The sequence below is a fragment of the Sinohyriopsis cumingii genome, chromosome 14 (assembly GCF_028554795.1).
Source record: "Sinohyriopsis cumingii isolate HCF-2022 chromosome 14, ASM2855479v2, whole genome shotgun sequence".
Classification (NCBI taxonomy): domain Eukaryota; kingdom Metazoa; phylum Mollusca; class Bivalvia; order Unionida; family Unionidae; genus Sinohyriopsis; species Sinohyriopsis cumingii.
In genome coordinates, this window is record NC_142974.1 from 110,311,419 (window position 1) to 110,433,314 (window position 121,896).

General features: G+C 36.4%; 1 protein-coding gene and 2 long non-coding RNA genes across 3 annotated transcripts; 1 reads left to right on the forward strand and 2 right to left on the reverse strand.

The window, feature by feature from the left end:
* The first annotated feature begins 49,158 nt into the window (after positions 1–49,158).
* On the forward strand, positions 49,159–62,093 carry LOC149784594 (uncharacterized). Its single transcript, XM_089932656.1, has 2 exons — positions 49,159–49,490; positions 60,287–62,093. The coding sequence occupies exon 2, from the start codon at positions 60,342–60,344 to the stop codon at positions 61,884–61,886; it is 1,545 nt and encodes a 514-aa protein (XP_089788782.1). The 5' UTR covers positions 49,159–49,490; positions 60,287–60,341; the 3' UTR covers positions 61,887–62,093.
* Positions 62,094–81,968: 19,875 nt separating this feature from the next.
* On the reverse strand, positions 81,969–82,939 carry LOC149784595 (uncharacterized). The gene is made up of 2 exons (XR_016414170.1): positions 82,621–82,939; positions 81,969–82,120 (listed from the first exon to the last, which is right to left on the reverse strand). It is a non-coding gene; the product is annotated as an uncharacterized LOC149784595 (long non-coding RNA).
* A 1,134-nt stretch (positions 82,940–84,073) lies between these two features.
* Positions 84,074–110,239, reverse strand: LOC149784596 (uncharacterized). Its single transcript, XR_016414171.1, has 3 exons — positions 110,127–110,239; positions 106,095–106,209; positions 84,074–84,223 (listed from the first exon to the last, which is right to left on the reverse strand). It is a non-coding gene; the product is annotated as an uncharacterized LOC149784596 (long non-coding RNA).
* Positions 110,240–121,896: the final 11,657 nt, after the last annotated feature.

Consider the following 121,896-nt stretch of genomic DNA (forward strand, 5'->3'; position numbering starts at 1 on the left):
GTGCCAGACATCACTATAAATTGCCAAATTGCAAATATCACAGCGACATGACTGAACAAATTGTTAAACCTACGATAAAAACCCAGGTTACACAAAGTTTGTGACAAAATGTCAAGCCAAATTTCTATTTTAAATGGATACATAAAAATGCATACTGGAGGAAAAACATTCGTGTGCAGTGATTGTGATAAAATGTTCAGATGAAGTGGTGATTTGAAGAAACACATGGGAATACATACTGCAGAGAGAAAAAAAAGAAAAAAAAACATTCAAGTGTAAACTTTATGAGAATTGGTCAGTCCAAGAAGACCACAGTAACACATGCCAGGACGAAAGAAACACACACACACACACAAAACAACAACAGGCGTATTATACATCTGTGATAAATTGTCTGGGCAGTGTCCTGACAAGGTTCACCTGAAATATCTAACATGAAGCATGGATGACAAAAGTTACCCCCCCCCAATGATATAGTTTTTCTTTTTAACACTTACTTAAGTAGTGTATTCATCTTAGAAATCATGACTCAGTGCACTCAGGAGCTGATTTTCATGGTCTCCAATATTCATTTAGAAATATGGATAAAGTAGACATTATGTTCATATGAACATCAATCTATAGCTTCATACATACATTCCAAACATTATGCTTTTACAGTTCAACAGTATATGGATTACCATTTTCTGCTATATTAAAAGTAAAATTAAAGTTGTTTTTAATCATTTTAATTATCATCTTTTTAATTGCACTCATATAGCAAATATATATATGACCCTTTCAAAGAAAACAGACGGGTATTTTAAAAGCGAACATTCCTTAACAGATTCATTTTATTAATTTGCTAGTTAGTGAACCAGTCTATATTTTTAAAGAAAATTGCGCCAGATGTTAAGTGAAACGCTTTACGGTATGCGTTGTGGATGCTATATAATGGAAAATATTAGAGCAGAAGGATCTTGTCAAACTTCATAACGTGTCCGATCAGACAAAGTGACAAATCAACCCCGCTGGGGAAACTTTAAGAGAAGCATATGACAGTAATGTAAATCAGCACTCTGAGCACTTGACCATGACCATTGCAGGATTCCAGTTCATGATCATTCTCCGAAAGCTATACATGTAGATTACGGGGTTTTCAATAGACGCGTAGCCTCGGGTTTTGACGCGTGGATATTATAAATGATCCATTTTTGAGCCGCGGACATTTTGACGTGTGCGTCTTTTTGACGCATGTAGATTTGGGCTGGAACATCGATCTTAATTACCCTTGATTCGCTTCCAGCGTAGTTTCTTACTAAGAGTACGCCGTCCACAACAAATTTACTGTAGGAGGCACTGACTGACTGCTTAGTTTCTTACTAAGAGTACGCTGTCCACAACAAATTTACTGTAGGAGGCACTGACTGACTGCTTACTTTCTTACTAAGAGTACGCTGTCCACAACAAATTTACTGTAGGAGGCACTGACTGACTGCTTACTTTCTTACTAAGAGTACGCTGTCCACAACAAATTTACTGTAGGAGGCACTGACTGACTGCTCGACAATAGTTTAGACCTTGACGGCCTTGAAAATAACAAGAAAATATGCAAATTAAGCAACAACATAACTTTTATTTCATAGTCAACATAATTATTTTCGAGCACTCTCTTTGCATGTAAATAATTTGCAATGGATGACAGTCCTGATTCACGCTCTGACGTTGATACATTTGAGTCATATTAGGATCACCATCAGAATGTATGCACGGTGACCTTTATACTGACACTATTTTTGGAAGAGTTATGCACCATTTCGGATAAAGTGTATATCTATGTTCTATATCCATTCGTTTAATATCGGCTTTATCCCTGAGAAAATAGAGGAAAATATGAATCACACTTCATTGCTCCAGGACCTTACCATGCGTTGGATATATTAACATTTACATTTATCACAAATAAATACACTTGATAATTGTCAACTCTCTAAATTGAAAGGTTATGATAGCGTTAATATGTAAACTTGTATTCCATTCCTACCTCATATTGTGTCGGGAAGAAAGGATAAACTTTGTACTTAAGTTATATATACCTTCGTTTCATATCGGTATTGTCGCTGAAAAAACTGGTAGAACTCTTTCCTCGATGACTTAATAAGATAGTATGTAGACATTAAGGACAATTTATGTGATACATTGGAAGGAAGGACAATTTCTATGATACATTGGAAGGAAGGACAATTTCTGTGATACACTGGAAGGAAGGACAATGTATGTGATACATTGGAAGGAAGGACAATTTCTATGATACATTGGAAGGAAGGACAATTTCTGTGATACACTGGAAGGAAGGACAATGTATGTGATACATTGGAAGGAAGGACAATTTCTGTGATACACTGGAAGGAAGGACAATTTTTGTGATACATTAGAAGGAAGGACAATGTATGTGATACGTTGGAAGGAAGGACGATTTCTGTGATACACTGGAAGGAAGGACAATTTATGTGATACATTGGAAGGAAGGACAATGTATGTGATACATTGGAAGGAAGGACAATTTCTGTGATACACTGGAAGGAAGGACAATTTCTGTGATACACTGGAAGGAAGGGCAATTTCTGTGATACATTGGAAGGAAGGATAATGTCTGTGATACATTGGAAGGAAGGACAATTTATGTGATACATTGGAAGGAAGTACAATTTCTGTGATACACTGGAAGGAAGGACAATTTATGTGATACACTGGAAGGACTGTCAATCTGATTAAAATCGAGATCTCTGACATTATGGAGATCTGACAGACACCAATATGAGATCATCTTCTGATAATTACTTTTTTATCTTTCGTCATTACGATTTAAGGCATTCTGATTGGCCAGTCCCTTTTGAATCGTTTGGATCCAGACCCTTATAAATCCAATTATTTCTTTTTAAGCCACACCCACCTGTACTAATTTACGTATAGTCAATGAATGAGTATATGATCACTCAAAGTCTGGCGTCTTACGTAATATTTAATTATGAACCAAATACTGGACCTTCGTTTTCGAGTAAATAAGATATCTTAGCTAATGCTGCAAGTAAATTACACTTTAAAGGAATACATAAACATCGTCTTCTTACACATCTTGATGTCAAGACATGACAGTACCATATAAATTCATCAGTGTATGTATGTATTAATGTATGATAAGAAATCTGTATGCCGTTACAATCAGGAATTTTGAAATGTGTTCTGTTCATTAAAATACCATAAAAGGAGAAGAAAAGAGAAAACACAATACCATGAACCGAACCCGTTGCCATATTAGCGCGACGCTCTGACGAATCGAGCTATGGAGGCATTTGACAGATGTATTAGATAATGTATAAAAGCCATTCACTGTTCTGCATTATTGGCGTTATTGAATGAAATTCCAGATGTAATTAAATAAAAGAATGTTATTAAATTGTGGGGTTTTTTGGGGGCTCTTTACGCTGTTGAATTTAATTATAAGGATTAACTGGTTTGTTTAGGTTCAACAAAGACTGAACCCTCACAACACTGTACAAACTCTTTGTATCATCCGTTTCTCGGATCCTACAGCTTGAACAACGTTTTCTTTAATTCATACTTCGACGAATTAAAAAAGTAAACATTCAATACTTAATTGACTTCAAGTCTCCAATCCAATTATAGCACTCACATTTATGAATGAGACCAAATATCATTCGCAATGTATTTGTGTCTAACCATTATGCTCCCTAGCACGAAATGTTTTACTCCATCGTATTGGTTACGTAAGTTGACCGTTCTCCAGTATAAGAAGATAAAACAATACCAATTGTACAAACCGTGGGGGTGGGGGTGAGAAGCTTCATATGTAGTTAATATTTTATTCAGAAATAAAGAACACTGTTAGATGTGATTAGTGCATAATTTCAGAATTGTAGTTTCTATCACGCTTTATTAATGTTGATTGACTTGACAACATCAGAGATTATGTTAATTCATATTTATGTCATATTTTGTATTTTTTCCATTCCAAAAATGTGATCCACGTAATTGAAAATATTTTTTTTGTGACTGGATAACTCTTAGCTATGTGTAGTTTCAGCAGAGTTATCTCTCATAACTTCTATACAGTGATGTAGCCTGTTCTGTCCTTATCAATTTGACAATCTAACACTACTTAATTGATAGTTCGTCACACATGCTGAAGTCGGATAGAAAGTGTATTTATTTCACCAAATGTTAACATTAAGGACTATGAAAACAAAATGATACAGCGGAACGAAAGCCATTAGCAATGTCAGTTAGCTGATCTTATCATAACAAGTTCTCGATTGAAATTAGATTTGGAAAATTTTAAAAGCTCCTAAGACTAAAGTGTAACTTAAATTTTTCCTCACGCTTTTCGCAGAAATGGAGTCAATATTTGATAACCTAGCTGTTACTGTAACCTTTCTTGCATGACATTTTTTTTTTCGCTTTATTCCTGCACTTGGAAACTAATCATTTGTATGAATGATAAATATAGATAAGCTGTGTAAAGCTAAGGTTCCATAATAAAAATAAATTGTGTTTAGATCATGTTTCCATAATATCTATAAATTGTGTAAAGGTAATGTTTCCATAATATAGATACGTTTTGTAAAGATAATGTGTCCATAATATAGATACGTTGTGTAAAGATAATGTTTCCATAATATAGATACGTTGTGTAAAGATAATGTTTCCATAATATAGCTACGTTGTGTAAAGATGTTTCCATAATATAGATACGTTGTGTAAAGATGTTTCCATAATATAGATACGTTGTGTAAAGGTAATGTTCCCATAATACAGAGACTTTGTGTGAAGATAATGTTTCCATAATATAGATACGTTGTGTAAAGGTAATGTTTCCGTAATATAGATAAGGTGTTTGACGATATTAATTTATCTTTGGAGAAATTCAAAAATTCTTCATCTCTTAGGACTTTGAAATATGCTTCTACATTTCTATAATGAATGGCTTAAAGTGCGTTTTGACTCAAAGGATCGAACGTTTCAAATCTAAAACTTAAATTAGGGATTCTGTCGAATCGGCTGTTTAGGCTAGGACTTCATACCAGCAGGGCAATATTACGTGTGCAGTCATGAAGACTCCAAGGCCTCGAATGCAAAATATAAGATTTACCGATTTTTACCTTCAGAATATAAACTGGTTTGTGAAGACAATGCAACTCTGCAAGCCAATCAACCAAGATTGTTCTTTGAAGCAAGCTAAAGATATTAAAAGTTTCCTTGCTCACTAATTTAAATTGGGCTTTGAAGATATAACTGAAGAGGAGAGAGCTAAATATAAACATTTGTTTGTTGCTCAGTCGCCCATATGCCAGTCAATTTGTTCATATGCAATTAATACTTCTTACGTTATATTAATGAAAGAATTGGTTTATTTTAGCAACCAGAAATAAAAAGGACAAAACATTCCAATTCTCTGAAATTTGAAGACATCCGTGCAAATATAGTCTAAATCGATCTCACGTGTAACTAAGTCAGCTATTACTAGAAATACGCGGTTGTAGAAGCATAAATCATTAATCACTTCCAACTGACATTAGAGGTAACTTATCCGTTGATTCTGTATGATTATAGCTGCTATCATACACATTAAGGTCAATGAGCCATGATTTTGAAAATCGATAAAAAGACAGCTTCATGCTTTTGTCAATTAGAAAGGCTATATTTTCAGAATGAAATTAAATTGAATTATGAATTTTATTGATAAATATATGCACAAGGATTTTGTTGAAACTTTAGCTGTTGCACATTGTAGGAATTTTCTTTAATTCCTTACCAATTATTTCCACTTGATTTTCTCCACTTGGATACTCTTCTTTTAAAAGAAGAATAGCTTACCCATAAACACAAGTCCAGATTTATCGATATCGCGTAAACAATCCATTTAAACTTTTCGCGTTGTAGTCACATGGATTTATTTTTCCCTCAGAGTCAGCTGTGACTGACAAAGTACGTGACGAGATAACGATTTTACAGTTCATACGAATACTTATATTTATATGTGCTCCATTCATTCATCCAGTAGAAGAAACTTAAGACAAGCAGCAAATTTGTTATTCTATTCTGAGTAAACTATAGCCCATCTTAGGGTAGTGAAAATATATTATTTTGGAACTCAAGTCAAACTCTAGCCTAATGTCTTTATTAAATTGCAGAACCCTATTTATTTCCCATCAATCGGAACTGGAATTATTTTGCGTTTTGTATGAAAATCTGTCTTTTTTATACCGTGATTTGGATTCTACTTATTCGAGCTATGCGTTATAAAGTTGAAATGATGTTTATCAAAATCGACAACAAGCTTGCTAAATCTTATTATATGTTGGACTTGACCTTGTCCAAAATTTAGTTCATTTCTGCTTGACCTAACAGACTTTATTTAAAAATTTCATTTACGTAAAACACTAATAATAACTTCATTATTCTCTATGTGTATGTGCTTATTATCAGGATTATTATTCAGGTAAACAAGAAGGCGTTAATATATTGATCAGGGTCAGGGTTTTGGAGATACCTAAGTGAAATTTGAAGGCTATTGTGTTGTAAATAAATACAGATTCTTAGAAGGTCATTTTCTATTAGGAAAATAATGCTTTTAGAAAATGTTAATTGTGACCTGAGGTCAATCAGAGAACTATATTATCTTGTGAATGTCAAGATTTTACCAGTCGTGATTTGACATCTAGCACTTTAAGTTGTATTATGTTGTAACCAGTTTGGGCTGAATTTTATTTTCTTCAAATTATTGATTTCAAGTGATTATTTTCTCTGGAAATAAAAAAGTGCTCTGATAAAATTCTTGGATAAAGACATCCACTGGAATTTATACTGAATTCTAAACTAGAATAATATTTCTGTGATTCAGCAAGAGACTGTTGACACATCAGCACTTCGCAGACCATAACAGACACGTCATCGCCTTCAATTTTGGATCTTTTCGAGAGTTGAACTGAGTTTATTTAGAACTTTTTATTACTTGGACTTGTGCTTTAATTCTTGGATAATTTTGGATTTAATTCGCAATACTGTACGTTCTTTTTCTCTTTTTTCACTTTGTATTCTAGAGAAATAAACTATTTGTTAAAATTTACAAAGCTTATTGTCTTCACTCTTTTCTGTTACTTATGTTAACAGCATAGACTCGTAACAATATGTACACTAATTAAGTATTAGTTGTCGCAGGAATACGGTTGACTGTGCAATAAATATAATGCTCTGGTACGAGCATGACAATCCTCAAAGGTAAGATGCGCTTCTATGAGACTTCTATGTTCGTATATGTAATCATTTATAAATAATGAACTGCTCTTGTTGTTTTAGTTTTGTTTTGTTTTTACAACTTTTTCTCATGATTGTATCAATTTTTCTATGTTTGTATCATTATCTCTGTAAAAAAGCATTTTGATTACCTGACTTGTAGGGACATGGTAATGTGTAGGACTTGTAGGGATATGCTGATGTATAGGACTTGTAGGGATATGCTGATGTGTAAGACTTGTATGGATATGCTGATCTGTAGGACTTGTAGGAATATACTGATGTGTAAGACTTGTATGGATATGCTGATGTGTAGGACTTAGAGGGATATGTTGATGTATTGGACTCGTAGGTATATGCTGATGTGTAGGACTTGGAGGGATATGCTGATGTGTAGGACTTGGAGGGATATGCTGATCTGTATAACTTGTAGGGATATGCTGATTTGTAGGACTTGTAGGGATATGCTGATATGTAGGACTTGGAGGGATATGCTGATGTGTAAGACTTGTAGGAATATGATGATGTGAAGAACTTGGAGGGATATGCTGATGTGTAGTACGTGTAGGGACATTCTGATGTGTGGGACTTGTAGTGATATGCTGATGTGTAGGCCTTGTAGGGATATGCTGATGTGTAAGCCTTGTAGGGATATGCTGATGTGTAAGATTTGTAATGATATGCTGATGTGTAGAAGTTGTAGGGATATGCTGATGTGTAAGCCTTGTAGGGATATGCTGATGTGTAAGATTTGTAATGATATGCTGATGTGTAGAAGTTGTAGGGATGTAATGATGTGTATGACTTGTAGGGATATACTGATGTGTAGGACTTGTAGGGATATGCTGATGTGTTGGACTTGTAGGTAAATGCTGATGTGTAGGACTTGTAGGTATATGCTGATGTGTTGGACTTGTAGGGATATGCTGATGTGTAGGACTTGTAGAGACATGCTGATGTGTATGATTGATAGCAAATAAAGCTGCAAGTCGTCTTCGCTTTCCTTAAAAGTTCCAGATATAAAATAACTTTTCTCATACGTGTGCTCACAATTATTCATCTTCGGATGTTTCAGATCCCAACAAATCGCAGATTGATCGACCGAGTTATGATATTTACCAGCCTACCGACGTACACGTTATTATACGTACAATCCGGCATTCAGAGTGAAAGATTCTGATCCACACACAGATAGGTACAGTACCGTACTAACGGGAGAGGGTGTGCGATTGCGCCAGAGGTCTTGGGATGCCAAAAGATCTGAAACATTGTTTTTTGAAAACGACCAATATTGTTTTTGTAAATGTGTTACTCTTGAATCGCAACGTTTCAGCAAATTACATAATTCCCGCGTATAAAAATTTGCAAAGTCATTTCTGCTGCCAGAGTTCGTGAACAAACTGCTTCTCAATCCATCGGCGTCCCCCACCATCATGCTAATCTTCTATCGCAACCTTATATCGATCAATACTATCACAAATCAGTAAAAATAGACGTCTAACTATATTCATTTAAACAACAGTCCACAAATAAAAAGTATGGTTTGTGTACGTGCTTATCAGTAATATTCTTGATGTGAAATTAATGGGCCTGATGTGGAAATTACAGACATGCATACAATGGTGCTTGGTTGTCTTGTGTGAATGATAGAATTTAAATGCCAAGAAAGCCACCAAATGGCATTACATTGCAGGAAAATCGTTTGCGGCCAGGGCTCCGCCCAGGTCCCGGCTGGGAAAGCTGAGAACACTTCCCAAACCCACTAGCCCGCTCTCAGGAACCCTCTGCCGGCTTCGGCCTTTCCAGCCTTGTATCCTGACTCTTTTGGACATCATTGTCGCTCTTGGCGTTATTGACCATCACTGGCCCCTGACGCCATTTACCCTTAGTACGCCACTGCACAAAAGGATGGATGGATGGATGGATGGACGGACGGACGGATAGATAGATCGATAGATCGATGGATGGAGGGATCGACGGAGCGACGGATGGATGGATGGATAGATAGATAGATCGATAGGTAGATAAAGTTGAAATAAAAATAAATTTCAGATAAGAAGTGAGATCTATGAACAGCAAGACGTTCTACTATCCAATTTTGTATTGACAATTGAACAGTTACTAACTATTATTATGACTTCTGATACTAATGCTAGAAAAGTAGATTATTTTTTGTATGTGTCTAGATATTTATTAGTTTTTTATGCATTTATGTATTCGTGTATTTCTTTATTTATTTAGGTATGTATTTATTAAGTTATTTATTTATTTATTCATTTACTTATGTATTTACTTATTTATTTGTTTATTTATTTATTTTAAACACTTAGACACTTAGCCTTCAGTTCACTTGCAAATATCAAATCACTTGCTTTCTCAGTCGATATGTGGTTATATCTTAATCTATTTGTGGTATTTATAACCACTTCCTCGATTGATCACAAAATATGGTGCAATTCATAGGTGAAGAATGTATACACTTACAATGAAAATGGGTATATTAAACATAAAATACTGTCTACCAATCATTGGGGACTTGAAGATTTTGCAACTGTATGGATGTTTTTGACACTCTTAGAACAACACATTGTCATATATTGCGTAAAAGATAAGCATTTTAGGGAGGAAAGAAAGATAAAATATTAGCAACAATAATGAAAAGTGAAATATCTTCCTCGATTTATTACGATTTATTTCTCGGTGTATTTATAATCCACTCAAAAAGCCATACATTTTTATCAAACTTTTAGCATTTATCACTGATGTATTTAGTTAGAAATGTTCCTCTATTTCGTTGAGAGAGAGAGAGAGAGAGAGAGAGAGAGAGAGAGAGAGAGACTGGGTGGGAGGCGAGACTCACTTGGCCTTATATCGATCCTCATGGATTCTGGGCTGGAACTCTCGTGCTGTTGTAGTTGTCTGTTTTACCCGTGCATTCTGGTATCACACTTGGACCACACGCTTGCTTAGTCCAGTTAACTGCGCAGTGTGTTCTAATTCGTTGCCGTCTGGGTTCATATGCAAAGCGCAATTTCCCTGAATAATTAGGGTCTGTTCCACGCTGAGGGTTGTTCTCAGCATTTTTCTCCTCTGGTCATTTCCAGAATCTGAATAATAATAATAATAATAATAATAATAATAATAATAATAATAATAATATTAGGACAGAATTTTTCAGTACAAGTAACAAGATTGGAAATTCCTCTAAATTGTGTTAAGAGTAAGTTTTGATTAAATTGTATTAGAAGTAAATTGATAAATCATACTGAAAGTAATCTTCTACTAAAATATATTGAGATTTAATCCAATTATTCGTATCCTACTATTCAACTATGATTGCACTACTATGATCAAGTACGAACCGTCTTATACAAAATATTACTTGTATCGCAGACTCAGCACAAAACAGTATATTCAGCAGGTTATAAAAATAGCGAACTAGATAGATTCCAAAAATTCTTATGGAGAGCAAATGTGCTGATCTTGCAGAAGTACTTACGTAATAATGTACATAGACCTAGACAATAATCTGTAAGAGACTACGAAGCCTCGCTTTGAGATTCTGGCCAAACGCAAGAGCTAAAGAACACGCCATATTTGGCGTTGTCTTAAGAAAGCGGGTATATTAAGCCCAGCCGCGGGTCGACACCAGTTTTGCTAGCCAGAAGCTCAAGCAGGCTCTGTCTTTTGCAGCTCGATCCCGATACCTTCAATTCCCCAAGAATGTAGTCACGTCTTCATCATCGAGTGACACTACATCAAATGACTTGAACTTCCTTCCTTTCTTCTCTCTCTCTCTCTCTCTCGGAATTGAGAAACGGATTAACTTAGAGTTTACGAAGCAAAACTCTTCGTAATAATAATGATAATAATAATAATAATAATAAGAAGAAGAAATATAGCCGTCATCATCATTATTATCAGTAATGATAATATATTTTCATTGTATTACTACAATGATTATAATGACGAATATGATGATGACAACAATAGCTTCACGATCATTACGCTAATACATATTTCAGGAAATTTTAAACAGGTATAGTTTATTCCTTTGGTGGGTTTCAAATAAAATGTCCAGGCTTGGCTCTCATTTTGATTAGAAGGAAAGGAAAGGAGGGAAAGAACGAAGAGAGGTAGTCATGAAGGAGAAAATACATCAGCACTTGAACATAATAAAAAGCAGTTTGTTATATTAATGCATCTAACAAAGAGAACGTATTTGATGACTTCAAGTTGAAAAGTTCAATTACTGTAACCGCAATAAATCTTAGGTGTACCACGTTTTATGCTTTGAAGTTTCATATTCAAATTTGAATCATATCTAATCTTCTGATTCGAATGATCTCATCGCATAGATTTTATTTTCATGAAAAAGAATAATAATGTTTCGTGAATTTCAATTTAACTATAAGTTAACCACAATATTCATTTACCTTCCAATGATATGTATACAAAATTAAATGGTTTCTGGACCAACCTTCACCTGACATTTTCTAATTCAATTATTTATTTATTTGTTTATTTATTTGATGGAGACACTTAAATTTATATATGTCTCATTTACGTCTTAAATCTAAGTCTCAAATCCGCGTCACTGGGAGGCTTTAAGTTCCTCCAATGATTCTCTTTATAGTGTGTATATGTAGTGAGTAATCAGTAGTCATACACATACAGGCACAGGAGTCGACTGCGGGCCTCGAGGCCCTCCGTGCCTGTATGCTTACGTCTAAACTTTAATCCTAGCTGCTAAAACTTAACATCTATATTCGTAACTGATTTCGCAATCTGTATGAGCCAGATACATTAAATATAAGTTTTTTTTTTTTTTTTTTTTATTTTATATTGCATAAGTACTTACTTACTATAAATAGTATCACACTTTACTTTAACATTCTGTCTGCTGCGCTCTGCTTTTAAATTAATTCCACATGTTCCATAAATTTACTATCATATATCCTTTACCCATAATCCTTTGCACACAAATTTCACAATATATTTACCTATCCTAATCTCTACATACTAGAAAATAATAATAATATCTACTTAAATAATAATAATAATAATGCTAATAATAATACTAATAATGATAATAATAATAAATGTGATATTCGGAGCCTCTCTATGTGCTCGGTTTAATATCACTTACCTAATCACAATAATACTTTAAGCAGGTTCATTTCAGTACTAACGTACCACTGTTTATTTTGATACAGTTTCTTTTTAATCTCACCGTATCATTGCCATCAGCCAGCATACATCAAATGAGAGACTCCGAGCTTTAGCTGAATCTAGCGAACAAATATGTTAACTGAGGCATGCTTATATACAAAAATAAAATACTTTAATAAATCTATTCTTGTTATAAATAACTTTACACATTTATAGTTTCAACTCCAATAAATCTATTGCTCTATATAGCATAGGAAAACCTCCGTTCATCCCAATCTTTTTTAAGACAACTGTTACACAGTAGTCATTAATCATCCTTAATATTACTTTGTGTATATATATATATATATATATATATATATATATATATATATATTATCTACTTTGTATCAATCACTATTGCTTTCCTATGTCACTAAAACTTATATTCATTAATAGCATAACAACCACCTAATTTCTGAGACATACCTTTTGAGACGCATATTTGAGACATTAAGTTGTATGTAATACGTCTCATTTTCGTGTCTCACTTTAGTGTCTGATTTATATATCTCGGGTTTTGCTTTCATGCCAAAACAAAATACATTATACATCTTCGAAGTCCTATTAGTTTTGCGCATGATACGCTAAAGTTACTATTTACTAATAAAACTCTAAGTTATGTATAACATTAACAAAATTTATACACATATTTACATAAGTGTCCTGGTCTGGAGAGCGTTGAATAAAAACACGGGAGGCTGAAAGCTTAAGTTACTAATCTCAAATCACTTTAAAATTTCTTATCATATTAATAGTAGACTTACTACTATCAAAGATTAATCCACCGTCAACTCTTCTTTAAGCCTTCAGTTTCTTTCTCTTCGGTAACTCGATCTCTAAATCTTTTTCCCTGCAAATGTATTCGTATTTCCTCTTTAAAATTCCACATCTATTTATAATAGTCTCCAATAGTTCCCAATCAATCTGTGTAGCCGTTTCCCAAAACCTTTCCACCTCCATATCTGTACTCTTCTCTAACTATTCATTTAAAGTAAATCTAGTCTGCTCTCCTACTTGACCTCCAATATCAAACTCATCAAATAACTCAAAATATATATGTCACAGTCTTCATCCAACGTTTCCTTCAATTCCATCACCGTCATCTTACTAATCAAACTATCAAAATAATTTTCCTTTGACTCCCGCTTTAAGCTTTCCAAACCATTCCGCATATGACAGTTAACATCTCAGCTGAAATCTGTCTAATCTTTACCAAAGTGTCTATTACTTGGAAACTTAAAATTGCCTCATTGTTTTGTATTTCTGGAAGTCTCATTTCTGTCATAGACACTTTCTCGTTGAAATGCACTTTAATAAATCTTCTCAACACCAACTCACACTCTGATGCTTTAAACTCTGTAAAATTACTTTCTCCCATAATTTCTGATACTCTCTTAAAATGTAGCTCATGATCATCACATGTAATTCATTAAGGTCTCTTGTTAGTAGTTATTAATAAATAACAACGACCAATCCAAGTATCTCCAAATATCTTTGTACTTGCTGTTCTTTCACCAGCCATATCTCTAATCACCGTCTGATTACTATCATTTACAAGATGATCATTATTCCAGTCTGGAAAAAATCGCCCTTATTCAGACTCAACCTGCATACTCTTCTTGTATCATTAGCCACTTACTTAGAATTCAAGTTGAAACTTCCATATAAACTTTTCCCACTATGTGACATTCCATGGAACTCTGGTAAACAGTCTGACCTTTACGCTCCACAAGAAACGGCAAATTCAGAAGCACTCGAGTAAACGTTGCAATATGGCTGCTAGTCGAATCTTCCTTCATAGGACGACAACTCCTTACAGCTCCAATTTGATGACACGTGTTATCTATCTTAGCATCCTCACACTTTGACATTTCTCTAAAGTTCAAATAATCTTGATGATCCTCTAAACTTGACTCAGATCCCAACAGTTCATTGATTTGATGTTGCACCTTGTGCCATGCACCGTGAATTAATTTCACATATTCAAACCTAGCCACATCTTTTAACATGGACTGTAAATTTGTATCTGTATATTTCTTATTCGCCTTTTTAAGCTCCTTTAATCCATAATTAAACCATCCAATTTGTTTAGTAGTCGACCTGACATCCACGTGACATTTCTTAAAACAATAATCCAAATATCTAGCTTTAGTGCTACTTCTAGGCTGAAGATATATATTACTTACTTCATTTTCCGTAGGTCCAAATCCTTCCACGAGAATACACTTAGCAGCGCCTTTACGAAAATCATTACAATTTTATCACTGACCTTTACTACGTCTAACATTCCATCATGATGTTTCCATTCTACGTCCGTATCTGCAATTGCCATAGGTCTAACATAAATCTCAAACCAATGTCCATTTCCAGAAAAAAACTATCTTCTTTGGAGTGTTATGATTTCCAATAAAATCCTTATCAAACTCCTGAAACATTTCCCAGTCAGTATCATTATCTGTCACTGTAAAGGAGTAACTTCTTGCCTTCTATCTGGGTAAATAATCTGCCTTGCAGTAGTAGTGCGACGCAAAATACTGTTTAAACAATTACATGGTCTCATGTATTTGACAGTATTGCAAATTCTTTTTTTACTTTTCCTTTTCTAAAATAAAAGTTTTTGTCGACAAACTTGCACCCTCGATATATAGCCAGCGTTCCCCCACCCTGACTCCTAATCTCCCGTCCACTGCCAATGTCATTGTCTCATATTGTTTTCTTCTTTTTTTTCTTCTATTTTTTTACATACTTCTTTTTTTGAGAGTTCCTCATTGAAATTAAGGACATACAATTAGTACATACAATGTATATTTTCCTTTGCCAGTATGAATATCATGTATTTTCCTTCGATCTTTAATTTTTTGGGGGGAGGGGGTTGTCTTTTTCTTTCTAAAAGTAGGACCATTAATCTCCATTAGCAGTCAAGTAAACTTTCCATCTGTGATAGTCTACCAAAATCTTTGGTGCAAATTGCACTGCCAGATCAGGATCCATGTTGTATATTGCACTGATATATCAGGGTTCATGCTATATAATGGACGAAGAGAACAAGGTTAATGTGCATAATGCACGGGCAGAACGGGATCCACGCGTCTCGCATATAAGATGAGAGTAAACAGTGTAGTGCCCATTATACAACGTACAAATACTGTCACCATCCAACATTAGATCTTACTTGATTCACCGTATTCCTTTTTTTCTAAATTAGAAAGGCAACAACTGCAAATCAAATCATAACAAATTAAGAAAAAGGGGGAAATACCCGTTTCCTCCCTGCAAGCAACTAAATCAGAATAGTGATTCATAGAATTAAAGGAAATCGGACAATAATTGTGATGGCGAGCGGTGTTGGGTGGGGTGTCTTCATAAATTAGAAAGCATTTTTGATTCTAATAGTTTTTCGTTGAAATCTACATCAGGAAAATGAGTAAAATACCAGGATGTAATTTTAAGTCACAACAAGAATACAATTTAAAACATAAGACATATCAAAATAAATGACAAGGTTACACATGTTACCAAGAAAAAGTTCACATTAAACCTAGTATCTACCTCGCAAATGAAAGGTATACTTTTCGATACTCACTGTTAAACACAATCTCTCTCTCTCTCTCTCTCTCTCTCTCTCTCTCTCTCTCTCATATATATAATGATGTACAAATGGACAGAGGCACAGGCATTAATTTCAGTTCAAATAATCTGTCCTCGTTTCAAAATTATATACAAGAGCTCGTAGCGTAGGAAGCCTTTCAAGGGACATAACTCTGGAATATACTGAAAATTGTCTCAGCAAAGGTTGTCTCCCTATCCTATTAAAATTCTTGTAACTGACAATATTTTTCAGCAAGAATTTCAAGTATTTAAGTCGTCATCGTCCCAACACTATTCTTCTACTAATCATACTGGCTGCCATGTATAGCCTCTCTTGAGATGAGAAACAGTTTTAAACCCAAAATAACAACAACACATACTCATATTAAGGAATGATAAAACAAGTATTATTCGCACACATGCAAAAGATGGTAATATTTTTAACATCGGCAAATGCAGGCAAGTATAAAAATCAAACGTATAAGTTCAATACCCAAAATGTCTGAACCGATGTCAAGTTTACATCTGCACCACTCTGAAGTATTCCTGTGAATAAAGATGATTGCTGATTATTCGATTTATGGCTGTTGTTTTATATAAATATATTGCATCTGGAACAAACGTGCAAAGTATGCATACAAAAGTCTAAATATGTCATAATTTTGGTCAAGCTTATCGCATAAGCTGCTTTTAACAGAGTGACAGTAATGTCTGAGGTTGTTGTATTACATAGGTGTCATACTAGAAGAGACAGCGAAAACATAAACTATCAACATAAAAATAAGTTTATTATGGCGGCTCTCAGTTGCTAATATGCATAGATATGAATCAGTTTTCTAACTGAATATATTTAATCACAATTCAAAAATAACAATATAAATATAAAGAAAATTACAAAGAATCGAATAATTTATGAAGAGGAGAAATTTTAACCTTACTATTTTAAGGCTAATGCAAACGACATTATATTTCTTATGACTTCAATAGAAAGTGTTTTCTTTGGAGAATGAAATATGAGTTTATCAAATGCATCATAAATAATATAAAAGGTGCACTGCCTAAACAATGGCGATGACCGCGGAAGAAGGTACAAACAGGAGATACACAAGTGAAGGTGCAGCAAGTTTGCCACACGAAAGTACACCGTATATTGTGAACGAAGATAGAAAATACTAAAAATGCACAATACTACACGACGAAGGTGCAGTCAAATCAGATAACAATACACGACACTACACGACGAAGGTGCAGTCAAATCAAATTACTAGGCACGATACTACACGACGAAGGTGCAGTCATATCAGATAACTAGGTACGATATTACACGAAAGTGCATTCAAATCAGATAACGATACCACTGTTCGTACAGTAGCATAAGGTACACATATTACAAACCTCCGACGATAAAAGTACCATAGTATTTGCACACACCCATGTTTGTTTTCCCATTCCGATCGATCTTAAAAACGAAAAGCATCAAGAATATAAAAATGCACAACACTTGCTCATTTCATTCATTGACAATTTCTAATCTGATTGTCGCCTTGGGTTTCCAAACAAAGTCTATCTACTGGCGGTGGTGTGAGGATATTATAAATGGGTGAAGGTGTGGCCCAGAAAGACGCACAACCCCTACATAATAAGGTGTATTAGATCCAATATTGTGACATATATATATATATATATATATATATATATATATATATATATATATATATATATATATATATCCTTCATCCGGGTTCAATTAGTATTTTTAATATCCATTCAGGGTTAAAAAAAATATATATTTGTCCTTCTTTATATCATACTCGCTAAGAATGTAAACCACATATAATTGTGTTAAGTATGAGTGATAGTAAATCACAAATAACCGTGTTAAGTATGAGTGACAGAAAATCACGCATAACCGTGTTAAATATGAGTGACAGTAAATCACACATAACTTCTATGTATGAGTGACAGAAAACCACTCATAACTGTTAAATATGAGTGACAGAAAACCACACATAACTGTGTTAAGTATGAGTGACATAAAATCACACATAACCGTGTTAAGTATGAGTGACAGTAAATCACACATAACTTTTATGTATGAGTGACAGAAAACCACAAAGAACTGTGTTAAGTATGAGTGACAGAAAACCACATATAACTGTTAAATATGAGTGACAGAAAACCACACATAACTGTGTTAAGTATGAGTGACAGTAAATCACACATAACTGTATTAAGTATGAGTGACAGAAAACCACACATAACTGTGTTACGTACGAGTGATACAAAGAATAGTCGCTCTAAACATGATCATCAAGAATAAACTACTACGGTTAATTATTTCAGATGTGATCCCAAGTACGAGTTCTAGCAACAACAGTAACAAACAATACGTTACGATTGGGACGATTAACGTCACAAACATGAAACGTCACGACGTATCTAAAGCCAACGTCCCAGGTGACCATCCTAATTTAATGTGAGTCATTCAAAGCGAACAGGCGTATCTTTTAAGCTCTGACAAATTTTGTCGATTTTACTGAACATAATTCACAAATGGATACAACTCTATTACCGAATATTGCACCATTCTGCCAGGAGAGAATTAGGTATGTTTTTATTAAGTTCGTTTCAATATCTACGGAAACTACTGAGAATGAAAAACGTTATAGATATAATAGGGGCTGTGTGTTGAAGTCAGGGCATAACTTTGGTAAAGATATATGTTTATGTATAGGGTGCTTAGCTTAATGTATCACGACCTAATGGAATAATTTCATGAATATTTTGCATTTGAAATGTTTGACATCTATACATGTTTATAAAAACGTGTGATAGCATATTAGTAGTAAGTAGGGATACTAGACGTACAATGGGAATTAGCATTACAGACCCCCCTGGGTCAATATACGTACAAGGGAAATTTAACATGGCGAAAAATCGCGGGTCAATATACGTACAAGGGGAATTTAACATGGGAATAAATCGTGGGTCAATATACGTACAAGGGGAATTTAACATGGGAATATATCGTGGGTCAATATACGTACAAGGGGAATTTAACATGGGGAATAGAGTTTGGGTTTGTTTAGGGACAAGGGGAATTGAACATGGGATTTAAAAAAAAAAAAAAAAAATTTTTTAAAAAAAGGGGTAGGCAATTGAAAAGTCATTCTCTTTTCGAGAAATATGGGGGCCCTGAAAAGGGCCTTTGGGTTTATGTTAATGTATTCATTAACATAAAGGGCACCGCATTGGTCTTCTTCTTGTCCTTAGGCTACGTCTCACTGTAGGACCGTAAATCAGGACTCTTTTGAGGCATCCTTGTCTTTCTACGTAGATCCTACGTATCCACAGACTGGTGTTTGTCCTGTGGACAAGGGTCCACTTGGATCGGACATACATGAGCATGTCCGTCCTGAACATCATGGAAGACACAAGCGTAGAAGATTGCACATCGGTCCACATCTTGAAGCGACGAGAACAGGTGAATCAATGCAGTGAACTGCGCTTATTTATAGGTAGAGGAAGGATTGAAACGGATTGAGTTCATTCACCAATCCGAACACGCGTTACAAAATTCAGTCAGCCCGCATCCAATCCGAAGAGAGTAGTCTGTGACGTCACGTGGTCTATATAGATTCGCTAGCGCTTGTGTACAGTCAATCTATGCGACAGTGATTCAACATGACGGAAACTCAGAAATCGATCCACTGGGGTGCACCAGCAGGTGAGACCGCCCAAGGGAACCCGGACTTACTTTCAGAAGAGGTGAATTGGGATTTTGTGGATTTTCTCTCCTCGCAAGAATTTGTTCCGGAACCTTCGTTACCTTCTTCATTACCGCAAGTGGAGAATTTTAGACAGAGACAGAAAGAAGAATTGGAGAAATTTATACAACGACAAAAGGAAGCGGAACAAGCTTTTCTCCTACAGCAGCAAGAAGAAGAGGTAAGAAAAAAAAACAACAGCAACAACAGCAAGAAGAAGTAGCAGCAAAGAAACAAGAGGGTGAAAATCAAACGGTCACGGTACTGTTGGGCATTTTAGCGGAGTTAAGAAGTCTGAAACAAATGTATCAGACTTCTTTATTACGACCGAAGAGAATACGACCTTCCCGAGCTAAACACGTTAACCCTATGACTAAGCCTACCGTACCAGCCTTAGTGATTTCAACCCAATCATCATCATCAACATTACGCAGTCCAGAAGTAGGCCTTGGCCGTGGCAAAGGCTTAAGGCAGTTAAAGTTGATTGCTTAAACTCACCCCTACACCTAAATAAAAAGGCCCTTTTCAGGGCCACCCACATTTCTCGAAAAGAGATAGCCTTTCAATTTGCCAATCACTCAAAAAATAACAAAAAAACCCAACCCCATTTTACCCCGTATAGTACGTGTCTTTGTATGAGTGCGTGAGTGTACGTTCTTATTTTAAAATCAAAACTCAAAGACACTTACCTTATATCATTAATTTATTCTTTTATGAATACTTACAATCCAATTCACAATTCACAACACAACACTTTAATTAAAAGTTCATTGACTTCTTCTTTCTCCTTGTTTAGTCTCTCTGTTTTTTAAATTTCTTCACCGTCACACTCTTTTCTTCTTCTTCCTCCTCGCTTTCTTCCCTTCTTCTTTTCTTCTCCTGTTTCTTTTTCTTCACCTGTCTGCTTTCTTCCTCTGAAAAATCCCTCTCTTCTTCTGAAGAATTTCTCTTTTCTTCCGACCCCTCTTGTTTCTTTTTGGGGCAATCTGGAGACCAATGTCCTTTTTCTTTGCAATAATAACAGGTATCTTGACTTTTGTCTTTTTTAGCCCCTGTTTTTGTTCTTTTTTGACGGTCTGGACACTCTGAAGACCAATGCCCTTTCTTCTGACAGATATAGCAAGTATCTTGACTTTTATCTCGAAAGGAAGGAGAGTAGTCCGTAGGCTGGTCTGAAGAGAATTTTCTAATGACGCCTCGCAAAGCTCTGACGAAACGTTCGATTTGGTTAGTCTCTTCCATCGTTGTGCTCGGCTTGAGAGTGAAATGAATAGTGAAACGACAAGACACACACCCTTTTATATACGCTGGTCTGCCATGACTATAAATTAGTCTATGGTGTTTAAACTTGAGTCATTTGACGTTTTGCACTCAAGATGAAACGATCCTATTAATTCGAGAAGAAAGAAGAAGAAGAAGAAAGTAAGAGGCAGAAACGTGATCTATCGCCTCGTACCAGGGCTGAAATTTTGGCACAAATTCATGCCAGTGATTTTGAAGAGGACATGAGTGAACCAGAATCCGAACCCTCTAAACCAAGTTCACCACCCTTAGTCAACCCTGACAAATACTATTCCATTCGAGAGACGGAAAAGCGCTCCTCTAGAAAATTTAGAACCACGGCTTACAAATACACAGTGAAGTTTAAAGATTTCAAGGCTGAAGTACCCTTAGAGAAAGCAGAAGTGTTTATCACTGGGGTGTGGGATTCTTTGCTCACTACACTCAAGCGACAATGTCAACCCAAAGAAGACGATCGCTTGAGACTTTCCATACAACACGACGGTTTGAAATCCCCTGTTTGGATCGAGTTTAGCACCCCTGCAGAATTGACCGCTTCCAAAGTCATGGACAAGATTCAACACGTGCAACAATCTAATGACCAGTTTGACATCACCGATGGAAAAGCCACATTGGACATGACCCACGTCTCTCCTCCTCAAGGGACCGGACGCAAAAAGATGTTATTGGTGAACGAGCTTCGCAGCATTAAGCGTAGCCTTGTCCAAATTCACAATCCTCATGACCAGATGTGTTTAGCCTGTGCCATCGTGGTGGGACGAACCTGTGCCAACAAGAACGACACGGTAGAATGGAAAAGAACCTGGAACACTATTCAACGTTCCTATCGAGCCAAACAACGAAACGAAGCAGAACTCCTGTTGCAACAAGCTGGCCTGTCCAAAGACACACCCTGTGGCATTCCTGAGATGCAAAAATTACAAGATGTCCTAGCTCCACGCTACACCTTGAAAGTGCACCCTGAAGAAGTGCGTGGGCCTCTGTTGTTTCGAGGCCAAGATTTTAAGGACGGAAAATACATTCATGTTTATTATCACGATGACCATTTCGATACCATTACCACCATTACCGGATTCCTGGGATACGGTTATTATTGTGATAAATGTGATTATGGTTATAACAATCGAGAGCAACACAAGCATTGTGGAATGAAATGTCCAGGATGTTTGGCCTCTCCACCCTGTCTGAGCGAAGAACCAGTGCCTTGTTCAACTTGTCTGCGCACGTTTGTCAGCCCTACCTGTTACCAACAACATTTGAAAACACAAGGTTCACAGAAGAAATGTGCTTGTCAACTCCTGAAAGTGTGCCCTACCTGTGGACAAGCCATATGTACCAATACTGCCAAGGCACACGTATGTCGAGGAAAGAAAAAATGTCACATTTGTCACCACATCGTGGACTTGGAACACCAAAGCTACGTGCAAAAATACCAACCCCCACCAGAGAAAGAGGACGGTCACAAGAAGAAAGGCAATTTCATCTTTTTCGATTTCGAATGCATGCAAGAGACCGGCATTCACATCCCTAATTTCTGCGTGGCTCATCGAGCGTGCGAGAAGTGCATTCAAGAACCTATCTTCAGTCATTGCCCTCACTGCAGCAAGATTCCTGGAGGGCGTGAAAAAATCTTTCGATTACCGAACACGTTAGCCGATTTTGCCCAATGGGTCTTAGACCCCATCGACAAGACGTGGAGCCAAGAGGACATCGAACGTTACGGAGATTGTCATCGTCATGTCACGGTGATGGCTCACAATTTCTCCGGATACGATGGACAGTTTCTTTTGAGATACTATACGGAACAAGGCACCGAGCGTCCTAAAGTGACTTTGAACGGAGCCAAAATCATTTTCATGCAAGTGGGACAAGTACAGTTTAAAGATTCGATGAGCTATTTGGCCATGCCTTTGAGTCGAATGCCTAAAACGTTTGGAATGACAGAAATGGCTAAAGGGTACTTTCCACACTTTTTCAATACGGAAGCCAATCAACACGCCGTTCTACCCCATTTACCTGAGGCTCACTATTACGACCCCGACAACATGCGTACCGAACAACGAGAAGCTTTCTACGCTTGGTACCAGGCTCACGCCTCGGACCCTTTCGACTTTCAGGAAGAAATGCTAAAGTATTGTCGTTATGACGTGAACATTTTACGGCGTTGTTGTGGAAAATTTCGAGAACTGTTCATGGAACACGGAGGGGTCGATCCTTTGAAAGAAGCTTGTACCATTGCCAAAGCGTGTTCCTTAGTGTATCGACAACGATTCATGCCTGAAAACACCGTGGCTGTCATCAGTCCTCAAACGACTATGTCAAGCGTCAATACTCGGTCAAAGCCCTACGTTGGTTACATTACTTGTGCGACAAGGAAGACAAGTGGATTCAGCATGCCCGCAACGGAGGGGGCGAAAAGACCATCGGAACGTATTCGGTCGATGGCTGGGACTTAGAAAACCCCAAGATCGTGTACGAGTTTAACGGTTGCTTATTTCACGGATGTCCCGTCTGCTACCCTGACCGTGACACTAAAAGTCAGTTTTTGCAACGAACCATGGAAGACTTGTACCAGGACACTTGTCAGCGGCGCCTAAAGTTAGAACAGCAAGGATACCAAGTGGTGGAAATGTGCGAACACGAGTACGATCACCGTATGAAAACCGATCCCGAGTTTAAACGCCTCGTGGAAAGTTACCAGTTCATGGACCCGCTGAACCCGAGGGATAGTTTGTACGGAGGAAGGACCAATGCCACCTGTTTGCTGTACCAAGCCGACGAAGAGAAAGGTGAAGAAATCAAATACTTGGACGTGTGTTCGCTGTATCCCTACGTGTGCAAATATTGTCGCTTTCCTGTAGGGCACCCGCAATTGCTGACGGAACACATCGACCTGAAAAACATTCGACAATACGAAGGCTTGATCAAGTGTAAAGTTTTGCCTCCCACGAACCTATACCATCCCGTCTTACCTCACCATTGTCAAGGCAAACTGATGTTTCCCTTGTGCCGTACTTGTGCCGAAACGTGCAACCAAGACCAACCTTGTCAGCACACCCAGGAAGAACGGGCCTTGACGGGAACCTGGGTCAGCGTAGAATTGTTCAAAGCTCTGGACATGGGATACCAACTGTTAGAAGTGTACGAAATTTGCCACTTTCCCAAGACACAACAATACCACAAGGGTGACCCCAGTCAGAAAGGCATTTTCGCAGACTACGTGGATGCCTTTTTGAAACTGAAACAAGAAGCCAGCGGCTATCCTTCCTGGTGTCACACTCCCGAAGACCCAATACAATTCAAAGAGAAATACTATGAACAAGAAGGCATCTCTTTAGAAAACATCGAGAAAAACGAAGGCAGGCGATCGTTTGCCAAAGTGATGTTAAATTGCTTGTGGGGTAAAATGGCACAACGACCGTGTTTACCCAAGACGGAATATTTGACAGAACCTTCCCGCTACTTCCAGATGATTCACGACAAAACCAAATACATGAAACACGTGGACGTCGTTCGAGAGAATTTGATCTTGGTCAATTACGAAGAAGATCTGGACTTTGTACAAGACGACCCTTTTGGAAATGTCATCATTGCGGCTTACGTGACAGCTCATGCTCGCTTAAAATTGTACGAAGCTTTAGAACTGTTAGGGGAACGCGTCCTGTACTTTGACACGGACAGTTGCATTTACATCCATCACCCGATTCAACATCACCCTGACATCGAAGGAGACCGTTTAGGAGCCTGGACAGACGAGCATCCCGACGACAAGATTCTAAGTTTCGTCAGTGGCGGTCCCAAAAATTACGGCTACGAATACCATGACAAACAAGGAGAAGTGCACACGACGTGCAAAGTGAAAGGACTGACTCTGAATTATCGTACCAGTCGAGTGGTCAACTTTGGGATATTGAAAGAAGCCTTGCAATCCGGAGAGGATGCAAACATTAAAGTGACCACCTATCAACCGAACAAGATTGTACGTTTACCCACTCACCACATCGTCAGTCGGCTCTTGGAAAAAGTCTATCAAATCGTGTACCAGAAGCGAGTTCGACTTCCCAATCATTTCACCTTACCGTATGGACACGTCGGTATTGGTCTGTATATAAAAAGGAACCCTAGGCAAGACCGATAGTTCATTGTGACTACCAAGACCAAGCGAACAAGATGAATACTTTCAGAGAAACACAAAACAAGTTGTTTAGAAAGGCACAATTCAAGTGTGAGGCTTCGGAAGTGGAATGCGATTGTGAGCCTTGCGATGGGTACGATGCTGTACGTTGTGACCTTAGCGATGCCGTAAAGCATCGTGGGAACTTTAGTGTAACTACCGCTATCATGGAAAGGGATGCTGTGCGTGTCAAACCTGAGGGATGCGAAAGTGATGCCGCTCGTCCTCTTGGACATTTTACTGAGTTTCGTTTTAAAGGGGAATGTTCACCTTCACGTCTACCCCCCTACGGATGTCATCCAGCCCTGAGCAAACTCCTGCCCATGTCACTCAACCCTCATCGAAACGAACCTGTGAAAGACGAATATTCGTTCCCTGTGCGTTTGTCGGAATACTGTGACTTTGAAAATCGTCTTCAATCGTTCAAAGGAAAATGGCCTAAGTATCTGGGAGGACCGACCTCCGAAGAATTAGCCAGAGCCGGATTTTTCTACTTGGGCGAAGGAGATAAAGTCAAGTGCTTCAGTTGCGGTGTGTCACTTCACCACTGGGAACCGCAAGATTCGGCCTACGTAGAACATGCTTGATGGTCACCGAATTGTCATTACTTACCCTTAGTGGGACCGAGACATTGAAGTAACTTACCATGTCGTTGACGAAGAAGAAACCAGATTGGTTAGAAGTCAAATGTTGGAGATCACCGAGACCAGTATTTAAACTTCATTTCAAAAACGATATTGAATCATTACCTAAAGAACTGCAAGAGAAGATTTACAAAGAAGTTTGGCAGGGGTTTGCCAGAGTGAAATCTCAATGGGTCACTGTAGAACTTTTGTGTCGAGAAATTCATAAGAGGAAAGTGAAAAAAGTCAACCAGTGTGTTAGATTTATTTGGGTCAAGGGTGCATTCATCCTATTATATCGCTTTAGACCGTTTACATCAAAAGAGTTCAGTGACATTCTTGGACGTTACCCTGAATGGCAGTGGTCAGAAATTACTCACTATGTGGATTACTTTTGCTCTCTATGAGAAGATTGTAATTTGTACGGACTGACTTATTCATGAATACTTTACAAGAGAACATTCGTGCTTTGCGTGTGGAGTTGAGAGAAAGGATTTACCGAGAGCTGGTCAAAATACAAGTCAAACGTAAAGAACAGTTGCATCCGTTACGTCACCAGATCTTTAACCACTGGTACCTGAATGGTATAAGAGGATTGATTCGTCAGAAATTTTTTCAGTGGTCAGACCTTGTTGAACACTTTCAGTGTGTGAATGATGATGAACTAGACGTTCGTAATTTTGGATACTTCGAGATTCACTTACTGCAACGTATTGAGGAAGACGAGTTAAAGGATTACCAACATTTGTTACATGGAATCTGCTTAGAGAAAGACGAAACATCTAGACAAACTGACGTTTCAGTTACAGTATGTAACATTTAAATTCCCTACTGGAGAACGAACATGTTTAGTTAGAAATTACCTTTATTGCTTCCGAAACAAAGACACTATAAAATCAAGTTGCCATGCCACGGATTATATCACATATTATTGAACAGATTCCGTGGCAGGAACTCAATGACCATATTCAAAACGTGGATCATTACCACCGATTATTACAAGAACTGTATCCATTCAATTTGGGACGACAAGTGGTGTGTGTCTTAGTGACTTGTTTTCTGGGATTTCGTTTACCAGCCGATTCCTTGTGGACTCTTTACGATCAGTACTTACCACCTCAATGGCCTTAAATGGTCATGAAAAACTCCTTTTGCTCAAAGCCTTGCGTTTTCATCTGGATACTTCTCGACCTCAACAGGAAAAAAAGATTCGTCAACTTTTAGCTACCCAAGACGTGTATGACGATGTGTGTGTAGCTTGTGACTTACACCCCCATTGGACAGATGTCCGTGCCTGGAAAGAATGGGGTTTTGAGGCTTGGACCCAAGAAGTGGCCCAGTATGCACGAGAGTTGTTCAAGGAAAAAAGTTACTTTTCAACCCGTGTTAGTGACGGTGCCAGAGGAACCCGCCACCCAGGACGGGACTGTCGTGGACAGGCCTGAAAGACCCTTTCGGGAGGACACTTGTGTGACCTTACCCCCTACTATAGAACTGGTTAGAACATTACCCAAAACATGTTGTTGTACAGACACTTGTGTTTATTCCACGTTAATGGTTATCATGTGCCTTTTATCCTTGTACTTAAGCCTTTGGCTTTTATGTATTTTTGTCTTTCGTATTCATGTTTGAAAAGAAAACATTCAATAAACGTGTTCTGATAAAAGTATATAAACTCTTGTCTTGTACGTTTTCGTGTCACAAGTGACATTTCTCACACTATGGCTACCTCTGCTGTCTCTGCTCCCTCTTCCTCTACTGTCAAAGTCATCGACGAACACTTAGATCGTGCCAGTTGGGAGGCTTTGTATCTTCGCCATCCCTTTAACATGCTCATTGCTGGACCTAGCGGTTCAGGCAAAACCGAATTCGTCAAACGTTTGATCGAGCATAAACATCATTTGATCTATCGGCCACCTCAACGAATCGTGTGGTGTTACAAAGAGTGGCAATCGGCGTACAGCCTCTTGCGAGAAAGTCAAGGCGAATCCATCGTGTTTGTGGAAGGCATTCCTAAAGAAGACGACGGCATCGTCTCTGACTCCCGTCAAACCCATTTAGTCATTTTCGATGACATGTTAGGAGAAGACGAAGAAGAAATTAAACTTTGGTTCACGCGCAAAGGGCATCACCGTAATGCCAGTGTCGTTTACATCACCCAAAATTTGTTTCAACAAAGTAAAGCCCATCGCACCATCAGTCTCAATGCGCATTACGTGGTCTTGTTTAAAAGCCCTCGAGATAAATCGCAAGTGCAAGTCTTAGCCAAACAGTTAGGAACGCCTTGGCTGACTCAGGCGTACGACGATGCCACTCAAACGTCACACGCCTATTTACTTGTCGATTTGAAACCTACGACCCCCGAGGATTTGCGATTTCGTACTCACTTGTTTCACCACTGGTGTCAAGACGGAGGGCCTGTCCTGTACACGTCTCCGTCCTCGACTTCATTTCACTCCCCATAAAAAAAATCTATAAAAACCTCAGACCCTTTTCGTCTGTCTCACACACAGTGTGAACATGACGTCCCTTCAGTCGCATCTTCCCGTCAAATTGATTCGTGCCTTGTATGGCATCAGTCGAGAAAAAAATCCACAAACACGAGCCCGTGTCTTAGAAGCTAGTCTCAAAGAAGTATTACGATGGTTCACGGTGACGGCACGTCAAATACTCCAAGGAATCATTCAGATTCCTCATCAAACCAAACGCTTTTTCGATCGAAACAAAGTCGCTTTGGTCCAACTGGCCGATCCCCGCATCGACACTCAAACCAAAAAACAAATCATTTTGAAACCTGGAGGGAGCGGTACTCTAGGAAGGGTCATCATTCGCTCTCTCTTAAGATGGGATCCTAATGCCCCCAAAGTTATACCCAAGAAAAAAGTCCAACGAAGCCCCAAGAAGAAAAAGACCAGGTCCCCAAGAAGAAGAACTTCTCCAGTGGCGGGACCCTCCTCTGATCAGACACCACCACCCCGGAAAAAGAAAAGAAGCCCTCAGAAAAAGAAACAGAGAAAAAGTCCCCAGAAAAAGAAAAGCCCACAGAAGAAAACTAGTCGCAAGAGAGGCACTTCGGCCAGGACGCAACCTTACACTCGCAAACCACGACCTGCCACGGCAGTGACTGCGTCTCCGGCATCCTCACGTTTGTCCACTTCTGCGTTGATGACACCAGGAACTGAAGAGTACTTGGAGACGTTGATCACACCAAGAACTTCTCCGTTGATGACCCCAAAAAGAACTTCCCCAGTGGCAGGACCCTCCAATTTAGTGGCAGTGGCTGCTGCTCACAAAGTACCTTCTCCCAAAATCAAAGTCCATGAAAGATCGGGCATGTTACAAAGTTTACTGGATTTGTCCAAGCAAGAAGTGGCTCGATTTAGTCCGTTGCGTACCCTTGCACGACGTGTCATGCCTGTACTCAAACTGATACGACGTAAAGACAATCAGTGGCGACGCGTTCCAGTATAAAAAAGGTGTGTGACCAAGTAGGGTATCAGTGTTTTTTTGGTGCTCCTGAAGACTCAAAGATGTCACCTTCCAGAAAACCCCAAGGAAAGAAAAGGAAAGGACTACCACCACGTTTAGTCAAACATGGGGACATGTTATCTGTCCTGTCCAAAGCTTCTCCACCCCTACGAAAAAAACTCATTCAATCGGCCTCCAAAGAGGTCATCGATACCGTGTGCGAATGTTATTTGAACGTCTTGAAAGGCACGATCCCTTTGTCCAAACACCAGAAACAATGCTTAGGCAAACATCGTCACGTTCTTCGCCAAATGGTTCAAAAGAAAATTCCCATTCGTCAAAAAAGATGTTAGTGCAACGTGGAGGTATTTTACCTCTCTTGTTAGGCCCCATACTGAAAGGAGTCTTGGGAACCATGTTGGGAGGACTGGTGGGAGGAAGATAAAAAGGCCCTCGGAAGTCCCAAGATCTCAGAATCAACCCCTGACAACCTCATGGAAGGACGAAAACTAGCTTTAGTGCCTTACAAACGATGGATGGAATACCATCGGTGGCAAGAACAACGCACCCCGCATTTACCTCCCAATCCCAATTTGAGCGAGATGTCCCAGTTACAACACGAATTGCAGTCCTTGATGGATCGCCAAGATTTGTCCGAAACAGAAAAATCGCAAAAGTACGGTCAACTCTTGCAACGACTGCAACTCTTTCACCAGAAAGCTTTAGACGAAACAGCTCTACCCACTGTGAAAGATTTTAAGACCTTGATGAAAAGTCCAGCACCATCACCAGTACCAGTACCAGTACCACCACTACCAGTGACCAAGACAGAAAAAAGAGAAGAAGAAGAAGAAGGGTTTCAAACTCCACCAGAAAAAGTACGCAAGTTAACAACACCACCTACCTCCAGAATTGGATGGATTAAAAAGATGATGGCCACCCCTTCTTCATCACAAGAGAAAAAGAAAGTGAAGACAGAAGTGAAACAAGAACCGATATCCCCCGCTCAGACATCCTCCTCTTCAACACCTATTGCCGGTCGCACACGCAAAGCATTGCAATCCAAGAAAATACCCCAAGAGAAAAAGAGTAGCATCCTCCAAGAGTGGGTGCCTTATTAAGACACCAACCAACACAAAAAATAAAAAAATGGAAAAAGTCTTAGCCAGCATTTACTACGATCTCTCCCGTCCTGCAGGTTACGCAGGAGTTCAAAAATTGTATCGTGCTGCCAAAAGTCGACTGAAAAGTCTCCGTTTACCTCAAGTGCAACGATGGTTACAAGAACAAGCTACCTACACTTTACACAAACCCATTCGTCGCAAGTTTGCCAGAAGTCGCACCCGATGGAAGGCATCGATCATCAATGGCAAGCCGATTTAGCCGATGTCTCTCATTTGGCCAGCTACAATCGTGGCTACAAATATTTGTTTTGTGTCATCGACGTCTTTTCCAAATTTGTCTGGGTCGTGCCCTTGACTTCCAGATCGAGCAGCGAGTTAGTGCGAGCCCTGCAACGGGTGTTGAAACAAAGTGGTCGTCACCCTCTTCGATGGCAAACGGACAAAGGCACCAAATTTCTGAACCAAGCTTTCCAAAAAGAATTAAAGAAACGTGACATTCATTTTTTTACCACCGAGAATCCCGAAACCAAAGCCAGCATCGTGGAACGTTTTCAACGCACTTTGAAAGAACGCATGTGAAAATATTTTACGCATCACAACACTCTGAAGTACATCGACATCTTACTGCACCTGGTGCAAGCGTACAACCAATCTTACCATCGAAGCATCGGACGTGCCCCGCAAGACGTGACTCCCGAGAACGAAGTGCTAGTGTTTGAGCGTCTGTTTGGTACGTCCCCGACGAGGGCTGTCCCCAAGAAAAGTGGAATGTTGACTGTAGGAGATTGGGTGCGCATTGGCAAAACCAAACGCACTTTCGATAAAGGTTACTTACCTAACTGGACGACCGAATTGTTTCGCGTCACTGGACGAGTGCATGGTCGTCATCCTGTCGTCTATAAATTGGAAGACATGAACGGAGAAGTGCTCAAAGGAACGTTTTATTTACCCGAGTTACAACGTGTCACCAAAAAGAAGACGACGTGTACGACATCGAAAGCATTCTCGAACGCAGAACCCGTAAAGTGGGCAAACGACGTGTCAAAGAAGTCAAAGTACGTTGGAAAGGATATCCACCCAGTTTTGATTCTTGGATCGACGCTTCGCAAGTCATCGACTATAAAAAGAAGTGACCATCATGCCCTTTCACACAGCAGACGCAGCTACGTCGACCACTCCTCCTTCACCTAGTTCTTCTGTGCAAGATTTACAAAAACAACCCTTGTGGGTGTGGTGCGGAGAACGTGTGACTAAAACGCAAATCGTCTTTTTCTGCCAAATCTTCGTGGTGTATTGTGTCATCGGGGCAGCCATCGCCAATTTGAGTTTGCAACAAGGAGACAAACAATTGTGGACCATTTTATTGAGCAATTGCATCGGTTACCTGCTTCCCAATCCCTCCCTGAAATTCCCTTCCAACGGGAACCTTGTGTCCAGTGCCAGTGCCAGTGCCAGTCACCACTCCAACAACCACAACAACAACAACCCCATTTTGGGCGGAGACACACCTCTGACGTCCAGTAACCCCTCGGACAGCCACAGAACTCTGGAATCATGAGTCACCAAAACCAATTTTACTTAACCTTACCCAGCGACAGTTCCATGGAGGTGTTTCCCAATAACACGTTGTGCTGTTACACGGCCAAATTACCTCAGGCCATCCCGTTAGATCACGAAGCCCATTGGGAAGTGGCTTTAGTAGAAATGATTCACCCGACCCAAGTCCTCAATGTCCTTCCCAATCAAAATTTTTTTCATGTGGAAGTTCATGACGAGCAATTGCAACAGGAATTGAATAAGAGAGCCATATATGACAATAAAACCTATAATAAGAAAACTTAAAAGTGGACCTACCAGTTGTTGATTCCCCCAGGCTATTATTTCAGTGGTCAACACCATAGCTGCCAAGTTTAATGGCGTGTTTGGGAAAGCTTTAGAGGATGTCAACAACAAAAGTGTCACCATGGAGTACCACAAAGTAGGTCGTCGCTTCTCGATGAAATTTGAGCGGAGTAAAATCATGTCCATTTTATTTTGTCCTGAATTGTTTGACATGTTGGGCGGAGACATGAACATGAGAACGACCATACTCAATAACAACGAATTACCCATCGTTTACGACAACGAGTCTTTTAGCAAGTTATTTCGTACCCCAGTAGAACTGAACTAAGGACTGAATTTGATGTTCGTGTATTCCGATGTGGTGGAATACAACGTGGTGGGACACACCTCCGTACCGTTACTGCGTGTCATTCCTTTCAAAGTGGATTCTGCCGCGAACGCTGACGAGGAAGGTGGAAACACTTACCACTTCCACCGCGAATTTGTCCATCCTCACTATTTGCCGGTCAGCAAGTCGTATTTGGACACGGTCAACATTACTATAAAAGGAGATTTGGGACAAAATATTCCATTCACCAAAGGAAAAGTCACGGTGAAACTCCATTTTCGAAAACGGTTTTCTCACGATTCGTAAGTAAGTCATGTATCCAGTGTACCGAGGAGTTGCTCGACAGCGAGGACACGGTTTAGGAGATATGCTGAAATCGGTCTTTCGTTCGGTGGCCCCGGTGTTGAAACCGATGGTGACACGCGGATTGCACGCCTTGAAAGATGCAGCACTGACGCAAGGCAAAGAATTTCTCCAAAATGTCATCATCGACAAACAAAACCGTAAAGAAGCCTTCATGAGGGCAGGCAAAAATGTCTTGCTACAAACGGGTAAAGATATTTTAGGCCGACGAGACACACCTATAAATGCCCTGCACGCTACCGAGTCAGGCATTCAGCAAGGACAAGGCAGAAAGAGACGACGAAGAAAACACCCTTTCACCAGACTTCAAGCTAGAAAGGCCAAGAAAAGAAGAACCGTTCGAGACTTAGACGTTTTCGATTATTGAGAAAGAACAAAAAAAAAAAACAGAAAAAATGATGCACCGAGAGTCTTGCGCTTGTTCCAAGACGGAACTGGATCTGTTTGCCATGCCCCCCACCATGATGACGATGCAAGAATCCCAGTGGGTGGAATTTCACCCCGTCTCCTCATTGACCGATTCCGCTCCCATCGAGTTTGAAATCAAAGGACAGCCCGAAGATTACATCGATCTGAATAGCAGTTACTTGTACTTGAAAGTCTAAGTTCTAGATAAGTATAATGATAAAGTAGATGACGCTGAGAATATAGCTCCCGTCAACAATTTCACGCATTCCTTGTTCAGCTCAGTGGATTTGTACTTGAATAACAAACTAGTCAGCAGCAGCATGGATACATACCCTTACCGTGCCTACCTGGAAAATCTCTTGACGTACGGAATAGATGCCAAGGATACTCATCTCAATGCCTGTGTGCTGTGGGAACCTGACGAAGCGACCAAGTTCGACGCATTGGATGAAAACAATCCCGGCTTTGAACAAAGAGAAAGCAAAATCTTAAATAAGAAGAGTTTAGAACTGATGGATCGTTTGCATTTGGACATGTGGTTGCAAGATAAATATTTGCTGAACGCGGTCAATGTTCGCTTGAGACTGAATCGCAGCAGTACCGCTTTCCATTTGTTGGCTGATCCTGCTAAGACTCCTAAAAGCAAAATCGAGGAGGCCAAACTCTACGCACTACGCGTGGAAGTGCTACCCAAAGTGGGAAACGACATCAGTCAAACGTTGAGCAGAACGACCGCCAAGTATCCCATCCGACGTGTGGAAGTGAAAACGTTCACCATTCCCGCTAACCATCATTCCATGATCGAAGATCATCTGTTTCAAGGACAGTTACCCAAACGTTTAATCCTTGGCATGGTCAACAATGAAGCCTTCAACGGAGCCTTCGCTTAAAATCCTTTCAACTTTCAACACTTCAACGTGAAGAAAATCGAAGTCAGTCGCGATAGCAAGACCTTGTGTACCCGACCTTTCGAACCTGAGTTTACCAAGATGAATTACTTGAGATCGTACTTGTCCCTGTACGAAGCCACCGGCCAGATAGGTACCAACACCAGTCACAGCATTACGTGCGAAGATTACGCAGGAGGCTATGCTTTGTGGGCTTTCGATTTCACTCCAGACCAGGGCAGCGACGAGGGACATTTCCTCCCTATAAAATCAGGCCAGATTCGTGTGGAACTTCAGTTTGCAAAGCCACTGGACGAGACAGTGAACGTCATCCTGTATGCAGAATTCGATAATACCATAGAAATCAACAGTTTGAGAGAAGTCATTCTAGATTATTAGAAGCCATGGAAGACTGTTATCCCTCTTTACAAAGTGGAGAAACGTTGGAGATAAAATGTGAGGAGACCGTGGAAAAAGAAGAAGATGTGATCATGATGAAATCGAGATGGCCAGAACAAGAAGCCCATTTAGTCTCCTGTTTTGCCAAACACTTGGTGGAAAAAATGGCGGAATTGATCAAGAAAAATTGTTATGGATGTCAAAACGTTCATCCCAGTCAAATTCAACACGATAAATGCCTGATGTTGAGTCAAGAAGAAAAATTGGACGAGTATCTGGACGAAGCTTGGAGTCTGATCTCGGACAAAGACGTGTTGCACCAGTGGTATAAAGACTTGCGTGAACATTCTTGTCCACCATTAACCACTCAAGAGATCCATCGTATCGAAGCTCTCCTGAATCAGAGTGAGGAGACGAAACGAAGAAACGGTTATTTGTCAGACATTTTCAAGCAAAAAGTCAGGATCGAATTGACGACTTATTATTATCTGTGAAGAAGAAAACAACACACAAATCAATGGATACCTGGGAACTTTATTACCTTTTGAACCACAGTTCGTATACGTCTTCTTGGAATCCTGTCGTCTGTGCTAAAGATGAACTCCCTCATCGCAAACCTAAAGACCATCTAGCTTACGTGATCAACACGGACGACAGTCATCTCCCAGGAACCCACTGGGTAGCCGTCTACTTTCCTCAAGAAGGATGTGTGGAATATTTCGATTCGTACGGATTGCCCCCTTTGGAAGATGATATCATTGACTTTATGAGAAGAAATGCTCAGACCACCCGATTCAATAATGTGAAATTACAAGGCACAGATTCCTTGGTGTGTGGACAGTACTGTGTGTATTTTCTGCATCATCGCAGCCTGGGCTATTCCTTAGAACATTTAGTGACTCATTTTGATCCTCGTTCTTCTTCAAGAAACGATGTGAAAGTAGATCGATGGTTTTGTGACCATTATGCTTATCTTTTGTCTCAAGCTAGGAAACGTAGTGTCCATCAATGGCCTAATGATTTCCAACAATGGAAATCACAATTTCATTCACAACGTTGTCAGCCCTGTTTAAAGTAGACGGTGAATTGAGAAAAAATGTTTGTCATTAGAAAAAAAATGTTCGATGTTATAATGTTGGATTATTGTTTAAAATATGCTAAAGTTGTTGCTTAGTGTTAAGTGATTTTTGAATAAAAAATGTTGTGTTTTGAAAAAAAATGCCTTTGTGGTTTGTTTAGCTATAAGAATGTTGGATTCATGTTCTTTCATTTCTTACTATCCCTCTCATGACACTCATTGAACGTTGCGACTCGAAATCCGTGTGGGGGATGTTTTCCTTCACGTCCGCGCTTTGACTTTAAGAACCGGGGTTGTTTCCAGTCTAACCATCCATTGTCGACTCATCCTCCTACGAAGATGTGCTCCAAACTAGCTAAGCTCAACGAAGCCTACGTGAATTTGCACAGGGTCAGACACAGTCTGATACCGAAGCCAGAAGAAATAGAGAATGTGAGAATGCTAAAAGTTACTGAAGACCTGATAGAAGAGCTCTTCAGAGAAGAAGTGAACAGGGAGAAAGAAGAATGGACAGAGAAGTACAGACTTCAGAGATAGTAGCAACAGCAGCAGCAACAACAACAACAACAACAACAACAGCAGCAGCAGCAACCTGAACCTGACAGAGGCTTTGTCGATTGTCGTATCGACACCAAAGAGTTCTTCTTCTCTTTCCGAAGAAGCAGACCTATTGCCAGAAAGTCTATCCTAAGAGGACATCGCATTCTTAGAAACTAAAAAAAGATTGCCATAGCAAACAAAAAAACAGCCCTTTTCAGGGCTACCCCAATACTCTAGAAAAGAAAAAACCATCAATTTGCCAATGTGTGTAGGTAGGGTAGTGTGAATATAAACACTAACTCTTTTTTAAAAAATGTGAGTGTATGTGTTTCTGTGTTTGTGTGTTTGTAAGTGCTCAGGTACGTTGGTATGGATAGTAGATTAAAATGATGTCTTTTTTGGCGTTTATATTTGGGTGTATATTTGGGGTTAGATTGGATTGTTTTGCGTATGTGGATAGTCTATTGAAGTGATTTATGAAAAAATTTTAAAATAGTGATGGATAGCATAAAAAAGTGAGTGAGTGTTTCTTTTAGGTCCGCGCGTTGTTTTTTTTGGTCATGATCTAGGTAAGATCAATTTTATGTTTTTAGGGGGATGTTTTCCTTCATGTCCGCGCTCTCAGTATAAATTGAAACTCGTTCGGCAGTCTAGCTACCCTTGTTGATTGATCAACACAAGAATGAATAGCAGAATAAGCAAACTTCTTGAACTCCAGATACATCTGGAATATGTCAGGCGCCTGTTAAATGACCTGGCCGCGGAGGCTATAGTAGAAGAGGAAAGAATAAAAAAGGAAGAGGAGGAGAGAAGACAGAGGGAAGAGGAGGAGGAAAAGAAAATAGGAGAGAGGATGTCGTACAACATTCCCGAGACAGAGGATTGGGGTGCTGAAGCGAATCATCCTCCCTCTGCGCTCCCCATAAGAAAGGTGAAAGGAGACTGGGGAAGAAGATGCGTGTGTGGCGCCAGGCCAGGAAGGTGCCATCATTAGATAGGTGCATCTGGAGTTCCAAAAAAAACCCCAGCCCTTTTAAGGGCTACCCAATACTGAAGAAAAGAAATAACCATCAATTTGCCAATGTGTGTAGGTAGAGTAGTGTGAATATAAACACTAACTCTTTTTAAAAAATGTGAGGGTATGTGTTTTGTGTGTTAGTGTTTGTAAGAGCTCAGGTATGTTTGTGTGAATAGTAGATTATGGGTTTCTTAGCGTATGTGGAGAGTATAGTTTGGGTTTTATTATATGAAATGAGAAAGTACGGGGATGTTTTCCTTCACGTCCGCGCGTTGCTTGGTCATGATCTAGGTAAGATCAATTTTATGTTTTTAGAGGATGTTTTCCATCACGTCCGCGCTTTCAGTATAAAACTAACAGTGTTGGCCATTGGAGCCCATTCTACTGAATAAGCAAACAAGAAGATGCCAGCAGCTTCAGCTTTATACAACGATCTTATGGGAAGTTGGTATTGGATGGTGGATAGATTGAGTGTAGCAGAAAGGGTTGAACAGGAATGGAGGTATGCAGTGACAAAAGACTTCGTCTCAAGACAAGTAACCAGCCTCCACTTATCCGTAAATATTGTAAAAGAAATGATAGAGGATGAGGAGAAGAGAATCAGAGGTTTAATTAACCCACCGTATGTGAAAGTGGGTAAGTTAAAAGAAGCGATAGTTCATGTGACGAGTGCAAGGTGCTTTCTAGAAGACATTGTAGAATGGACAGATTGGTGTTTCGCGAAGTGGGGGTTAGAAAAACTTAAGAAAAGCGGAAGAAGTAATGAGGAATGTGCTGACCGAAGAGGTCAAGAAGATCAAAGAAAAGTGGCCAAAGGAAAGAAAAGAAGAAGAAAATAGAAAAAAAGGAAGAACTAGAAAAACTAAATGAAAACTGGATGAAAATCCAAGAGAAGTTCCGGGCCATGGGCCACCCGGACTGGATGCCGGAAACAGAAAAGAAGAAGAAAGGAATGATGGACAAAATAAGAGGACGGTGGAAGAAGTTAAGAAGTTAAAAGAAGAAGAAGAAAAACCCAAAGGCCCTTTTCAGGGCCCCCATATTTCTCGAAAAGAGAATGACTTTTCAATTGCCTACCCCTTTTTTTAAAAAATTTTTTTAAAAAAAAAAAAATCCCATGTTCAATTCCCCTTGTCCCTAAACAAACCCAAACTCTATTCCCCATGTTAAATTCCCCTTGTACGTATATTGACCCACGATTTATTCCCATGTTAAATTCCCCTTGTACGTATATTGACCCACGATTTATTCCCATGTTAAATTCCCCTTGTACGTATATTGACCCACGATTTTTCGCCATGTTAAATTTCCCTTGTACGTATATTGACCCAGGGGGGTCTGTAATGCTAATTCCCATTGTACGTCTAGTATCCCTACTTACTACTCATATTCAATTATCTCTTAGTTAGAATTAGATGATTACCATATTTCTCCGTTTATAATATGAGCCCCAATCACCATATACCCAGATCTGCCGTCCCTTGAATTGGCAGCAAAACATACCTCATATTCTTAAGAGAACCTACATGCGTCCAGGTCATTAATTAAGACAGTGTATGTCTGAGATATACTTTAGATTAAGAGAAAATGTCAGAGATAAGTTGTGGATTAAAAGAATGTATAATAGACCGGCAGTAGCATAAGAGACTTGCTGTCAGACATAGGGAGTAGATTAAGGAAACGCGTGTTACAGAAAGGCCGTAGATTTGAAGAATGTGTCAGATATAGACTCTTGATTAATAAAATGTGTGCTGGAGACATCTCGTAGATTAAAAGAATGTCAGAGACAAGCCATATAGTAAGAAAATGTGGGTCAGATATAGGTCGATGATTAAGAGAATTTAGGTCGCAAAGAATTGAGAGGATTTATTTATTTTCATTATTCATTGGAATTACAAAATGGTCACTGGTACTTTTCGGTTAGATAACTATTTACGGATTATTGTGCCCTCATTTAACTACATCATTGTGATTCGTCAAGACTGTTAGCACATCAGGCGACCGCTCCGGTGACCAAGTGGTAACAGCGTCCGTCTCGGACGTGAGAGGTAGTGGGTTGGAACCCCGGCTGAGTCATACCAAAGACTTATAAAAATGGTACTACCAGCGGCCTCGCTAGGCGCTCAGCATTAAGAGATTACTGTTAGGACTGGTCTGCCTGGTGTTAGGATAATGTGACTGAGTGGGACACCATGCTACAGGTCTGTGACATGATGCTCCAGTAATAGACATCACTATAAACTGCCACACTGCACACATGGTAGCGATATGACTGAGCAGTTGTTAAAACGTTAAAAATCCAAAACACACACATACACACGCGTCAGTGGCTCACTATGATCTTTATGGCTGATAAACTCTCTTTAGAATAAAGGCCAAGTTAAACTTAAACATTACTCCAAGAGGTCTCTGTGATTTTCTGATGAAGTGGGCAATTTGTACTGTAAGATGGGGACTAGGTATGAAACGCAGACTCAAATTCTAGTTTCAGCTAATTTATTAACAATCACAAACTCATATGGTAGGAAATAAATCAAGACACAAACAACAGGTGCATCACTTTTAAATGATAGCTCATTTTTTGGCATTACAGTGGTAGTGTGCATTTGGACAAACATGCTTAAGTCACCGTTTATTATGATATAAGTTAACATTTACAAATAACATAGTTTTTTGTTGAGATTTGATATTAAAAATATGGTTATTGATTGGCTTAGAAATATTTACTAACATATAATTAAATGCATTTGGGTTAACTTCAAAAACGAACCCCTAATAAACACTCAGTAGCTATAAAATAATAATTATATGGCTATACAAATAATAAGGAACAATCTATGTACAAAACCTTGAGAAACACACAATAGCTGCAGAAAATAAGCAATAACTTCTGAATAGAACCATCAGAAACACCCAGCTGCTTCATTATCATACTTGCACTCGTCATCATCATCATCATCATTGGGGACCCGAGTGGCTGAGTGTTCTGAAGCGCTCACATTTACCAATTCAACTCTGTCCGCCTGAGTTCGAATATCGGGCCCGGCAAGCGAGGTTATGTGAGAAAGCTTGCCAGTAGCTTCCAGTTGATTTGTGTTTTTTCCCGGGTTTTCATGGGGTTTTTCCTCAGTCAGTTATACGGATCGTTATGTACAGCCTATCATGTTCTGAAAATGGCGATAAAAATCAAATTATTATTATTATTAGTAGTATTATTATTGTCACAGAATTAGGCAAAGAAATAACTTGGTTTTGTCTTAAAAACAATTAGGCTATTTCTTGTTGTAAATGCGTACAACGTTATATAGGGTGAATGTGTTTTTCCAGGTAAGCGACTGTATTAACATGTACCTAGCCACAGATTACTTGTTTCAGGTATCATGACTAACATGATATGCATGGGTATTGTACCCCGACTTGTACTCACTCTCCTATCAATTTAAGTAAGACGAATCTCTAAAAACCACACTGGTCATTTTTGGATCACGTCAAGGAGTATACACTCTCCTTTTTTCTCCAGCCATAGGGGTAAGTGTTAAATTTACATTCTTGTTATTTGATAGGCGAAGCTTATTCGGTTTGTACTGTGTTATCGCGTAATAATGTGTTTATTACAACGCAGATTTAAAGTAGTATCATATATCTAGAGATTATACAGAAACTACTACGTCCAATTTGGTTTTATTGTAGCTGTTTCTGACTGTGTTTGAAGATGTTTCTGACTGTGTTTGAAGATGTTTCTGACTGTCTTTGACGATGATTCTGACTGTGTTCGTAGCTGACTGTTTGAAGCTGACGGTTATAGTAGCTGACTATAATGGTAGCTGACCGTGTTTGTAGCCGTGATTGTCTATGAAATGTGATTGTGAATATGACTAGAGCGGTCCGAAACTGTACGAAGCCGTCTAAAGTTTCTTGGTGTCATCGGGAGCTTCCAGAACAACTCTGTCTGTTGTGATAAGATTATCGTCAATCTTAGTTGTGCTAAGATTATCGTCAATCTTAGTTGTGATAAGATTATCGTGAATCTTAGTTGTGATAAGATTATTGTCAATATTAGTCGTGATAAGGTTATTGTCGATCTTAGTCGTGATAAGATTATTGTCAATATTAGTCGTGATAAGATTATTGTCCATCTTAGTCGTGATAAGGTTATTGTCAATATTAGTCGTGATAAGGTCATTGTCGATCTTAGTCGTAATAAGATTATTGTCAATATTAGTCGTGATAAAATTATTGTCGATCTTAGTCGTGATAAGATTATTGTCAATATTAGTCGTGATAAGGTTAGTCGTGATAAGATTATTGTCAATCTTAGTCGTGATAAGATTATTGTCGATCTTAGTCGCCATAAGATTAATGTCAATCTTAGTCGTGGTAAGATTCTTGTCAATCTTAGTCGTGGTAAGATTATTGTCAATCTTAGTCGTGGTAGGATTATTGTCAATCTTATTCGTGGCAAGATTACTGTCAATCGTAGTCGTGGTAAGATTATTGTCAACCTTAGTCGTGGTAAGATTATTATCAATCTTAGTCGTGGTAAGATTATTGCCAATCGTAGTCGTGGTAACATTGTTGTCAATCTTAGTCGTGGTAAGATTATTGTCAATCTTAGTCGTGGTAAGATTATTGTCAATCTTAGTCGTGGTAGGATTGTTGTCAATCTTAGTCGTGCTAGGATTATTGTCAATCTTAGTCGTGGTAGGATTATTGTCAATCTTATTCGTGGTAGGATTATTGCCAATCTTAGTCGTGGTAGGATTATTGTCAATCTTTGTCGTGGTAGGATTATTGTCACTCTTAGTCGTGGTAGGATTATTGTCAATCTTTGTCGTGGTAGGATTATTGTCAGTCTTAGTCGTGTCAAGATTATTGTCAATCTTAGTCGTGGTAAGATTATTGTCAATCGTAGTCGTGGTAAGATTATTGTCAATCTTAGTCGTGGTAAGATTATTGTCAATCTTAGTCGTGGTAAGATTCTTGTCAATCTTAGTCGTGATAAGATTCTTGTCAATCTTAGTAGTGGCAAGATTCTTGTCAATCTTAGTCGTGGTAAGATTCTTGTCAATCTTAGTCGTGGTAAGATTATTGTCAATCTTAGTGGTGGTAAGATTCTTGTCAATCTTAGTGGTGGTAAGATTATTGTCAATCTTAGTCGTGGTAAGATTCTTGTCAATCTTAGTCGTGGTAAGATTATTGTCAATCTTAGTCGTGGTAAGATTATTGTCAATCTTAGTGGTGGTAAGATTATTGTCAATCTTAGTCGTGGTAAGATTATTGTCAATCTTAGTGGTGGTAAGATTATTGTCAATCTTAGTCGTGGTAATATTATTGTCAATCTTAGTCGTGGTAAGATTATTGTCAATCGTAGTCGTGATAAGATTCTTGTCAGTCTTAGTCGTGGCTAGATTATTGTCAATCTTAGTCGTGGTAAGAGTATTGTCAATCTTAGTCGTGATAAGATTCTTGTCAATCTTAGTCGTGATAAGATTCTTGTCAATCTTAGTGGTGGTAAGATTATTGTCAATCTTATTCGTGGTAGGATTGTTGTCAATCTTAGTCGTGCTAGGATTATTGTCAATCTTAGTCGTGGTAGGATTATTGTCAATCTTAGTCGTGGTAGGATTATTGTCACTCTTAGTCGTGGTAGGATTATTGTCAATCTTTGTCGTGGTAGGATTATTGTCAGTCTTAATCGTGGCAAGATTATTGTCAATCGTAGTCGTGGTAAGATTATTGTCAATCTTAGTCGTGGTAAGACTCTTGTCAATCTTAGTCGTGATAAGATTCTTGTCAATCTTAGTCGTGATAAGATTCTTGTCAATCTTAGTGGTGGTAAGATTCTTGTCAATCTTAGTCGTGGTAAGATTCTTGTCAATCTTAGTGGTGGTAAGATTATTGTCAATCTTAGTCGTGGTAAGATTATTGTCAATCTTAGTTGTGGTAAGATTATTGTCAATCTTAGTCGTGGTTAGATTATTGTCAATCTTAGTCGTGGTAAGATTATTGTCAATCTTAGTCGTGGTAAGATTATTGTCAATCTTAGTCGTGGTAATATTATTGTCAATCTTAGTCGTGGTAAGATTATTGTCAATCGTAGTCGTGATAAGATTCTTGTCTGTCTTAGTCGTGGCAAGATTATTGTCAATCTTAGTCGTGGTAAGATTATTGTCAATCTTAGTCGTGATAAGATTCTTGTCAATCGTAGTCGTGGTAAGATTCTTGTCAATCGTAGTCGTGATAAGATTCTTGTCAGTCTTAGTCGTGGCAAGATTATTGTCAATCTTAGTCGTGATAAGATTCTTGTCAATCTTAGTCGTGGTAGGATTATTGTCAATCTTAGTCGTGGAAAGAGTATTGTCAATCTTAGTCGTGGTAAGATTATTGTCAATCTTAGTCGTGGTAAGATTATTGTCAATCTTAGTCGTGATAAGATTATTGTCAATCCTAGTCGTGATAAGATTCTTGTCAATCTTAGTGGTGGTAAGATTATTGTCAATCTTAGTCTTGATAAGATTATTGTCAATCTTAGTCGTGATAAGAGTATTGTCAATCTTAGTCGTGATAAGATTATTGTCAATCTTAGTCGTGATAAGAGTATTGTCAATCCTAGTCGTGATAAGATTATTGTCAATCTTAGTCGTGATAAGATTCTTGTCAATCTTAGTGGTGGTAAGATTATTGTCAATCTTAGTCGTGATAAGATTATTGTCAATCTTAGTCGTGATAAGATTATTATCAATCTTAGTCGTGATAAGATTATTGTCAATCTTAGTCGTGATAAGATTCTTGTCAATCCTAGTCGTGATAAGATTATTTTCAATCTTAGTCGTGATAGGATTATTGTCAATCTTAGTCGTGATAAGATTATTGTCAATCTTAAGTTGTTTCAAAGATTATTTTGAACCTTGTGTTAAGATTATTTTTGAATCTTGTGTTAAGATTATTTTTGAATCTTAATATAATTTTGTTCGAGATTTTGTGAATATCTTGTTGAACAAAATACTGTTTGAGGGGTATGTTCAGTCCATGAGGGTTCTTGGATCTGCAGTTCATTTTATTTAATACTTGTTTTGTTTATTTTCGATTGTATTTTTACATCATATATTTATCATTATTAATTCATTCATAAATTTCCATCTTGCCCACATTGTGTTTGTCTTCTTCATTTAGTCCAAAAACCCACTCGGTTACAATTCTGCGACATTTATTAATTTTATTATAATTATTATTATTATTATCTGTTGTTCTTCTTCTACTACTACTTCTTCTCTTTCTTCTTCTTCTTAATCTCTGATTTCTTATTTATGTTGAACTGAAATAAGTACTTTGATATGGTCTCCAAGAAACACTTTACCTCACAAGATCATTACAAAATACTGTCGGAGTATGATTGAAATTATCAAGCAAATATGTGAGCTAAAATTCCTGATTTAAACTACACAAACGAACGAACAAATTTAAAGAAAGGTTTATATTATAATAGAGATATTTAAAAACTGACTGTAAGACCTGTCTAAAATTTGCTAAGAAAAAGCGTTAGTTTTGACCAGAAATTATTGATCAGGACATTGTGTATACTGCTGATTCGAGGAAAAATAATAAACAAATGAGTTAGAAATTTTGCTCTGTGACTTTGAATGGAGTTCGTAGTAAAATAGTCGAACAATTTTCTCAGGCAATGTCTCAACCAACAGAACTCTTAACACGACCCTAGGAAACCCGACCATTTCCTGGGGCAGGCTCTGACAAACCCTCCTTTGCTTCATGCAGAATTCTTCAGGATTGTGCGCCTGACAGTAAACATTCTGCCGTTGTCTGGATAGCAACCACAGCGAAAATTCTGCAAGCGGGCGCATGCAGGGGCAACTGTTATTTGCTACCGATAGCAACAAAACTTCACCTTATTAATTGAGATTGAAACTTAGATTCCTAAGTGTACTAGCTAAGAGTTCATACAACGAATATGTCTAAATGGTCAAACTTTACAATACACAAAAAGTTTTAGCTTTAAAATGTGACCATTAAGCGAGTTAAGAACGGAAGTGTACCAAATGTGCCTAAACTGGAAACGAGGCTGATACATAAGTTGATTCATGGCAAAATGTGATAAATATAAAGAGTTAAAAGGAAGATGTATGATCATTGTAAATACGAATAAAAATATATCAGCCTTAGTTTGTTATAGGACATTTATAGGTACTACTAAATAGGTTAAGATTGACCATAAATGTCAACAACAACCCACGCGCCTAGCTTCAATGTTGTAGTCCGTCTACTTCTCAGCAAAAGGCTCGTGAAGTCCACACTTCACTGTCGGTCCAACAAATTGCTAATTATGACGTGGTTAAAGAATGTGCATTTAAGGGTTATGTGCTAGTACCTAGGTCATTTTTTGTACTATTGTTTGGTATAACTCTGCTGGGGTTCGAAAACCGAGACCTCCATCATCCGACGCGGACACTTTGTCCAATGGAGCGGTCCAGATAAGGATTCTTTTCTATTTCAACGTGATGGATATTCTTATCAACCTTGATTAATTTCCATCAAACTGGTCTGAAGTAATTTTGATTGCACACACACACATGCGTGCGTGCGCGCAACCTCCTACACCACAATCAGTTCCGTTATAGTGGTTAACATAATATGTCCACAATACAGCAAGCATGCTTCAGGACACACGGTACTAATTATACGGAAGAAATGTGAACCAGTCTAGAACTAATTTATGCATTTTATTCAGCTTTATATTAAAACTTAAGTAACTTAACACTGCTTATAGTGGAAATTAGCCACAGTAATGATTTTGAGACTTTTTCTTAACTTTTTATGAGTTTTGGGTAAAAGTAGGTATAGATTTATGTATTAGACAACTTTAATATGCAATTCAATTCTATTACTTAAATTTAACAAGTGGTTTATTCAGTGATAAGAAGAATCAGTGTCTCAATATTGCATGGAAACACTGATCTGCAGCAATTTGTACATGGGTTTTCTGTCTACAACGTCAATGTCAGCATTATAAGAACTTTGGATAGCTCTTTCAAATTTGTCTCTTGTTGTCCTTATGTAACAGACCTCAAGTGGCTGTGTCTTTTGGGTTGATGCATATTTTCCCCTTCTTGTGAGGAACATTACCAGGTTTGAAGAAATTACTCTGTCTATTCTTTGCTTCCTCACCCTTCCCCATAGTTTTATACTAAAATGTAGCACTCTGTTATTTAATTCTTTAGTATAATAAAATATGGAACATTACTTTGGCTTTAACCTTTTTATTAAGATTTGGTGGTGATGAATCACGTGTGATGATAGTTTAAATAAGTTTGGAATGTCAGCATATCTTGATGCTTCATGGGTGTGTGTATTTGCTTTAGTCACAAAAGGGCAATGGCTTCTTATCCTTTTGACCTGTCATGTGGCACACTTATTTGTTTTGTTTGATTGATATGAATAGGGATGCACTACATCTTATTTCTGTGAGAGTCAGCAAGAAAAGATATGCAATTTTGAAATTTAAAACATTTAAAAACTTGTCTTATCGCCAGTGAGAGATGGAAGATACAATGAACCATGTAATTTGATACCCTGTGATGTCATACTTGTTGATGTCAGCATGCTTGTAGGTTGTGTTTGTGTAGCATGCATGCCATAGAAAGATAACATGAAGATACAAAGGCAGAAAACAATTATGTTAATAACAAGAATAAGCCACTTATAAGTACAATACAACACAGCAACATGTAATGCGGATGCAATTTAGCTATAGACATTGGTATCACATAAAATGTTATTGAACTATTATCCATGCAGAAGCATGCCCAATTCTTTCTTACAATTATGCTCCAATATCAATGAGTAAAATACGACTTTTTCTAAAACAATTAAATCTGGTTATAAGACACACGGTTCTAATTATACGGAAGAATTGTGAACCAGTCTAGAAATAGGTGAACAAATTATTTACGATTTGGTGGTCCATAATTGGTTAATAATGAAAATTAAAATTTTAGTAAAATATCTTTTGAGAGCTTATCCTGTATGTAATTTATAAAAATGTAGACAAATTTCTACTGATGCAATTTTAGTATTTTACAGGCTTGATTCAGGAGTACTCAATAATGAAAGTGGCACCTGATTCATTTGGTGCAGAATCAATAACAGATGTTTCATGCACATGTAGATAAACAAAATGCCGTGGCTCATGTGGTGTTCTCCACACATAAGCTTGCACCAAGGTTAGATGTGCTTGGAGAATTATATGTCTCATCATCAGCACCCATACATTTTAAGTTATTGAAGTTTGAATATGACAGTGTTTCCATATGTTTACTATTGGAGTTGAATTAGTACCGTGAGTCCTGTACGAATCAATATATTATCACACTGAACCAAACTATGAGGTTTCGCCTCCTGTTTGAGTCGGTAGCGTGAATCAGACATATGTAAAACGGATGCTGGCTATTGAGATAATGAAACAGGATCTCTCCTCATGGAGCGTGGAAGTTATACACCCATTCCTATCTGACAATGTAGTTCCTGTCAATATGGCTACATAATAACTAAAGTTGTTTTACGCCTTCATGTATAAACAATTTTTGCAAGAAATGAAAACAAATATATAGAAACATTTATTTTTTAATCAAACTTGAACCATTTGAACTTCTCTATTAGCCGAACAGAAAAACCACAAAGACTATGAGCGAGTATCGTTCAGTCAACCAACCGTTCAAGCTCGAAGGAAAATCTGATTTGTCTACGTTGTACTCGCAAAAGAAAAATGACTGATCGATTAGCCTACGTGGTTAAAGCGTCCGCATAGGATGCTGGTGTCACAAGTTCGAACCCCGGCCGAGTAATACCAAATACTTATATAAATGGTTCTAGTAACTGCCTCGCATGGTGCTCAGCATTAAGAGAATAGTATTAGGACTGATCTGCCGGTGTCAGGATATTGTGACTGGGTAACGTTGTGCCCTAGTGCTAGACATCACTATAAACTGCCACACTGCCGACGTCGTAGCGATATGACTGAAAAATTGTTAAAGCAAATTAAAAGTCAAAATCACAAATCACAAAGAGAAAAATAAATATTATATCCATTACAATATTTGAATAAAATAAAGACTATTAGGTAAAATAAAAACAAATATCCCGACTCGAAAGGAAAGTTCATCCCCCCCACGCGTAAATTAACTGGTCGATCATTAGAGCGCAAAGTCTGAGAATTGTCTGCTCCACCTTTGTGTAGTAGTGTAGTATAAGTCGAGGGTTATTATCTCGAAATGCACTATTCGCGAAATTTAAATTATGAACAGTGGCATACGTATAGGAGTTTTGTAAATATTATTCGAAATATTATTATTATTCCGAATAGAAGAAAACTTTCAGGATTGCAGACACAATCATGCTTCTTTTATGTTACATTTGAGTTATGTTACATTTATTTGATTGACCTGAAGAGACACAGAAGAAAGTCTGCTAAATGATCTTTACGATAACTAATACCATTATTTCGTAACAGACAAAACGAGGTGGGTGGGGTGAAAAGAATGAGCTTACTATATTTTTCTTACTGCAGGCAGCATTAGTATTACATTGGAACTTTTAATCAGTCGACTATACGGACATGACGTGTCCGTTTAGGTGAGAACGTTAAGTTTCTGTAAACATGTATGAACTAAGATTTTCTAGTAAAGAGATTATTGCACTTAAAGCATTTTCGCGTTTATTTATCAGTTGAAGGTTTAAATCTTTAAAATCTATAGCGTTTTTGTACATGATTTCACATTATGAATGTATTTACCTGTTTTAACTGATTGAATCTTGATAAACGTTAGCTTTCTGTGCATGGCGTAAGCTGGTGAGGTGGTACATTAAGTAGTTTGATGACCTTTACAATGCATACAATTACAGTCACTGATGCATCACTGCGATTTTAAATAATGTAACAGTATTCCTTGGAGTGATTGACGGATATGTATACAGCAACAAGCTATTGTCAGGGCATGGTCGTCGACCTGAATGCATAAGAAAATCCAGGAAGCTTACATTTTGAGGGATTCACAGAGATTTTTGTAAGTAGCAGTTTTCTTTATATGATATAAAACTACAAATTCGTATAACCTATGTTTATATCTAGTTTAAGTAATGCCTTGTCAATGTAATTTGTTAATATCTAGTTTAAGTCATACCTTGTCAATGAATTTTGTTAATATCTATTTTAAGCCATATCTTGTCAATGAATTTTGTTAATATCTAGTTTAAGTGATACCTTGTCAATGAATGTTGTGAATATCTAGTTTAAGTCATACCCTTTGTCAATGAATTTTGTTAATATCTAGTTTAAGTCATACCTTGTCAATGAATTGTGTTAATATCTAGTTTAAGCCATACCTTGTCAATGAATTGTGTAATATCTAGTTTAAGTCATACCCCTTGTCAATGAATTTTGTTAATATCTAGTTTAAGTCATACCTTGTCAATGAATTGTGTTAATATCTAGTTTAAGTCATACCTTGTCAATGAATTGTGTTAATATCTAGTTTAAGTCATACCCCTTGTCAATGAATTTTGTTAATATCTAGTTTAAGCCATACCTTGTCAATGAATTTTGTTAATATCTAGTTTAAGTCATACCCCTTGTCAATGAATTGTGTTCATATCTAGTTTAAGTCATACCCCTTGTCAATGAATTTTGTTAATATCTAGTTTAAGTCATACCTTGTCAATGAACTTTGTTAATATATAGTTTAATTCATACCTTGTCAATGAATTTTGCAACCATCAGTCTAACTAAGCAAATGCTGGACCAGCAAGTTGTTCATCGACTTTTCTTTCTGACACGACCGGTAGCAGAGGTTATTATTATTATTATTATTACTATTATCATTATTATTACTATTATTAATTTTGTAAGTCGTTCAAAAGATGAAGTCAAGGTGCAGTGTTTCTCCAAACAAAATTACTATGGCTGAAAACATTATTTAATAAGTCAGCTTTATTACAGGACCACAAAAAAATAACCATGGCTCAAATCATATATTTACTAAGTCAAATATATTTCAGGATCCCCATAAGATTGTAAACAAATAAATTGTCAACATACAGGAAGAAAATAGTGTCATCCATGATATACACTTATTATTTAATTCACAATGCCAAAGTACGCTTAATGATGATAATCCTATTTTGTACTGATGTATATTATAACCTTTTCTTTCAAAAAGAGAAAATCCTATAATCCAATCCACATCTTATATATTGCTTCAAGTTTCTCACTATTCCAGTGGAATTATTTAGAACAGTGGTTTCCAAAGTGGGTCGTACCGCCCACTTTGTGGGCGATGAGATTACCGAGGGGGGGCCACTAGTACTGAATATTACTTGTTATGGGGTTCGGTAGGGCCGCTTATGATAACCAAGAGGGCAAAATTTAGAAAATCCATGTTTTCCTCTGGGCAACTCTCTTTGAAAATATGATTACCCAGCATTTTTCTCTGGTTGCATGGTAAATTAATTGACGGTATATTGTTGTCCATAAACTTTCTAGTTGTTGGGCCATCCTTGACCAGAACTCATGCATATCTTATATCTAGCAGAGTTTACACTCTTACTGATTTGTTTATCATTATATTTAGCAGAGTGTATATTGTTACGGACCAGGTTATCGTTATATTTAGCAGAGTGCTTATCATTATATTTAGCAGATTGTTTACTCTTACGGATCATGTTATCGTTATAGTTAGAAGAGTGTGTATTGTTACTGATCAGGTTATCGTTATATTTAGCAGAGTGTATATTGTTACGGATTAGGTTATCGTTATATTTAGCAGAATGCTTAACATTATATTTAGCGGAGTGTTTACTCTTACGGATCAGGTTATCTTTATATTTAGCAGAGTGTACACTATTACGGATCAGGTTATCGTTTTATTTAGCAGAGTGTATACTCTTACGGATCAGGTTATCTTTATATTTAGCAGAGTGTATGCTCTTACGGATCAGGTTATCTTTATATTTAGCAGAGTGTATGCTCTTACGGATCAGGTTATCTTTATATTTAGCAGAGGGTACACTATTACGAATCAGGTTATCTTTTTATTTAGCAGGGTGTATACTATTACAAATCAGGGTATCTTTATGTTTAGCAGAGTGTATACTACTACTGATTCGGTTATCGTTTAATTTAGCAGAGTGTATACTATTACGGATCAGGGTATATTTATATTTAGCAGAGTGTATACTATTACTGATCAGGTTATCGTTTAATTTAGCAGAGTGTATGCTCTTACGGATCAGGTTATCTTTTTATTTAGCAGAGTGTATACTATTACCGATCAGGGTATCTTTATATTTAGCAGAGTGTATACTATTACTGAGTCGGTTATCGTTTTATTTAGCAGAGTGTATACTATTAAGGATCAGGTTATCGTTAATCGGATAATACTGATCCAGTGTCTGAATTGCCAGGTTCTATAAACATTCCACTTGGAATGTTTCTTTAAAGGGCTGCTACATTTTTTATTTCCTTTGCCATGTTTGTCTGTCTGTCCGTCTTTCTCTTAATGGGAATATTGATGTGGAAGACTTTACAGATGGATTTATTATGGTACATGGAAATATAAAGAGCATATTCACGGTCATTAGGGGTTGGATGTGTCTTGTTTTGGGGGATAAGGGGTGAACTTAGCATGTATTCCACAAACATGGGTTTCATTAGAGATTGTAGAAAGTTGTAAACTCCATTAGGATCGCAATGTCAATGTGAAAGACTTAAAGGACGCAAACTGAAATGTAGAAACTTTGTGAGTATTTTTATATATAATACGATACATCATCGTGTACTATGAATACATTTAGACATAGAATTTGTCCGTCAGTTAAGGAACATAAACGGAAATTAAACGGCCAAAATGCCAGAAAGTCAATACCAGTTTTAACAAAGACTTCACGTTTTTCATGCATAGAACGAACTCTGATGTCACTTAAATCAGTAAATTGTATTGAATTAGGATGAAATTTATTGTTGATACTTTTACTTTTGATTATTGATAATTATAAAATAATTAACAGAAAGCGCACCAAATAACAGATAATTTCGAATTTTACCCCAAGTGAACTTTTGGTTCCAGTCTAAAACAAAAATAAAGATCCCGATCGAAAATGGTGATACCGATAATTTCGTGTGTAAATATCGCATATTGTATCACGTGACAGTACTGTAAAACTAGTATTATTGTACAAGCAATGAAGTCAGTTAAAGAAAATCTACAATTTCTGGTCTTAGCATCATGATACAGTGTCAAATCTTAGCATCATGATTGTGGTTTCATTCACGTCTTTGTTACATTTTCTCAGACACTATGTATATAATTATTATTAAATACATACATGCGTACAATAAGTAGGGAAGAAAGCACAGGTGCCAAATTCGGGTATAAAGACCACTAGACCACGTCCGTACCAGGTAGTTTTGTGGTCTTGCACACAATGACTATTGCATTTAGGCACGCCAGTATCTTAACATATACCCACAAATCGCTCACAACCCAGATATACTCCTCAGCTCTCTCACATATTGCCAGTGCCACCATGCAAATGCTATATGCTGAAAGAGCTTCAAAATGCCAGAAGATAAGGGAGAGAACTTAACGGTTCTTCCGTAAGTGTTCGCACTACATAGAATCCTATAAGCATCTTTAGTATTGACATATTTTGAAAGAGTGTAACAATTATGAATTTATTACAACCTAACCGATTGTTAATACCAGTTACTCGATATTTTCAACATTTCGTCGCTCAGTAAACTCCGACAACAAAATACAGATAAATAGGAATTCAACATCATTGACTTTTTCGTACATAACTGTCTATACTGGAATCAGACTAATGAAAATTTGACCTCTCTAAATGAAGTAATTACATGGCGGCTGAGGAATTTTAATTCGACTGATTGAGATTAACTATGGCACTTTATAGTCTTTTTGATTGTTGATGACTAGCTTTTGTATAGAATGTAACCACAGTGTGGTGTTTTAGCTGCTTCATTATTATCCCAGTACTGGGTTAGGGTGGGGACGGCTTTCCGGACCCCCCTCCGGCTAAAATAAAACTATACACACACAAACGAACAGTTACGTGTCACTTGATATGACCATCGTTTTTTTTTTTTTCTTGTCCAGATTTAATGGATATTATGCACACTTTCAATAAATACATATACAGAATTTGCTTTGGGGACCTTTTGAGGAAAGTTGATATTTCTAACTCTCCCCCACCCCCAAAATAGTTGACCTGATCATCCGGCACTATATATTGCCCCCCCCCATCCCTTCCGTTGTCTGTATACTCATAACTATATCTGAATAAGAACCAATGCAATATATTTAAAGTGGGTTCAGAATGATAAACTATTTTCAATTCTACAAAGTTCAAGCCCCTTTATTTCAGTATCAACGAAAATATTACCGCCTGAGGGGGCACTTTGAAATAAACAGTGACGTTGCGTTTTCGCTGGGAAGACGTAGCTGTTCAACGGAAGTGTACCTTATACCCTCTTGTGCCACAGAGTGTGTAAAGGAAATACACAACTTAGCCTATTAAACTTGAACTATATACACCAACAGAACATGAACTATCGATTGGTTCAAAACTTCGCATTATTAATATTTTTCATTAATTAAGTCCTCGAAGGCGAGTGGTTGCATCGACGTAGACAAAATGCTTTGGAACTTTGTAAGTGCAAGGAATTTAAATATTTTTATCTACTTTAGTGCTAATACCAAATACCATCTAATTGTGGGAATCGTAAGAATTTGACTAAATCTGATCTTGTTATAGGTACCACAAGAATTGTTCTTGTACTAAATCTTATATGATATAATAATTCTAATTTTTATAAATTGACTGCGTTTTTTGTGCTTTAACTGGATGTAAACAGTCACGCGATAATGATCTGGAATTTTTACACCTCGATAAATTCTGCGGACTACGTCTGGTTCCCTGTTACTGGACTTTATTTGCTTTGTGAGTGATTAGGTAAAATTTACACATGATAAATATCCAAGTAAGGTCATCTAATTCTATAATAAAAACGGTACTGATACTAAATATGATTTCGCTGTGAGTACCGTAATAACCGTACTTGTAGTAAATTGATCTGACTGTGAGTACCGTAATATTTGGCTGAGAGGTACGATGAGACTAAATAGAGTTAAAAAGAAAGAAACTCGAGCTCAAGTTCAGCATCCTACAACCGAATATGGTACCTGGAGTCGAATAACGCAGTATTTTCTGGTACTTGTAGTCCTTTCTGCACTTGCTGTACTGTCCGCCATGTATAACTTATCATGCGTTGAAAAAGTGCGATAAACCCAAAACAACAACAACTGTTATGGTACTTGAAGTGTACAACACATTTTGTTAGTTGAGCAGTTTTAAGTTGTACGAGTCCACATTTGTGGACTTTGTACTTAAGATTCAGTTTCGCGTTCAACCGTTACGCTCTTCTCTAAACGTTTCCAGCAAGAAATTCAATGACAAGGTCATGGTGCAGAAGATTTGACTCTTCATAACTTAGATTATAACGAAGATAAAATCTTACAACTTTTCGGATCTTCTTAACTTTTAATCCTGTAACTAGCTTAGGAAATGTCAATTGCTAAAATGTATTCTAAACTGGCTCTTCAGTATGCAACCAAACTTCTTCTAATCCATGTAACTACGCATATGATGGAGCGTTTAGGCCCTAATAACAAACCTTAATCGTACAGATACAGAACTTCAATCCACTTTCTGTAATTCGAACTGGTCCTTACTTAGAAACATACAACCTGGTTGGAAATATTGCAACATTGTGTGTTCCCAAAGCATCATTGTGGTTATATAAATCTCCCAAAATAATATTTGACTTTTGCGAACCAAAAGGTCCTCTGTAAATCCTGTATTTTTCACAGAAAATTCAATGAAATCTGAGCATCCTTTCGTAACGATATACCAATATATATATCTTTGAACTACGTTGAAACCTCATTAGAATATCCTTTCGGATTCCTTTTCTACTTTTAACGCCCTACAGAATCATAAATCTGACAACCCGCTGATATCCCATATATTAAATAAAACGATGTTCTCATGGAATCTGCAAAAACTATCCGGTACTGTTGGTTGTCTACCCCAATGGTATAAATGGTAAAGGAAAAGGCAGATGAAGCAGTCGAAGCTGTCAAGCAATCACCCGTTTCTGAATAAAATATTATATTAATCATCATTTTCGTTACATGTGGCAAAATATATGGAATGAAAACTCCACAAAGAAGTACTTTCGGCACACTCTCCCAGAGTGGCATCCCTGGTATAGAACAAATTGTCGAGATGGTAGCGTATCGGAGACACATACCTGACTTCTGTGTATCGGACACACGTACCTGACTCGTGCGGATCGGACGCACATACCTGACTCGTGTGCATCAGTTTTGATCAAATATGTCTGCCAAGTTTGTATTTTAGTTTTCGAAGAGGCTATTCGAAATGATACTATCAATGTGACAGTAACGAAAGTTGATGAAAGTAATAATCTTAGATGAAAATGAAAATCTATCATTTACATAAATTAGAAGCATGAGTGGCCCATGGACGTAACTTTGAGGCACACCAGCATTTATAATCATTTTCCGTGAATAAGTCTCGTGCAAAAGGACCTTTTGTTTTCTATTACTTAAATAACTTCCAGCCATTGTATCATATTACCTGAAATTCGATATTCGTTCAATTAAAAGAGTAGGCCTCTGTGCCGGACCAAGTTAGAAGCGTTTGATAGATCACAAACTACAATACAGGAATTTTGAGATTGTTCTAATTAATTGCATATACTATGATACAGTTCAATAAGTTGAAAAACAATGAAATGTACAGGAAGGAATCCTCATAAATACTTATATAAAATTTGATTTTTATGGAAACAGTTATAAACTTGTTTAAAAATGCATATTTCAAGGATTTTTGCGACACAGCTAACTAGAGAGAACGGTCTATAATTACACTGGTCAACAGTGAAATCATTACTGACTTGAAAAGGCCCTAATCTGTAGTATTTTGGTGTGCCGAACACGAATATAACCGTGAAAAATTTGTATTGGCTCTCGTTTTGAAGCTATTCATATACCTCATTTTCTATGTTTCACTGTGTAAATTTCTCCAGTAGGACTGCAGCAACATCCGGAATAATGATGTAACATTGCATAATACCATCATGCTCACATCATCCACAATTGATTGCATCATTTTCTGATGCAATGCAATACTAATGCCATGCGGCTGCTGAAGTAAGTTGACGTCAGCAGTGTACTATACATGTGTAGGCCTATTATACTAATGCCAGGCGGCTGCTGAAGCTGACGTAAGCAGTGTACTATATAAAGCCCAATCAGATAGGTTCAGCATTTAAAATATTTTAGACGTTGTGCGAGACAGTTCAAGCTACTGTTACATAAAACTTATTATTTTATCCATTTACGTACAATAAAGAACAGTAATGCCTCGAAAGTGTGTTAATACCGCGGACAATTTTTGCTATATTTGTGGGGAAGTGACATTTGCCAACCAGAAGAAAAGTATCAATTCTCAAGTGAAGAAGGCATATCATCTTTACTTCGGATGCAAGGTTGGTGACCAAGACAAGCCTTGGGCTCCGCATATATGCTGTGCTACATGTACAACACAGCTTTCACAGTGGTTGAATTGCAAAAGGTCATCAATGCCGTTTGCAGTCCCAATGGTGTGGAGAGAGCCAAGCAACCACCTAAATGACTGTTACTTCTGCTTGGTTCCTCCTCTTTCCGGCGGAATAACGAAGCGAAAGAAGTCGAGAATAGTCTACCCAAACATTCCATCTGCATTGAGACCAGTTCCACATGGTGAGGGACTTCCTATTCCAGAACCTCCAGCAGAATATTCTCTTGATTCATCTGACGAAGACAAAGGTGAGTCGACCTGTTCTTCTCCTGGTCCATCAGCATGCAGTGATCCAGATTTTCACTGTGGTGCATCATCAACCCCACACAGAATAACACAGGAAGAACTAAATGACCTGATTCGTGATTTGGACTTATCAAAGAACAAGGCAGAATTGCTAGGATCAAGACTCCAACAATGGAATCTTCTAGAAGAAGATGTCACAATTACTGCATATCGAAAGCGCCACCAGCAATTGGAGCCTTTCTTCAGAAAGGAAAGTAATCTGATATTCTGTTCCGATATTGAGGGCCTCATGAATGCTTTAAAAATCACTCATGTCCCACAAGAATGGAGACTATTTGTGGACTCTTCGAAACTGAGTCTCAAGGCTGTGCTTTTGCACAATGGAAACATTCTTCCATCTATTCCAGTAGCGTATGCTGTCCACATGAAAGAGACATGCGATAACTTAAGGCAGCTACTGAATTCCATTGAGTATAACAAGTACAGCTGGCACCTCTGTGGTGATTTGAAGGTAGTTGCCCTTTTAATGGGACTGCAGCAAGGATATACAAAATACATGTGTTTCTTATGCGAGTGGGATAGCCGAGCAAGGGAAATGCACTACATGAGGAAGGAATGGACTCACAGGCAGAATGTAGCCATTGGAGAGAAGAATATCCAACACCCAGCTCTGGTTGAGGCTCAGAAAATCTTGCTACCACCCCTTCACATCAAACTAGGTTTGATGAAGAACTTCGTGAAAGCCATTGACCGGACTTTGCCAGCATTCCGATACCTGCATGAAAAATTCCCTCGACTCAGCGAAGCAAAGATTAAAGAGGGAGTTTTTGTGGGTCCTCAGATTCGAGAGCTTTTCAAAGATGACCGGTTCAACAACTTGCTGGAAGGTGACGCGAAACAAGCATGGAATGCTTTTCGCCTAGTTTCTACAAACTTCCTCGGAAATGTTAGGGCAGAAAACTATAAGGAACTAGTAGAAGACATGTTGATGAAGTATAAGAAACTTGGCTGCAATATGTCTCTAAAGATTCACTTCCTTCATTCCCATTTGGATTTCTTTCCTAGCAACTGTGGTATTGTTAGTGATGAACACGGCGAACGTTTTCATCAAGATATCGCAACAATGGAACAAAGATACCAGGGAAAATGGTCCACTACAATGCTGGCTGACTACTGCTGGACACTCCTCAGAGATGCTCCCGAACAGCTGTACAAGAGACAGGCGAAGAAATCTAAGATGTAGTCAATGACTTGATTTTTTATAGGTAGGCTATTACAGTTGACCTTTTACTATTGGAATGCATTTCGTTATGTAAACATTAATTTCTTGCAGATTACAAAACAACTAGAGCCAATTTTGCAATTTGACTGTCATATTCGTGTTCAGCACATAAAAATTGATAAGAATTGACTAATTTTATTTCAGTAACATGACTTTTGTAAAAATTTGTTGCCCAGTGTTATCAACGTCGTGTGGATCACTGTTTTAGGAATGGGAAGAATGTGCTCAAGTTTAAAATTTTTTTCTGGAAATTATTTTTCCTTCAATTTGAAATTAAAAAGCATTGTTACTTGTGCGGCTTTTGTTTTAAGCATTCTATGACTCACGTATTCAGACCCGGTGGCTTTGGTGACTGAAATGGAATATATAATATCTTTATTTTCTTTTTCAATAACGGTAATTTCGTTTCCGGGTATCAGAGCATCTTTTCTGAAAAGTGGGAGACTAACTTTATTATTATTTATAATTAAATTTGAAGTAAAATAATCATTTAATAAGTTAGTATTTTCGTTTTAATCATAGGTGCAAACCGAAGCATTATTCCTTGTATCTAGAAGTGATAGAAGAGAATTTGAAAAATTTATCTCTTTTGAAAAGGATTTATTAAGTTTCCAAAATGCTTAAAGAACATTTGTTTAGAGTATGAAATATGTGCATCAATTTTATCCATATATTGCAATTTAGCATACTTTTTCATCTTGTTTACTTTTTTCCTGATTTGTTTGAATTTATTCCAGTCGATTGGTCTATAACAATTGATGGCCTATACCGACTGATGGCCCATAACGATAAATGGCAAATCTGCGTTAAATTTTATAATTTATCTGAATTGGCAATCAAACCACGGTTTATCAATTGGGCGAATTGTCAGTTTTGCAAGTTATACAAAAAGCTGAGAATTCTAACAAGTTTGCTTGTGAATATGTTAGTTACCATATCAATATCCCATGATTTTAGCAATAACTCTGTGGTGTATGTGAAATACTAATTTACCTCAAGTTGTATCATGAAATATATATATACATATACATATATATTTCAGCAGCGAAATAGCGACAGGATGGCATCACCTTACATCATTACTTACAATGGCCTCAGTCAGTCACGATAAACTTCCTAGGATGGACATGCCATTTCAAAATATATTTTTATATTTTGAATGTATTCCTTTGTTTCACACTATTTTTCACTTTAAAAATACACAAATACAAGGACGGATATTGAATTTACAAATCGGATGTCTAAATTGGTTTGACTAGGTAGTTTTGAGTTAAAAGTTTTTCATGTTTTCAAAATGGATCTTTTTATTATTATTATTATTATTATTATTTATAGTTTTTACAACAGATAGAATAGGAAGTTCAGAATCTTAACACACACGAATAGAGTAACCAACTGGATCTTTATTATAAAGTGAATGTTCTTTATGTGTTGAACGCTGATCACCGAACCACTGGACTTAACACTCTCACATTATGGTCAGTTAGATAAACAACTCAGTGTCGCTGCATGCGTGTATTCCAAGTTGTCACAATAATTGAATCTATTTGTCGTTGTGAAGTCATGAACACATTTCTCCGCTGTAATACAAGTCTTGGATTTCCTTTTCAGAGATAGAAACGGAATGTCTTAAGAAGATTTAACAACAAGAATCCTACAATATAACATGTCTGACAACGAATATTTACAAAACGGGTCTGTGAATCAAACTGCCGGATTAGAAGAAATAAATGCTGCTGAAGTTCAAGTATTATTGCCAGTTCTTGTGATATACGTAGTCATCATGACAACTGGGATCATTGGAAATACCTTCGTCCTCATCATTTACATACACAAATTCAAGCGGTCTTCAGTGCGTGTTTTTATCTCATCTCTTGCGGCAATGGATCTCCTGGCCTGTGTGTTTGGAATTCCGTATCATGTACTAGATTTAACCCATCCATATACATACACAAACTACTGGACTTGTAAATGTCTCAGTTTTATTATGACATTCTTCTCGTTTGGCTCTGTATTCGTATTGATTGTCGTTGGCGTAGATAGATTTTTAAAAATTTGCCGACCGCTGAAAAAACAAGTAGCGGACTTTGGAACCAGAAAGGCTTGTGCAATCGCAATATTATCATCGCTACTTGTTTCCTGGCCAAACACACTTCTCTACGGACACAGTTCAGTACGTGCTGGAAAGGATCAGGTAGAGGGAGTGAAATGCTTCATTGACGAGGATTACAAAGGCTCGGAGCTGCACATTATCTTTATTGGATTCATTTTCTTAATGTTTATATCAGCTGTTGTCGTTTTGATTGTTCTCTACTCCTTGATATGCCACGTCATATATGTCCGAGGGAAGAGTCGAAGTGAAATTTGTAGAAGTATTCCGAAGTCTGGTCTAGCATCTGCCAAGGAGACTTCCTATGGTGAAAGCATTTTGACTATAGCTGATTTCGTGCACAATATAAATCGAGATGAAATCCACCATGATCAAGGAATTCCATTATTGGTTCTAAAAGACGTCAAGACACAAGTTAGCAGTAGTGGGGAAGTCGCACTATCTGAGACATCATTTCAGGGAGAAAAGAGTGAGAGTGTTGAGTATTTGGGGAATATTGGTGACATTTCAAAGCATGCTAACACCACCGAAGCACATAGTGTCACTAAAGCTGGGTTGCTGAAATGTTTTCCACTAACTGAAAGATCAGCCACTGCATGTGGGAGTACGAATATTATTACCTCATCAGGAACTTTAGCGGCTGAAAGAAGACGTCAGAGCGCACCAAGCACACATAAAGAGAGGAGTTTTATGGAGTCGTTGAGAAAATTGACGTCTCATACGAATACAATTTTATCAACAGAGAAACACACACACAAAATCACGAAAATGATGTTTACTATTACTTTGGTATTCATTGTAAGCTATTTCCCTCATCTCTGTATATTAATATTGGACGCAGTCAATAGCAAAATTTGGAATGATCTCATTAGTGGTAAAATTGTAGTTTATGACATGCTTCTTCGCACGTATGTAATTAACAACATGGCCAATCCGATCATCTATGGATTTTGGGACGTTAGATTCCGTAAGGAATGTATACAGTTAATTAAAGATATTTCCACATATCTCTTTTTCAGTACATGTGGCGCATTATATTCAATGTCTTCAGCTAGACGAAGTCGACGCGCATCTACGAAAGAAAAAACGACGGATGGTTGAATAGCTATTTACAACGACAAACAAGATGCGCAGTACTGACACCTGATTATTTAAAGGAAGAACAGGACTTTGTTCTGTAAAGAAAATATACAACACAAACAAACTCATGTTCCTAGTCCAAGATGTTTGCATCTTAAATAATTAGATATGAAAGATTGACCATGTTTTATGAGATTACGACAAAGGAATAATACAGTTTTATCTCAACTTTGTATTTCTCTTTCTTTAACATTGGTTTTACCATTGTATGATATGTGAGCCAATTTACGTACCAGGGTGTCCAAACAGTAATCATAGACCTTCCTGTAAAGAGAAATCTTACCATTGTATGATATGTGAGTCATTTACGTGCCATGGTGTTCAAACAGTATTAATAGATCTGCCTGTAAAGAGAAATCTTACCATTGTATGATATGCAAATCATTTTACGTTCAAGGGTGGCCAAACAGTAATGATAGACCTGCCTGTAAAGAGAAATTTTGCCATTAGTTTAATTCGTTAACCAGATATAAGATACTCTTGTATTCCCCTTGATATATTAAACAATTGGCTGATGAAATTTCGAAGCGTTCGTAGGTTCTGAGAACAAGATTCCTAACACAAGGTTACACATCAATTTCAATATATTCACTTTCAATATATTGACATGCACGTATACAGGTTTCATATGTCTCCTGAAGGATGTTTGCTGCTTACGGCATCTTTGTTAGCTTTCCTCGCTTTCTGACACTGTCGCCGATTTACTTTTGTATCAGCCACTGACATGAAGTACTTGAGTATTCTTGATTTTAACATTGCTGGAGACAATTCTATTGGGACTTTGCTTCACAGGACGTTAAATCCTAGTCCATTCCAAAAAGGGATCCATGTTTGATTAATTGAAGTAGATGCGTGTACTTGCTCCTTGACAGCTATAAACAATTATCTGGCAATATTTATACAGGAGGGTTGCCTTCATCCCAAAAGATATGTTATTTACATTTGGTGATATCAATCCACTTTGTAGATCAGTGTTTCTTGAGAATTTGCATCTGCTCATAAATGTGCTAGACTATCCAGACCACAAATTCAATATAAACTCATTCCAGACGGGGGTTGCTATTTCGGCAGGTAATGCAGGGATCGAGGATCAGCTTGTAAGATCCACACTTTCCTTGACGCATATTGTATTATGGCCAGCTTCATCTACTTGCATCGTGTACATTTATCATTTTGTGGAAGTGTTCCTGCATTAATTTGGCGTTAGTGTATATTGCAGGCACACAACTGTCTCTAGGCCACGGGCCGGATAAGCGAATTTTAAAGCCACTCTCTATGACATAAATAAATCAGGTCGAGGGTTGGATATGAGAATTTTAAAGCCACACACTATGACGTAAATAAAACCACTTGCGGGTCGAAGTTTGCATAGGCATGTTATAGTGCCTGTCAGTGAGTTCCTTTTGGATTTGATCGTTCAGATTCGTTCTACGGACATAATCCTCTTAGGAATGAGCATTCTGGTTCATTTTATGGAGGTGGATTCGTTTTGGAGGATGTGTACCATTCTGTTTTGTGCTAAGGGTCTCAATATTCCCTGGAACTTTTAGAGTTCTTTCGTTGATCATCATATTTGTGTGCACTATACGTTGTATTATGCACCAGTTGTGTGTCTACCCCGTGCTTTAGCTCACGTTTTGTTTAGTATTAGGCAATCATTACTCCTATCGGAAGCGTATAATTCAATAATTTACTTACCCCATGCACTACAGAATATTTCTTGAAGATCTGAAGTGTATATTTCATTCAATTAATTTTATTAGTGGATATTTAGTTGCACCATGTTACATTCGTGCGAATTATTCCCATCACTTAATTGCTTTGTAACTGCTATATAACAATACTGAGTGAGTGGAGTCTAGTTCACACCAACAAATACTGCATTTTAGGCTTAGACCCTAAACACACTTTTCTCCTCGGCAAATCGATTGATGTCGTACAGAGCTATTACTTTCTTTTTTCAATCACAAATATACTTGAATAGACATGAATGTCGTATCTTAGTTTAATACCGTAATGTTTTATTTTATTCCATGTTTCCAAGGTGTCATCAAAATAATCAAGTTGTAAATAATGCGGATATAGTTCCTTTAGCTCATTTAGTGCTCAAATCTGGCATGTTTCCTAGTTTGCTTGTGTGTCATGTTTCGTGCTAACAGAAATGAAGGCACTCTTCCTTCGTGTTCGTTCCTTGGGGATCTCAGCTGCCTACTACTTAAGTTGTTATTTCCCGTCATGCAGCGTCGTTTGTGCATTTTGTTCGCAATTTACACAAGGTATTAATTTCCTAGAAACTTCATCATAACAAACTATAGCGACTCTGCCACAAAACATCGGCAGCTCTGCCACGACTGTTGTCATTCAGTCATAGTGGAAATTCAAGCTGATACACATAGCCGATCTCCGTACCATCTTACCTCAACTTACCTCGTGCAGCGTAAAGTGAGACCCAAGGAATGCCGAGAACAATACACATGAGTATTGCATAACATAGTTGTTTAATAAAACAGTGTACACTACTTCTATTATTTCTTCTTATGCTATACTGTTTGTTTTGTACGTTTCACCCGTCTGCCAGAATATCTAGCTGTACACGGGTATTGCGTGAAGTAACGATTTACAGTATATAGTCTACTTGTTCATCATTCCATATATTTTAGACTGTGAAGATCTTTTATACCCGAGGTAGGCAATAAGGTTATGTTCAGTTCTACTTACTGGTATTAACATTTATGCATATATTTGATGTGTCCGTTCCTGGGTTGTCTGCAAATGAATCAATAACTGAACTGGCTATGACACAGTGCTTACGATAACGAGACTTCATCTAGCTTTCAGTACTAGTTTGGAAGCTTGTAGTTCAGCAGTTGCAAATATTGCTTCAGATGTCTCTTTATTCATCCAAGTGTTTTGTGCAACCTGAGAGAAAGAGAGAGAGAGAGAGAGAGAAAGCGAGAGAGAGAGAGTCAAATCTCTCAATTTAACTACACACTAAAAGTGTAGCTAAATTAAGTTACATATAAGATAACTGAAGTTGTGATTTAGTCAGTTGAATAATTGTATTAAATGAGATCATTAGTTCAACGAAATCAAACAAGTATGATGCAATCCAAAGAATCAAACTTTGAGTTTTAGTGTGTGCAAGTAAACATGTATAACCAAGAATTGCTCTTTCGGCCGATCACGACTGCAGGCAATCAGCGCTGCATTATTGATATTGTAATCCATGGCAGACCATTCACATTACTAGGATAGATTTGAATGTTTACCTATTCTTAACAGAAATGGTAGCTGTCTTTAAATATTCATAATTATATATATATATATATATATATATATATATATATATATATATATATCAACATATTGTAATTAACTTTCAATCCAACTGTAAGTTATACAATATGTTAATAATGGTCTTTGCATCAAGACTCATTTGGATAACAATGTGCGATAGAGAAAATCGTGATGGCAAATTATGAAAACGATGCCCATGATGACTTCAAAAAAGAAGCATAGGCAAAAATGATATGTTTAAATTATATTCGAACTGCACTAATAAATATGAGAAGGAAAGATAGATACAAAAGTAGTGCATTAATGTTTTCAAATTACTGAATACATTGAATGGCAGTGAACAGCTATTTGTTATTGTTACGACTCTGTGGTCTTAAACTAAGCAACAGAAATAAACCTACAGGTTTTGTAAAATTCAACAAACAATTTATTTCTCTAGATTATGATTCCTCAATAATCCTAATCCAAAATGTCAATTATCACTTTCTAGTTCCAATAAATAATTTAAATAAATAATTGCTCTCAAATTATGAGTACAACTAAACTGATTCCGTGGACGGATCTAATATAGGAATGAACGATTTTGTTTACCTCATTCGTATATACTAATTTACCTGGACCTAAGATACAATAAAATGCACATGATGTGGGTCTAAAAACATGCTTCCAGAACATTCTAAGTTTGTAAATATGGCAGATCCTTAAGCTTAAATATCAGTAAACGGCTTATTTATAACTTACAAACATGACACAAAACAGGGACGCTTAAAACCCTGTCCTCAATCATGGACAAATGTCAAGCACGCAGTACAAATTAAATATAAATAACACCTCCCCTCAGCAAGCAAAAGAAAGGTTTATACAATAAAATGTTTTTTTTTCTACATGATTCTATAATAATTAAAATAGATAGAACTGTCTTTTGAATGATGCAAACTATGCATAAAGCAATATAGTGAAAGTGCACCAAGAATCAGATTATCTTTTACCTTGATGTGCTAATAGCAATGTCTATTCCTACAACATCAAACTGTTTCTCAGTTTTCTCTGAATTTTGTTTTGTTTTGTTACTAAAGTTGGGGGAATGTGACCTCTGACTACAATAATCGGATAAGAAACTGCATTATTATACATTTCAAAGTGTTACAGGTCCAATATCAAAGCCAAACATTCTTTATTAAATATGGAATAATTTCTCTGATGCTTATTGAGTTGGTAGTATAGACAAGTAACACTCTGGATGATCCATACCATTTTTGTTTTCTTGAATCAATACTCCACCAACCCCAACATCATTTGCATCAACAGAAATTTTAAATAAATTTGGAGCTGAAAGAATTTGTGAACCTTGGAGTATGTTCTTTAATTTGTAAAAGATTCATGCCACGTATCACACAAATGAAATCTGGATATCTTACTGAGCAGATTTGTCAAAGGCTAGGCAATTATGCAGAAATTTGAACTAAATTTCTGTTAGTTCTCAGCCAACCCAAAAGTAGTCGCACTGGCTGCTTTTTACTGATAGGCAGTTTGAATGCAGACATGGCCTTTGCGCTTAAGGTTTAACTTAACTGTGTCCCACAATATGTCCTACAAATATAATACAAAATTCAGTATTAATTCAATTATTGTCAGGTTTGCATCACTGAATAAATGAAAGAATTTCGGAATGATTTCCACGTGATCAGTCGAAGGTATCGTTGTAGATGTTGACGTCATCGATTTAAGCGTCACAATTATTTTGACCAGATGTTATCATTTTCATTAAACGCTGGAATGTTTATGGATTATTGCCATCATTTTATATGGATACCATCATTTTATATGGATCCATCTTGAGTTGCAAATATCGAAATTTAGTTTGCTCTTTCCGTGAATTGAATTAGCTAGATCCTTTCAAAAGGCAAATCATTTTCCATTGTCAATGCAGTCATCTATTATTGGCATCAGAAATTAACCTGTTTGGTGACATTGTGGACTTTTCTATAGTCAGTACACACGCAGAATGTATTATGTGGTTTCGGAAGAATAATACATGGTACACTCCAATTAATTTTACTTGGTTCTGTATAACCATACTCCAGTAGGTATTTAATTTATTGCCAAACAGTCCTGAGTGCGATAATTAATCGATTATTAATGCTGTTTCGCATGTGTAGAACCTACAATCTCAACGTCAGGATAGATTTCATTTGTTAGCATTGGAACACCAGAAAACAAGCGCCCATATTTCCATAACAGCCGGTTTAGTTCACTCTTTTCCTAGGGTTGTAGATGTGAAAGTTTCTGATCCATATTGTTTCATATTTCTGAATTCCAAAGACTGGTTAAACCAAAGTCATTACAGTCCGATGCATTACAGTGTGGGAGGCAAGTGAAACTAAATTGATTGAATGATTAACTGGGCTATCACTACCAAACTACTCATGTAACATATTTATATGACAACGTTGTTTATATCCTCCCACCCCCCAGGAGTGTTAATGATATATCTGAATTCTTTAACTTTTTCCAATTGTATACGGACCATACAATATGGCTCGAAGAGGTTTTTGAGGTATGGGCAAGACAGCCAGAACTCTATTACCAGGTTGAGATTTTCTTTCCCTTGTATTTCTCTCATACCTTAATTTCATATTTGATTGAATAGAACGTGTAATTGGCTTCCCTGATGGTGCCGCTGTCAGCCAGTCGGGTCTCCTGGAGGCAGGTAATGTCGATGCTCAGTCGTGAGAGTTCTCAGTCAATGTCGAGCAGGGGAAGCCCTAGGCCATGTCAAGACAATGGACCCAGGCCGCATTCTCAAGGACCTGTTATATGGGGAGTTAGCCGAAGGTGCATGACCGACTGGACGACCACGTTTGCTCTTCAAAGATGTTTACAAGAAGGACATGAAGGCGGTCAACATCAATGTCAACGACTGGGAGAGCTGTGCTAACGACCGTTCCACCTAGCGTCTAGCTGTCAGGCAGGGATTTCAAAAAGCCGAGGCAGACAGAAAAATAAAACAAGCTGAAAAGAGAGCTAGAAAGAGAGATAAACAAAACTTACTCTGGTGATACACCATCGTCGACGGACGGATGCCAAGAAAGTAAAGATTAGTTCTTACTACTTCAAAAGATTTTAGCGATGTATATTTCAAATCAGAACAGAAACAGTCAAGAAGATTAATCTTTGAATCTTCATTTAAAAGATGTTTTTTCTTTTAATAACTTTCAATGGTCCACGGACAGTATGTCCAAACCTAGGTGCGAAAGACTAAACCCCAGTGATTCTTGAACTTATTCCATAACAGTAAACACCAGTCAATGAACACCCTCGTCCAATAATTTAGTGCATCAAAGCAACAAGACCGAATCATGTACATCAATGTTTGATTAAATCTTTCTGCCTCTTCAACTTCAGGGATAGTGGCAAAAGATACAACATGTTGGATGCCAAAATAATCATGCTTACTTGTTAGAATATGCCAGAGATAAACTTTGACCCTTGATCAGACTGGATAGGTTTCTGAAGGCCAAAAGTTGTTGAACGAAAACTTTATTAAAGCTTTTACAATGGTTTTAGTTTTCAATTTTGTTCAATGAATTGCGTCTGGAAATGTTGTGGACGCACACATTATGGTCAACAATTATTAGTTGCCTGAATTAGTTTTTAGATAAAGGACCAATACAGTCTGCTATTATGCTGCTAAATAGTTCGCCAAATGCAGGAATAGGTTGCAGATGAGCCTTAGTTATCTTTTGAATGGGTCTTTCTACAATTTGACAAGTGTGGCAAGATGTACATTCTTTCGAAACATTGCTTTTAATTTTCGCCCAGTACAAATGACTCAAAGACTTGTTATCAGTCTTATTGACACCTAAATGACCAAACAATGAAGTTTCATGAGATACACTAAGAATTCCTTGTGTATATGACTCCGGAACGACAATGTGATAGCTCATCACTGACCATTCGTCACCCGTGGGTATCTCAGTTTGTCTCTATTTTCTCACAAGGAATCCTTTTTTCACAAAACGCTTAACTGGAACTTGCGTGTCTGCAAGTTCGCTGATAGCCTTCGGAATCAACAGGAAATATAATGTTGGTCCTGTTCAACAACGAGTGATTGTGTTTTGACACCCTGGTTAGATTAGAGAGAATAATTAGTAGAAAGCGTATCACCGTGACCAATATATATTGATTGATTAACACTAGGTGCAAACGTGACATCATCAAAAGCCTGACCAATACATGTGTCAGCTAAAGGAATAATTTCGCGATCAACGATATTATCGAGAGCTCCTTTTGCTTTACGTCCTATAACTGCACAAGCACAATATAAATAATGGATTTCAAACTCAACATGATCTACTTTCTAATCCAAACAAGGTTTATATGTCACAAGTGGATTGACCACAGCCTTATCTGCCGCAAAGTTATTACCTAGTAACAAATTAATACACTGATATAAATGTCACGGGTCACGATACTAAGTTTAACGACAAATGACGCATTGAAATGGAACATTAACAAAGCTGCAGTCTATTCCCTGAATAAGTGCACTTCTAAAAAAAATCAAAGTACAAACGACTCTAAGAAGCACTTGTGTCCCGTAATGATTTAATAGAGATAGGTTTTGCAGCATCGCAAATAAGTGATAAATAACTTTTCCAAATAAATGGTTCATCATTCTCCATAAATGAATCACACTGGGGTTTGTTGTACCCATCCAAAAGATTGCTTCCAATACCAAACAGTGACCTATACATCTTAAAAATATCATTTGGAAAGCTCTTTCTCTATTCTGTTACTTATTTTTCAACCTGTAGCAGTCTCAAATAACGGGCCCTTTCTTTTAACAATTGGTACACGTAGGAAGAGATAATGATTTCTGATCAGTCTTATCAGATATTTGATTCCTTAAAGTTCTGCCAGATTTAGATTTGGAAGTACTCGTATGAGACAGATTAAACAAAATCCTGTAGAGAGGAAGCCTTATTGACAAATTAAACTTTATGAACCAAGGCAAAATCATCAGCTGTTAGAGCAGCATCTTCCAATGTAGTTCTTTAACTCTGTATCTTATATGAACTGTGTGAGGTTATCCTAATCTTGATCAGGCTTCTGGGCTAAACACCACCTATCAACAAGTTTGTTTCTTTATCCTATAATTTCAACATTCGTTTTACCAGTTTCTCTTTTAAAATTTCTAAACATTTGTTATCTTTTAGATATCAAGACATAACCCTTCAAGATACATTCCATGACTACATCATAATTAAGACTATGTTGTAACTAATTAAAATTTTAACCGGGGATAAAGAAATTCTAAAACATAGTCAACATAAATTTAAAATGTCAGATCCGACAATATATATGATCATACTAAGCGTAATACTAATGTATGTGACATGAGAGATTACTGAAATAGCAATATCTAAAACATTCAGCTAATGACTAAAAATGAAGCAAGTTTTCAATTGTGAACTCTCAGAAACATTTATCCAATAGTTAATAGGGCTTAGATCAAAACTCAATTTTTCCTGAGTGATAATATTCAGAAAATAAGCATGGATTGGAATCCCATAATAATTATACTTTAACCATTCAACTGAAGAACTGAAAGAAAAACAAAATTATTGATCGCCTAAATCATTTTCACCCTACGATTAACTTTACTTATACTGCATCTAGTACGCATATTTCATTTTTAGACGTAAATGTAATAAAAAATATTGATAACACTATCTCTACAAATGTTCATATCAAGGAAACTGATATCCACCAATATGTGGAATATTCTTCATGTCATCCTATGTCATGTAAAAACGGTACACCATATAGCCAGGCCAAAAAATACCGACACATTATTTCAGATGATCGTCAATTACAAAATTCGTTAAATAAATTACAAACATATTTCCAAAATATAAATTCTCCTACAGATATAATTGATTCTGCGCTGAACAAAGCCCGTAATCTTACTCAACATGAGGCTTTAAATACAGCAGAATGTAAAATAGAGAGAGATGTGATTCCTTTCACAATACAATATAATCCTTCATTACCTATTATAAGGGCGTAAAATTAGTAAATGTCATAGTCTCCTAAATTTATCCAATAAAACCAGCATAAAAATATCATAAAATCACTTCACAAAATTAAACCAATTCTCGCTTATAGAAGACCAAAGAATTTGCAAGATTTTTAATTAGAACTAAACAGACAGAAAATAAAAAAGACACTTTTCGTCATCTATATATACAGACACCGGTGCTCTTAATGAGCAAACATAAGGGAAAATACTTCTTTCAGTAGTGCTAATACAAACAAGGTATTTTCTCTACGTGAAAGCACTAACTGCATATCAGCTGATGTGATTTACTTAATAACCTGTACAAAATGTAGCATGCAATATGTTGGACAAACACTTCAACAAGTTTCTAAGAGATGGAATAATCATCGCTTTCATATAAAAAATATAGAAATCCTCAGTTTTCCTCTAATATTTCAACACACTTTAACACCAGTAATCACTCTCTACTCGATTTGTCTTTCACGCCAATAGACTCATAAAAGAAAATTTTTGGATTCATAAGTTAGATACTTTGTATCCTAATGGACATAATGCCAATGCACTATATAAATTTGTATAATTTAAAATGATATATTGTATATCCTTTATAACAATACAATTATATGTATGACTGTTTGTCTCTATTTCATTTTATTATTTTACTAATTCAAGTTTCATTAGAGAATCGTTTGCCTTTTAGATTCTGTCACACACACACACACACACACACACACACACATATATATATATATATACATACATATATATATATATATATATATATATATATATATATATATATATATATATATATATATATATATATATATATATATATATATATATATATATAACTGATATGATGATGCATACCATTTATGACGTTACGGAATGACGTAATTGTTGTTTTAAAATAAAAGACGTCATCCGTTTCTTTTAAAACATTTCGTGCCTGAAGAAGCATAAATTAAATGTAAAACAAGTTGCACAGAATTTTCGGCGTTTGTGTTGTTTTTTATCACAATTCTGGTCTTTTTTTCAACATAATGGCATGAAATTATGATCCGCCGAGAGTAATGACGTCTTTGAAATATCAAATACTAAAATCACCTGAAAAACAACTGAAAAGCGGCCTTTACGGCAGTTTCTGAACAAATGTGTTGTGATCGTTCCATCAGGTTTACGACTGAAACTGAAGATATTCATAGGAAGCGGAAATGAAGATTTCCAAAATTCTATCGACAGTCTGTTAATAAGGTCTCGCTAAACATATGTGAGAGAATAGCAGAAGAACAAAAAAAAAATATCACAAAACATGATGAACAACAGCGAAAAAACTTGACTCCCCAAGAAGAAAACATACCCATAAGCCTTAAAGTGGGGGGGTGGGGGTGGTTCAGAAACAGTGACCACGAGAAAGACACTGACAAACCTGGTAAAGGTTTTACAAGGGCTAATATAGACGAAATCACAAGACAAAAGAATAGGAGGTTCCACATATCAAAAGTAGAAGAGAGTGGAAAAAAGAAATAAAGCGAAGAAAACAAATTATTAGAGGTAATGAAACAGTGTTAAACCTCACACGTAGAAGATTAACTGATAATGAACATATACTGTTAGACAAAGAGCTACAATTTTGTCCCAAACCAAAATGTCACAATAAAATTAAATTTTATGACAAGTTGTTGCACTGTGAGAGTACTGTCCAGAGTATCACCTAGGTTTCGTACTGACTGTGTGAATTTAATGTTGGTGTTGCTGATATTTATTGTTTGAGGTAAAGGATGTGAATGAGAAAGTCTTTATGTTGTGATCAGAATGGCCTCAGTTTTATCATCAATCATTTACAGCTTGTTACATGTTATCAATGATTTAACATCAGAAATGTACCTCTCTACACTTTGGATGTTAGCATCAACTTCAGCTGGGTGGCTAGATTTGTATATTTGGGTGTCATCAGCGTACAATTGGTGCGACACTGGATGATGCTATATGACACTTGCGAGCGGCTGAGTGTATAGAATTAAGAGGACAGGTCCAAGAAAAAACCCCTGTGGAACATCACAACATAGATTAAATTGGCTGGAGGGTATTCCATTTGCAGACACAATTTGTGTCCTGTTGACCAAGTAGGACTTGAATCACAGTAAGGCTGTATCATGAATGCAAAATACATGCTGGAGACCATAAAGTAATATATCTTGGTCTATTGTGTCAAATACTGCAGACAAATCAAGGAGGGTGAGGACTTTAATCTTTCCGCTATCCAAAGCAGAGAGAATGTCATTAACTACTTTTCGAAGAGTAGTTTCAGTACTGTGGCGAGGGAGATATGCAGATTGTACATTGTTAAAAAGACTTTTTGAATTCAGATGATATACAAGCTGGGTTAGAACAACCTTTTCTAAGATTTTTTTATATGAATGGTAGATTATAAACTAGGCGGTAGTTCTTTAAATCATTATGGTCTAGTATTGGTTTCTTCAGCAGAGGCTTTACAATGGCAGTTTTGAAAAATGATGGGAATTCCCCGGATATGAGAGAGGTATTAATAACATCAGTTAGCGAAGGCACTACTGGATCTAAGCACTCAAGCAGTAGTGATGCTGGAATTGGATCAAGCCCTTTATGTCTTCATGTGTGTAATAAAATATATCCCATTTTGCTGACCATTGATATAGTCATGATTCACTGAAATTTAATATTCACCGATGAAAAGTGTGAAAATTATGTTTAAATGAGCCACAAACTACTTTTATTTTATAACAGCAGAATATATATACATGTATATATATATACAAAGAACCTTAGTACGTTAACTTTCCGTTTTCAGCTTGTTGTACTCGATATTTACCTCTATTTTGAAGTTTTTTTTCTGCCTAGAGTTATTTTGCATTTCTGTATTGTTAACCTTTTTGATTTAAATTTGTATTGGCACAACATGGCCAGTATTGTGCTGACGTGTAATATGTACCCAATATATGGACACATACCTTTACTAAAGTTCTGCCCTGAGAGTCACAAACAACTATTACGATACGTTAATATGTGCATAAGATTTTTTCTTTCTCAATATTTTCAGTAGATGTTGAAAACAATTTAATGAAACGTACCTAGTTCTCTCCTGGCAGACTGGTTCAATATCTGGTAACATAACTGTATCCATTTGTTCATTAAAATCGACAAAATTTATCACATCTCTCTCTGTGAATGACACATAGGAAATAACAGTTGTAACTGGGCACGTCGCCTTTAGCTATGTCGTGGCGTTTGACGTTTATGACGTTACAAATGCTTGTCACATTGGATTGTTTGTCGTTGCTGTTGTTGCTATTACTCGTATATGGGAACACATTTGAGCTGATTAGCTCTGGTTTGTATTCATGATGCTGATGTTTAGAAATACTGTTCTTTCCATCACTCGTACTCAAACAATTATCTTTGGTTTTAATTCTTATTTCAAATTATTTGGATTCAAAAGGATTAATTCTGTTATTTGTCTGGAAAATATGTGTGCTCATGTAAAATTGTTGAAGAAAGACAGTTTTTTTTTATATAAAAAGGTATTCAGTCATCAGAAATCGGAGTGATAATTTTTGTTTCCTCAAGGAACTTTTGAATTCAACACTACAGATTTCACCATACGTCATATTCTTCCTTCTTGGATTCTTCGTCGGGATTCGAACTTGAAATCAATAGATCATTTTGTTATTAGGACTTCAAAAATTTTATTCTGGGATTATTCTGGGATTATTTTGGAATTGATTCTATAAAACCGTAAGTTCATATTATATTATTTTACAGAATTTTCCAGGGAAATAAATTATATATTTTCAAAGCTTGTTGCTTTCGTGCCATCTTGTGTTACTGTTTATTCGAGCCTCAACACGTGACATAAGAAAAGAACAATAAAATAAATGCATCGAAAATGGATATCAATATCTAGATACATAGCAATAAGTTTTGGTGGTGGAGATATGAACTTTGACTTCACATCTGACATTCAGGTATTTGTCTTGTATAGTCAATTTTACACTTGCTTGCAGTCGCTGATGTAAAAAACTATCACCAGCTTTCTGTTTCTGTGTGACTTGAATCCTGATCAGTTCATCTTGTCTTAATATGAGAATGTGGATAAGAGAAGGTATGGAAATACTCCGTATTCGTATGATTGACAATCTTATCTTGATAATAACAAATAATAAATGCGTACGATGGAGTTATACATATGGGATTCAATATTGCTTTGACACGCGTGTTAGGTTTGCCCATGTTACGTGGAATCGGATTATAATTATTACTTCCCTTTGGTACGAATGTAGTCCCAGTCTATTTTTAGAGCATTATTCCTCATCTCTTCTGTTGGTGATGATGTGAGAGTTTGATGTAGGCATTCTTAGTGTTGATTTAAAGGAAAGTGTTCATGCTTTAGAGTTTGAACAATATGGTATAGATTTATATGTGCAATTCAGCGACAGTGCACAGAGAGTAATAAGGCTCTTATCACGATCTGGTAGTACAATCTGTGGTCAATTGCAAGGCGTTTTGTTTATCGTCCAGCCTCTCTCTCCGTCTCAAAATTTAGAATAAATTTCAATCGTAATACTTTTATTTAAAGTTCTGTCCTAATAATACCCTCCGGGTCATTTGAGCCGAGTCCTCGAGGCTCGATACAGGAAAAATGAATTACATTCAAAAAGGTGAAAGATCAAATATACAATAAATATTTGAAACAGTCTTTAAAATTCAAAATATACAATGGACAAAACATTGCCAGACATTTAGTGAAGTTCAAAAATAATCAGTATAATGCAACCAAAAAAAAAAGAAGAAGAAAAAATGCATTGAAAAGTACATTGCAAAGTATTTAGTAAAATTCATATAAAAATAGAATGAAAAGAACACTTCACACCATTTAATACAATTCAAAATTACGAGCAAGAAAGCATGGCACGACACTAAAAAAAAATTGACAAGATAAAATGACAAAAAAAAAACGTTTTAAAATATTACAATAAAATTCTACGTTATTTACATTTACGACCAGTCTTGTTAAGTAATTATAGCACTAATATTACCATGCAGTTCTTGTTTTCTTTATTTTTCTTTTTATATATTAGTTTACTGTTTTTTGTGTTTTTATCTGTTTTACTTGTGTAACATCAGCAGAATAGTTGTATGGCTGACTGCTGTAATTATTTTTGCTTCAGCCACGTGTGGCGAAATAAATTCTCATTCTTCTGGATATTACTAGTGAACCGATATTGAATTTATCTTCCTAATGCATAGATACTGTCAACTATGAAATGCCAGAGACATTGAAGTACAAATGTTTGCGAAGACAATGGCGTAAGAATTTGTTAAACCAAGAGAAAGGAAAGTGGAACTTTGAGCGTTGTGTTAGTCCTATCCTAATAACAATGGCCTCTGTTCACTTGCAATCAAACCTGGACCTGCGCGTGTATGAAATAGAAATCGCACTTAAACCAACCGAAGAGTAATAAGTGAAAATATCATTATAATCGTAACACTGGTTCGGTGAGGTCCAGTGCAAATGTGAAATGGACGTGCATTACCGACGTTACCTGTGACGTATGAAAGAGAATGTATTGCCGTTTTCGTTTCAAACAAATTTGACTTAGAAGTTGGCCGTATGTAGGCCAATAGCTGCTCATGTCTTATGAGAGCTATTCAACGCATCCAATATTGATATATTAATAATTTGCATGTCCTGCAGCTTTCCTCCAAATCTAAATTGATGACATTTAGATACAAGCGAAATGTATTTTGTGCTGATAATTGATGATTTTTTAGTTACGAGCAATATGTACTTTGTGCTGATAAATGTTGGCATTTAGTTACGAGCGAAATGTATTGTATTATTGTATGGATTTCTGCACCTGCTTGTAAAGTGCGATCTTTATAAAATAGCATACAGTTATATTTCACAGATATATAAATGTTATCTCCATATATTTTAGTGGAAAATTATTTTCAATATAAATTAATGAAAAATTTGAATCATTCTTATGTCATAACATGCGAAAATAGTTTAGTTAACAATATTTATTCTAACAGAAAAGACAAATCATCCTACTAAAGTGATCATTGGATACATTTTATCTTTGAAATTCAAATATTGCCCACTCGTTAATTAATATAACTAATATTGCATATTGAAGGTGATCATATGTATCATCAGTTTTAAAAAATAAAGATATAATACTGTCATTTAATCACTGCATACAGGAAACAGACACTTGTGTCTGTAAAGTGCCTTTCATTGGATTACTTTGGTTTATTAAAACCAAACAGCGATCCACTCAGGATTTTCTAGGGTAGATACAGAGAATATATTATGGTCATTCAGAACGCTATCAATACATCAGACCAGATTGTTTTTATTATTATTTAGGCAAAATAACTTACTAAGTCGGATGGTGATAGGTTATGTGGAATTTACATTGAATCATCTGATCCCAGAAGATTTGATACAATGTCACTGCCTGTGGTAATCATCAAGTGCAGTTGCACGGCACCATAAGACTTATCAAGATGCCATAAGCTAGAAAGATGAAGAAAAAGAAAAACGATGACCCAAAGACAAATCCTGCAAACTGTGTGCAAAAACGATTCCACAGATTATAGATGAAAACTTTACTATATTTAGCTTCAAGATATTAATAAATTCGGATTACTTCCTCCAGCCTGCTACAGTAATTCATGCTCACTGCACTCATAAATAGATCACAGTCCTTGCAGTATTTTGTGTGGGCCACAATATCTTAATTGATGCAGCTGATGCTCCATTCTTTAGTTCAGGTTGATTCAAACATAGCAATGTCCCTTAGGGATATGTGCATAAATAAAGAATGCCTGCCCCTTCATTACCACACTTGTTGAATTTATCGTGTCTCTCTGACAACTGTACCATGTGAGAAAGAATTTTATAAACAAACTGGACATAAGTATTGCTAGACATATACTCAGACCTGAGACTGCATAAATGACTGCTTACTTGTGAGGCATTATCTGTGCTAGGGCTTGAGGTAATAACTTGCTATATGTTTGGTAAAGCAAAATAAGGGACCTTATGACTTAAATTAAATTGAAACTGTGAAAAAACAAAAGATTCAAATGCAATAAACTTTTGTTTTTCCTCATTTATTATATTACAGTGCCATGAAAGGTCATTTCTTTTATCTTTTTAATCTCTTGCCAATTTTAAGGCATCATCACTAACCAAGTCTCTAAATCAATTCTTGGCATATTTAGCTAAAATTGTGTCTACTGTTCCATTACATCATTGATTGTTTAGCTTGCTTGTATGGAGCTTAAAACCATTTTTCAGGACATCGTAGGCTTTACATGGCAGCCAGCATATTTATTGGAGGAAATCAACACACATAACGCTGCTGCAAGCTTTCTCATATATACACATTGGTTGGACTAGAGAGAGTTGATTAGTTTGAGTGATGTGTGTGCCTAGACCATTCTATAACCCAGGGCCCCATGATTGAATACAGATTAAAGAAATTAACCCTAATTCAAAATCCTTGTTGTATTTAAAACATAACACCCACCATGCAAAGTGACACATGTCTCAAGATTTTCCAATTGGTATAGGTTTTGCAACTTTTAATTCTAAGTTGATGCATGTGGATGTGGAAATTCAGTTACTGAATACTTAGCTACTTATATAAGGAGCTCTCACATTGGTAAAAGCATGCAATTGGAATTTTATTTGCAAGAGGGCAATTAATTGTTCAAACTACTGTTTTAGCTAACTACATATGACAAGGGTTGATGTATAAAAAAGAGGATCAAGAAATCCTAGCTGGTGAGGATAATTGTATCCAAACTTGGTAGAAAGCGAAAAGGCTTTTTAATTTTGTACAGCAGTTTCATTAAGGAACCAACTATAATACCATTAAAAGTCTATGAGCAAAAACCAAAATTTAGTACCAACTAGACATCAAAACCATATGCATAGTTCCATTTACGGCCAACTAGACATCAAATAGGTCATCTAGTTAAAGCACAATGTCAAAATGACCAGCCATCTAGGAGAAGTAGCAAGGAAAGGGTTTTCCATATGCCCATTAAAACAGCCATATTGGAGGTTAGATTGGCACTATTTTCATTTACGTCCAACTATACATAAGAAGTCTTTCACTGATATGACGATTCATTCAGGAGAAGTAGTGATAACAAGATTTTCAGGATGGCCACATTGGTGGCCTTATAGGATGTCTGTACAGCACCATAATTCTCATTCAGGACCTGCTAGACATCAACATAAGAATTTTGTACACATGTTGACACGCTGACACAATTATCCATTCAGAAGTAGCGATACAAAGTTTCTTAATATGGCCACTGTGGCAAACACATTGTATGTGTGAGTTCCACCATCTTGTTTTTTCTTCCAGACATTTTCACACAAATATGATATTTAAAGATAACATGAATTCATACAAGATCTTGTCGGTTTATTTCATAAGAGATTTTTCCCCCATATTAACATAATCTTTTGAGAACATTTATACATTATAGTTCTAGAAATTTTTTCATGCTGCCAGAAACTATTAAAATCACAGCAGAAAGTGTTATGTAATATCTTTATTCAGCACTGAAAACTATTTATGAACTCTTAAAGTTTTTTCCCTTATATTAACTTAATTTAATGAAGATTTTCAGACTATGACCTTTCCATTGGATTTATTTTTTCAAACATGTAGTATGATGTTGCACCCAGTTACATTATCCTGACACCAGGCCGATCAGTCCTAACACTAACCTCTTAATACTGAGCGTCTAGCGAGGCAGCTGTTAATACCATTTTTGTAAGTCTTTGGTATGACTTGGCCGGGGTTTGAACCCATGACCTCCCGCTTCTGAGGCGGACGCTCTAACCACTAGGACAGAGCGGTCAGAATGGAATTGTAACAATTACAATGGAAGCAATTTGTATTATGCTTGTTGGGGCATTCCTCACTGATGGCTGTCAGTGACATCATCATGCGAATGTCTAACAGCCACATTTTGTAAGAACAAGGTGTAGTTGGTGAACAATACAGACACTTTTCTGCCATTTCCACTGGCATCATATCATATGATCTTCCCTCATTTTCCTCCATTTCCATATATATGGCCATGAAAGCAATGAAGATCTAGAGAGATTTAGTAAAATTTGTAATTGAACTTGCTTTCATAATAGTCTGTAGGAGGGGTCCTCTTCCAGGCTGTCAGTGTCATCGTCGTGGAGAGGTGTAACAGAGCTAACAGTTACATGTTGAAATAACATTGCCATAAGATTGTGGCAACGTCAATAACGTTGTGGCAATGTGATTTGGTGAACTTGCTGGAATGCTGTATAATGTTATTAAAAAAAACTTCCTACAACATACTCACAACATATAAAACCTATATGCAAATCTGATGAAAGCTGCTTGTGTTTCTGAAACACATATTCCATACTGGTGGATAGAATGTCCAAATCTACATTACAAAAATGAGAACATTACCATCCATCTAGGAGTTGCAAATGTATGAAATCCTCTTGTTGGGTAGTTTTACTAACACGCTTTACAGCAGGGCCTTCCATTAGATTTAAATGTGGCAGGTAAGTTGACAAAGTAGGGTGGAGGGTTGGGGGGACCTACACTAAGAGGGATAATTTATTTTTCTTTAAAGTAGCATGGCGTAAGGTAACAGTAGATGGGCTGATAAGGAATCCATTGAATTTACAGACTAAAGGTTCAGGCATTTGTTTTTAAGAGAAAAATGAAAGAAGGAAACAATACAACAGATATTTTAATATCACTTTAATGTTTATTTCCTAGATTTAATTAAGATTATGAATCAGAGTCAGTCTCCAACTCCACTGTAAAGTTTATCTATTACTTCTTCTGCTCAGGCACCTGCAAATTAAAACAAAATTGTAATGCTTAAATAAAGTCATATCATCTCAGCACTACTTACATATGCAGAAGTCATGTTAATCAGCATTATAAAAATGTATGAAATTTTTTTCACTGCACTTGTGCTTCCCTTAATATCGTTAAGCCGAGATACAAGATAACGTTGCACTTACTTGTCATTTCTGGCAAGTGGATGGTGCAATCAATTTGCGCAAAGATGAATTTATTTAGTCCAAATATTTCATGTGAATAAAAATTCCAAATGGAGGCACTTGTCCGATCAGACAAGATGTATGTATATTGTAGTTAGCTGTACTCTAGCTCTGACAGTCCTGGGCAATAGGATAAGCTGATTTTGTTATCAGTTTAGAAATGCATCCGCTTTGCAAATACTATGCTTTAAAAGACGAAATTGAATCCAATATTAATGAAATAAGAGTCATTCGGATTACCTTGTTTTTTAATCATTCTGCGTTGGTTGGGTGCATATTTGAGGGTCTCTGTTATGGCCTATTCCATTCCATTTGTCTTTGCTTTGTCATTATTTTTCAAGCAGGCTTCTGCAAGAGTAGTACAATGTTTTAAAATAAGTTTCACATCAAAGGATGCATTGCATTTTTCTAAATGCCAGCAATAATCAATGGAATATTTTTAAAACATGTACTTTGAAATGTGGTCTCAAGTTACTTTATCAATTCATTTAAAAATCTTTGGCAAGTCACATGAAAAACACAATTTAAATCAAGCCGTACTTACTTATCAAAACCTGACATATCACAAGCTCTTGAAATGCTTTTTTCCCTTTACGTCCCTTTGGACTATACTCTGGCCAGTCTTTTTGTTCCAAGCTTTTTCATCATCTTGCAGACACTATCCCCAGTTGGAAACCTGTCAAGGGAGCTCAAGTAGCATATCTGAAAATAATAATAATAATAATATTACTATTTTTTGATTTTGATATTATTAGTAGTAGTAGTATTTCATGATCGATGTGACAAAACATGCTTGTATATAGATATTTTTTGCCATGGTTTTGCAAGCAAATTTATTTTCTCTAACTTGAAAAAAATTTGATAACATTAACTATGCAACACAGTCTACTAACAGCAATTATAAACCAAATTAACCACCGTGAATCTATTAACGTCATAAAAGACAGTCACTCAAGGATTGAATTAAAGTAGCCACATAATATGTAATAGTGTATATGTAGCAAAATACCTGTTACATGTTCATCTCTAAACATGTTTTGGCCTACATCCGTAAGACAAAACAGCTGACCACTACATGTTCATCCCACCCCCAAAAATAATTATACAGGCGTCGCAGAACTTACATAATGCATATTGAGGTTCACAACAGCAAATAAAGGTTATAACAGTTTTTTTATATAGAAAATAAGGCCCCAATTCACCATCTTCTTGGAGAGTTTGGGATTCTCCTCCAACCTCTGGCAAAGGCCCTCTAGTTCCTCCACTGAATCACATGGCATTGCAAGAATTTCTTCTCTATATTATGTGTCTGGGCCTTGTGTATGAACTAGGAGGGCCAGCTGTTCCAACAAATTCTCAATATTTGTGTCCAGTTTCATAAGTAAATTGAACTTGAAATCTGTAAGAGATTTGTGATGAAATTAGTTTTGAAAGACCAAGATCATTATTATAAACGCCTTATAAAGGTCTGTACAGTGAACATGGGTTTAACAATGAAAAATATTTATGGAATGAAATACATGGTTTTTGTACAGTTTATTTGAAAATAAATATAACTTTTCCCTATATTCATTTATTTTTTTATTCCCTGGATATATTGTTTCACAGCTGGTGTCTGTAAAGTCTGCATTCAATGTAGATGGTTGAGGCGTCTGACTTAACAGAAGACAATGGTATACATAAGAAAGGAAAATAAAAAAAAACCAATGGAATGATTAACAGTCGACACATCAATGAAAAACAATTCATTGTTTATTTGCACAAATAAGTATTATGTTTTATGACTTATAATTTAATTATTTAACATCTCACAATGTTCTGAAATAACAGTATCTAAGCTACAAGAGCTTGTGCTTTCATGTCATAATCTTCCATTTTCCAAACAAATTTTGATGTTGACTCAATGTATATGACCTTAGCATTGAACACTAACATTCAAAATGTCTACAAGATGACAAGACGATTATCAACTGAAGTGACAACAGACCAATGAGTTTTACGTGCATTGAACATAAGCATTTTTAAATGCTACAAAATGTGTTTTTATTGTACTGCCACATATTACCCAACATTTTGTCAAACATAAAACAGTTCTACTACCTTAGATGAGAACTAAATTCATGAATACAGTGTATAATTGACTTACTCGTATTAAGAGAGCTGTAAATGAAATAAGAGATTATATAAAAGTCAACACCTGTAGTATTTGTTTCATTATTCGATAACGAAGACTTTTTTTCCATCCTCAATACTTACTACTTGCAGAGGAACTGGCAGAGAGAAATCTTTATATTCTGCACTCCAGAGTGGATGGGGATGGGGATGGTGTTGTCCTTCTGAATGCAGCTAAATGTATAAAAATAATCATTAGTCCTTAATTGCAGTAAAGAAAACAAACAAAGAAATCAGACTGGATTTTTTGGCATGTAAACAAAATGCATACTGGTTGCAATGACCACTGTATATAAGGCAGTGATACAATATATCACAAAATGCATTCTTTTTTAACAAAACATCTAATCTCATATATACAGCATCATGAGTAAGTAAGTACTCTTAAACACATCTTATTTAACAGACAGAAAAATGATGAAATTTATACATACTTTTGATAAAGAATTTCCAATTGTGGCATGGTATAAAAGCAATTGAGACCAGATAAACTAAATAGAACATACCAGCAGGATAAGAGGAAATCTTGGAGTCTGCAAAATACTCTCCATTTCAGGAGGTTTTGGATGAGATGGCTGACCAGAAAGGTTTCCACTTGAGATTTTCATCTTCTTTTCAGTTCTTCATTTTCATCTGAAATACCAATGAGAACTTGTAAATACTGTATGAGACCATGAATACACTGACTCCTTGTGACATACAGGGTTTGCAGAACAATCGCTAGCAATATTCACCACTTTTATATCCAGCTGGTGAATTGTCACCATGAAATGCATCAGAATGCAGTGAATAATCCTGGATTAAAGACAAAGTAGTGTACAGAAATGTGCAATAAATTAGTCAAGCTCCAGACAAAACAAAGGTATGATTTATCTCTGATTCATGACGACTTTTCTTGTGCTACGCATTTTACCAATGCAAATTACATTGAATTTTTTAAATTAGATGGTACAATTAAGATATGTATGTCAAAAGATTACTAATCTTTAGCTTTCCAATTAATGCTAAACACAAGTATCAAGTCATGTATTTAGTCTCTCACCACCAATAAATGCATTCGTAAGTAATCACCCTAGAGTGCACCAAAGTCATGTGAATTTGATCCAACATTACTGCTGCTTGAGTGCTTAGATCCAGTATTGCCTTCACTTACTGATGTTATTAATACCTCTGTCTCATCAGCATAATTCCCATCATTTTTCAAAACTCCCATTGTAAAACCTCTGCTGAAGAAACTAACACTACAACATTACGATTTAAAGAACTACTGCCCGGTTTCTAATCTCCAATTCATATAAAAAGTCTTAGAAAAGGTTGTTCGATCCCAGCTTGTATCTTTCTGAATTTGAACAGTCATTTTATCAATGTACAATCTGCATATCGCCCTTGCCACAGAACACAAATTGTGTCTGCAAATAGATTACACTCCAGCCCAGTTGATCTATGTTGTGGTGTTCCACAGGGGTCTGTTCCTGGACCTGTTCTCTACATTCTATACACTCAGCTGCTCTCAAGTGTCATAGATCATCATCCAGTGTATCACCAATTGTACACTGATGACACCCAAATATACAAATCTAGCCACCCAACTGGAGTTGATGCTACCATCCAAGGTGTGGAGATGTGCATTTCTGATGTGAAATCATGGATGACTTGTAACAAGCTGCAGATGAATGATGATAAACCTGAGGCCATTCTGATCACAAAACAAAGACTTTCTCATTCATATCCTTTACCTCATACAATAAATATCAGAAACACCAACATTAAATTCACACAATCAGTACAAAACCTAGGTGTTACTCTGGACAGTACTCTCACATTGAACCACCATGTCATGAACATATGTAAGGCTGCATATCTTGAGCTGAGACGCATCAGCTCCATTCGCAGATATCTTTCAGCTGATGCCACTAAAACACTTGTGTATCCATTACTACTTTCAAGACTGGACTACGGTAACTCAATTATGTCTGGTTCATCTTAATATCTACTGCGGAGACTTCAAAAAGTTCAAAACATAGCTGCTTGGATCATACTTAGAGTACCACAATCAGAGCACACCTCCCCGCTGCTCTGTACCCAACACTGGCTATCCATTCGATCCAGAATCAAACACAAAATGTGTTCTCTGTGCTACGTTTCACTGACAGACTCTAGTCCAACATACCTATCCGACCTCACCTATGTGTACACACCAGCAAGATACTTGCGCTTCTCTTCCGACAATCATATACTCATTATTCTCACTATGAAAACAAAGTCATATGGACAGCATTCTTTTGCATACCAGGGCCCAGCAACGTGGAATGAATTGCCCACTGAATTTAGACACAAAGACGCAGTGATCCCATTCAAGAGTGCTCTCAAAACCACTTATTCCGACTGCAAAAACAAAATTAAAGACTTAATAATGTTAACTACCTTAAATATTCTCAGCATGTTTTTTATGTTTTCTAATTTCATGGTGTTTGTTTTTGCAATCATATCATTGTGTATGTTTTTATGTTGTCTAATGTTGCAAAGCGCTTAGAGCTTCTAAAGATTAGGCGCTATACAAAGTCCTCATTATTATTATTATTATATTTAGCTTGGATAAATATTTTTAAAATCAGTGGCCATAACTAAAACAATGGGATTTTGTTTTCTGATCATAAAAGTATGTTGGACACCATCCATGATGTACAATGCTGTCTGACATTTCTATGCACCTAAGGTTTCCATCTCAAATATTAAAGCAAAATGCATATCGAATTTGACAGATTGACGAAAATAAAATAAAGCAATGCTTACCATTTGAAAAGAGGCAATTGTCACTAGAATATTCTATTCAAAATGATATTAATTTTGGCCACAGGTGATACCACCCCCATGTTTTCCTGACTCGTGATATGTCGGGCTATTCTGTGCACAGCTTTGAAAAGATGTAATGTTTATCCATCGAGCTATAGAAATGAAATACATTTACTGTAGACTGTTTCTGTCAGCAGTTAAGTTGAGTAATTAGGACAGGTTTATAGCTAGTTTTACAAAATTCAATGTAGAATGCCAATAAATAACAAGATATATTTTTGCAAACTAAAGTGATCTTGTGAAAAGATTAGTAAAGTTTAACATTTTATAAATAATAAGCTATTATGTGGAAGAGAAACAACAATGAAATAGGATGCAATGTGTTTACGTCTTGTTGATGGGGGAAAATTACTAAAGAATTTAGAAACAGACTATACGCTGGGGAATTTTTTGAGAATTTATGTTCTAGCGACAAGTTTACATATTGGGTAGCAGATGGTTTTGTATGTGCGGGACAACTTCTTGCAAAATTGGAAACTTGGATTAAAATGCCATTATTGTTTTAAGGTATACATTACCATATTTTATATAATGTATTGAATGATTCTAAAAGACGCATAGTTAATCAGAATTTCTGGGTTACAGATTCAAGAAGGTCATGGAGTGGGTCTACATGTTGACTAATAAATTACTATTTGATCCCCTAGGTGATATTTCAATTCTAAATTAAAACCAATAATACTTAATGTATAACCAAAAATGCAATAACCTGGTGGAGAGGCAAAAATGAATATAAAAAACTTCCATACAGCCTCAGCAAATTTAAACTGAATAAATAAGGAAAAAATAATCAAACTAAACAACAAGACAAATTATGATATGAATTTCATACAAGAAACACATAATAAGTTGATTAAAGAACTAATAACTTTAAGAGAGGAAAAATTAAATGGGGTTATAATTGTGAATGATCATAAGGAGATGTAAGGGGAGGGGTAGCTACTTTTATCAAGAATAAAATGGGAGTAACTTGGGAGCAAAAAAACAAGGGAAGCTTTATTTGCAGGAAGATTGATACATATTGTGATAGAGGACATTCATTTTATAAATGTATAAATACCTGCTAATAAAAACAAAAAGCAACAATTCACTGAAAACCTGTTTAAATATGTAGAAACAATTTCAATGGCCCCCCACCCCAATCTGTGTTGATATTGATGGAAATAATGTGGATTGATGTGCAATCTTACTGCATGCAAATCATTCCAGAAAGCACCTATGTACTGTTTTGACACCGGTATTTGGTAATAGCCATATCTAGCGCAAAATTCAAAATGGTCATAGGACAGAAGGTTGAGTAGCTACAATGTCATAGCCGCAATGTCTCCACGAAGTAGGTGTAGTAATATTTGTGCTGGGGTTGTGCTATTCCACGTCGATTTACAAGTCACCAAACAGGATTTGATCTGGAAATATTTTTCGCAAAAAGATCTCCTCTGCCAATGGTAGCTCAATGGCTGGGAGAAATACTGGCAAGTCAGATGTGTATAAAATGTACATGAATGTGTGTTGATAAAATTGTCAAAATATTTTGCAGGTTTTAATTAAAGGGCTATATCAGCCTTGAAAGTGCCAGAAATTATCATTATAGATGTGGCTTGAGTCTACATGTTTTCAGTTAACAAAAACGAATTATCAAAGCTAGTACCTGGCATCCTTGATAATTTGACTAATAACTATTTTTAATTAACCATTTCAGACTTTACACTATACACTCAATGTGTTTATACCAATGTTAAGTTTCTGTATGTCACTGTTTAAGTTTTGATTTTCTCCGTTTTATTTCACTTGATACAAACACATGCTGAATAATCTTGTCATGTGGTGTATATCGATGATACTGCAAAAGTACGTAGCTTAACACAGGTTTCGAACCCTTGCTATGAACAGCAGCAGTAAGCATGGCATGTACCACGAGAAATCAACTTTTTTTCTTCTTGGCTATATAATCATTAGGTACTAATGTGTAAACTATAAAGTTGGTAATTTTTTTAATATAATTATTGTGCAGATTTACTAAATGTACTTTTGCGATACTAAGTCCCATGCTTGTTTAAAGGTTCTAACAAGCTGGGTTTTTTATGCAATATGTCATAAGTATATAAGGTGTTGTGGGCTGCATGTATGAAGAGAGCTCAGCAGCTTTCTAACTAATACTGCAATTGCTATGAGCTTTTTTAAAAGTTATTTATTTTCTTTAAGTTGTTTTTTACTGTTCTCTATATAGTTTAGGAACTTTAAGCAATATTTTGGACTAGTCCGATGACATAAGACACATCACCCAATATTTTTGTTGGGGGGCTGATGGATCTTACTGCCTAATGAAGGGTGCTGTGTGGAGCGTTTTGATGTCGACTAACAGTGTAATGAAAGTCAAATTTTCAGATATATCACACACAACTGGTAACCAATAGCAATGCATTTCTGCAAAGTAAAGTTATAATGGTTTTGTCAGACTTTACTTACCCTGATGTCTTTTCTCTAATAAATTCAAATTCTCACAAAAGAACCGGACCTGTTTTCAAGTTTTGTTGGCCTACATTTCAGTTGGCTGGAAAGCGATGAAAGTCAGGAATGCCAAAATCGGGTTAAGCTGAAACATTATTCTTTAAGGAAACAAATAAAAATATGTTTTGCCTATTGGAACTGTAAGCAATGTTTCGTTTCATTCAAGAAACATATCCCTCACATGAACCTACTTAAACATACTTTAGCGTACCTCGACTACCATTGCATTGCAACAAATTCAAATGTATGTCAATGGAACATGAAAATGTGTCCATTTGCTAGTGTCATATTTTCACTCCACCAGGATAAAGACAGCACTGTAAGTATATTAATTACACATAAATTAGTGGAAGAGTGTCGATATAGGCTGAAAAGTGTGTGAGATATTCCTGGAACTTGGACTACTAATTCCGATGTCAATCAACATTGGAACACATATACATGGCCGTTATTTGGGTAGTAAGACATAGCAAGCAGCAGGGAGAGCGAACAGACCTATGAGTTCCGACAAAAAATAAACCCTCCACAGAAATCTAATCCGGAGAAAGGTTCTATTTACCGAATAGAGGCTTCCTGAAGGGAGTTATATCTGTATTGACCCCCAATCCGAAAATAAACCCTTGGTTCGAAGATCTAGCTGCAGAATAATATGTTCATGATTTTTCATTGATCTCTGATTATATTTTTGTCGACCAACCGGAGATAGACGCCCTCCCTGCTGCTGTCGTGTCTAAATGAATTTTTAAGATTTTCCTTTAAAAGGTTCTATCTAGGCCGACTCGATATCTGGTTCGTGGATCACATAAATTCACCTCACAAATCCATACAGTGTAGATTGAGCTCGCCCAGAGAAATTTTTAAATTCATTTATGTCCATGTCACCTCTACACCACGTTTGATGAATGTTTCTTAGCGTATGCGTATCTTCGCCGTTAAAGATCGCTAGCATGTTGCAATTATCTCTAATTACTTTAGGTATTTGTGTATATCTCTGAGTTACATAAATAACATCAGTAATTTTATGACGTCCACGAGAAAATATTTTAGCAGGATTCGATTGTTTGTCCAGCATCATATCGTCATAGACCACCAAATTGTTAATCGAACCATCTAGAACATCAACCGATGGCGCTTCTTCAATATCGGTGATAAAATCAATTATATTCTCACCGTTATTCAACAATGCTGCGTTCTCATTGAATTCTTTCAATACCTGATAGCATCGTTGATCATTGACAGATGGTGCAACTAAATATAATTTATCCCATTTTAGCCATCTCATAATCAGATTCTACAATAATTGTGTTTTACCCGACCCTGATGGTCCTATGATGATCATTCTAATCGAATTAGGTAACGCAGCATGATGTTTCAATGGAACAGATTTCTTTGTAGCTGAAAAATCAATTACATTCATGATATAATTATATCATGGATTTATATTGTGTGCGGTGTAGAACACGAACACCAACTGTGGATCTAGCTACGGTCGTTACAAAAAATAATAGATCGGCTGTTACTGGTAAATGCGAAATATGCGGCACAAAGAAATTTAGAGTCTCTTCATCTGACCAAAAATCAGTTAAAGTAAAAACCATTAAAAAAAGAAGAAAATACGGAGGTGATATTACCTCAGGATTATCATCGTTACCGGGATTCTTTTGGTCCAAATACCCCGGAGAAAAACATCTACCAGGATATAACTACTGCGGACCAGGTACTAGACTCGATATCAGATTAAATGATCAAGATCAACCGAATCCTGGTGAGGATCCTGTAAATGCAATCGATCGGGCGTGTTATATTCATGATATCGCATATCGAAGCAAAGATCTACAACAGCGACATCTAGCTGACATTAAATTAATTCATGCGTTAAACTCGATAAAAAATAAGACTCTCAGAGAAAGATTAGCCAGCTGGATAATTAATGCTGCTATGAAAAGTAAATTAATTCTAGGTGCTGGTTAATATTATATGGAAGAAATTTATTATTCTCCTGTTGGATTTTGGAAAGGTAAATCCGCTATCAAGAAACTAGCAAAAGCTGCTAAAGTAAAACCATCAGTAGCTGCTACGTGGTTATCTAAACAAGCTATCTGGCAGATTTATCTACCACGACCCAAACGAATAGAATACGCACATTTTGATGTCAGCGTACCAAACGAGGTTCATCAGGCTGATATAATGTTTCTACCGCACGATACCGTTAACGATAAAACACACAAATATGTATTAACCGTGGTAGATATCGCTAGCAGATACAAAGAAGCTGAGCCACTGATAACGAAAACAGCAACTGAGGTTGCTAACGCATTTGAGAGAATATATCAACGAGGTCCATTAACGTGGCCGAGATTGCTTCAGGTTGATCCTGGACGAGAATTCCTTGGTGCTGTTACTTATTTGATGAACAAAAAGAATGTTGCAATACGACGTGGTTAAATAAATATTCATAACGATCAGGCTATTGCTGAGCGATTTAACAAAACATTAGCTGAAGAATTATTTGGTTATCAGTACGCGAGAGAATTCATTCAGGATAAACGATCTAGCGACTGGGTCATTAGGCTACCAAGTGTTATCTCAGCAATAAATAACGAGTTAACAAGATCGATAAACATGAAACCAGCAATAGCTATACAAAAAAAAATTTATACCGATCCGTAGAAAAGATTTTTCGATTCGACCGGTACTTGGTGATGTCATCGTCAGATATTTATATAAACATGGTGAAGCTGAGGGCGGCAGAAAAAGAGCAACAGATCCTATTTGGAGTGTAACGACACATAACATAGTATCTGTAACAAGATCATCAGGTAGACCAGCAATTTATATGCTCGATGTTTTTGCTCCTCAACGCGGTTTTACACGAGAGGAATTACAGGTGATTACGGCTGATACTCAGTTACCTCCTCAGTCACTCAAATAATCTATGCCGCGTCTGTTACACTCTAAACAAGATAGAGTGACATTTTTTTCTGTTATGTCCCAGATTATTGTTTATTCTGTCCACGGTAAATTGTCTTGAATCATTCCTTTGATACATCCAAGTCATAATACAATTACAACCGGAGCAGTGATTATTTTGTTTCTCTTTCAGCGATAAATTGAAATCCACATCCAGATCGAATTCGTGATTATTTTTCTTATCAGTTTGTTTATAGCTGAACATTTTTTTTTTAAATCACATATTCGTTTGTTTCGTCGTTGATAATCGATCTATCTAAGGTGATTCTACCTAATTGAGATATTTTTCTCACTCTGGATACAGCTAAATATACCAGATTAGACCATTCGATGTTGTCATCTACAATCCAAACCTGACAATCTGAGATAGTTAATCCTTGTGAAGAATGAATAGTCATGGCATATCCCAACGTCCACGGTGATTTTTCTGCATTTATCATATCGTTAACGAAATCAATATCAACAACAACATCATTCAATACAAGATTCTGTTTACCTTTACCAGGTATATCGACGTCAATATTTTGTAATCTGGTATCGATTGGTCTATAACATAGCGGAACAGGCATCAGAGGGAATTTTTATTGATGTATCTTGAATAATTTTTGTTGAAGAACATCCCTGATTATTTTTCTGCTGGCAACTATCAGATCGTTTGGCGTCCACATTGATAAGAAATCCTTCATTGATGTTTCCGGAATTACCTCTCTCATTACATCACTTTGAATCCTATTTGATTTTAATCGTATTAGTTTCTTAAACTCACTCAATCTACCATCTAACGATCTATAATCAGTATCGACCTCCTCGTAATAGTCCACGAAATCCTTCAGCCACGCATGAGGAGATTCACCATCAATAGGATTTGGTTGACCGTGATCACCACACATTATCACAGCAGTGTTTTTTGTCAATAACCACTCTAGAAACATTTTCAATGTACCATCGAACACAGTACAATTTTCATCCCATATAATTTTTTTATTTATATATTTTTCTCCCATCCTAGACGGACTCCACGTACCACCGTTGTACTTGAAAAAACTGTGATACGTGCACGAATTTACTCCTCGCTGTTTCATCTCCCTCGCTAATATAGCGTTGGTGTCAACACGATCATATCGGAGTTCTTGAATAATTCAATCATTCTAGATGTTTTTCCTGATCCTCCCGGTCCGTTTATATAGATCATCTTGTATCTTGCGGCAAGATCATAAACAGATGGTGCGGTCGATGTTTCTGATACGCTATCTGAATAATATTTTTCTTCATCAGCTACGTCAGCATCTTCGCAATAATGTAAGATATATTCGTCCTTTACTCGCCATGTTCCAAAGGAACCATCTCCGGTTAGTTTTTCTAACTCTGGTAGGTATTTTTTGTCAATATAAAACGAATCTGTAGCTGCTCTAACTGCGGTATCAGGGAATCTGTTTATCATTCATAAGAGATTTATACTCGCATACGCTAACATTGATGATCTTAGATGAACATACTGAGGCGATTCTCCTTCGAGATAATTAACCACGGTACCTAATTTTGTTCCATCAGCGACGTAAACATCTTCTCTGCTACAAAATATACCTCTCTCAGCGGTATCAGCTATTATAAAATCTAACTCAGCCTCATCCATAATCAATCTGCAATTACGTCTCTGATGATCATAAGCACCACCCTGAGTGAATTTATCAATAATTTTTCTACCTAAACCTTTTGCGTCATCATGCTCAGGTGGTAGCCAAACATCAAATTGTTTCTGATACGAAATAATTGCCTCGCTGACCATCAACGACGTTAACATAGCAGAATCTAGCATATACCTCAATAACACTATCGGAACCCATTTTTGTTCTGATAGGTGTCTTCCAAATCAAACGTAGTATATTTTATGTAATCCTGAAGCAAACTTGAACAATGTAACCTTAGCGAATCCTGTCAGGTGGAAATCTGGTAACGGACCGTTAATTGATACTCTTGTCATTTCATCACACGGATGACCAAACCGAGTAAAATATTTGTTACATTCTCCCATGCCCAAAAAACTACCTGGATAACACGCTATCATGTCGAACGAAATCATATCCATAAAATTATATTTTGTGTTCCATAATCCACCATGACCATACTCAACGCAACTATCTTGAATATCTTTAAGAAAATCTTTTCTGGTTGGTTTCCATGCATTTTTCTTCCTTGCTGCGTGGGCAACAACAGACGGAATCGTGAAACAATTAACCAATAATTCTTCATTCACTGAGTATTTTTCTGCTGTCGATGTCATCGAATCATGTAATTTTTCGCTTCGATACATATCCCCATTGGGCCTGACAAATTGATCGTATCGATCATCGCTGGAAAATAACCAAACAGATACAGGATCTGATTTACTTATTTTATGAATAAAATCGAACATATTCCCCACAGAATTTTCTGTTGTAGAATAGAATTTGATAACACGATTCCGAGGAAAAGCAGATACTGCGCTACTCCAAGCATGAGAATTATGATCAATTATCTCGATAGGAGATCCTTTGGATTTATACGCAGAAGAATACAGTATCTCACCTGATATTGTTTTCACCGTGATGGGAAATTTTAATGTTGCTGATAATACAGCAACGTCGCTTATTGATGCACCATCAGCAACTGACTCCGCCCAGTCATTTATTTTTTCTTTTCTTAAATCTGTTAGGCCGTTTCCGCATTTTATGTTCGTAAAATGCTCTATCATTCGTTCAGCTACACAGTTTATCCTCACCGACATTTTCATCTTAGCGAGATTCTCAGCAACAGGCTTATTCAGTCTGTAAATGCCATAAACAACAGCTGCTACAGGATAAGCTTCGTACATAATACGGTTTATCTATTCCGGTTAGTAATCCTGGCTTGGAATTATTGCTCACCGTGACAGATTTTTTTCCGTTTATCACAGGATCGCGTTTATCGCGTGTAATCCAAACGTCATTTTTGTTATTCACAATAAATTTTATTCTGAATATGTATTTGTCGTTGTTGAGTGAGTTAATTATCTTTTTAGCTCTTGTATCGTTCATCGTGTTATCGATATCAGCTGCTTTCCACGTCGACCATACATGAGCTGCTCCATCATCGCAAAATTCCTTCTTAGCCTGATCTAGCTCAGGAATGATATATTCTGCTTCATCGAGATCAAATATCATTTTGTTAGATTTTAAACAAGTATATCTTTAAATAAATATGAATAACTGCAAATGGCTCATGGTTGGTTCGTTTACTTGTTGCGGCAGATCGTGTAGAAAAGAGTATTGTGGAATACATTTAGCTTATATAAAGCAAGGTGGAGTCGGTCCCACGAGATGCATCAGATGCAACATTGGAATTCAGGGAAAGACTAGAATATGTGCAGGATGTGGCGGTAAAACATACAGAGAATTAAAACGACATTATGACAAAAAATCTCCTAATAGTGATATCGCTATCAAGTGCGAAGAGGATTATTTGAGTAGATTCTCAGACAAACTTTGATTTAGACAATTGGAATATTGTATAATGAATGTCATATTCGTGAAACATCCGATCATTGATAGCTACGATGCATCTGCTGATGGTACAGTCAGACATTGCAAAACAAATAAGGTTGGTCGTATTGATAATGCTGGTTATGTCAAATTTACGATTGGAAGTAAATTAAGATATTCCATTCATCGATTTGTGTTTGAGTGTTTTCATGGGTCAATAAAAAACGGCCTGGTAATTGATGATATTGATGGAAACAAACTCAACAACTCCATAGAAAATCTGCAAGCAATTACCCAGAGTGAGAATCTGAAGAAGGGGAATGTTGGTGGACATAAAATTTCTAAAGCTGTAAAATCAATCAATACAGAGACAAGTGAAGAGATATATTTTCAATCAATGAGTTTGGCTGCAAAATATTTTGGCATTTGTTCAGCTACAGTGCGGTTTGTTGCAGAAGAAAAATATAAATCGACCTTCTCATACAAATCCGGTAGCTGGATTAAATTCAGTTATTTTCCTCTCATATTAGACAAATAATTTATTCATGAATATGAATCAAGAAAATATTAATGAAATAATAAAATCTATTGAAGCATTAAAAATAAAAGAGATAAAATTATCAGATGATTTAGATTCTGATAAGATCGTTGCTGATTTTGATACAATAACGCAACACAAACAAGAAAATAGATATACTCTGTCGTCCGAATACAGACTCATAAAAAAATACAATCTGCGATGTACAAATCACTCATCAACATTGATGAAGCTGGTATAGGTGATTTTTCTCCGTTAGCACGTGTCGTTGAAAAGATTCGATCATCGCTGTCTGATGAATACGAATCCAAAAAACCAATAGATACGCGTGCACGACAATTGCGGAGATTGATAGATAGTGAAAAATAATTTTATTTTCTGTAAATATTTTTTTTTCTGTAGATATTTTTTTCTGTGAATTTTGGCTGTTTTGGTCGATTTTTGACTGTTTTGGTCAATTTTTGGCTGTCTTGGTCGATTTCACTCATTAGATAGGTTGAATAGGATACCCCGATTCTTTAATTGATTTCAATTAGAGATGATACAAGAGTCAATAAAAACCAGCGATTTTTGAATATTTTGCTTGTTTTTTGACTGTTTTCTGAGTTGATTTTGCTTCTTTTTGGTTGATTTTTGTTGATTTTTACTTGTCTTTATTGACTCCTGTATCTCTTCTAATTGAAATCAATTAGAGAAACGACCATGTTCGGTAACTCATCCAGTGGATAAAACAGGCAAAACAGTCAAAAAGTCGACCAAAACAGTCAAAAAATCGACCAAAAGAGTCAAATTTCACTGAATTTTACACACAAAAAAAAAAAAAAATCTACAGATCATAAAAAACATTTTTTATTTTTATGATTTTATTAAGAGATTTATACTCAGCGTTTCTCCGCGTGTATCTAGCAGATGTCCAGATTGATCAGTCAGCGAAAAATTCACCTGCTGCAACAATCTATTGTGACATCGAAGTTAAACAGGATTGATTGGTTCTTGTACCAGCAAAAATCCTGGTGGATTCTTTGGTGAAAATGAATACAAAACAAATCCTTGTTTCGCCTGATCAGAGACGGATGCATCAGCGATGTAGCTGTTTTCGATGATATCACAATTGAGACTGACCGCGATGGTGGTTGTTATATTGACTATCTCAGGCGAGAGATGCCTGCCGGTGCCATCCTCGGCGTTGTCGCGCTTGAAAATAGATGGTGACTGTAGCAGTGATTTTTTTCTCCACGCGGCGTGTAATTCAGAAAACTTTTCATCAATGGTTTTAGCGAGAGAATCTTTCACTTTATCTGCAGTGTACCCAGGTAATTTAAAATTTGGTAATGTTGCTTCAGTTAGCGAATAGGTGGTCATGAATTTTTCCCTGTTACCTGATTTATCATCGAGTATTACCTTAATTAAGGTAAAATTAAAATCTTCTGTTCTTTTAATGATAAATTGTATTCTTCTTATTTGATCAATCATTTTATCACATGAACTTGATATGTCAAAAATACACTCGTGAAAATAATTTTGTAATATTTGTTGTTGTTTGTTATAATCTTCTTGAAGTTTATTAAACATACTGATGATATTACTTAATTCATGATCTTTAAGAGACCTCCAGATCATATCATCTTTTCCTCTGATAATAAATCTTGTTCTTTTTGGAAATTATATATCCCAGTTACAAGGAAGACATAATCAACATCTATGCTGGTAGATGTACTAATTTCTCTATCCGTGGTATAATCCTCCCTCCGCGGTTCTGGTGGTGTTGGTGGTTTGATCTCAGGCCAACCTAATACGGTTCTTATTGAGCTAGCGTAGATATCTACCTGATAATTCGAGCTTATTTCGATAATCGATTTTGATGTTGGTTCGTGTACAGTTATCTTTATTCCGGGATCGGATCCTGTTATATTTTTTATTCTGTGTATCAGCTCCTCATTAATCTGATCGATCCGGTAACTACCTGCTGGTAATCCAACCACATTCCAATCAGGAGTACCATCGTCTTTGTTTTTATAAGCAAAAACAAAGGAATTGTTTGAATGCAGTCCGCCAAATGATTTTGATCTGATATTTGGCCAGCTGTAATAAACGCGTAACTGAGCCAGTGCTATCTCGTCAATAGAGATAGGAGTAGGAAAAATGATACTGAATTCAGGTTTAGTTGAGCTAGCTGAGATCATCGTTGTTCTTGTCACCATTGTGTTCGTCGCAATCTGTTGCAGTAACTCGGTCATTATTTATATTGATGTCTTTAATCGCTTAATTATAAATCTTAGATATCAGCGCGAATTCTGCGTCGGATATAACGCCGGCATTGAGACTCTCCGACAGCAACAAAGATAATTTAGAGTACGCTGCTGTTGCTGTATTTAGTTTATCTTTATACGTGGTTAATTTTGTGTTAGTACACGAGGATATTTTTTTTGTTATGATACCGAATATACCAGCTAACGTGGTGGTTGTCGAAACAATAACCGTGATAACAACAGGGGCTATCATCGTTAACGTGGATAGGATTATTCCAGCGCCGGTTATTATCGCCGAGACAGAATAAACGGTAACATCGATGATGACTAATCTGCGTTGGTATTTTTTTATTTTTACCTGATAGACGTCGATGATACTCTTCAGCGACATATGCCATGCACGAGCTTGACTGTATCTATATTCCATTATATTTTATCGATCAAAAACTAAATGAAGGTACCTCAGCGATAAATTCGATACACCACCATATGGATATCTCTGGTGGTGCTGGTTTATTAGCGTCAGCGAATTCGAATTTAATTATCTCTTCGACATTTTTATCTAGCAAAATATTTAGCGTACCGAGAAATCTATCTGAGTGGTGTCGCCATTTATATTTTTCACAGGTGATTCTAAATCTCTCTGAGGAAAAATGGTTTATTCTGTACGCGCCAGTGACAGGTGCTGTATACTTGAGAGTATTTGATGTACTCGTCCATTTTAATACTCCTGATGCAATAATAGGCGTTAGATGAATAAATCCTTCATCACTGATGGAATCTTGCTAAAATCGATTTTACCGTTGACTGAGGTATTAACGACAGCGAGTTTTTCATTTATTTTATCAACATCATCTCAGCTAGCCTTTTGAATCATTTGAATGGATATAAGCTCGATATCTCCGCGATTTCTCTCGGCGGCGTTAGTATTTTTCCTGATATCTTCTTTAACAACGTTAAAATCAGCCACGTGAGCGTCGTATTCGTTTCGCTTGATTATATCACCTATCTTTACGTTGCTAGTCTTTAGTTTTCCATATTCATCCTGAAAAACAGCAACCTCACCACGATCTGCTCCCGCCAGCGACAGAATATTGTTAACGTCGTCCTTCGTAGCGTATCTCGATAAATCACCGGTATCAAATTTTTCTCTCTCCAGTATTTTTCTTATCGTTCTTGTTAACAGAGATCTACCGTAGATGTCAACCATTATACTCTTTTTTGCTGATCTAATTTATTTGATGTATACTCGTGTACTGTTTTATGATACGGTTTTTTTTACCTGGATATCGCCGATAAAATATCTATTGCTTCGCCGCCACATATCGGAGGATCGGCTAGTGTTTGTGTTGGTAGCGTAGAGTACCACGTTGGAGTATTTAGCTGAGCTACATAATTTAAAAATTCCCTATGTGGGGCTAACCCATATGAGCCAGCATAGATAATCTCGCGCGGATTTATCGCGTACGCTACCCAGTGAGTACCAGGTCCGGTACTGTTGTCGAGATTTATGATCCCCGTTTCGTATTCATTTGGACGAGCTGGTAATTGATCTCGCATAAATACGCCTCTGAAAAATCTTATTTTTTTATTTTTTAGCAGCATTAATTAAATCGTAATTCGACATCGGTGTTATCTTCTGTACCACGATGCGGCGGTTCCTGGTAGAGGAACTCCTTTCCCGTAGTACCATGGAGGTGTCCCTGGTAATCGGAGTCCTCGTCCTTTTCTTTTATTGTATTTTCCGCCGGTGACTTTTTTCGCGACCCACTTAGCTCCTTCTTTAGCAGCGAAACCAGCTGCACCCAACGTTGCAGCCTTTGCCACAACCGGCGCAGCAGCAGCTAATAATGCTGGTATCGCAGCTAATAGCGGGAAAATACCACCTACCTTAGCCATATCCTTTATAGCGGCCGGAGATAACACAATTTGTGTTCCGGTGTTAGATGATTTAGCTTTATCGAAATGTTTTTGTTGTGTTTTTGTTATCGATAATTTATTTGGTCCACCCTGAATCTGATCGTGTTTTAACGTCAATTTCGTCCCACATTTTTTTGTTAATTCTGATTGTAGCTTTTTTATCTGACCCTGAGTCAGAGTCACACTGACATGTTCATACGGCATTTATAAATTTGTAATTGAATTTAAATCACATTTTCTCTACAGGAGCGTCGATGATCCTCATTCTGCCTTCAATACCCTCGAGAATCATGGTTATATCGCTGAGTATAACAGCAATAGCTCTAAATGTATCAGCGGCATTTTCTTTGTTTATTCTAGCCTTAAAATGAATATCAACGACAGATTGTTTTATCAAATCCATGTGTTCCAGTGAAAAATAATAGATAGGATAGTATTTTATAAAATCCAACTGAGATATTTGTAATCCGGTATCAATGTTTTGATCTCGACCCATATATCTCCACAAACGATGATAGCCACGTGCTACTGAATTATTTGTGTAATCTAGTTGAATCTCATCAATTGGCTCCTGATGTCCATTTACCCTCAGTGATACATCACTGGCTCTAAAATTATCAAAAATCGTGTTTGTTTGAGTCTGATTACCTAATCGATCAGCTTTTTGAAGAGCTATAAAGATATGTCTTGGCGCGGATACACCTTGTTGAGACGCTATATGCCAGGTGAAATTGCCGTTTATGTTACTCTGAATGCTATATGTGTATGTCGTCAGCCACGACATGACAAATTTGCCACCTTGATTCATAAACGATAACAGATTTCTCTCTTCTTCTATCGATGGTGTCATCGAGGGCATCCACAGCGTTAGTTTTTCTAATATAACCTTGCCAGCATCACCTGCTCCTCCAGTCCTCCAGATAGCATCGTTGCTGTCGCCTTTTCGATAAAAGACAACCGTGTGCTTAGCTCCAAATATGACTTTTCTAAAATCTCTGCAGAATCCAAATATATGTGACAGCGGGATAGCGCATGAAAATCGTTTACTGTCACCCCCCAATATAGCTGTACGAGCGTCAAATCCGAGATTGTACCTTGCGTTTTCAGTTATGATCATATTCTCAACCTCAGCATCGGTATTATCTCGTTTTTTTTGGCTGTCTTACAAGAAAATGTACATTCTCAGCAACATCTGAATTATCCTTGGTAAACATCATGCTAGGACCAGCTGATCTGGTGAAATCATCTGAGTATCTCGCTAAGCCTATGATCGTGGTTGCTACATCGACGTTGTCACTGATTGTTTCGATTTCTCTACCATCGATCATGTATGCGGCACTCTTGAATAGCGCCATAATGCCGTTGTTGACTAATCCAACCTTGATAGCTGCAGCATAATTATTATCATCGTTTTTCACAATCTTACCCACAACCTCAATGAATGTCTCACACGGTAGAAAATATCTTGTAGTATCTTGTACTTGTAATTCAGTTCTACTGGGACTGTTTGGTGTTATCGCGTCATACGAGTAATATTGGTAGTCTCGCACTGAGTCGTCTCTCTCTGCTGGTTCATCCAACTTAAAGGCTTCATTAGATGCACGCGAAAACATGCTTATTAATAAAATATTTTTATAGTCTAAAACGAAGGCGCCCTCCGAATGCAGAGGTACTGGTTACTTGTTGTGGTTGTTGTATTTGTTCTAACGCTAACGACGTTAGTTTTTGATTAGCCGCGTCATTTATAATCTTGCTAATGTCGCCAGGCATCTCAGCAGTAACAGGTAATTTATCCGCAGGTTTCGGTTTTTTTCTCACCAATCGCAGTATTCTATCTTTGATGGCGTCATATGCTTTGCTGGTAGCATCACCAAGGGTACCTATGACCTTATCGCGAACAACCCCTATAGCTTTCGACGATAGCTGCTTAGCTAACGGACCAACCTTAGGAGCCACTCGAGTGAAAAATTTAATGATTGAATCACCTATCCCCGATCCGTATTTGAGTTTATACACAGGTAACCTTGAATTCATGATACGAGCCTGTATCGCTCTCTGATGGCTCTTATGCACGATCATTTTATTTTATAATCCAATTATTCAATCACTGTGATGATCGTCTATGAGTTCATCGATAAGATCGCGATAGATAGATACGTCAATGATTTTTTCTTGAAACAATCTTCGACAGATATCTGTTGCTTCATTGACTATCTCATGTGAATTATTTCCAGCTCGTTTCCCTCCAAAAAGAACCTCAAGCCGAGATACATCATTAACAACGCTATCAGGACAGATGGTATATCCACTACCTGTTTTTGGACTGCCCCAAAACGACGCAAAAAGACCTGGTCTTTTTTCTTCTTCTTTTTTAATCTTTCTTTTTCCCTATTTTTTATCATGATGTAAATTTTATTTCTGAAACTATCGTATCCTTTATCTTCGAGATTAACATCCTTATTTTTACTAGCAAAATATAGCAGAGAAATCCAATCATCAAAAGATAAACGTTTGCCACGATGTTGAGCTTTTAAATGACTGTCTCTATTTTCATACTCCTCCATAGCTAAACGAAATAATTCATTTTCATTTATTTGGATTCTTTCTAAGTCAGTAGGAAGGAAAAAATCAGGTGCAGATTCACCACTCATCCTCGATTCGTCCTCTGGGATATCTGGTTCTTCTGGACGTAATTTTTCTTCCTCTACCTTCTCAACAAATTTCTTGTAATCTGGGTCATCCAGATCATATTTTTTATCCTCATAAAAAGTAAAATATAACGCAGGAGTCCATTCAGATTGTTCCACACGATCAATATGACCCTGCGCCAGATATTTATCTCTTTCATTGTAGTCGTGAGCAGCGATCTCAATGATTCTTTTACGATCTCTTAAAAACCTAATAGCCTCCGGTTTGAACATCCATGTGGTGGTTTTGAGTGCAAGCTGATCTTTTACTTTTTTATAAAAATTTAAAAAATCTGGATCTTCAAGATTTATCGCTGATCTTTTGGAAGCAAAATATACATCCCTAATCCACTCTGGGTTTGAATAGTCTTTTCCAACATATTTTTTTTTCAGGTATTTACCTCTATCATTATATGTTTTAGCTATATCGGTCATTGTTTTCTTATCTTTGATATCATGAAGAATATTTTTCTTGAATAAGGTATGCGGCATAAATTCAGGTTCCTCTGCAGATAGAGGTTGCGGTGCAGGTGAGGCAGTTGCACAGGTTGAGGCTGTTGTCTAGGTTGTTTTCCTAAACCTTTTATCGCATCGAGATATGAATTATACACAAGATCATTAGCGACGGCTCGATCTGTGTTGTAGCGAACATAATAGATCCACCTGTACCATTTTTTGCGATCAAGAACGTCACCAGTATACTCAGGCTTCAACATATTTTTTTTTTGACTAAATGAAGTAACAGCAAAATTAGCAAGAGCGTTAACGTCCGCTATCGCTTTTATTCTTGTTGCGCTATCATCGGTGAATTTGTCAGCGGTACGGATCTTAGCGGTAGTTTGTTTCTCAATTCTTTTCAGCAAAGGTAGAATTCCTTCCTTTACTGCCTCTTTCGCTGCCTCAGGATCTTTTATGTCGCCTATGAAAGCTTTTTTGGTTGCTTTGGTCACTGGTTTGAATAATTCCTGCGTTGTCTCAGCAAATCCTGCCTTTGCTCTTTTAATGGCTTGTATTTTCTTTTTGACTTCCTTTTGCACTGGTAGATACTCCTTTATTGCTTTTAGTCGCTCTCGTGCTATTTTTGACCTGAGTGATTCTCCAACATCCATGTTATTTTATTTTCATTTTGTATCTTGAAATTAAAATCTTAAAAATTCATTTAGACACGACAGCAGCAGGGAGGGCGTCTTTCTCCGGTTGGTCGACAAAAATATAATCAGAGATCAATGAAAAATCATGAACATATTATTCTGCAGCTAGATCTTCGAACCAAGGGTTTATTTTCGGATTGGGGGTCAATAAAGATATAATTCCCTTCAGGAAGCCTCTATTCGGTAAATAGAACCTTTCTCCGGATTGGATTTCTGTGGAGGGTTTATTTTTTGTCGGAACTCATAGGTCTGTTCGCCCTCCCTGCTGCTCATAGCACTAAAACAAAAACAACATGTGCTATGTCTTACATTGTAGAACTATATTTTGGACTTGTACATTTTTGTTTAAGATTTTATTTAAGCACAAAATATTTATTGATGGAATGTAATGTGCTTTTCTCCATTCTAAATTATATAATTAATATTCATTCCTAACTTATTTTACAAGCAAAATACATATAGTTATATCATTTGTTATAAGAACTTGGCTATATTGTCAAGTGAGTGTTTTCTTCACATACCAACACGTTTATTTTGTATGTACTGATTTTCTGAATTTAAGACTCTAATTCCATGCCTGAGAAATTTTTCTTATGCTGCAATACATGATTCAATTTCTTATACAGTATAGATCCAAAAATGTTCTTAGGGATATAGAATACCCAAGTCATTGTGAGTGTTATCCTTGCTGATTTGATCTTTGCAATACAATTTAATCATTACTTAATCCATGATATGATTGAGTTTTTCTAAACTAGTAATTTTTTTAAATTACATTACAGTTTTTTGTAATGTAACAAATCCAAATCACACACACACACACACACACACATACACACACACTTAATCTAGCACTTCATACACATAATTCCAATGTCTTCACAAAAAGCTCAAAATGTCAAAGTCACCGTGAGGGTTATCTTCACTGACATAATATTCTAACTTCAAGTCAACAATAATTTATTAATCTAGCAATCCAGAAAAGCATAATGTAATGACATTTTTCTTTCATAATTTACTAGTTGTCTAAGTCTGAGGTGGGCAAACTATTTTTCAATGTAGCCACAGGTGTGGTGAATGAGAAGTGAAAAACATCATACCATGCCACAACTGAGCCAAACTTAATGGCCAATTTGCCACTTGTGGCAATTGGTGACATGGTTGCCCACCCTGGGTCTAAGTCAGTGTGACCGTTGTCATTACCAGCCTGAAACCCAATTTAATGCCATTTGTATAAATCCATTTCAAATAAACATTATGATATAGTTGAAGTGTAAAGTCAAGCAAGTATTCTGTTTGCAGATTTTAAATTTTAGATATTACAGTAAAGTCATATTTTCTCTTGTGTAGTAAACTTTATTGAAACTGGTTCTAAAATAGTAAATCTTATTCAATTTTCATTCACCAGAATAGGTGTTAATACAATCCTGAATTAACTGTATGGTACTAAAATATACCCTGATCTTGTGTGAGATTGTAATATTCAGAACTATACCTCAAGACAATAATAATATATTGAATTTGTATTATATCAAGACTGTCATGGTTATGAACTCCAATCTTATTCAGGTTTTTTCATTATAAATGATCATCTTGTGTTATGGTTGAAAAGAAATCAAAGACCATTTTAACTCCATTCTCTCCACATTTGTCACTTGTTAAGAGGCATACTCATCCTCAGTGTTATAGTAAAATATAATCTTATCTGGATCAATCTTAGTGGTGTAATATATGAATGGAGAAAGAATATTATCATCCAGATTAAAATATTTTTTATTCAGACTCTACTGAAAATTTTAGCTGGATATGGGATACGGAGCCTGATGTGTACGAACAAAGCAATGTGCACCATGACCTTTTTAATTTAACACTTTAAACTCCTGCAGAAGAAAGAGATTTTTAGATCCATTAAGCTGTATTAACAAAAACATTTCTTCAGTATGATTTTCCTTTACTTAGTAGTGACAAAACTCATATTTTAAAGTTGTTGTTTTGTGTTTGGTTTGGCCTTTTATGGTAAAGCAACACAAGTAAGTTATTTAGTGCCAAGGGACTTTAAGTATAGTACCTTGCCCAAGGACACACCATGGTAGCTAACTCAGGTTGGTCCGATGGTAGAATTTGAACCTACATTATTTCACAGGTCCAGAAAGCTAACCACTGAGCCACTACAGCTCCCCATCTTATAGTGGAATGCTGGTATACTTTATGATCAAGAAGGATGGGTTGGGGTATGCATGTTGCATCTGAAAAAAGTGATGGAATTTTTGTTTACATAATATTTTAGTCATACAATATGAATCATTTTCTACAGATTTAAGATGTATCAGATCAAGTTAAGAAAAATCATATATTCTGTTTAATGGGAATGTACTAAAATTCACTGTTATTGTTTGATTTTTTTGGTAGTAAGCTTACTTGGTATTTTTTCTTTTTAACTTGAATGCCTAATTTGTTAACATCCAGTCCTAAATCTTCATGGTTCTGTCTATAAAGTGACAAGTGTTGATACATGTAGGGAAGTTTTTGTTTATATCTTTTGATTTTTGTGGTTCTGGAAGTTGTAGTATTTGATGTTGTATTATTAACCATTTCAGTAATTTAATGAATGCAGAGAATACTGCTCTATAAATGAAATTTAAGGGAAGATAATGTAAAAGTATGTTTCGCTGCAAATATAAATTGTTTAAAATAATAATATATCATTTATCATATGACTATTCAATTGTGGTAACTAGTATTCCATCCAATATCTATATATTAAAATATGTCTTTTCATACAGCTGGTGATCATTTAGATACAAGTCCAATTGAACATAATCAAATTATCAGTGCAGGTGTTTTTATTAGTAGTAGTATTGCAAGTATAAGTGTTAGTATTAAGATTTCGTATACAGGTATGATAAGTGTATCATAATGTTTAAATGATGCTCCTTGTTACAACATAAAATATGCTCATTGAAACAAATGGTTCACTGGTAAATTGGCAGTAAAGGTCTTCACTGAATTATGTTGCATAAACTATTTTACAATAAAACATATATGATGCATCTCAATTATGATGATGTGGAGGAGGAGGATTAATAATAATGCAGTTTAAGTTATCTTCATCACATAAGTTCTAGCAGATGTGTCATTTTTATGTGGCTCATTATCAGTTTGAAACTGGTCTATGATTCCTGGATCTGGACATATCTGGTCCCCTGATGTTGTGCTGCTATGGTCTTTACAGTTCATTAGGATATCAGTTACACTTGGTTTACATTTAGAACCCCATGGGATGGAATGCCCAGTTTGAAACTGAGAGAATGGTTAATTATCCATAATATAACTCCTGCAGTTATTATTAGGTTTGATATCAAGGTATTTCATTAAAAGCTTTTCAACTCATGTTCTGTTCTACCATACAGATAAATAAAGACAATTTCAAGGCTTTCAGAATTATCCAGTTTGTTTCATGTGTTGTCACTTTAATGGGCAGGTAACTAACTGTGCAGCAGACAGACTGTATATTGCCACTGTACCGTATAAATATCAGTGTTTAGTCTGCTCTCAGTGGCTGTGGTTTGATTAGTTACAAGTGTCATCACATGTGACTAATTAATAACCAATGTAATGAAACTTATATAATTAGAAGGCTGCATTTAAAAGCTCTAAAGATCTTAAATGTGTGCTAGAGGGTAGGGTTATAAGTTATACTCCCAATTATGTTTGTGATGAGCAAAAGCAGCTGCACACATTTGATCTTTTAGTTTGGTTCTGGTATGGTCAAAACATGCAGGTACATTTTGATCTTTAAAAATTAACATAATTCCCATGTAATACTTTCCAAACCTAAGTATGCGATTGATTTGATAAAGTTTGGAGATTACTGTTTAGGTTCTGTTCTTACAATACTAGATATACCTGACTACTCCATAGTGAAATGGCCAACTGTTAAGTTATATGAGCCAGATGAGTAATGTTAGCCATTTGTTTAAGTGTTTTCTCATTAATTTCATTTGTGTCACACAATTGAATGCAATATTTCTTTCTAGAATAAATTTATTTTATTTTCTAATTGTGTATTTTATGATCTTACTGGATAGTTTATCTGGTGAATTTTCATCCGACAATGACCAATTACAGAAAAATGAGAATAATTTTACACTGAAGATACTAACAAAAACAAACTGATGATTTTTGTAGAAAGCATACATGTGAGATTTTGACTGCAGTAATCAGGTTAATTCCTGATGCAACTATTGGTTTCTATTCTGAACCATCACTGCCACCATCTCCTAAATTTTACATTCATTTTTGACAAGAAATAGCTATTTTCAATATTTTTCTATGACAAGGTAGCTGAAAGAATCAGTATGTGTCTTATGCATGAATAAAGTTCACTAGTACTATAACAAATTAGCATACTTTTCATCACCCCTCAACCATCTAGATTTTTTTATATTTGCCTCTGTAGCAGACACACATAAAGGTCGGCAGCTCATTTGCAGACCAAGTTACGCATTTGATCTCCAATGCTCATGTAACTGTGGCAGGCAGTCACCAACAAGCCAACCTATTTCCATGCCTAAGTCAAAGTAAATCTAAACCACATTATAGATTTAGCTTATGTGTGAATTTAGAAGTGCTAGGCTTGTGATAATTAGGTTCATGCCTTCTACTTTAAAAATTAGGTGTATGTCAAAATACGAAACTATCCAGTGAGACCTATGATGTTAATTTTAATCCCTATGGGATTGGTGACATAAAAAGCCCAAATGCTTTATTTATTAAAAGGTAACTAACGGGGGCAGGATCTGCAGTGGTATGTATGCTAGACTCCTGATAAAAATGTTTGTGTTACAATCTTGTTATCAAGTCAACCAGGTTACCTACTGCAATGTACCCTTGCCTTACTCCAAGTCCCTCAGTACTCAGTAAACAACTAGTGTTGCTGTACATAACAAAACCAGTCCATATTGATTTTACCTATTTTACTAAATCCTGACGAAAATAATTCTCTAAATAAAGCATCATTAATATGTGAAGGTCTCGCATGTAATCAAACTCTTCCAAGCTTTCAATGATATGAACCGATTTATCAATGTTTATCAAATTTACATGAAAAACTATTTATTTGTTATCAAATATGTTCAATGTTTTGATCATATAATCATTTCTGCTACATTAGATCAAAATAATCTTTTTGTCAGAAATAGAGCCGTTATAGTATTTGCAAGGTCAACCAATCAGATGCAGAATTTGAGTTTAATATGAATGAATATTTTATTTTACAAAATTGCTCTTTTGCTATATCTTGATGAGATAAATTTATTTACCAAGTCTGATAAAATTAATGAGAAATAGTTTTAAGAGCAGTAACAAGAATGGCTAGTGAGATGTAGAACCACCACATTATATGCATAGATTTTGCTTACAGCCTCAGACATACGAGCAAATAATTAAACAAGTCAGATCTAAATTGGATCATAAACACTGTTGTGCAAGTCGTAAGAAACTCTGCCAATCAGATGCAAGGTCACTTCATTAACATATCTTTATCACACTCATAATAAGCATCATTGTGAAGCTTGACTATATAAGCCCAATGGCCAAGTATGATCAAACTTGAATCAGCAGTAGTGGTTATAACCTCGTGTATTTGTATGCATGTTCACTTCTTCGATCTAGATCTCATTTATATAAGCATGTATTCTAAATTTAGCAAAAACTGCACTATATGTATAAATATTGCATGCGGTGGTAACATGCTCAGTCAGGTGAAAGATCACCTTATTATTATTAATGGTTAACACGCATCAAACTTCGAGGACAACTTAATGATTTTAGTCTATATTGTGGAAGTATGGCTTTTAGGCTGGTTAAAAAAACTCAACTAATCTTATATATAATCACCTCGTGTATATACTTGGATTTAGCTCATTATTAGATTTATCCAAGATGTTGATTTAAGCCCAAAACCAAGTTTTATTTAAACAAATTGATCAGAACTATGGACTCCAAAGTAACTAATTTCTTACTGTTGAAAGACAGAAGGGGATGTGAAATAAATAACACACTCTGGATCATTACATAAACCCACTTAGCCTTTTGACCAGTTGAGATAAAATAGCAACAATAATGTTAATTCAGATTGATAAATCACGTTTTCTCACATTACCTCTAGCCCTTTTCAACATGGATGGTATTTTCCTTCCACATATGTCAGCTCTTAATTAGTGGTCCTTTCCCATCATGAATGTTGTAGGTGAAACTCTCAGAATTAGGCTTTTTAATTAGTATCTGTAGAAGAAAAAAAAATTATTGGTCTGCATATAGCAATGTCACCTTTTCTGTATTAGATTAAAATACCATATGTATGTGTGTGTGTGTTCATTTTAGAATTTAAGCATACTTGTCTCCATGTATTTTTTTTACAATTGATGATGATAACACATGACTGGTTTAATTGATAAAATGTTATTTCTTACTTCTTACAACTGCTCATAATATCTGAATTTACATTCAATGTTTGTTTTAATTAACATATTTGGGATAATGGGCAAATTATTTATTTTGTAGTTTATCATTATATCATTTACCAGTAATTTATCATTCAAATATGTAAAATATAGTACCATTATACTGACTTCATATTCTATATGATATCCCAGCAATACATGTTAAGCAGATAAGTGCAAATAAAAATGTTTAGAATGTAAAATTTACTCCAAGCTCAAAGAAGATCTGCAAAAGATAATCTCCAACATATTACCAAACAAAAAGCGAAGTTAACGCAGTTACCTTTTTTATGATGTCTCAAACACCAACGGTACTGTACAGCTACGTCTTCTGAGTTTTACCGTCATCTTGTCTTTCAAACCAGAATTAGTTTCTTGAGCTCTTACAAAATGAAGAAAATTTTAAATACTATAATTTAAGCAGTTTCTTTACATGGCATAAGATAAATTATGGCACACTGTTATGTCTTTCAGCACGACGCAACTTCATGTTTGGACGGCGTGCTGTGTGGGCATCCCTGACACAGCAACTGACATGAATTCTCTATTAGCAGACAATAATTCGGAATAAATCCTCCGCAAATCTAACATTCTCGATTTTTCATAGTTCCACCTTTTCATTGTTGCATTTATTTGATTGTACAATTGCTAATGAAGTTCAATGAATCAAGTTCATCTGCTGTCTGAAATCCCGGTTCAGTTGGTATTTTCTTCCGCGCATGATGCCGTGTAAATAAAAGTTACGGTCGACATTCAAAGTGGCTTAGGTTAATTTATTATTTTCCTTTATTAAGGTCATTTACAGAAAGTGTTTCGATAGGATGAGATAATGTAAAAAAAATATAACAAAACGAAAACTTTCTTTTCCAACGCTAATACTGGATATATTTCAATTTGTGGTTGATACTATAAACAAATATTTAAAAAACATTTTAGCCCGTGGCTTCGGCGCGCCACTCGTTTTTGTGGGTTTTTTAAAATGTTGTTGGTGTTGTTTTGGTTTTTTTTTTTGTGTGTGTGTGTACCACACTAAGAAACATACCAGGCATTAGGCCTAACGTAGGAAAAGAAATTATCCTCTATTTGTTACTATTCTTACTGTAAAATGACGCAAAAGTGATCAAATTGCTATTAAGATTTTGTTTTATATAACACTTACCGCTCGTTTTCCTCGAGATAAAGTAGCCACTTCAAAATGATTATAAAATCTGTGACAGATGAAGAATGTGGTTTAAATAATTCATAATCGCCTGCCTTAAATACTGTAGGGATTTATTAATGTATTTCATGGCCCGCGTTTGAATAGATACCAACGATCATATATATCGACCAAAATTTGTATATTCCTGCCCACGATCATGTATTTTGTATTAAACCGTATATTACACGAGCGCTCTGTGGCGAACTCTGGGAAATTAGCATTACAGAACCCCCCTGGGCCACAATAGCCTCAATGGAAATTTAACATGGGGAAAACTCATGGGCCACTATAGACTCAAGGGAAATTTAACATGGGGAAAAATCATGGGACAATCTGGGGACAATGGGAATTTAACATGGGAAATAAATCGTGGGACTGTCTAGGGACAAGGCGAAATTTAGCATGGGAATAAATCGTGGGACTGTCTAGCGTCAAAGGGAATTTAAAATATAGAAATTGAACATGATGGGTCTGTATAGCGTCAAGGGGAATTGAACATGGTGGGATTGTCTAGGGACAATGATGGTAGAGGGTCAAACACAACAGAGACAGAGACATACATACACTAGTACAAGCGTGAGATTTATATATAATGCATTACCAAGACCTGAAATCTTGTTGGGGTGTTCAAAAATTTGCATAATTGTAATGATGCTATAAATAGCTATAATCAAGGAAATGCTCAACGACAAAATGGATGTGACTAAAAGTAACGCTAAAATGACGAAATTGTCCCAGAATTTAAAGGAAAATAAACATATCCCCGAAAATTAAGTAACAATGGTTTAGACTAAAATGGATAAAATTAGTAATTAATTACAATATCAATTTGTGTGACGATCGTGTATAAACACCCATGTATCTATTTATAGCTATAATCAGCTAAAATTCCTATGAAATCCCACTATCTATTTATGCTACAACTTGTGGGTTATTCCTTTGGAAAACCCCACTATCTTTTTATAGCCTCAGCTTGAGTGACGTTCCTGTTTATGAACTCTAGTACATATGTATAGCTGCAACCTGTGGAAATCCCCAAGTCCATATTTATAGTCTCGAAATTTCCAGCGTCAGTGACGTCACTGTACTGAACACTAGGGGATAAATGTCAACAGTGTTGCAAGTTGCTGACCTGAACACACGCTACTGCAGGTAGGTAGGTAGAGTGTATTTGATAGGGATAAAGTGAGTTTTATAGGCACAAACAGAGACCAATACACACACACACACACACACACAACGTACGCGCGCAGACACACGCACACACACACATGAGTACGTAACCAGCATTAGGGCGACATATGTCACACAGCAGCATTAGGGTGACAGAATGACATCATGTTGTGTTATGAAACTGAAGCACATATTTGTATATGAATTCATCAAAATAATCTATAATTCCTATTATCAAGCTTCAATATTCATGTTTAAAACATCAAAAAGTATTGTTAAATGAAAACACACATGTGTCGCCTTAATACCGTGTCGCCTTAATGCCAACACACAACTGCGATGGTCAAAACATCCTTATGGCGACAGACTCTTCACACACATATTCTGTCTAGTCCAGCATTAAGGCGACAGTATTTATAAGGGCCCTATTGCTATACCAAACAAAATATGAAACTAAAATTATATTTTAAGATGATCAGAATCATAAATATATGCCTTTTAAAACTGTAATACTTATGTGCATCCACATAGTTATGGCGATATGATCTTCACACACATATTCTGTCTAATCCAACATTAAGGCGACATTATTTGTAACGGCCCTATTGCTATACCAAACAAAATATAAAACTAAAATTAAAGTTTAAGATGATCAGAATCATAAATATATGCCTTTTAAAACTGTAATACGTATGTGCATCCACATCGTTATGGCGATATAATCTTCACACACATATTCTGTCTAATCCAGCATTAAGGCGACAATATTTGTAACGGCCCTATTGCTATACCAAACAAAACAAAATAATAAAATTATATTTTAAGATGATCAAAATCATAAAAAAATATGCCATTAGAAACTGTATCGCAACATCTGCTTATCCATTTCCAAACGTATTTATGTTGAACTGTTTTTTAAATCTCATAGGCAGTCAATCAAATATAAGACAGAAGCTGCACTATTGTTTTCAAGCCATAGTAATTTTTTAACTCCTTCTAAAAGGGTGTGGTCATAATAGTTTTTGCACCAATAAGTAGATGAAAATACCCCCCCCCCATCCCACATATCGAAGTGTCCTCAATTAGAAATTTGCTTGAAATGAGCTAATAACCGACATGTTTAATCGGGTTGACGAAAATATTTTAGTGAAATATATCCATTAATCACTCAAAAAGCAATCGAATTCTCTTATTTTATGTTCTAAAAGTTTGCCTGCAATATTTATCACAGGCTGAATTAGCACATTTCTTGCTGCATCCCACGCGATAATGAAAGATGTCTACCGTTTATGAGCTGCATGTGTTTGTGTACATTCACATAGAAAATATAACCAAATTCATACTTCTCCATCTCATTTGAAGTTACAACAGCACATAAAAAGCTGACCAAAACAAGATTTTAAAAAATTATTATGTCTATTGTTGGATTTTAACCCAGTTCGATAGTATGAGTAATGCCATATCTACCTCTAGACCACCAATTTGCTTTGATACAATATGTAAATTTCTTGCTCAAAATATTCTCAATATATATTGACGAGCAGTCAAAATTTATCGTATTCCAATAGAGTGAATTATCAAGATTATTACGGCCTATAGTAAAATAAAGTTAGCATATTTTCTTGCTCCAAGTGAATAAAATGTATATTTCATTAAGTGTATTTTAACAATTGGCGAAGCTACGAGCGAAATACTTCATTTCACATTGAATCGCTATTTTTTAAAACTCAGTTAATTTTCAGGTCAGCGTCATTAAATGCATCTAAAAGTTACTTATTCGTGTCACGCAAAGTGCTTAAAATGAATTAGGTACTTTTAGTTACATTTAATGACGCTAATCTGAGATTTTCACCGGAGAGATGAAATATATCGTTTATTCACTTATTCACTCAGACCAAGCAAATTTTCTTTTAATTTTATGTTCAGATGTATTGGCTAGAAATTGTACAAGATTGATAACATATTTTTTTACTGGATCCCCTGAGCAGCGGGGTTGGGGTGTGTGTGTGTCGGGTTGGCCTACCTTTGGGATTGGGTGCGAAGATTCCACCCATAAGACCCCAATTCCAAATCCGGGCCCTGGTTGATTTATTATTTGCCAAAATCCTCGTTTGCAAGATCTAGTTGATGTTTTGAAACCCTAATGGGCTAGACCCATAAGTGGATTGGGCAAAAAGAGTTCAGGCTAGAACTGGTGGGTCAGCTGACCATTTTTAGCCCCCTCCCCTTCCGCCAAGGCCCCGATTCTACAATCGGGCCTTGTAAAATTATAGATTTCTTTGTTGCCAAAAGCCAACCCGAACCTTGTATATAAGCCTGGTTTGCAAGACCCCGGTGTTGTTTTGAAATCCACACAGGTCAAGAGCCACAAGGTGCGACAAGAAGACTCAGATGCGGTAAGTAGTGCAAACAAAAATAATGTGCGCGCATGTCGCCGCGTTTACTGCGTTAACTGTTTGATGTGCATTTAAGTATATCCGCGGACCGTGATGTGTAACTAAATCGTTATTGTAATAATAATAATAATAATAATAATGTTTCTGCTCTAACTATGGAATATTGCACAGCTAAAATAGCTCGACATCGACTAGAATTAATTAAGAAATATCTCCCCGTCCGTGATTCTATCAAATAGCAACTATAACAGCGTCAGGAAGCTCAGGTGTAATGTTCAGAAGGTACAGAACAGTTATCTATATTAAATTATTAACCAACCAAAACAAATTGTTACATCAACTTAGGCAACAAAATGATCTTAAGACATTGCCCGAGGATATTGCTGGTCATCTTCAACCCGCTTCACCATCTCATTAACCTCTTCAACCACAGCCCGGAGTTCTACCACCGCCACCACCAACGTTAGAACTCACATGATAGATAAATTTACTGAGGAAGGTGTGTCGCCGCTATCAGGGATTCAGACAAAATACTTGATATTGCCGTGTTTGGATACGTAAAACCAGAATATATTAAAACCCTAAAAGCTGTCCATTTTGTTAAATATTTATATTGCGTTGCTTTTAATATTCAGCAGATCACATCTAAGGAAGACATTAATAATTTTGTTATCAATGACCAGACAGCAAAGGAACATACTGCAAGAGTAAAACAGAAAGCGAAAGAAAAACAGAAAGAACTGACGCGTAAACTTGATAAAGCAACAGGCGAAAGGAGAAAATCAGGTGTAAAAACGAGATCTGAAACAAGGAATGAAAAGGTAGAAGCTGAGTCAGAGGCACTCTCCTTAACCACAACCAGATCCGCGCGATATATCCCGAAAAAACTACGGTAAGAGACCTTGCCACTCTCAATAATATAGTTTATGGTCCTGTGGAGGTTGTTGAACAGGCTCTGGCACAGGAACCACCATGCTGGACTCTAGGATATGTAATAACAATTCATTCATCACAGGGGCTAACAAACTCAGATATCTATTGCTGAGTAGGATCTGGCACAGCAACCACCATGATGGACTCTAGGATATGTAATAACAATTCATTCGTTGCAGGGGCTAACAAACTCAGATATCTATATTTGGATTGTCGATGATCACGTCGAGTGGTAACAGTGTATTTTAGCATTATCTAGAGCTACAAAAATGTGTCAGCTTCTGAAAATTGTCTGCGACAATTCCAAGATGGTTTATAACCAACATCAGGTGAGATCCACAAATGGGATCCCCCGCGTGCCAGTCCCAGGCATGGTAAAGAAAATATTAGCTGGCAATCGGCGAAAAGAATACAAAATATACGAGAGTTTGATCTTGATGCTGACTTTATCATGACGCTTAAACAACGACAAAATAATTACTGCGCCTGCTGTAACACAATAATGTTGTGGGAATATTTTCCTAATTACGTACGACAATTTACCTTGGACAGAATCAATAGATGTTTTGGTCATACACACGAAACGTTCGCGGTGACATGTCTTTAGCGTAACCCACGTAGGGGCGATAGTACCAATACACACTAGCATATCCATCTGACGTATTGGACGCTCGTTATTAAATACTTAATTAATTTCGACTGCCTTTGTTATGCGGATGGAAACTAAAATCCCTTTTATTTTGACCTATGGCGTCAAATCCTTCAGAACACTCACTTTTTAGTAATAATCCGTCAGAACAGAACACCTATCTATACATCTATTAATGACCTTATTTTGAAATTGCTGACGCATGCGTTGAAAGCAGCATCACCCCAAGGCAAGAACAACTGCTTGCAACCTTCTCGCGAGGCGTACATCACACGGAACTGACTAACATTTGGAACGGAATTGAGGTTAGGTCTGGCCGTCACGGCAGAATTTTGAGAAACAGAGACAGACATAACAAAATCTAGAACTCCCTGCTGTAATACGTGTTTTACTCTTAAATGTCCCAGATTATAAAAATGTTACAAAATGTATGTTGCTATTTCAGGTAATGTCCTCAAAGAGATTTGGTATGGATAATCAGATGGACATTATTATTATATTTATTGCTCCCTATTTGAGGGCAAACATTTTTTAAACAGTTTCAGATGATGAAGTGAAGGAGAATGGTGATGTAAAACAGAATCATACTTTTCTGTTCACTGTTAATTTCCATATTAATGATGCTCACATTTATGTTATGATTGACAGGCACACATATTATGATGGATAGACAAATTATTTTCATTAGACACAAGTAACTCATTTTTTTCTTGCAAAGTAAAAGAAAGACAAAGTTAGTTAGAAATATGTACTTTATTCATTAGTACAGATACTAGCTTAAATGCCTGTCATGTGAAGTGAGACAGAAGAAAGTGTCAAGATTTAAAAAAGGGGATGCATGGGTTCGAGAAAAAAACTTAACATATAAATAAAAACAATAAGAAACAATTGACAAAATATTTAACCCAACAATTGATTGTACAATAGAACCAAATAAATTATATATATATATATATATATATATATATATATATATATATGCATGACTAGTTTGGCAACTGACAGTTTATGCCAGTCAGCTTGAAAACAAAAATGAAATTCAATCACATAACATCATTCAAGAAGAAAAAGATCAACTAATGTTGATAGTCAATTGTGACTGTAATATAATTATGATCCGGTTGGAATGCTGCAACTTACACTTTATTACTCACCTGCTAGTATTGCTGGCTAGTTGCAAGTATTATATAATTATGTGCAGGTTAGCTCTGCAACTAAGACTGCTGATCACAAGTAGATGTTATATAATTACACTCCAGTCAGCACACAGCAAATAACATTGTATCACTGTTAACATGTATTGCTGCTCAGTTATCAGTATTACATAATTATGTTCAGAGTAGCACACTGCATCAAATACAGTCTTGCTGCCCTGGCTGTATTACTGAGTGCCATATAATTATCATCATGTTAGCACACTGCAACTAACAATAGACTGCTGACCACAAGTATCTGGCTAGGTGCCAGTGTGATATAATTATGGTCAAGTTAGCACACAGCGTTGATGACAAACGAAATGGCTGACATTATTTTCAGATTAAAAACCTGACTTTTAGCTTGTCTGAGCAATTCTGATAGATTCCTGATTACCACTGCATAACATACACCAATTTAAATAGCAAATTTCAAAATATTACAAAATTCCCCATATTTAATTTTTAAAAAATGTAATAGTGATTTCAACTTTTCTTCTCTGTTTGCTATAGATTGCTCAAATAAATAACATGTCATAAATTATCAAAGCTACTGTGTGATTTAAAAAAAAATAATGTAGAAATGTAAAGTTTAAAGTGTATGCACTGTGCACCCAAGTATTGATTGCTCATTAGCTCTTCATGGATGGCAAACTTATTTAAATGACAAAATCATGATCTAGGTCTCCAACTCAGCAGAAATATGAACAATTAGTTTTTCAAGTGATACATTATTGTATACTGATTTCCTAACTAATAAGATCTAGTTTAGGGCATTATGCATTTCCACAGGTCTATGGACTACTATAATTGATAACAGGAATTATACTTGTTACAGCCAGTACTGCTGCCACATACCAAAATTACACGTCAGCTGAAATTATCTAATATGCTAAATCCATTATTTTCTTCTCCAATGGGATCAGTCCTCCAAAATTGTTGTTTTGTGGGACAAAAATACATCCATGAAATTTTTCGTCAGAAAATTATAAACACAATGGCTTATAAGATTGTATCACATGACTACATTGTTATGAATTTAAATTTATCATACAAGTAACACATAATTACATTTCGGGGCCCCTAGTGGTTTAAAGCGCTCTACGTTACGGATCACTGCCATCTCACAACTGTCTGCATGGTTTTGAGTCTCGGATTCGGCTAATGTGGGTATGTGAGAGAGCTTGCCAGTAGCTTCTCGTGGGTTGGTGGTTTTTTCCAGGGTTTTCTCCGGATTCTTCCTCCACCATTAATACTGGCCATCATGTATAGCCTATTGTGTGCTGGAAAATGGTGTTAAACCCTACAACTACAACAACATAATTACATTTCATGACATCACAAATGATATTATCAAGTCATCCATTTGAAAGACATAATAAATATGGCTTCCAAAATGAATCCGATAGTCATTTAAGGACACATCTGCAGTTAGGTGTTATAACATCAGTATTTTTAATCATGCAGTAAATAAAATCTGCATTTATGCTCATTTCAAAATAAATGAATGAACAGGGATGGTCCTGGCTTTTAAAAAGCTGTCGCCAAAATAATTGCCAACCTCAATATTTTGTCGCCAATTTTCAAAAAGTGTCACCAAAAAAAGTAGTGTACATTTTTCCAAGTGTTAATTTAGTCTATTAATGTAACAGGCAATGAAAATTACAAAAGATGGATTAGTTAATACTTTAATTACAACAAGCATTAACAAAATGTTACAAAGTGTTACATGAAGATCCGTCGCGATTTTAGGGCTGCCCACTTGTTGAATGCAGTTTCAAAGTCTAATTTTTCACATCTGTACATGCTGATTCTCATTAAATTCTCGAGAGATGAGATGCAGGGCTTATTTCTGATGTCAGTTTTTATGAGGTTCATCTTACTGAATCCACGTTCACAGTCCTCAGTGCTGACAGGTGACACCAGTAGTCTCTCAGCAGCCCCCCCCCCTTTATGGCTAGCTTCACAAAGCTTGTAGCGAATTGCTTCCTAAATCCCAAGAATGATCACTGAATGCTGTATAAATTTTCTCGACAAGAAAAATAGGATCTCCATTCCCACGAATGAAACTTACACGAGTCAACACCTGGCAATATTGGACCGTATATATAAGCGTAAATTCACACCCAATTTAGGGATTCTTTCACTCCTGTATTTTGAGAAATAAATAATTATTATTAATTATGCAAAACTGGTTTTTTGTTTTTTTTGCTATTTCTTGTTGCGGAGTTTAAGTCTCTGCAGCCGTAACACGGGACTGATGGCAAAAGGAAAAGATCAATGAGTAAAATGCTGCACTGGCGACAGATGTAATTGTGATTGAGATTTTTTCCATTTGCTTTGTATTTATACACAGTAGTCGGTACTTCAAAGGTTATCAGTTTTCTATGAAGGTTCAGCAAAACTATTATATTGGTATATGTAAAAAAAAACCAAAACAACAGAAGGATTAGCCATTCAATTAATTGTATCTGTTCTATTCACGTCTTCAGAAGTCGGTCAGTTGTAGGTATAGTTAGGTAGCATGACTGACAGTATCGCAGCATACAGTACTCAGCCCAGATGTCAGCATAAGCAGATTATGATGTAACAATGCACTGTAAAGATAGGGTTGTCAATAAGAACAAAGGATCGTTTGTGTAACAGATTGATTCCAATGCATTGCTTAGTCAATTTTATGGCTTCCTTTCGTTCTGGCTTTAATTTTATTCAGTCCAAATCCATGATTGTATGTACAAATTAAAAAACCAAAAAGTATGTCACCAAAAAAATCGCCAGATGGGATATTTTTGTCGCCAATAAGGAAAAAAAATCGCAATTTGCGAAACTGGCGAAGCCCAGGACGATCCCTGAATGAACGTGTGAAATAATTCCAATCAAGGCCTAAAAAAGATGAAATTATTTTACTTATATCATAATTTTCATTTTGAAATGAATACTTGTATCTGATCTCGCAACAATTTCATTGTAGACTTTATATTTTATTCTCCTCCAATTTCCATTGCAGCTCTCTGCTATGCGTGGATTCAAAGCAAAGAATGCATCTACTTGCTTTTTGTCTGAATTTTTTTAGTTAAAAAGACTTGTGTAATTAAATTTATGTTAAAAATACTAAAGCTCTTTATCCAAACATTAGAGACAAGGACAGCTTATGTTCACCAATGTTATATATATATATATACACACACAGTCTGACCCTACTATGACATGGTAGTTGGGAGCCATAGAACTCAACTGTATTATACACTCTGTGTGTGTGTATATATATATATATATATATATATATATATATATATATATATATATATATATATATATAAAAACAAAATTCTCTCTACAGATAGAAAAATACCAAATATTGTAGACGTTTATCATTCTGTGAAATATGCATACTTGTTAAATTTAAGTTGCAAATGACCATTTACAATGATGTTTTACTTACACATCATCTATTAAAAGTTTTATACCATCAGATTATCTAGAATGTGGCGTGTGTATGAGTAGAAGCAATGGGTTCAATTATATATACTTTAATGTAAATGCTATATTAAAGTATTATTAGCTCAACATATTAATTTCATTTTTCTAGAATGACACTTGATAGTGAAGCGTATATTGCTTACTAGGCACCACATCTGTCACGAGGTTTGTGTGGAAGTAATCCATTACCTTAACTTCATCATCAGGCATCCACATTACTTTCTTGGCTGTAACACAATTATGATAAATATACATGTGTGGTTCCAGTTAATTGTGTTAATTATTTAAGTAAGTAACACCATAATGGCTTTTTTAAATCATCCAAAAATTGTTAAATTGGATAGATTTATTCAGTGTCTTTCAGCGTTGGAGCGAAAACATTCATAGTTAAATATCATTCAACCA

Bases quoted from the DNA above. Each gene is read 5' to 3' on its own strand.
- LOC149784594 (XM_089932656.1), top strand. From the start codon at position 60,342: ATGTCTGACAACGAATATTTACAAAACGGGTCTGTGAATCAAACTGCC.